Source organism: Uloborus diversus, chromosome 9 (assembly GCF_026930045.1).
Source record: "Uloborus diversus isolate 005 chromosome 9, Udiv.v.3.1, whole genome shotgun sequence".
Lineage (NCBI taxonomy): Eukaryota > Metazoa > Arthropoda > Arachnida > Araneae > Uloboridae > Uloborus > Uloborus diversus.
The window spans coordinates 135115939-135260117 of record NC_072739.1 but is presented as its reverse complement, the minus strand read 5'-3'; the positions used below and the strand labels follow the sequence as shown (position 1 = coordinate 135260117).

The window sequence follows — 144179 nt, the reverse complement described above, 5'->3', positions numbered from 1 at the left end:
AAACATCACATACCACAAAAACCCCCGCTAGCATCGCGGGGAAAAACCCCCCTACACGTGAGCCGGACTAGGCTTCACGTTCAGAACCAACCACTGGGGATAGTTGAAAGAAGAAAAACGAGAGAGAGATCGCTGCCACTCGCCACAATATATATGTTTCATCAACCAATGAGATTCCATGCCTCGATGACGTCACCACACTAACTTCTACTTCGACCATCACTCATTTGCATATTCCACTACCGCGAATCTTCGTACTCCTCTCCATAGCACGTGCGGTCAACGAGTGGAATTAATTCGAGTCGATCAGGTGACAACTCAACTTTTCTGAATCGACACATCGAGACATGCAATCTCCGATGGTTTCAGTAAACAGTCGCCATTAATTATGGCGTGGGGGAATCGTCGATTGAAGTGTTAGCACCAACTAGTTGACAGGTTCTACTTTTACCAGACTGGGCTTAAAGTAGGTACACTTAACTTTAAATTATTTTCTTTAAATTATCGGCTGTGGACCGAGAATAAAAACTAAATAAAATAAAATAATATTTTATGCTAACAAATTCCCCCCTTCTCGGTTACACAGCACGATACACTTCAAAACGACATGAAAACTGACATATTTCACACAACAATTAAAAAATTTAAACACTTTTGAGAAACATTGAAAAAATTTACACATTTGAATATTAAACTTTTACATTTTCATAATTACCAAAAATGAGTTTGCACATTTTTTTCAATGTACCCCGAGTCAGAGGCTTGGTAAACGTATCTGCAGGATTTTCTGCGCTTTTCACATATTTTAATTCAAATGTATTTTCCTCTACTAAGTTTCTCAAAAAATGATATCTGACATCAATATGCTTTGTTCTGGAATTTTCTATAGGGGAATTTGAAAATTCTATTGCAGCTATATTGTCACAATTAATTACAGACCCGTTAAATTTATATCCAGATATTTCAAAATGTGATGTTTCTTCTAAAATTCTTTTTAACCACACCACCTCTTTTGCGGCTTCTGTCAAAGAGATATACTCAGCTTCCATGGTGGACAATGAAACACACTTTTGTTTAAATGTTCGCCAGATAATAGGTACTTTGTCAATATAAATAATAATTCCCCCCATCGAAATCCTATCGTCCCTATTTGCAGCATAGTCTGAGTCAGAAAAACCATTGATTTTAATTTCATTTATTGCAGATAGACTTAATTTATAATAATTTGTATATTTTAAATATCCTAAAAGTCTTAATAAACACTGCCAATGTCTTTTACCCGGATTTGCTTGAAATTGAGATAATAAATTAACTGTATATGCAATATCCGGTCTAGTTTTCCCTGCTATATAGGACAAACATCCCAATAAATTGCGATAAGGTACTTTCTCCATTTCTTTTATTTCTTGGTCCGTTTTTGGACAATCACCTAAAGACAAAATTGTACCTTTCGCTATTGGGAGGGTCGAGTATGGGTATTGATACTTTTCAAAATTTTCACAAACTGTCTTAATATAAGAATTTTGGTGTATAAAAATTCCCCCATTGATTTCTTCAAATTCTACCCCCAATAGTTTTTTAGTTCTCCCTAATTCTTTAATATCGTAATGTTTTGATAAATCCTGAATTGTTTCCTGAATTATGATTTCATTTTTTCCAAAAATTATTATATCATCTACATACATCAATAAAAACACATTTCTGTTTCTTGTATAGACACAGTTACTACATTTAAATTTCAAAAAATTCAGACCTTGGAGAACCTTATCAATTTCCAGGTACCAATTTCTCCCCGATTGATGGAGACCATATAGCGATTTCTTTAGACGGCATACCCAGTCTTCTTTTCCCGGGATTACAAAACCCTGTGGTTGTCGCATATAGATTTCTTCATGCAAATCAGCATAAAGATATGCGTTTTTTACGTCTAATTGAAAATGGCTCCAACCCAGGAATATCACCAGAATTGAGAAAAACATTCTTATCAGGGAGAAATTGATAACTGGGGAGAAAACCTGAGAATACGATTCTCCTGCCACCTGCCTGTTTCCCATCGCAACCAATCTGCTTTTAAATCTGGCAATTTCCCCTTTAGCATTCCTCTTCAAGTCATAGACCCACTTATTACCAAGTACTGGTTTACCAACTGGCTGGGGAACTAACTGCCACACCCCCCTTTCTTGAATCACTTTCATTTCTTCTGACATGGCTTCTTGCCAATGTTTTACTTCTGGGGTTTTCAAGCATTGATTATAGTTTTGGGGAATTAGCACTTCTGACAAATTTGCCTCTGGCTCGGGTTCCATTTGTTCCTTAGGGGAATTAAAAATATCAAACAAAGGATTATAAGGCACATTTTTACTTTTGAAATCAAATAGTTCAGGATTGTAAACAATGTTATTCTTCTTACAATATTTTTCTACATCATTGGGTGACCTTAACCTGGTTTTATTTCCTTTTTCATAGTAGTAGATATCAGTACGGTCCCCTGTCTTTCTTTTTACTGCATCCCTCACCCATTCAATTTCCTCACAAGGGGTGGGAGCCTTTCTTTCATCTATCTCTTTATCTAAGAGAACTTCACTAATAGGTTTAATAAAAGAATAATCATCATCATTGTCTACATTCCCATTCAAGTTTGATTTCCCCCAAATTAAATTTTCCCTGAAGACCACATTAATAGTTTCAAAAATTTTCTTTAGCTCTGGGTCCCAAATCCTATACCCTTTTGCTTGGGTTGCGTAGCCCACCATTATGCCTTTCTTACTTCTCGAGTCAAATTTCTTTAGGTTTTGTTTTTGCATGCCTCTGTAGGCAATACATCCAAACCTCCGGAAATGCCTTACTGAAGGCCTGTTTCCCCAGAACAGCTCAAATGGGGTTTCCCCCCTTTCTTTTAGGACTGTTCTATTCCTGACATAATTAAAGCATAAGGCGGCTTCCGCCCAAAATTCTTCCTTTAGTCCAGAGTCTTTCAGCATTGCCCTAACCCCATTCATTAATGTCAAATTGTATCTTTCTACTACCCCGTTCTGTTCGGGAGTATAAGGGTTGGTTCTTTCTATGCTGATGCCTTCTTTAATTAAGTGGGTCTCAAAATTAGAATTTGTGAATTCCCTCCCATTATCAGACCTTATGGCCAAAATTTTCTTGTTGAGGGCTCTCTCTACATGCCTCTGGTATCTAAGGAAATATCCAAAAGCTTCATCTTTTGATTTTAGAAAGTAAATAGTGGACTTCCTTGAGAAATCATCAATTATGGAAAAAATATATCTTTTCCCCCCTAGTGACTCCACCGGAAATGGCCCTGCTAGATCCATGAAAAGAAGCTCAAGTTGTCTTTTAGACCTTATCCCTGGAGTGGGCTTAAATGAACACCTTCTTTTCTTTGCAATAATACAAGGCTCACAATCTGGCCGGTTTCTACTTTTTATATTAAGTCCTTTGACACAGTTCTTCTTTTCAGTTTCCAAGATACTGTCATAATTAATATGGCAAAACCGTTCATGCCACAACTCCAGGTCTAATCCTTTGACCTCGGTTACATTTACATTTGGTGGTGAGTCACTACTTTGATTACTTAAAAATGAAGTGGGTTTTACAAAATACAATTTATCAATTAAAAATGCAGAAAAAAGTTTGATACCATCATTAAAAATACATATTTTACCAGGATACCACCTTAATGAAAAACCAAGACTGTCTATCCTGGATCCGGAAAGCAAATTTCGTCTAAGTGTTGGAGCATAATAGACCTCATTCAATGTGATGGTTACTAGCTTACCATCTGTTTTAATTTCGAAAACAATTTTCCCTACCCCCTCGACTTGACTATTTACATTGCCCACAGCTACTTCCATTTTTGTATTTTTAACAGGCCTCAATTCACAAAACAAGTCCCTATCTTTACAGAAATGTGCCGTGGCACCTGTATCCAGTAAAAATACTGGTATTTCCTCCTTCAAGTTTGTGTTGTTGGCCTGCACTCCTGATATTTTACTGATGGTGCAAAACATTCCAGCCTTAGGGGGATTACTTTGTTTGACAAAATTACGATTACCTTTATTTTGATTAGTTGGTTTTCTGCTCCAACACCGAGCCGAAATATGCCCCTTTTTCCCACATGTGAAGCAAACTCTCGTTTCAAATTTATTTACATTTTCAACTTTCCGCCCAGTCTGGTGTTTATTTTGAACAGAAAAAGCATTAACACTTGAACTACTATTTCCAAAATTTTCATTTCCTAAAAATTTTAATCTCCCCTCTTCTGCTAAGAGTTCATCCAAAACATTTGAAAAGTTAAATTTACTTTCATCCCATCTATAAATATTTTGTACTATTCCCCTAAAATTTTGATCTAAACTACGTATTAGTTGAAATCCCTTTAATTTCTCATCCATTTTATAGCCATTCTCCTCCAACTGTCGGAGCAAACACTTCAATCGAGCCGCGAACATTCCAATAGTTTCTTTTTCATTAATTCTGCTAGAAAAAAACTCCTCCCACAATCCGGCAACACGGGCTAAAGACGGAGGTTCAAAATTCAATTTCAATGACGTCCATACAGCATATGGATCGTCTAAATCATCTATTAGTTGTTTTAACTCATCCTCTATGTTGAGGTAAATAATCGCCACTGCTTGGCCCCTCCGTTTCTTTATTTCTGCCGAAATACCTTCTTCTAATTTTGTTTGGGTTAATTCCCATAAATCTCTTTCTATCAGTACCATTTTCATATTTTTCGACCATGTTGCCCAATTGCAGGAGTTAAGTTTCTTAATGTTTCGATAGTCCCTTTCCATTATTCTGAAAACTTTTGCAAATTTGTCTCCAACCAAAATGACATTCGACCGAGCTCTGCTACCACTTTTGTTGGCATAAATTAAAGTTAAGTTTAAAATCCAGAAGTTAAGATATTTAAACTAAGCCAACATTAACTGGCCGTGTAATGTCAAGTTGGAGACAAGCAAAAAACATGTTTCAGAAAAATACATTTATTAAATATGACTAGAATAACATCCCCATAAAATACACCCCCAAAATATCATAACAAAAGTGGTTCCAAATATAAAGAAAAATGTCACCAAGATGTCGATGCAGTCACTTGCCACTCCGAAGGATCAGGTAGAAAACTCACAAAAGGTCCGCCGAATCACACTTCAGGAATGTCCGAATGAAAAGCACCATTACACAATTCGTAGATCGGTGAACATCACAGGTAGACACGTGGAACTCACATCCCCGACATTTTAATTGGCCGGACACAACACAACAGGTTCTTCACCTGGATTCACTAATTCCAGGACTTGGAATATTAAACATCACATACCACAAAAACCCCCGCTAGCATCGCGGGGAAAAACCCCCCTACACGTGAGCCGGACTAGGCTTCACGTTCAGAACCAACCACTGGGGATAGTTGAAAGAAGAAAAACGAGAGAGAGATCGCTGCCACTCGCCACAATATATATGTTTCATCAACCAATGAGATTCCATGCCTCGATGACGTCACCACACTAACTTCTACTTCGACCATCACTCATTTGCATATTCCACTACCGCGAATCTTCGTACTCCTCTCCATAGCACGTGCGGTCAACGAGTGGAATTAATTCGAGTCGATCAGGTGACAACTCAACTTTTCTGAATCGACACATCGAGACATGCAATCTCCGATGGTTTCAGTAAACAGTCGCCATTAATTATGGCGTGGGGGAATCGTCGATTGAAGTGTTAGCACCAACTAGTTGACAGGTTCTACTTTTACCAGACTGGGCTTAAAATAGGTACACTTAACTTTAAATTATTTTCTTTAAATTATCGGCTGTGGACCGAGAATAAAAACTAAATAAAATAAAATAATATTTTATGCTAACATGGACGAAAGCCGTACATCGTCCACTATATTGGCCCCTTATTACAACCAATTTCCAGTAGTTTTTTCTCTTTTTTTGCTTTAATAGCTGCCTCTAAAAAAATGAGAAACTTAGCATCACGTACATTACGTTCGGATAAATCTGCAACGGTCTACCTCTGATGTCACAAGAATGGGTGGAGCTATGTAACCTTCTGACGTCACATCGTTTCTTTTGCTAGTTTGATTTTCGCGTTGATAATTTCTTTCTTTTTGCTTCTCGATCTTAATTTATTTATTTATTTTTTTTTCGCTTTTTATCTTTATTTTCTTTTTGTTATTGTTATAAAACGGAAAGGGAGTTCATTTTTTAAAAAGCAAATACGGTTTTATTTCATATTTAATTAAAATAAATTAAGAATAGTATTATTAGATTTTTAAGATTTTTATGACGTTCTAGAAGATGTGATTATTTTATTCATTAAAATGAGAGGGGGAGAGGGATTATCAAAATTAGTTTATCAAGTTATTTTCCAAAATATGTTTTATTTTAGCTATTTAAGTGAAGCATTTTGTGGAGAAATATAAGTTTTAAGTTTTTGTGAAATGAAACGGTAAACGAAAAAACAATGAAAAAAAAAAGTACGACTATTATTATCAAGAAATCATTAAATATTTTTGCGCCGAGAAATAATTGGAAATATCTAACTTTTATCAGCACAAATAAATAGATTGTTGAATACACGTGTTTCGGGGTTTCCAGAAACCTCTTTTTCAATGCAAAGTTGTGAGCTTTTGCATGTAAAGACATCCAATAAAAATCTGTTTATTTGGACTAAAAATTGAATATTTCTTGTTAATATTTTTATCAACTAGTGGTACCCGCACGGCTTTGTCCGTAGTAAAAAGTTAAAAGGTCATTTGGTTCGCCTGTATATTTACAAATAATTGATGATGAATTTCTTGCAAGTTTGCTATTTTAATTTGCCTGTTACGGTTTCTCGTTATGATAATTTGGTAATTTAATCCTCCACGTTGTGATAATTTGTTCGGAAAAATTTTCTTAAAATTAGAATAGAAAAAGAACAAAATCGGATTTTCGAAAAATCGCTTCGAGGTGCACACTCTCTTGCTACGTACTAATTTTGTGTCAACTTTCATAAAAATCGGCCAAACTGTTTAGGCGCTGTGCGCGTCACAGAGATCCAGACAGAGATCCCGATATCCAGACAGAGAGACTTTGAGCTTTATTATTAGTAAAGATTTTTAAAGATGTTTTAAAAGATATAAATTTGGCGTTCCAAGACATAGGATTAAGATGTAACAACTTTTCTTTCTGAAAATAGGGGGTGGCGATTGTCAAAATTAGTTTTATCAAGTTACTCAACCATTATATTTTTATTTTAGCTATTAAGTAAAACTAATAGCTAAATGCGGTTAATTTAATAGCTAAGTTAATCTCGAACAATAGGTTTTAAAAGTCCGTAAAATAAAACGGCTGACGAAAAAACAATGAAAACGGAAGGGCAGGAGGGGTTTCATTATTATCATACAAAATCCAAATTATTTCTGATGAGGAATAAGAGGAAACAGAGGTATGGATTAAAACGGAAAATATACATTGATGAAGTTTAATGCATTTGTGCTCAGGTATCCTAACTCCTTTAAATGATTGCTTTTGACCAAGTCTCAGTTTTTTGTATTACTTTAAGGAATAAACTAGGATGACTTGACTAAGAGTCCCATGCTCTTTTCGCTACGCCGCAGACCCGGGTTCGATGCCAAGGATGGGCACGGTCAACTCGGCCTTTCATTCTCGGCCTTCTATGGGTCGATAAAATGAATACCAAGTGTGCTTGGAATCTAAACACTAGGGGCTCCTTGTTCGGCTGACCGCCACGTCTGATTTTTGCACCCTAGTGCCAAATATTAGTTCATACTAAGTTTTGTAGATTTTTATTTCGAGGATATAAAGCTAGGAATATGTTTTTTAAATGAATAAAATTGTAAATGAAAATCAGCGTTACCTCCGTAGTCAAAAGATTAAATAACACTAGCCTACACTCCAGGGTCCCCCTACCTACCGCTTACACATGATTTAATTGTTCGGATGGGACCCTGAAGACAGTTTAGTTTCTTGATCGAGACCATGAACCGGGCAGTCCCAGATCGAGCACCCTCGGAGATATCGATATGGAATGGAAACTTGAAGGTCTTCGTAATCACGACTGATTAAACGTGAACCTGTCACCATTAGCGTACACGGAGGATTTCCTACCGGCTGCATCGAACCCGCGACCCTGCAGTTGCGAGTCCAACGCCCTGCCGATCAGGCCATCATGGCCACATGTTAAGAACATGCAAAGTTCCATGTATTGTTTACCTGGGGTCGTGGTGACCTGATCGGCAAAGTGTCGTCGGATTCGCAACCGAAGGGTCTCGGGTTCAATGCCAGCCGGTCGTAGATATTTCGTGTTTGTTAAATAGTTGACATAATATTTAATTTATGTTGAAAGATAAATTGTCCTTGAAAATTTTCCAAAGAACGCATGCATGGACACCGGCAGAATTAATTGCAAAGGGGGGGAACCATATAGAATTCTGTAGCAAAAATAATAGGGCTTCCATACAGGCATAGAATGTGGCCAATTGGAAAATCATTCGATTCTAATAGCTATAAATCCATTATATGACCAATGTGTCTCTTTTCCCCTCCCCGAAAATAAAATAAAAAAAAATGGCTTGAATTTTGAGATCTTTAATTCTCAAATTAGGTTTTCGCAATCAGGAATTGCGGTAGGACCCTACTCGAAGGGTTTCTTGTTCCTACTAATGGAATTCACTGCAAAGTAATTTGAATTCAAGAAGTCAAAATTCAAATGAATGCCAGGGGCTGGATACTGGATGTTATGTGCTGGATTCTGTTTTTGCGTAAAAAGGATTGTTTAAAGTCGAAAAGGTCCAGGTGGTTATTAAATAATTTGATTTCGATGTGCATGGACGCTACCATCCAAGGGAAGGGACATACTAGCGGAGGCCCGTGGACCAGAGGACATGGATGCCACCAACGAGGAGAATGGACACGCACATGGAGGCCCGTACACCAAAGAAGTTTGCATTATAAGCATAGAAAAATATAATGAAAGGAAATCAACTATTGTCAAGAAAAAACAAACAAAAAAAAAAAAAAAAAAAAACCGTGATTGCTCAAAAAAAAAAAAAAAAATACATAAACTTTTTTTATTCGACATTTTTTCTAATTCAGCAATTGCGAATTTGCTTATTGTTTTCTTTTGACCGTTTTCGGCGTCCGTCCGTCCTTTGATTTCATTTCTGTCACCACCGGTGGATTTTTGGAGGGACTCCACCTTGGCCACCCCCTCCCGTATGCTGCTCCTCCAGCGAGCACCGTCCTGCGTACACACACGCCTGCACACACACACATGCCTGCAGATAGACTCACACATACACACACACACACGGCTACCCCCCCCCCCAATACACGCCTACATACACACAAGCGTGATTGCGAAAAAAATAATTTGAATTCGGATTGTCAAAATTCAAATTAATTTTTATTTATTTAATTATTTATTGATTTTTCAATTTTTAAAAACTATGTGATTAATTATTTATTAATTTAACTTAAATCTTAAGTCGACTTCTAAGACGTATTTCTATTTAATTATTCAGTTCATAAGTTACATTTTTCTGATCACAGTATTTTTGTACTTTTATATTTGCCCTTCGCTGAAAATGCAGTAATTTTTACTAACTTCCTTATTTATAGTATTAATAACCATTAAAACATGTTTAAAAATATTTAAAAAATATTAAATAATTTTTGTTTTTAAAATTGATGTAATTTTGTTTTTTAAAATCGGGTGGGGGGGGGGGGCACCTTCTTGCCGGATTCGAGTTGACATATGAGACGGAATAATAGTTATCGTGATGTATTTTGCAGTTAGTTCTTAAAGGTATTTTGCAATTTTTCAATATGTTTCCTAATCCAATTTAATTTTTATAAGTCAAGGGTTGTAAGAATGCCCCTAAAATTTATTTTTTAAAAATTTCTTATAAATAACTAGTAAAAAAATAGATACAAAAAATGTCATTTGAAAATTGTTTTTTGATTTTTTTCCAAAAGACGTGAGGTATAAGAACACCTCCTTGCACCCCCCTGTCGGCACCCATGTGCACATGCTCTTATTTCCTGTGGAAGAATAGGTGTCATATCATTGTCGTATGACTTACAAAAGTAAAAGAAAAGGAAGGAAAAGAATAAGTTAAAAAAAAAAAAAATAGCTGCATTTATCGTGCATGAAACGCAACGAAAATCCGCTTATTTCAGAGACGGCACGGCAGAAGAAAACGTAGCTCCACCCATTCTGATGACAACATAAGTCAACGTAGCTGTGACGTCAGTGGTAGACCGTTGCAGATTTATCCGAACGTTTTACATTGATCTGCTGCGATTGTCGGGAGCGGTGCACATACAGCGCCCTCTGGAAAAAGTGAACAAACGTTGCCACTTCTGCATAGTAAAGATTTATCTCCTTCCCTTTAACCTCCCTGGCCACAGTGCTAGCGTCTGAGAAGCAATGTAGTTCGAGATTTCTAATGTCTGAGCACAAACTTTCAAAAAAATAATGTCGAGGGCTTTTGAATTTACTGATTTGATGCAACTCTTCGCACCATGTTCTCCATAGGGAGATCAAATTTTCAGGAAGTGGCTCGTCCCAATCTACATGTGATGCCCAAATCTTCTGAATCAAGAGTTTGATTCTTACAGTGAAGGGTCCCAAAATTCCTATTGGGTCAAAAATTCGTCCTAACACTTGTAGAATAAACCTTTTTGTCTCAATTGGCTTCGATAAAAATGACAACAGGCTTCGAATATCAAAATACAGTAAATCCCTCGAATTATCCCACGCCATGCCCAAAACTTTTAAGGCGGTGTTTTCAACATCAGAAATTTGAAAATTTGCATTTGAAATTATGCCTTCTTTATTCCAAAGTTCATGTAATTCTCTCGAATTAGTATGCCATTTGTGCAGTTGCATGCTCGCTTCCTTGAATATCTGGATTGTCTCCAAAGAAGTAGTCAAGGCTTCTCTGACTGTGTCTCGACTTAAAATTACATCATCTACATAAACATTATTTTCTAAAATCCTAACTGTTTCAGGGTACAGTTGTTTATACTTTTTAAAGTGATGTTTGAGAGTTGCTGATAGTAAAAATGATGAACTATTTAATCCGAAAAGAATTGTTGAAAAGCGATAAACAAGAGGCGGGATATTGTCATTGGTGGGGGAGTCAGTGAAGAAAAGCCTGGTTACGTCTCGATCTTCTTTATCTAAGAGAATCTGTAAGAACGCTTGCTTTATATCTGCAGTAAATGCTACTGGATAACATCTAAATCTTAACAGAATTTCGAATATCTCCGGATACAAATTTGGGCCAACGTGGAGACAGTCATTTAAAGATGCGGAGTTTGAGTCATGTAATGACGCATCAAAAACAATTCGTAATTTGATTGTGGTTCTATCTTCACGTATTACTTCCCTATGAGGCAAATAAAACACGATATTTTCTCTATCCGTTTCGTCTGTGACGGGCTGAATTATATTCTGTTTCAAGTAATCTTGTATTATGTTTTGGTATTCAGAAAATAGTTGCGGATTTTTTTTGAACCGATTTCTAAGTCGGTTGAACCTTTGTTCCGCGATTTCTCTATTATCATCCAATCTTGATGTGTCACTTTTCCATGGTAATTTAACTTTACACCGACAATCTTCGTGTACTACATCAGATTCGAACTGTTTGAGGATTTCATTTTCGGTTGAATTATAATTTTGATTTTCGCATATGAGTCCGGAATTTTCCAAATCCCAAAATTTTTCTATTTGTTTCGAGATTAAATCTTCCTCTACTATCACATTAAATGATAAAGTAAAGTTATCTTCTCCTTCTCGTCCTTGTAGACTCCAGCCAAAAATAGTTTCTACAACGACAAGATTTTTGTTCAAACGTTTAATGTGACCCGTTACTATATTGTAGTAATAATCTGCTCCGATCAAAATGCCAACAGATTGTTGACTGTCAAGAGAATCCGCTAATGTCGAATTTCGTAGCAGTTTATTTTGTCTAATTTCTTTTGATTTTGGAGGAGGAACCTGATATGTGATCGGTTACCAATAATTCAACTTCTATTCTAGAATTAGGGGAACTTCTATGTTCAAGTACTAATCTAATGACGTCGTAAGTCTTTTGAATTGGCGCAGTAATTCCAAAAGTGTAAACCGATAATTTTTCTTTTCTAATTACTTCAAGATCTAATTTATTAGCTAATTCTTGTGTAATGAAAGACTTCATGCTTCCATTGTCCAAAAGAAGACGCGGATGCCTTGTTTTGTTTTGATTTTTACCGAGCAAGTTTGCAAAAGCATCGAATTGGATTTAGAATGTAATACGGCAGAAATGATTTCCTTATTTTTTCCAAATTGATTATCATTATTTCTTGAAAGTGAACTTGCTTCTTTTTTGTCGGTGTCATTATATTTTAACTTTGGGATTTATAACAAATCGCCTCGGAATGAGCTCCTTTGCAAATTTTGCAACGCTTAGTTGCCTTAAAGTGGCAAGCAGATATTCTGTGATTTTTTCTAAGGCATAAATAACACCTGCCATCCCCCCGCAATACATTCCTTTTTTCATCCACGTTGAGATTTACGCATTTTTCCGACTCGTGATCTTCTGAGCAAAATAGACACTTGTCAAGATTTATTGACGTTTTAACAATTAGCTCATCTGTTTTCTGTAATGTGCTGTGATCTGGAAGGGATCTTTCTGAACTGCTTATTATTCAAAGTACTTGTTTTAATCTGTTCACTGCTATTCGAAGGCGGAAGTTTTATACTAGCGATTTTTTCCCGAGATTCTATCTCCGAACGGAGAAAGTTTAGAAATGCATTCAAATCTATATTGGCTGAATTCTCTCTATTGCGGTGAAATTCTAGAGCGATATCAGCAGGAATCACTTTCATCAAAACAGGAATTAACATAATCGCGTAACTCTCGGGCTGGACATTGAGTGAAAAAAGGCTTCTTATTTGTACATTAATTTTATCATACAATTTTCTTAATTTCGTAACTTCATTTGAACTTTGTACCGGGGTCAAACTCAAGAGATTGGAAATGTGCGTGTTAATTATCAAGTCATTTTGACCAAATCTATTTTTGAGAATGTCTATCGCAGAATCATAGTTTGTTTCCGAAATCGAAAAACCTTCTATAGCACTAGCAGCATTTCCGCTCAAATAACTTTTCAAATAGTTGAATTTTTCGACTTTTGAAAGTGTTGTGTTCTTGTGAATAGTTACTTCGAAAGAATTCCAAAAATTTATCCAATCACCGTAATCACCGTTGAATTTTTGGATGGAAGTTTTTGGTAACCGTACGTTACTTTGTGTTTGGTTTCGAATTTCATCGATAAGAGAGGAATTATTTGATACGTTATTAATGGACGTTTTATTTTCATTTCGCTGCTCTAATTTCTTAAAATAACGATTTATCCGACATTTCGTCAAAGTTATTTTATCTTTATAATTCATGGAAGTTTCTATATCAGAATCTAGTTTCTTCTCGTCTTCTATCAAAATTTGTATTTTTTCATCTAAGTTATCAAGTTCTATCTCCTTGCTATTTAACAGTTCTAAACAATTTTCTAGTTCTTCATTTTGCTCTTCTTCTATGTATTTATCAACATTTTTTACGATTACCGTAGTAGAAGAGCGAAGAACAGTTCTTTTTTGTATAAATGATTTTGGTTCCATTTTCAATGATTTTCAACAATGTAAATGATTCAAAAGTTCCTACCTTTTGCAGTCTTCGCATAAAAATGCTATCCAAATGAGATTCACTTACTAAAAGTTCACTAGTTCATCTTCCCGATGCCGATGCACCATGTGGGAAAAAATTGCAATTCTATGTCGATCTGGTGGTTCATTTACATATTGGTGATTAAACCAAATCATTTATTCTAAACAGCGAATTACTCGCTTCCACGGAGCTTGCGCTTCGTGTTTCGAATTCTATCCATCTCTTCCACTGTCAGAGTTGCCACTAAATTTTTCCATAATCAACTTACTTAATTCAATAAGCGCTTGCAGCGCCCTCTATTGGAATAATAGTTGGGAAGGAGCATAGAGCTTAGGTTTCTCTACACCGACCATGCATTGCTATGTGATTTCCCTGTACTCTGACAGTGGAAAATTGCGAGTCCCCTGAGAGCCAAACATGTATGAATGACAAACTAAAATTTTGTAATTTTCCCCCTTTACAGCATTTTTTTCGAATTAAAATCACGAATGAACTGCCCGGTTTCAGATCAGGGCTCTTGCCCCGGGTAGTAAATTTAAACGTGGCTCCAAAATGAAGATCCAAAGAATGCCATTACCTCCTTAACGAGACTAAAAAAGGCTTAAAATTGCGTTTTAGGACTTTAATTTCGGAAAATTTTGCTGTTTGCACCAATCTTAAGGACCCAATTAAATCTCTGATTCACCCCTTCCACCTTAACTTAATCAAACATAGCCTGAAAATGTGGGCTTTAAAATCCTTAACGTGTTTTCAGAGGACAGCCCTTCTTAATGTCATCAAAAATTGCTTAATGACATTTTTCGTATTTCTTTTTCGAAATGTTTGCAATGGAGGGCCCCGAAATCCATTCCCAAACATTACTACCAAAGATAGTCTCAATTGGCGTCTTTAGAGAGGCCCCTAATCCCACCCCCTCTGTTTGAAATTGACTTCAGTTTCGAAAAACAGTTCGTGAGGGCACACTGAACCCCCACCCGCTCTTTGTCCCATTGTTATCAAACAATGCCTAAAATACGAATTTGGGACTTCAATTTCTAAAAAACTCTGGAGGAGAACTACCTGGCTTATGTAACTTTTCACGGCGCTAGGGCATATACCTATCAATCGTCGAAGTGAGGTAGACAAAGTCTATAGTTGTATTTTTCAGATATTAATATCGAAAAATATCCGAAAGATCCGCCAAAGCTTCCCACTTTTGTTAACGTCACCAATGATAGCATAAAACTGCGCTTTTAGAAATATCCGCTTGGGAGCCCCAAAACCCCTCCTTCCCAGAAATAGCTTACAAGGGTCATTCCATATCAAATCGATCAAAAAAGTAAGATTTTCAAGTTGACCTCTTTCGAATTTTCTAAAATTTTATACAGAGGTAGTGTTTGGTAATAAAAGTAAAACCCCAAATTTTTAGATTTTTAATACTAATATTTTTTGATAGGGGGTCATTGCAAAAAATCGAATTTTGGTATACGGAGTTGCTTTTGAACACATATAACTTTTGTTCTAATTGCACTACATGCAAAAACTTGACACCATTTTAAAGCTTTTAAAACGTGCTTTAAGATGATATATTACATGATACAAAAAAAATGCAATCTTAAATTTTGAAGGTCATTCAAAATTACCTTTGACCTTGAATATTTCCGAACGCTATAATTTTAAAACTCCAAAAAATATATATATTGCATACGCTATTATTTTCTTTATTTGTGCCAAGTTTCATGTTGGGACAACGCTGGGATCATGCATAATTTGACAATTTTTCATTTTGAAGGTCATTTGGAATTGACTTTGACCTTGAGTATGTCCAAAAGTTATATTTTAAAAATCTGAAAAAAAAATATATATATATCTTGTATACACTATTATTTTCTTTATTTGTGCCAAGTTTCCTGTTGGGACAACATGCATAATTTAACAATTTTTCATTTTGAAGGTAAAAATAGATTAGTTTCGTTTTCCGCTGAAACGGGGAGTCACGCGACTCTCAGAGAAGTGACGTGGGATATGCATCGCTTCGCAGTCTTTCTTCCGTGCCCGTGTGCTTAGTAGGGTGCTTTAGTTATTTCTGTGTTTAGTTCGAGGATTTATTTTAGTAATTATTGTATTTATTTTTCTGTTGAAAATAGGGTTTTTTGTGATCATTACTTGGTTGAATGTTATCAGTTTCCAAACCACATCTTAACTTTCAAAAAAAAAAAAAAAAAATCATCTGTATACTCTGAAGGAACTGCCGGCGCTTGCTTGCGCTGTTGTTCAAAAATTTTCGAGATTTCTCCCAATTGCCCCTACGGAAGCGAAGAATGTACAGATTAAAGGGGAATGACACTTTCCAGGAATATTGAGAGATCGCACACCTGCAGGTGGTCAATGGTCACTTGAGACATTTGTTAAAGATGAACAGAGGCATCACATAAACAGGAATCAAAGAATTGATCTTAATATATCCTTGAAACCTAAATATTTCCTTGAATCATTACACAGGGCAACAGTGATTTTGGTGCTGGGGTTTTTGGAAATGATTTCGTATGAATTTGGTGCCCTGAGTTCAAATATGACATCAGTTTTTGCCCGGAAGCTCAAATCTCTAAGATATAACATTTAAATATACATAAAACAGGTTGAAATTATATCTATAGATCAAAAAAAAAAAAAAAAAAAAAAACAACAAAAAAAAAAAAACAGGGATTTTTTACTTCCTATTGTATTGTACAATTAATAAGAGATTGATTACCAAACAGTCCAATTAGGCTCCTGGACATGAGTTCCTAATTTTTAAGAGCCTCAAAACGACTAAAATTGTAGTAGTCTTACTTAAGAAAACTTTACCTTAATTTTCTTTCATTTTCTTAAGTTTTCTCCTTTATTTATTTAACTTTTTTACGTGTACTTAAGTGTGGGATACTCTGTCTTCCAACAAATATTTTGAACGAGTGGTAAAACACCTCAACACCCCTGAAATGGTGATTCCCCATTAATGTTTATGTTTAAGGTTTGACTTCAGAGGACCCCACAAAAAATGTTTATTTTGGGTGACCTGCTATATTAATCAGGCCCTAAAAAATACTGTATACAAAGATCCAGCTCATCACCAGGGTGGCGACAGATCAGGGAGTTCAGGGAAAAGTCAGGGAACTTTATTAATTAGGGAAATATCGGGGAATTTTGAAAAAATAACAAAAAAATCAGGGAAAATTGATTTTATGAAGATAATTTTTTTTTTCTTTACAAAATTAAGTATTCTTAATTCCCCACGCATTTTCGGTCAAAAAAAAAAAAAAAAAAAAAAAACCAGTAAAATTAATGAGGTGCGATTATACTCTGCCTCATATTTGTGCATCTTTTTTCCTCAACGTCTAAGTATTGAATCTTACTTATTAACCATAGGATTTACTTCCTAAGATTGATTCTGTGTCTGTTAGATTGTTTATTTTACCTAGCTTGAAATTTCCTTTAACGCTTTCAATGCCTGTTACATAAAATAAACAACCATACAGGCAAAGACGAAGCCTTCATTAATGCCTTAGCTCCTTTGCCTTTATTCCATTGTCTCGAAGTAATTAGCGTACTGTAATCACGATTTCAAGAAGAAATCTTTGGTTTTTGAATTAATACTATAAAATCCTAAAAGTTATTACTTCTTTCCGTTTTTAATTTAATTGCTAAAATTGAACTTTCAATAAAAAAAACTTTGTTTTTCGCCGTTATACTATTTATTGCCACCGCAGATTATAAAGGTTTTCTTCAGACTTAAGTGATTCTTTAATTTTATAACCAAGTTGTATTCTTCTTTTATATATTTTGAAATTCACTAATTGCTTTTTTTATTTTTTCTTTATTTTTCTAGCTTTTCGAAGTTGTTTGTTACAAAAGCAATCTAAGGTTTTTTTCGTTACATACTGAAATCATTTGAAATAGAGTTAACTGGTGTACTTAAGCAAATATCTTAATTTTTTTATTGTTAAAATGCTGTATTCATTCATTAAAACCTATGTTCTTGATTAGAGAATAGCTCCCTATGAATGGATGTCAAATGGTTTCATCTGTTTTGCATAAATATGTCAATTAGTTATATAAGAATAACTACATTACTTCTGTTCTTTCACTATTACTTGTTATTCTTGCAACAATTATTATACTTGAAAACTTAGTTCAAAATAATATTAATTACTTTTTAGTTCTATCATAAATACTCATATGTTTTTAAGAGTAATTTTAATAGTTTCTTAAAATTCTTATGCTACGTGGTGCCTAGAAGTAAACCACTGGAAGTAAAGTATTTTTTTTTTCTTTTTTTAAAAATTTTCTATAATCTTTCCATGTAGAAAAATTTCATATACTGTTTTGTAGGGGTTTTTTCCCAAAAAAAAAATTGACTTGATATGTTTTTTTAAAATTATTTTATTAAAAAAATACCATCTTTTTAAAATGTATCTTTAGTTAAACAACTTTACACAACTTAAAACGTTTAAAATACTGCATTTTATAAAAACATACAATAGATTTCAAGTGGAGTAAAGAAAGGGAACCATTATCATTGGTAACGTAAATCAGGGAAATTTGGTGAACTTAATCAGGGAAAAGTCAGGGAACTTTTTTTCACAGTTCCTGTCGCCACCCTGATCACACATCGTAAGAAGCGAATATATGCAAGCCAAGAACTTACAAATTGACCTTAACTTGTTGAAGCGTTATTACTAAACTTGTCAAACTTTTACTGCATCTAGTGAATTTTCCTTTAAGTTACTAGACTGCAGGCTGACAATAGGGTAAATATGCCAGAAGCAGTCATTGTTTAAGAAGCCTACACTTGCTTTAAAAGTGCGCAAAATGGAGATAAAACTGCAAATTTTGGGTAAAACAGCAGCATTTGTTTAAAAAGGTAGAGCTGCTTGAGAAATTTTTTTGTGGACCTGTGTTATAGTCAAGGAATTGATCTTGCATTGAAAGCATATTAATGCTTGCAGAAAATCAATTAGTTTCATGCATCTAATATCGAAATTAATTCAAGAGTTATGAAAAGTGATTTACCAACTTTTTTTTTCTTTCTTTTTATATTCAGACGTAAGAAAGAACTATCGCTCTTTTAGTATTAAAAAAAAAAAAAAAACAGACTTGTCCATGCTTAATTTTGCTTAAACATTGATTTATATGATGAATTATTTTTATAGTTCATATGTCCTATGTTCCATTAAGGTTACTTATTTTTCGAAGTTCTCACAACTTCAACAATAACTTTTTTAAGCTTTTTCTTACATTTTTATAAATATTAATTTGCGTTTTTTTTTTTTATTATGGCATTAATTTTAAGAAACGATAACCATGTGCCAAAATTGTTTTAAAGAAATTATAGTACCTTAAAATTACTCAAGCTTAAAGTTATTTTTTTATTTGGTTTTAGTTTTTCTTTAAAATTATTGTTATTAGTATTATTTTTAAATTGATATTTCCAACAAATGCTCTTAGGGTAAATTAGAATCGAAAAAAAAAAAAAATATTTTAATTTTCTGTAAGCTTGGAAATATAGACTCTGTAAGAACACCAAAATATTTATTATTTATCATAGTTAGAGATGTAAAATTTCCGGACATTTTGAAGTGGTAGAAAAAACCGGTTTTTTTTTTCGGGAAAAAATGGAAAAATTGATTTTTTATGAACAAAAATAGGGTTTCTTAATAGCTCTGTGTTTCTTGGAACATTTTAAGGGTTAAACATAAAAAAATATATGCACTCCACACATCTCCTTTTTCTGCTTAACAGAAATGCACATAAAGGTAAGTTTAATTAGAAAAAAAAAAGACCTTTTTGTTTTATAACTAAGAACTTTCTTGGTCAAACACCAGAAATAAGTCAAGTCGTCGTTCAACCAATAACATTGGGTAAGGTGTGTCTAATCATAACAATCAAATTTTCTATTTTAGATTGCCTTTGAAACTTGAAATAATAATTGTAATTTTTGACTTTCAAACATGATTGACATTGTTTGAAAGAAAAATAAGTATGATTTCCCTTCCTTACAATGTCACTTTACTGTCTGAAAATAAAAGTTATTAAGTTTTTATTTTTTCCAATCCAGTCTAAGTCCAAAGCAAAACTAAATTGGTTTTTCTTTTGCTTTCCAACAGAAACCCCAAACCAAAACTGCGTAATGATTTCGAAAGCTGAACCGAAACTTAAACTGGAGGTTCAGTTTATTCATGGGCTGTGTTAAGCACAGTAGTAAAAGTAGTCACACCTGCACTTTTGAACAAAACTTATTTATTATGACCAAGTTTTTCTCTGTTTCATATTTTACTTAATAAATAAAATGTTTTAAGGTCATTTGATCAGGAACTATTTTTTTTTAATTCTGAAAAAGAAAAAAAAAGACATCTGAATGAAATATATAGATGAGCCAAACTTCAAAACACAATATCTCAGCTTGAGCTCAACCGCGGATTCCACTTTTGTCCTTAGCACGGCAGAATACAGGGTGCAGCAAAAAAAAAAAAAAAAAAAAAAAAAGCTCGAGCAAAGATTGCATCATTGAATGGGAGTAAAGTAATTTCATTTTAATGAGTGTCTCATTTATTTTTGTCTCTCACTTTATTTAAAAATAATTTACAATTAATCTCCTGGTTTATGTATTGTTTTTCGGTTTTCTTACAATTTTAAGCAAAAGACCTGCTTTTTTAAAGTTGTTTAACCTAGTAGAACGACAGTTCGTTTGCTTTATGTACCTCGGCAAACAGAATTTGATGCGGTATGCCGTTTCAAGTGGCTTGGAAATGATAGTCGAAAAAGTGTACAAAAACGAACAGTGAACATTTCAGTTAAGCGTCAGGTCCTCCAAAAGTGAATTTAATGAAATCCTTGGGTTTCTACGAGAGAAGTCTTTTGTAAGATGGGGAATTTGTGACCGATAAGTGCGACTAAGGGCAAAAACAGCTCAAACAAAAGTTTTATAAGTTCAAAAATGTTCAGGCATTCGTATGTCTCCAAAGATGCCAGAAACCTTTGAGACGGGCCGCAAGTCCAATCTGGAAGAGATACCTTTCACTGATTTACCGTTCAACTAGCTCATAACCCCCCAGAAGCATAGAAACAACCTTTACTCAGCTATGGGCTTAAAACAGTTTTGAGCTCCCTTATTGGCCAGTGCGTTAGTCATGCTTTTTCCCCGATAAACGCATGTAAATAAATTTTGTTCTCCAGAATTCACGTTTGAATGTTTTAACCCCCCCCCCCCCCAATAAAATAATTTCTAGATATATTTTCGAAAAAAAAAAAAAAAAACAAAAAAAACTAGAGCATTCAAATAAAGCTATGAAGGAGATGGATGACGTTTTAACGTAATAGCTAATCAGCAGTCTCCAAATTTTTACATGGTCTCTAGCAAAGTAAAGGTTGCTCAGATGCAGAACAATAGGGTTTGGTATGTAGATACTCCAAGCACCTTAGAAAATGTTAAACATCGCTAAAATTTGAAGTCAGGATTTGTATGTGATGGAATCAGCACAGGCGACAAAAAATCTCCTGTTTTCTTGTGGCTGAGGGCCATAAAATGAATGAAAAAGTGTACCAGGTATACACTTTAGAAGCTGTTGTACATCTGTGGACCTAAGAGCACTTCAGCACAGCAATGTAGACTGGACAATGTAGACTGGAATTTCAATTTGACTCCACACCAGTTTATACAGCAAAAAAGGCAAGAGTGGTGCAAGGAAAAAGAATTGTTTTTAACATGATATCATCTTTAGAGTGGACGCTCTACTCGCTAGACCTCAATTCCATTTTTTAGACTGTATGGCGTCATTTAGAGTCAAAAGTGTACTCTAAACTATAATGTACTCTAAAATATAATAAGTTTGGACCCTCTAAACCAATTGCTTTATAGGGAATAGGATTGTTTAATGGACTTGCGGCCCTTGAATGAAATTTTCAATAAGTAGTTGCACCTCTGTATTATTTCAAAAGGCGGCCAGTTTGAAACCAATTAATTTATTTATTGCTAAAGATCTTCTCATATTATTATTGTTTCTGCTTTGTTAGTTAATTTATTTTTTAGAAAGTTACATGGAAAATTGCTTGCCTGGGTTTTTGAAGAAGGAAAATAAATTCTTCACTAAGGATATTGTTTTTTTTTTTTTTTTTTTTTTTTTTTTTTTTTTTTTTTTTGCAGAAAGTATAAAATGTTTTTTGATCAAAATGCAAATTATATTATCATACAACAACTTGCATTATCAAAGTTAGACAGCATTTTAACGTGCAAGAAGGGGGTGGGGGAGGAATTTGCATCAGAATTTAAGCATGAGAAATTTCTAATCAATTTTTGCTAAAAATTTCAATTAAAACTTCCTGAAAAGTTGAAACAATTCATTTTTTCAATTTTTCCGGAGTGGAAATAAACCTCTTTGGAATAAAAACATTTTTTTTTTTGTTTTTTACCGAAATTTTCCTTTTTTTTTCCGACTGTTTTCATCTGTAATCATAATGCATATTTAAAAAAAAAAAAAAACATTTTTAAAATGACTTATTTTTGTTCTTATATCCTTTGTCCACAATCTGTAGCTTTTTGTGAAGAAGTTGAATGTTTTAAAAAGAAATTGAACTAGAACTGATTGAAATATCACATTTTGCATCAAACAACATCTCAGATATTCTAATGTACTTTTTCTTTTTTCTTTCTTTCTTTTCTTTTCTTTTTGGCGTACATGGCTTGGCATTAAAATAACGTGTTTCGTTTTTCTTAATTTGCTTACAAATTTTTTCTGGGTTAGCAGCAATATTGAAAGGAATTTTGCATTTAATCAGTGCCATAAATTTTCAAATTTAACTTTAAAAACATTGTATTTGAATTGAAAGGGGAGATTAAAATCGCGTGCGTGCTGCATTCCATCCATGTTTGGTCAGTCAAACCCCGAACTTATTAAGTCTACAGCCCATCCGCCTCTATTTTCTCATTTATTGTAATTATCCCGAGTTATAAAGCGCCAACTTAAAAAATAAACCAAAATATCACACATCTGAGCTACCATATACATCTCTGATTTCAGCTGGGGGGGGGGGGGGGGAATGCTGGTTTGTAACGTTTTATTTTCTGCAAAGTATAGATGTTAGACTTCTAGAGTCCTTGTTCCATTGCACAATAATCTTTGAAAATCGAACTTTATTCAAAATATTGAATGTTCAGAACAGAATAAAGAAATTTAGAGGAGCATCAGCGTTAAACTCCCATTGAAAAACGTATTGCGATGGGAAAAGGGCGTGGTGTACTGTGGCACAAATGACGTCCAATCAGGGGTCGTTCCTTCTTGCGGCGCTTATGCTTAATAAGTAATGGGGTCGTTTCCAAAAATTTATAAGTTTTTTTTCTGAAAGAGCATGCTTAAAACCATTTCTGACCATTTTTTAAATAATTTGTTTTTGTTTAATATTTTTTAGGAATTACTTAAATCGGCACGCTTTCATTGTTTACGATTCTGTCGTGTTACGTCACAAATGATGAAATCCCATTTATTGTTGCCGTTCACTGGGCAAAATATATAATTCGCATATTTACTCATGTGTATTGGCAACGATATGGTTGATAGCAAGCGTAGAGCGCAATTTTGATTTGCTTCTTGATTATCATAACGTGGAAACGTGGTGAAAGATGCGGCAAAGTGCATCATTTGTGACGTCATCAAGACCACGCCTTGTTTGAAAAACCGGACATTTTAAAAAATTAATTTAAAAATAACGGTTGGGAAAATAAAAGTCTTTTCTGGGTCCATGTTTTTTTTTTTTGCTTATTCTATCAATTTCAGTGGCTAAAAGTACTACTTTTGATTGAACTCCCGGCTTCAATTTCTTAGTATGCAGGGCCTCTCTGTGTAATTTCTTTACTCTATGTCTTCACGCAACAAATTTTAATAAAAGCATTGTTGAGGGAAGTTGGGATAAAACACTGAATAATAATTTAAGTGGAGAAAAGCCTTCGAAAAATAGGGATTTTATGTCGAAATCTAAGTATTATAATGAACAGTTTTTAATTGATATCTCTGCTAATTATTATTAGAGGATTATGTTAAATAGCCAAACATAAAGACGGGAAGATTACGAATTGAAAATTTCATACGGTAAATTTCAAATATGTCCATGTTAATTTAAAATCCTTTTATTTAAAAAGATTCAGGAATTCATATGGGATGCGAGATGCAGCCTAAAAAATCCTCGTAGAGATTCAAACTGACTTACCCAGAATCCATAAACCATAAATTAGTTTTTCGTCAACGACAAAGGTATATACTTTACTGTTTAACATAATGCCGAATTACAAGTGAGTTAAAAATTAGGGAGATTCGAAATCTATTTTCTGTTTTAAATTTACCTCCAGTAGTTAATTTCTCAGAGAAAATGATTTTGAGACAATTTTTTTTCAAAAAATAAGATGTTCAATTGAAAGTAATACTTCAAAACTGAAATATCCCCGCAAAAAAAAAAAAAAAAAAAAAAAAAAAAATGCGGAAAACGAACCGATAGTTAGCTTATAGGATGTGCGGTGGGAAGTTCCTGCCCATAAAATGGCGGACGATCGTTGTTTGAAAAAGAATCACTTTTCTACCACAGGATGATCCATCTATTCGATCGAGTTCGGGATCGTGTCGCACGCTACCTGCGTGCGACAAATGCAGGTAGCGTTTTTGCCGCTTGAATTTTTTGTTTACCAAGTCAAAAACGTAACGTACGTAAGTCGAAAAAATGGTCAACAATGAACGCTACCTGCTGGAATTAAGGATTAATCCACTGGGCGATTCTCGAAAAAAATGTCCCTTGCGTAACGCTAAGTTCTTAATTTTTTCCAACTAACCAAAGCTTTCAACAAATAATGCTTTTGACGTATGATTTTAGGAGGTTCCATTTTAAATTCAGAAAGGCTTTTTTCTTCCATAGCAATGCCCTTTTCCCCCATAACTGGCAGGAACCGGCCTACGTTCATCTCAAAACACATACATGTTTCTTTTTTCAATCACTTACGGGTCATTCTCCAGAAAACGTAACTTTTGAACGCAAATATTTTTCAATTTCGAAACATTTTTTTTTTTTTTTTCTTCTTCATTCTTACATGAAAGTGTTACCTACTAGAAGTAACCATATACAATGACTCAAATAAGTTCCAATTATTTTACTCATAAATGAAAAAAAATAAAAAATGCGGTGTTCACTGGGGAAAAAAAAGGAAAAACTTTTAATATTTAAAAATTGAGGCCAATTTAATATCAAAGTAGTAATTTGTTAATTGTGCAAACAATCAGCTATTTTAATGATTAGTGGGAATATAATATTAAGGTCTCTTAATTAAAGTATGACTTAATTAGTAGTTTCAAATGTATGTTAAAAAGTATTTAGTAAATTTGAGGATAATACTGGCAAATTATAAATTTGGTAGAATGCCTATTATTGATGTATTTACCCTCTATCAGTTATTTTCACCTCAGAAATAATGACCTTGATAAGGTCTCACGAAGGTGAGGAAGGAAATTTCGTGTCGTCAAAAAGTAGCGGACATCATATAGTTTTATGCCGTTTAAAATCACAGACGCTAATAAAAGCATCATCTTTCTTTGCATTTGAAAGTACTCTACGTTTACCAGTTTTATGCGTTTAGGAAAATGTTTAAAACGCTATTCCTTTTAGAAGCAGAGCTCGTACATGAGTAGATGCATCCACTCTTTTAAGTTATCACACACCGATTATTTAATAGACGTAAGAAGAAGTAGTTTAGGTTTAATACCAGATTTTTTTAAACTAGATTCACTGATTCTCTGGTTTGTTATTGCGAAATAACGGGAAAAAAAATGTGTGTGTGTGTGTGGGGGGGGGGGGGGGTAGGCAGCAAAGAAAAAAAAAGAATAGACTTTTGGAGGATTTTTAAAACATTTTGGGGGTAATGCTCCCTAAGTGTCCCTTTTTGCTACAAATGTTCATGCTTTTGAACCTTTCACCACTTTAGCCCCTCAGAAGAATGCTAACGGTTTATACCGTTCTCTTGCGAGTTTACAAGTCATGATGTGGGATACGCACCCCTTTTCGCCGTCAAACGATTTTTTTAGGATCACGATTTAAACATTCTGTACTCTTATGCTTAAAATTCTGTCTTTACTTTGGCTGATTCCTTTTATTTCTTTTCAGCTGTTACTTAAACTGTGTATGACACCTGATTTCAATGAATGATTTTCGGCTCCCAACTATGATACTCAAAAAAGTGCAAGTCGTGGGATTAAGGCATTTGATGGAAGTAAATATGAGAAGAAAGGCTATCAAGTGAAACTTTCCAGAACTTCTGCCTTAAAACAAAAAGCTGTGTATTTTTCAGCTTAACAAATCAAGATCAAGAGAAGTGTGCTGAGAATTTGTGAAACTGTTTTTCCTTTAGTGGCTACAAGACTCTTTGATAGCTTGTATCTTCCTATTTATTCCTTGTTATTGAAGAATGAAATCGTAGGCGTAAACATCTGAAGTTGCCGTTTTAATTTAATACATTGTTCTAGTTTTCCATGCCTTTGAACTCAGGTTTACTTAGAAAAATGCGTTACTCATCAAGATAAACTATTTGCAAGTCGGTACTTGCTTTTGCTTATCAAAAAAGGTGCACTTGCTTTTCGGCGCAAAGCTTTTCGTTTGATCTGCGTCGTTTCTCCGAGTTCTGATTTCTTATCAACAACAGATTGAAAAAATAACGTAGAAGTTTCTCGATAGAGAATATTTCATAATGATATATCAAACGCGTGCTTTCGGAACCACAAAGTCATAGTCCCAAAATCATTCTTATTAGCTTTTTTAATTGATATTTGTCACAGCAATAAAAAGAGTTCATTGATGGTGAAAAATAAGTAAATACTCCCCCCCCCCCCCCCCCAACGGTGTTCTTTTGCGTTCTCAAGAAAACCTTATGCCAGTGCTTGATGGCAGAGAAGATGTTCATTAAGCAGCTTATGCTAAAACCCGTCATCTTCTGAATTTTGTTCGAAGGTCGTTCTCCTCAGCGATGGAGAGCCAGCTAACGACCAGCCATGGTGAAAAACGATATTCATGTGAGATTTGTTCAAAGTTATATTCCACTGCTTCAGTTTTAAAGGCACATTACAGGATCCATACTGGTGAAAAGCCCTATTCCTGTGACTATTGTTCAAAGTCATTTTCTCATCCTTCAGACCGACGAAAACATTTGAGACTCCATACTGGCGAGAAACCCTATTCGTGTAAGTTGTGTCCTAAGGCCTTTTTTTATAATGTAGATTTAAAGAAACACTTGAGAGTCCATTCTGGCGAAAAACCTTATTCGTGTGAACATTGTTCGAAGGTATTTACTCAAATTTCAAACCTGCACAGACATTTGAGACTCCATACTGACGAAAAACCCTATTCGTGTGAATACTGTAGTAAAGCATTTCCTAGCTCTTCAAATCTACAGCGTCATTTGAAATCCCACACAGAAGAAAAACCTTATTCATGTGACCATTGCCCCAAAAGATTTTCTGAAGCTTACCGTTTAAAGGAACACGTGTTGCCACATAAGCGTGAAAAGATATATTCATGTTCGTACTGTGCAAAACAGTTTCCTAATGTTGGATATTTAAAGAGCCATTTACGGCGACATGACGGAGAAAGAACCTTTTCGTGCCAGTATTGTTCAAAGGCCTTTTTTGAAAATAGAGATTTAAAGCAACATATGAAAATCCATGCTGATGAAAAACCGCATTCGTGTGAATATTGCTCAAAGACATTTGTTACCGCTGGAGAGTTAAAGACTCATTTGAGAACCCATACTGGTGAGAAACCTTATGTCTGTGAGATTTGTGCGAGAGCCTTTTCTCAAACTTCAAATTTATGGGTTCATATGAGTGTGCATGCAAATAAAAAACGATATTCCTGTGAATATTGTCCGAAAGGATTTTGTCGAAGCGATCGTTTAAAGGCACACATGAGAGTACATAATAACTGAAAGACAAGTTTATGTGACATTTGATTAAAAATGTTTCCTGCTAGATGATGCATGAGAATGCAAGAGTACATACTAACTGAAAGACAAGTTTATGTGACATTTGATTAAAAGTGTTTCCTGCTAGATGATGCATGAGAATGCAAGAGTACATACTAACTGAAAGACAAGTTTATGTGACATTTGATTAAAAGTGTTTCCTGCTAGATGATGCATGAGAATGCAGTTGAACTGGTTTATAAAAAAAACTAGCTGCAAAACCCGGCGTTGCTCGGGTTAAAATACATTGCATGTTTAATGGTACATAAAATATTTAAGAATTCTCTCTTTAACGTAGATAATATAGATTTCTATTTTAAATATTGAGAGACTTAGTCGACCATTAAACATGCGACGTATACAGAGTATAACAAATTAACTAATTAATTAATTGAAATTAAAATAATTATAAGTTAAAATACGAAACATCTTAGTAAATTGAATAGTTATGTTTTATTTTCATAATTATTTACATACTATATTAAACATACAACATATGAAAAATACATATATATATTACATACTATTATTATTAGCGAATTGGTCTTTCTGGCACAATTCAAAAAACTCTGTTAAAGTTGTTTGAGTTGCTAGTTCATTTGCAACTTTTTATGCAGTTTCTGTTGTGAAACCTCGAATTTTAAATATAGCTGTAAATTCGCCTTGTTCTGGAGATCGACGTCTATATTTCGGATAATCGTCTTCACCTGAAACTGTTTCATTCAAAAATGGTTTCGGGGAACGTTTTGTATATTTTCTATCTTTCATACGCGGAGAACTTTTATTTAGCTCACCACACGGGCCGTGAACCATATTTTTTACAATTATGCTATAGAGATCGGGATCTTCTTCCGGATTTGGAAATTCAGCCTTAATGATATCATCTATTTGATTCGGTTGAATTTTATTTTGGAACCAAATTAAATTGTGAGAATGTGGCAGTCTTCGTTTCTACCATTCAATTGAAAACATCCAGCAGATAACAGCACCAAATATTTGATTTTTCACGATAGCGTCAATAAACTTAATTTGTTTTTGACGGAAAACTCGGGCAACAATATCATGCCGGTCACTGGCCGTCTGTCCATATTGTAATTCTTCTTTGATTTCCGTCCATGAAGAATTACATGTAAATGTTATAAATAAATCTGGTCTGCCATGTTTTCTGACATAAGTTATCGCATCCTGAGCATATTCATGCATGTGACGTGGACTTCCAGTGAATGTCGATGGCAAAATGACCAATTTTCTCATGTTATCGATTAGCATCGTTTATTATTACATCTCTCAAATGGATGTAATCATCTGAACGTAACTTACGTTGATTATGGCGAATAAATTGTAATCTTTCCGTCTCGATTTTCGCATACATGTCTACAATAAATTGCTGAAATAATTGCCGACAGTTTAAAATATGATTATATTCACCATTTCTAATCATAATTCGATACACATAAAATTGCATAGCCGATACCTTTTTGGTAGTTTCGACACCTGTAGCTGGATTGATTTGTTGAATATTGAAATGATAGCCATCCTCACCTTGCCAAAAAGTTAGCGGATACTGTAGAGCATCATAACTGCGATGTGTTTCAGCAATACGTTGCAATTTATTATTTCGACGTTGAATAATAATATCACGATGACTATATTCATTATCAACAATCACAACGGCAACTTCGTTTGGGGTGCATTGAATCTTCTTTCGTGCTGACCGGCTGATTTATTTTTATCTGCGCGAATGACAATCTTATAATTATCTGCTATCATTTGGTCTAAAGAAGTCTTAAACACATTGATTAGTTGATTATGATTATGAAGTAAACGTTGTAATTTTTGAATAATATCTCCTTGTAGTCCTTGAATATTAGAGCAACGTTGATCTGTTTCCAGTTTTTCATTAGAACGTTCTAGATCATTCTGGATATTTCTAGAACTTTCAAGAGCATTCTAAGTCGATTATTACGTTTATAGACGTTTTGGAACTTTTTAGATCATTCTAGAACCTTTTAGAACTTTCTAGATCATTCTGGAAATTTCTAGAACCTTCCAGAACATTTTAAGTCGATTATAACTTTCACAGATGTTTTGGAACTTTCGAGATCATTCTAGAATCTTTTAGAACTTTCTAGATCATTCTGGAAATTTCTGGAACCTTCTAGAACATTCTTAGTCGATTGTAGCGTTTGCGCATGTTTTGGAACTTTCTAGATCATTCTAGAAATATTGAGAATCTTCTAGAACAATCTAGATCGATTGTAACAGTTGCACACATTCTAGAGTTTTCTAGACTATTCCTAAAATTTTATGAACTTTCTCGTAGTTCTCATAAGTTAGAAAAGGACAGACATACACTTTTTCACATTTTTGCCACCCACAACCACCCACTTCCACCCACCGCGACCAAACTCCCTTATTCCCACCAGGAGACCAAGGGGTGCTTACAACCCCAAGCAGAATTTGATTGGAATAGGTGGTAATAGAGAAAACCCTGTCTTTACGTACGCACATTAGCATTATATATATATATTAAGATTATCAAAATTCTGTAGATAACTAAAGAAATTGGTTGATTTTCTTTGAACTGTCTTAATGCCTCTATGTTATTTTATTGTTTTTTCAGCCCGGAAAACACCATTTGTAACTGTACCCCTAGTTTCGTGAAATGTTTGAAGCTTTTTTGAGCACTCAAAAGCCATTAAGTAAGTTTCTTTTGGGGCGGGGGGCATTGTTGCTTTTATTAATTAGTTACTATTCTGCAATTAGGAATGCAAATTGCAGAATCTTTTTGAAACAGTGAGCCACAAAGACTGGACAGGGGGGGGGGGGTGGAGTTTCAAAACTGTAAAAATGCTTGCACATCATATTTAGTACGTATTTGTAGCTGGTAGTGTAATTTTGCAATATGTAGCTCAAAGCTGCCCTCATGCAGACATAATTGCAAAAAAAAAAATAAAAGTATTCACTTAAATCGATCTAAGTTTGAAATTTGCTGGAATAAATTCACATAGTCAAGAATGTAATTTTTTAAACTAACCGTAGATAGCTAAAATTAATAACCCATTTTGTTAAAACTAAGCTATCTGAGATTGCACAATAATTCATTCATAGCATGTATAAAATAGTGCGGAATTTTCATTCAATTTAGCATTTGAACACATCTAATCGGATTGCTTACATTGCAACTTTAAAAATATTTTTTAAATGTTGGGTTTAATATTAGTTGTACGAGAGTTGATTCAAAAGTAAGGTTCCTCTCAATTTTACAAATATACAGCACTGTCTATTCTCACTGAAATTTAAATCGTTGGAAAATAAAGCGTTTCACCCATTTTTTGACTTTGTCGTCGCTCCGGAAACGTTGCTCATCAAAATGTTCCTTAAACTTGGGAGTAGGAAACAAGTGTTAATCACTAGACTTGAGCTCCGGACTGCAAGGAGAGTGGGACATGACAGTCAACAAACCACTCTGTTCTTAATTGCAGTGGCGCATCCTCAATGGGTTGGCGGTGGAATTCTGTGACACTCAATACAGAAGTTAGGGTACCGTCAAAAATAATGCACTGAAAAAGATGGCAATTATGTATAAAAATAGAGAAACACTTTTTATCTAAAGACGATAAATTTCAAAGAGAATAGACAGTGCTGCATATTTAAAATTGATGGGAACCTTACTTTTGGATTAACCCTTGTAGCAAGGCGCAGAACAATAAGGTTTGCATTTGAATTCTATTTCTAGTTTTGGAAAATTAATATCAACCTTACATGGATGAAAAGCTATTTCTAATCAATTCTTTTATTTTTTTAGTGCAACGTAATTTTGGTTGGAAACGCGCAATTTTGTCTGAATTATGTTGATTAAAGTTTTTTTCTCCAATTGATATACAAATCGTATGGAATGATAAACAAATACTTATCGAAACGAAAAGAATGAATATTCAATAGTAGAAAATTTCACTGGCAAATTTCATTCAGAACAATTCGGGGTGAGGTGGGGGGTAAGCAACTTTGCCCAATGAGAATCTTCGTCCCATCCTTCTCCAAAAGTATCATTTTCCTCCAAAGTGCGCCCGCCCTGCGCCAAAAAACCCGGAAAAGAACTTAGCCAATAGCTTCATCCATTGACGAGTTATCGTGCGAAGGAAGTCCGCAAAATCGGGGCCACTTTTCATGGCAAAAACCCGCAAAAAAGACAAAAAAAAAAAAAAAAAAAACTGCGCAAGAAGTTTCATTCGGTACCTAATCAGGGGCGTGCATAAAATTGTTTTTTGAGTCCTTAAAATACATTTTAAACTTTGCGACAGTACGAAGCAGTGTAAAGGTAGGAGAAATTTTCCTAACTTAAAAGTTTTAAAAAATGTAAATTTAGAGTATCTTTGGTTTCTCAAAGGCTCCCTTATAACTCCCTTTTGGATCTTTGCTTGAGCGTATCACTAAATGTCACTAACTCAGAAATTGCCTCCCAAGGTACAAACAAGACTTACTCCGCATATTCCTTAGATCCAGTACTACTATATTACCAAATTCAGATGATTCACTTTTTCACTGATAGAAGAGGATAAGTTTAAGAGGCCCTTGACATTCGGTTAACCATTCTGTGATTCTTGAGAAGAAAAAGTTCTGCGTCAGTCAAGTGTTATTACTTTTAAACTAGAAAGTCGCCCGTCATGGTATGACGATTGAAAATTGTTTCTACTTTTGAACGAAGCACTTGCTTGTTTGATGATTTTTTGATAGTTGAAATTTTAACCCTGACACCAGTGGATTAACCCTAAACTCCAGTAGATAGCGTCGATTCGCATCTCCAGAGCTCGAATACGCTACCTTGCTGTGATTTACAATACTACCGAAAAAAGTAAAACATTTCATTCCATGTGTTTTCTTTGGGGTAAATTACAGGCTTCAGACAGTTTATAATGTAATTTCCGAACAATGGAAAAGAAAGCTTCTTACAAACACTATGATAAATTACTGTCATTCACTAATCTTCAAAGCAAGTTATAAGTAACTGCATCTATTTGTTTTACCTTTTTCATCCGCCATTAGTGGTTGCAGAAACTCCTATAGTTTATTGGATTTGCGAATTGTTTTGGTTCCTTCGTTTTCCTAAAATGACAGTCTTACCAGTAAAACTGTTAAGTCGCCGGATCGAGTTCAACCATTGTCACAACAAAGTTTTTCCATGCTCGCCAAACATTACCAAATCATATTATCAAATTATTATGCTGTGGCATGAGATTCATTGTTAAAACTCGCATGTTACTTTATCATCGGCTATTATTTATATAAGGATGTGAAAGGCTTTGCCCATAAACATCATTTTACTAATTAAAAACCTAAAATGAATGACTAAATGTGAAACTCATTGTTTAAAGGAATTTGTTGATAATGTATGATTCTTGTGATCTTGACCGTGTGTATTTGTTGAATACACGAGGCTATTGCTTTTTTTTGAGGGGGGGGGGCTTTGCTCTTAGGAGGGCACCCCTGTCGTAGAACAACATCGATAGCAACCAGTTAACCGGTAGATCTCATAGAACGCTGCGGTTTGTAACCGGTAGACAGATTGAAGCCGTCGAACGCAATCAAAGAAAGGTTTCGTATTAAACGAATCGTTCATTCTTTTAGAGCGTTTCTTAGTTAAAAACTTCAAAAAACTCTCTTTTTTAAACAGAAAGATGAGTTTATAAGCCGCATTGCTACAGTTCCCACAATGCACTGCAGTGACGTTTTAATCTAGCATTGACGTCAGGTGAATAGAGTCCTTTTCCCAAAAGGACTTTTAAATTTATTTATTTGCTAGCAAAAATACCAGGTTTTGCCTTGGTCAGTAATGATTGTAAGAAATAACCGCTACTTTCATTCATTTTCTATTTTTAACTAAAACTTCTATCTTTAACTTAATCAAACTCAGAACACACCGCTTTGACTTGATCAAAATTGAGGTTCTTCCTTACCCATAAAAGTAAAATAGCAATTAGTATAAAGAACGAAATAGTATTCAGTTTGAAACGAAAGCACGACATTTAAGCATATAAAAATTTGAAGAATTTCCAAAATATGAACTAACAAAACAAAGATCACTAAACAAACCGTGCTCTTTTTTTTTTTATTAAAAAAATAGTACACAAAAATACACGCACACACATACACACACACACACACAAAAAAAAAAAAAAAAAAAAAAAGAAGAAGAAGAAGAAGCTCTCTACTGTGTTTCCCTTAAGAGTTCAAAAAGTAGTTTCCAAATATTTAAATGACTTTAAATTCATGTTTGCTCCTGAGAAGCCTGTATTCAAAATTTTCATTATAATTACTATTAATATTGCTGTTGTCAGGCAACGAAGTTTCGTAACAATGAGTTTAATTCGCAACTCCAACAAACTATAGGGGACGCTGCACTCACTGTCTAATGGCGGATGAAAAAACTAAAACAAACGCACGCCGTAATGTATAAATTGCTTCTAAGCTTAGGAAATGACAGAAATTTTTGTTCGCATGTATGACTTTTTGTTCTTTATTCATTTGAAAAGATTTTTCAAAGACTTTTGGTTATTCTGACCCATGTAGAAAGAGATTAGAAATCAAAAAGTACTACGAAAGTAAAAAATTAATGCAGAACACACAGCAAGTTGTTCTGAAGCAGCCATTTTCACGATGTTGAGTTCGGTATTCATAAATGTTTGGTTCGCTTCGAACAGCATTTTCATTTTGTACTGTTTTTTTCTATACACTAGTACATATTATATCCAGTTTCGTGAGATTTTCGTCATTTGTTGACATTTTTGTGACATTTCCGGCATTTGTTGACATTTTTGTCACATAGTGCACATACGTGACAGACTGTAAAGAGTAACATTTAAAACTAGATAATTTATTTCTATGACTATATGATTTGATATCAAAAGAAATCATCATGCATTTAATTCATTCGTCATGGAAATAATTTAACTGATATGCGAAATCTTGTCAAGATACATTATTCTTTCACACAATACTAAAACCATAACCCTATAAACAGATTTTTGGCGAAACTCTTCCACCGATAATGACGGCTTTTGCAGAGCAACCAAATAAAGTTGGAGCGATATTTTATCGATAAAAATTCCAAGCTTTTATTTTTTATTGTTCAAATTCTTAACGTTCTTTCTGGATTTTTCAATCTGTTCTGCGATAAATATTTTCAAGAAAATTTATTTGCATACTGTCCATTTCAGTTGGATGCTACAGTAACAAGGTTATTTAAACAATTTATGTGGAATTAGGTTAAGGAAAAGCAGTAATTTTCAGCATGGCCCTAGTGTCCAGTCAATGTTGTTAAGTTCGCTTTTTTTCCATCGAATTGAAAAACTGATATTTATTCAAATTCACTCAGAACAAGATAAATAAAATGTGTACTCACTGTTTATATCAGATATTTTTGATGTTACGCTGTTGCGAATGACGATTTCAAATGATGAATTACGCAAATAAAAAAATACACATAACAAACTGTTTGTTTTGCCCAAAATGAACACGTGGAACGCAATGTTTTAGTTTTATTCGGCAGTTTTGTAAATTACCGCAAGGTAGCGTATTCGAGCTCTGGAGTTGCGAATATTTAATCATTTAATTGGGAAATTAAATGACATTTAGTTTTCCATCATAACTTTTTAAACTAAGTTTTTTAGAAACAAATTATACCCTATGTTGCTCCCATTGAGTTGTAACACTAAGAGGAGAGCAAAGTAATCGGTCCGTTTTTTGCCCAAGTGAGTATGGCAAAATAATGGTGGACGGTACGTCTCCTTCGGCTGAAGGATCCAAGGAAGTGACGTCATTTTAGCTCCACCTTTTTTTCCCCCTTATGTTTGCGGCAGAAGTAGTTCCGTATTTCGCTGCCTTAACAACAGGAAGTCCTTATGAGTATAAGAAACGGAAAAGGGCATGATTATTGAACTATTTTATTGTTCCCGCCCCCTCCCCCCAGCCTGATCCGAGAAAATTTATGGGAATATTAGAAATGACGGGCGTGATTACCATACAAGTGTAAAAAATATATTTACTGTTCTGTATTTTCCAAAAGTATTTTCAGTCATTTTTTGATTGGGATAAAAGAACATACTTTATTTTTAGTGATATAAAATAATATCTTAATTTTTAGTTGTACAATAAATAAATAAATAAAATGACAATAATAAAAATTACCGTTCTTAATTTTTAAATGTGTTTTCATTAGTTTTTTATTTGGAATTTTTAAAGAACCAATATTTTATTTTTTTAAAGTATTAACTCCTGAAGAATGAGGAAGTGTTATTTCGCTATATTGGGGAATGTAGGGCAAAGTGAAATAGTTAACATAACTTATACTTTTAAAAAATGAACAAGTTTAAAATTTGTTCTGAAAATTATGGTTCATAAAGAAAGAATAATATGTGACTTGCATTGAAGCGTTTATTTTTGATAGTAAATTTGTGTATCTCCATAAAAAAAGGTGGAAATTTATCACTTTTTTTATGGGATCATTTAAATAGTTTCATTTAATCGTACAAAATAGCCATTTCTGGCGAGTAACTTAATTTCTTTGCACTGAAGGCATTACATTTAACTCAAAAATATTTTATTTTCGCGTAGTTTTTATTTCCTAGCATTGATTGACAAGGGTGTTCCGAAAATTTCAACACATGCCTACTATATTTTCATAGCAAGTTTGTGCTAAAACACTGTGCTTTACTTCAAATTTAGAATTTATGCGATTATTAGACAAGGTGACAAGGTAAATTTACATTTTACTATGTTCTGAAGAAGAGATTTGCATTGCAGAGCTATCAAGCAGATCACACCTTTAAAAACTAACCAGGTTAGGTTTGCCAAAACCATAGCACAAAATGATTTTTGTTTATTTCAAAAAGTCATTGCATAATGTAAAAAAAAAAATCAACTTGCAATTAAAAAGTTTAACTATTGTTTTTTAAAAAATGTGTTAAGCATAGACTTGTCAAAACTCCCCTCAATGTGTACAGCATAAAAATAGATGTTACATTTTACTATCTTTAAAACTCGCAACTAAGTATTCAGAAATAAGTGCCTAGTAATAAATTTCGCTCTGCACTCACTTTACATATGGAGCTTTTCTTACAATTTGTATTTCATAGTGTCATATTTTATGAGTCAAGCAGCAGTAAAGGATTGTATGCAGTGGCGTAGCCAGGATTTTATTTCGGAGGGGGTCCAATCAGTGGCGTAGCGAGATTTTCATTCCGGGTGGGGGGTGGGGTGTCCTAAGGAAATTTGACAAATAATATGCAGATCTTCTAAAAAATAAGCAAAATAGAATTTAGAGATGAAAAATAAATTTAACTGTGACAAGTAATAATTTTGAATGCATTTGAATTTAAAATAAGCAGCAAAATTTAATGCTAGATTCCCCACTTCCCCAGAAAGCCCACGCAGGGACTATATTCCAAGAAATTTAGAGGGAACTAAGCAAAGGAGAAGTGCCTTTTTTAGATTCTAAACAGGTATATGTTCTCAGAATTTTTATCTACGAGTACTTCAAAGACACGAAGACTCTACGCCTTACGTCGCCCTCTCACTTCGTGCCCCGCTCCCCATTTAGTTGTCATAATGAAACATATCCAAAATAAAGGGATTCGCATTTGAGAAACAATTTCTCCCAACATTGAACATTATCGTCCATTTTTGACACTTTCATTGTGACAGCCCGATTTCCCGCTCGCGTAGGGATGCTTCTGGAAACTTCTCTGGTAGAAAGCTCGTTACGTCACTTCCTTCGATCCTTCAGCCGAAGGTGATGTATCGTCCACCGCAAAATAATCGCACTCTTAACATTTCAACTCAAGTTTTATTCTGTAAAGCCTTTTGCCATGCAATTTTCAAATCCTTAATATGTTCAAATCGTTGTGGCAAAAGAAGTGGTCTTTTGCTATTAAACAAGAAGTTTTATCATGCTCGCTCGAAATTCAGACCGTGAGCCTCAGTGTAGAAGAATGGGAAGTTCTCTCTCCTGTTCTCAAGGGTTGCTCCCTGACAATGTAGCTATCTGTCTATGGTGAAAAAATGGTTAAAATCGGTTCTGCAGTTTTGAAGATTACTCCGGACATACATACAGAAGTAGCCATTTATGTATATTGATCCGGAGATGGTGCTGCCATCTATCGGTATATAAAATAACGGAGGCAAGGCACTTAGTATGCAGTCCTCGACATAAATATAGTTGTAGTCAGTTGTGACTCTGAATAGGAATAGGAATGTATATAGACACGTTTAGTGTGACGTCAGAGGTTGCCAGAAACTCGGGGAAGTTTCCAATCATGCCGTTGCTATGCGCGTTGCTAAGGGATAATCAGCATAGGATCTTCGTAGGAATAGGGTTAGAGCGATGTTTAATTGATAGTTTTTTGGCAATTAAATGGTCGAAATAATTTTTTTAGTGGTTTCAAGTTACATATAAGCCACCTGTAGACATCATTTGACGAGTATCGATAGTTTTTACATGTGAATCGGGTTAAAATTCGGCAAAACATAGAATTATGTGGAATACAAGTGTGTTTTCTAGAGTTATAGACTCTTCTTATTGTTATTTCTTTTTCGTTGGGGGGGGGGGGGAGGGGGATAGGTCCGACATTTGAGAGGGTCAGGAGAGGTATTGCCAATCTCATGCCTTTTGGAAAATAACTGTATTTCAATAAATTTAGTGTAATTTCTGCTGTTTTTCGACGCAACATACTCGTACATTGACTATTTCCTTTTTGTACGTACCCTTCTAGGAAATTTGAAATATCATGACTTGGGGGAGGGGGGTTGTGAGATTTTTCTTTTAAAGTATAGAGCGAAATTTAATTATTATTATTATTATTATTAGGAAGAGGAGTAGTTTTAATTGAATTGTATGCATTCTTTTCTTTAGAAGACGAGAGACCATGTCAGCCTAGTCAGCGATACCTGGAGGGGGGGGGGGAGGATTTTTCTGCATTTGTTCCAGTAATAATGCATATTTTAATGAAACTCCATTCCTTCGAGCTCTTTGGGGGAAAGGGAGAATTGCGTGTTTTCTTCAAATTGTCACGAGTATTTTAATCTTTTTTTTTTTTTTTTTTTGTATTCCGAGGCGGGGGATTTTTACTTTACTCTACTTGTTATACATATTTTTTATATCAATATACATAAATATACATCGAAAATTTCAGTTTGTTCTACTATTTCAATGCATAGTTCAATTAAATTCTTTTTTTCTTTGGGGGGAGGGGATATTTCTTCTTGCTGCGCGTAATTTTAAGTAATTGCTCTTTGGGGGGGGGCGACAAGGATATACATATTAGTTTTTTTCTAGGTTCAATGGGAATTTTACCAATTTCTTCAAGTTAGTTTTTATTCCTATTCGGAATAGAACTCAATTGGAGTTTAACTTAAATTACGTGTGTGTTCTCGCAGAAGAAAAACTTTTAAACTAAAATATTCCAATCAAACTCGCATTAGAATAAGGACAATGTAACCTAACAACCCCCCTCCAATTCGAAAAAAAAAATAACTTCAATGCAAACAAGCATCACAATCGAGAAAAGTGAAAAATTCTCCTTCCCCAAACAAAAAATTACTTATAACATTTAAAAAAAAAAAAAAAAAAAAAAAATCCCGGTCGAAGAAAATAATTATAAACAAATTCTTAGAAAGCTTTAAACAGGATTTTAAAAAAATATATCTCCCTCGTCCCGTCATTTCAAATTTTTCTGCAAAGGGGGGGGGGGGGGTTAAATCATATACAGTCAATGCATATTGCATCGAAAGACAAACAAATTGCGCAAAATTTATAGAAATACAGCAATTTTCCAAAAGCGGGGGAGAGGGGCAATGTCTTCCCAGATCCTCTCAAATGGCGAAGTTGTTCCCCTCCACCCAAAGAAAAAGAAATAACAATAAGAAGAGTGTATAACTCGAGAAAACACACTTGTATTCCACATAAGTCTATGTTTTGCCGAATTTTAACCCGATTCACACGTAAAAACTATCGATATTCGTCAAATGATGTCTGCAGGTGGCTTATATGTAACTTGAAACCGCCAAAAAAATTATTTAAGCTTTTAATTGGCAAGAAACCATCAATTAAACATCGCTCTAACCCTATTCGTACGAAGATCCTATGTTGTTTCTTCCTTAGCAACGCGCATAGCAACGGCATGATTGGAAACTTCCCCGAGTTTCTGGCAACCCCTGACGTCACCACTAAACGTGTCTATAGATACAGAAGTTAAGAATTACCACACCACAACCACCGGTTTAGAAGATGAAGCTTCTAAGGTTGCGTTCGATGAGTACGACCGAGAGCGACCGGTTAGTTAATCACGTGACAACTAATGATCACGTGCTCCAATCAACCAATCAACTGCTTAGAATAGTAACCAGTGAGGTAACCGGTTGATCATAGAACGCTGCGGTAAGTAACCGGTTACTTACTGGTTAACCGGTGAGGTTCGTCGAACGCACCCTAAGTGTACACAATTCAGAATGTCTTGCTTTGTTTACGGACATGGAAGAGGAGAAGCCGGGTACATCTATCTCTCTACTTATTAGTGCAACTTCACTTAATGTATTATAATATAATTTTGGCTTGTTTTAGGATTTTCAAATGAATTTTGCGAGTTCGATTTTTTGATAACTACTGCCGTGAAAGAAGTGCAAAAGAAAATTTCAAAAACCTTGTTGTAGTTTCAATATTCTATGAAAAGCGTGTAGATTTTGTAACGCTGCTAAAGAACGATAGTTAAGCTGCACGTTTATCAAATTGACCATTTTGATGACACTAAACTAACCCGGTATTTGTTTTTAATCTTTGCAATATTCACCAAAACTGGTAAGTTTTAGTTTTGAACTGCTCATATTGTTAATTTTATTTTTCAAAGATCAATTACAATTTTCATGCTATAACTTTCAAGGGCGTATTCAGGGGATGGTCAAAGGATCAGTTGACCCCATTGAGCTATCATACTAAGAGGAGAAAGAACTTCCCATTCTTCTGCATTGAAGCTCGGGGCCTGAATTTCCAGCCAGTATGGCAAAACGTGTCACTTTATCACCTGCGCTAGCAATTATTTTATTTTTAATATTTTAGAGGTAAAAAAAAAAATCGTCTGCAGTTGATTTGTAAATTAATATTAGTTGGTAATTTTCATTCTATCTTGAGATTTGAGAGATAGTAAGCCTTTAGAATTAACAGCATGTTTTGAAAAAGTGCTTTAAACAATTTAATTAAGTTCTTTTATGGAGTTTGTGTTGTATTTATATGCTTTTTGAAGTCATTATTGATTTTTAATACCTATTTGCAAAAGGATTTATTGCAAAGTTTAATGCTCACACGAGATTATGTCTCCTAGAAGTAGAACAAAAAGTGAGGTTCTGGTAGAAGTACATTCTAAGTTTGGAAAATATATGCAGAAATGAAAGTTAATAATCCAGAGAAATACAAATGTTATTTAATGAAAGAAGCTATGAGTTTGTATAGTTATTTCCATGAAGCTTTTATTTACCTTTCATCAACTTCTTCAAAATCATTTCAAAACTTCATTATATGTAAAGAGCAGTATGTATAGCCATTCAAGTACTTCATTAATACCCTCTTTATTATTAAATTTCAAAATTCAAAAAGTAGTAAATAAAATTGGAACTGATGTGATATACCCCACCCTTGGCGACTTTTTCCTGTTGGCGCCAAGAAAGCGTCGCCAAGAAAACGATGTATGACGACATATGTCATACATCGTTCTTAGCGAAGCTTTTTTAGCGCCAACAGGAAAAAATCAGATAAAAAAACATGATCAAAGCACTTCAGAACACAATATATATAAAAACAACATAAAAGCACAACAAAAAACATCACGCATATATGCTTCAAAAATGTACAGGGCCGGGGTTTTTTGTAAAGATATTAAAATACAATGAAATAAATTATTGTATTAATTACAAGTCGAAATGAATGCATTAATTGTTTTTTCATCATTTCTCCGGGATACGAGCCCTCGGTCTCATAGTACTTTCGTAATGAGACCTCGGCTCGCCGGCTCTGCCTCGGTCTCATTACGAAAGTACTATGAGACCTCTGGCTCGCCAGGACCTCGCTCCGCTCGGTCCGTTATCCCTCCGACTGTTAATATACATTACAGTCGGAGTATGGTCACAATTATGTATATTTATGTATATTATGCATATTCATGTGTATGTACACCCAAGGGTGGCTCCTTCCGTCAGTGTACAATAATGACACAGTTTTAAGTGTGAAATATGCACCATTATTGTGCAGATTTATTAATAAAATTCAGCATTTTTAAGAGTACAACCGAAAGAACTTTCAATTGTTAACATAAAATTCAGTACCTAAAGGAGGCACGTTAATGTCTAAATAATTCGTGGCATCGATAAGAATTAACTTTTAGAACAAAATAACCAAACTATTTTTGTAAAATTAATTAACATACAGTAAAAATAAAGTTAAAAGCTACAAGAACCCCTCAAGGATTTGTAAAAAACAAAGAATTTCCGAAGTGAGAATTTTTATGTGAATTCTAAAATAAAGAACTTACCTTTTTATGGTATAAATCCTCACACTCAGTCCAAAACAAAACATCATCTGACAATGGCGCGTTACAGATACACACCACGTTGGAGTTAACTTTTAATTAACCTTCAAGTTTGAAGAAACTGGCATTTTCTAATGTTTTTACTTCAAAACACAACTACTGAATCTAAACTAACACAAAATAAGCATTCCTGTAAGGTATATTGCACAAAACAACACGTATCTCTCCTGCGTAAAACCAAGCACCCAAGTAAACAAGTTCGAACAAGTTTGCCTTCGCGTTGCCAACCACAGGTTAGTTTCACCAGGGATGCCATGCTTAAAAATTTATTGCCTCATTGGCGAGAAAAATATTTCAATTTTGTGCAAAAAATCGGATGTCGCCAAATGGGTGGGGGGGGGGGGGGGGGTATATCACATCTGTACCATAAAATTTTCATTGGAAAAGTTAAAAATCAGATTAACAATTGTCAAAAATGGTGAAACTTACATTATGATGATGTCCAAAATCCATTACCTACAGGACAACAATGTCCAAAATCTGTTACCTACAGACTGCTGATTTGATTTGCTAATTTACAATTTTTACAAATACCTGCTGTCTTTTCATGTTCATATATTGTGTTCTAGGTATGCATGCTTTAGAATAAAATCAAAATTGATGTCAAATTTGAAAATTTTTGAAATTGCTCAAAGTTAACTTTTTTGTTCCCACCTTTTGAGAACTGCCCAAATATTATCTCCAGTTATGTAAAGAAGAGTGAGGTTCGGGGGTTCTCCGGCGGAATTTTTTTGCAATTGTAGTGCTAAAAACGCAGGTTAATACCATATTTTCATGATGTTATGTGAAGGAAAGACTCGAAGCCCCACACTAGGAAATTTTTTTTCTAACTTGCTGCCTTAAAAATGCATTCTAATTATCTTTGGTAGGGGAGAAGAGGTTTGGAGAGCTCCCTCAGAAATTGTATGAAATTGTAACTCTGAAAATGCTGTTTTAAACTATCTATGGTGATTTAAGAAGAGGAGGAGAGATTGAAAGGCCTCCCATCCCAGAAGATTTCCCATCTCAGGAAAATTTTCTAATTTGTAAACATAAAATCGCATTCTAGACTATCTTTGGTAAGGTTAGGGATATAGATAATTAAAAAGAACACAAAACACACTGCATATTTTGAACAAAAGCAGTTTTGTTTGCTAAAGAAGTAATACTGGAGTCAGATGCCCAGAGTGGCAGAATACATTTAACTCACTGGTTTCGAACTCAAAAAACGTATTATCGCGATTCGTTCACTAATTTTTCTTTGATGGAATCAATAATATATTTGTTATTTTTTTTTAAATGTGTAGTTAAAATGAAAAAAATCATATGGCAGTTTCTTGGAGAAACCACAATTATTAACGGAAACGGCCCATCTTAACAAAGTCTAACCATATGTGTCGTGAGTGTTACCTAGTAAACAAGTTCTAAAATTCAATTCAAAAAAAAAAAAAAAAAAAAGAAATGCATAATAACTTAATTAAAATTTGTAGCTTACTTAAAAGCAATGTTATCTTCCTAACAATATTGTTTTTAAATATTTTTTTCTTTTCATTTATAATTTTGACAGGCAGTGAAAATAGATACTTGGTAACACTCATGATGATGAATATTGTGCATTTTTATTTAAAAAATATTGTTTTTTAATGCTATTCAAGGGACAAATTTATTCATAAAATGTATGATTTTTGTAAAAATAAACACTTAAATACTTTGTAGAAATACTGTCATGTTGTCCAGTAACACTTATGACATTGAAGGTGAAAAATTTACTTTTAAAGTAAAATATCTCTAGTTGTATGAAATACTAAGCTCAAATGAGGCAGTGAGAAGCAAAGGGATGCACGTGGACATTTTCAAGTTTCAAGTAAAGCGCGTATAAAGATTACGTCCTAGGTAGGCTTTCATTGGATTTTTTTTCTAAATCATGCAGGGTTGCCACGCACCGGGAAAACCGGGAAAACCTGGAATTGTCAGGGAAAATGAAAATGGCCGAAAATCAGGGAAATGTCGGGGAAAATGAAAAATTGCATATATCCGATCGTTCTTAGCGCGGCCTGCGGTTTATGACGTCAAAAAAAAAAAACTTTCTGCCTTGTTTTTTTCGCCGCCATTCCCTTCCCATTCGTCGTTTTGTCATTCCCCTCTTTCTTTTTCCCCCTGCAGTTCTTTTTATCAACATCTCTGCAATTGGCACGTGCGCCATAGCAGTCGGCGTGCACGCATATTGACCGATCCCAAGCGGTAATTCTGTAATCCACGCTATGGCTTGGTTTCTCCCATGCTCGATAGATGGCGCCACTACTTTTTCATGATATTTTTTTTTTTTTTTTGCTTTCTTTTTAAAAATGTCTTGTGTCTTTTGAAGTTTTAACCATGGATAGCTTATCATCCGGCTTTACTTATTCAAATATTAATATTACAAACGATCAAAACGAAAATTGAACTTACAGAGTAAAAGAAATCACTGATGAAAATGCTGCAAATGTAAGTTTTAAATTTTTTTTCTTAATTTAATTGCGGATAATCCCGAAAAAAAATATGTTATTAAAGGGACAGAACAGCCGATTTAAATTATTGGAATTTTAAAAAAAATGTGAAAATTCATGTGCCTAAAGGTTTAACGTTGTAATTAATAATTTAATCAACGGTCTAATTGATACAGCTATATCAATTAGATAACATTATATGCAGTATTCGGGGGGGGGGGGAGTACATGCATGTAGTGTGAAATGTAAGTCAGAACAGCTCTTTTACAAAAGTACTCCAATAGGCTTTCTAGTTTTTTATTTATTTATTTATTAATTAATTTTTTTTTTTTTGAAAAACACAAAGACACACACACACACACACACACACACACATATATATATATATATATATATATATATATTTATATATATATATATATATATATATATATATATATATATATATATATATATATATATATATATATGCCAATGATTTTTTTTGGTGGTGGGGGGGGGGGGATCGCTTCCTTTTGGGGGGGGGGACACATTCACCCTTAGTTTCATTTACCCATGTTTTGTAGCATTTTTTAAAATTAATTTTCTGTTTAGTTCGTTCTTTAAGTTATGTTGTTTTTTCCACCAGTACTTACATGTTCTTTACTTAATTGCTATGTTGGGCCTTTTTTGGTAAAAGATTTTTTAGATTGTATTTGTGTTTTAATAAAAATTGAATTAACTTCTCTTTTGATTGGCTTATACAGATTTAACTTAAATATGCTTGTTAATTTTATACACAGAACTGGTTACAGCAACGCAGTGAAGATACAAAAAGTACTTGGCGTGTTGCAACAACATATCCGAAATCAGGGCGATTTAATAAATACAAAATCAGCTATCGCTGTGTGCATGACAGACAGAATAGTTTCTGGGGATGGTCCTTCAAAGCATACAGGATGCACTGCCAAATTGACAATCACAATACAAAGGCAAGTTACTTTCAATAAAATGTATATATAACAGAGTTTGAAATAGGGTTCAATTTCTGGAAGGGGAATGTCCCCCATTACTTCAGATTCCAAGGGGGATTTTTTGAATTTCGGGAAGAATTTTTATAAGTTCTGAAAGTTTGTTTACAATTTATTTTATAATTCATTTTTATTTCATTTTTCTATTTATTCATTTTTAAATTATAATTTTTTTTGGTGTAATATCAGTCCCATTTTCAAATAATTATTCCTTAATTTTGCAATTTTACTTTATTATTTCATTTTCAATAAAATATTTTACAACTAAGTAACATCACATACACTCAATTTTTTTTTTTTTTTTTAATAGAACATTTTCTGGTTCTAATTATCCGAATGGGGTTCGGTCCCGATTGTTTAGAAAAATATTTCTACTGAACAAAAACTTTTTTTCTGGCGATCAAAAAGTTAAAGTAAAAAATTGCCTATAATTTTCCAAAACGGACTGTCGTTTCCAGCAGTTTTCGGATCGCATTTCGACCGGCGGATCGGAATTAGTTGATATTAGCGGATCGGAATCGGTTGATGTAACCAGTTCTGTGTATAAAATTAACAAGCATATTTAAGTTAAATCTGTACAAGCCATTCAAAACAGAAATTAATTCAATTTTTATTGAAACACAAATACAATCTAAAAAATATTTAACCAAAAAAGGCCCAACATAGCAATTTAGTAAAGAACATGTAAGTAATGGTGGAAAAAACAACAAAAGTTAAAGAACAAACTAAACAGAAGATTAATTTTTAAAAATGCTACAAAACATGGGTAAATAAAACTAAGGGTGAATGTCCCCCCCCCCCCCCAAAAGGAAGCGATCCCCCCCCCCCACCAAAAAAAATCATTGGCATATATATATATATATATATATATGTGTGTGTGTGTGTGTGTGTGTGTCTTTGTGTTTTTCAAAAAAAAAATTAATAAATAAATAAATAAAAAACTAGAAAGCCTATTGGAGTACTTTTGTAAAAGAGCTGTTCTGACTTACATTTCACACTATATACATGTACTCCCCCCCCCCCCGAATACTGCATATAATGTTATCTAATTGATATAGTTGTATCAATTAGACCGTTGATTAAATTATTAATTACAACGTTAAACCTTTAGGCACATGAATTTTCACATTTTTTCTTAAATTCCAATAATTTAAATCGGCTGTTCTGTCCCTTTAATAACATCTTTTTTTTTTTTTTTTTTCGGGATTATCCGCAATTAAATTTTGAAAAAAAAAATTAAAACTTACATTTGCAGCAGTTTCATCAGTGATTTCTTTTACTCTGTATGTTAAATTTTCGTTTTGATCGTTTTTAATATTAATATTTGAATAAGTAAAGCCGGATGGTAAGCTATCCATGGTTAAAACTTCAAAAGACACAAGACATTTTTAAAAATAAAGCAAAAAAAAAAATATCATGAAAAAGTAGTGACGCCATCTATCGAGCATGGAAGAAACCAAGCCATAGCGTGGATTAGAGAATTACCGCTTGGGATCGGTCAATATGCGGCGTGCACCATAGCAGTCAGCGGCGGACATGCGCAGAAGGTACTTCTTTTCTTCCTCGTTTGAGCGGGCCCTGTTTAAGCGCTGCTTGTTTACGTCAGCAGTTCTGAAGTTGTTATGATGCACAGCACGTTGTTTTGTCTGGGAGTGCCGACTGAAGTTTTTAATGAGCTGCAATAATCTTTTCATATTTTATATTATTTCTTTAAATTAATTAATGTAATCGTATTATTCTAAACAATTTTGTTCTGTAAATTTAGTTCATTAGACAATTTTAAACTTAGAAAGTTTCTTTTTTACAGAAGTATCGCTAATCTTTTAGTATTTTGGTAGTGATCTTTTAAGACTTCCAATGCGCTTCTTTCTTTCAAAATAAAAGTAATCCGATTTAAAAAAAATCTGCACATCAGAGAAGTTTCTGATCAATGCTCAAACTTTAACTTTATGACAGGGTGCCCACAGGAGTGATTATGGCGAAAGTTGCGCCATCAATTTTTTTTTTGGGGGGGGGGAGGGATTTTTTAATTATTTATTTTACTTTATTTGTATTCAAATTATTTACTCATATTATTTTACTTTATTATTTTCATCTGTGTGTGTGTATTTTATTGGGGAGCGAGCACACTTTTTTTTCAAAACAATAATAATTAAAAATAAATAAATAGGTAAAAAAAATTAAAAAAAGAGGGTTAAAAATAAAAAAAAGCGCTAAGGCGTTCAGAAATATTGGGGGGGGGGGGGTGCTATTGAACTTGGGGGGGGAGGGGAGCACCCCTGTGTTATGAGCCACAAACAGGGGAAATATGTGAAGCTAAAAGGTGCATGATTTTTTTACAGGCCAAAGTCTAAAAGCGCTTTGAGTTCAATGGATTGGAGGGGTAGAAAGCAATAATTGAAAAAGTTAAGGTTTCATAGGTTTTAGTTCAGATTATTTTAGCAATTAACTTTATTTTTGTGATACAGATGTCACAATTGCTAATTCTGCAGTTCTTTCACTTGATGTAAGGCAGTGGCTCCTCGATATTGAAAATTAGATATGCTACATTTACATAAATTGTTTATTACAGTGATTTGCTTCACTTGTGTTAGTACATTCGGGGAAGTTCAAAAATACACTTAAAAAAAAAGGTTTCTCCTAGAAAACAGGACACCACTCAATGTTTTTAGACTTGTGGATAGTAAAATACTGGAGGAATTTTAACTTCCTATTCCAACTGAAAGAGGGTGCTCGACCCCCTCCCTCAAACTTCATAAGTATGAGGAGGGGGTTAAAAAAATTCATTGAACTGAATAAACAATGTTACATACTATAATCTACACGAGTTATATGCATATTCATTGCAATAAAATAATTACTTTCATAAAAAAAAAAAAAAAAACAGCTGGGGAAATTAAATGTTTCTAAATTTGACTTTTTTTATGCTAGAGCTAATGTTAAATGGAGGGGTCATTGAGCACCCTCCTAAAATTTGAGCAAGAAGCTAAAACTTTTACAGCACAATACTATTAGTAAGTCTAAAAAAAATAAGGGGTGTCTTGGACTCGAGCCGAAAGAGAAAAAAAAAATTGAACCACCCTTAGTACATATTTTTGATTATTTCAGCTTGAATAAATTAAATTTGGTAGCCATTGTTTGTAATGTTTGAAAATGAGGTAAATTTTATCAAAATTTGAGATGTATATATTAACGTTGCAAGATGAAGGTGGAGATTGATAACCTGGAATTTTTCTCAAAACCACCTGGAAAACCTGGAAATGTCAGGGAATTTCATTCTTGAACTTCTGTGGCAACCCTGTCATGCTATACAGCACCACCTACCAGGGTTCTCTACTAATACCATCTCTTGCCAGAAGACACAGAAGGGGTTCACCTACCATTTGCCCTGGTTACCTCCAAATTTTTAATTTTGCCACTTGCATCCCTTCGCTTCTCACTGCCTAAAATATGATTGTACCCTTAAAAATAAACTATTACAAGAAATTTTTCCCGAAAGAAATAAAACAGTTGATGATATTTATGTTTGAAATTTTTCAAATGTTGTTTAAGCAAAAGTTTGGAAAATGACCCTGGTGATTTATTTCTGCATAACCAAGAACAGATGCCTCAAATATGCACATTTGAAACGAAACAGATGTGCTTGTTACAAATAGGAACATAGAACAATTAGTATTTTTTAAATATGTCGAGTCGTGATACAAGCGAACGTTTGGCTAGCATTTACCACTTTCTAGAAGTCAAATAAATGCATGATTGGATCCAGCTTTCAGTTTCGGAGGGATCATATCCTCATATATATAATAGCAAATGATCGAGTAACCCGCGTGTTTCAACAATGAAACTTGCGCCACGGCATGATCATTTGATAATATGTTTTGGTAATGTTTAACATGCAGGGAAAGACTTTATTGTGTCAAGACTGAACTCGATCCGGCAACTTAACAGTTTTACTGTTAAGACTATGTCATTTCAGGGGAATAAAGAAAAGAAAAAATGGTCAACAATGAACGCTACCTACTGGAGTTTTGGGTTAATCCACTGGAGTTAGGGTTACACTTTTAAGTATCAAAATATCACCAAACAGGCATCGGCTTCGTTCAAATGTAGAAGCAATTTAAATCCGTCATACCTTAACGGGTGATTTTCTAGTTAGTAAATAATATTCATAAATTTATAGAAGTAGATTCATATTGACCAGAAGGAATATTTAAAAAATAAACAAATAAATAAATGAAACATTTTAAAATAAATTCATGAAAACTTTGTTATGAAACATCAAATTAATGTGTGTGTGTGGGGGGAGGGACATTCAATTTACTGGGCCCCTTCAAAAGATTTTTCTGTATCCGCCCCTACCCCATGCTACTGAGCGTTTATTCTAAAAAGAATTATGGATGAATGTGGCAGGTTGAGGAGGGGTAGGGGGGAGTGCAAACTAAACCATATGAACTAAAGTATTGTTGGCCCGCATCATCTCCAAAAATTTGCAATGTGGCCCACGAGTAAAAAAGGTTGAAAACCCCCGCTCTAAACCATATCCCGACATTATTCTCCTTATTTATCCAGACATATATTAAAACAAGAAGAGGATGTATTTGAATTAAATAACAAATTAAAATCAAAGCCTAATCGTTTATTTCCCTTACCTTTTTAATGAAGGAAAGAACAACGATTCACGCTGAGTGGTGGCGAGAAAAAAAAATTCTGTCAACGGAAACGCCTTTCGTTCTTATTACTCTAAACAGCCCATTTTGTTTATAAGCCTTCAAGTTCCCGCTAAAAAACATCACACCCCGAGTGAATCACTGATTAATCTGGAATTTACACCACTGAGTCTGCCCGAGGTAGAATGATGACTGGATGGCGACAACGATTAGCACCCCTTTACCCGCAGGGGATGACATGTTTTCGTACCCAGTCGGGCGATTTTTAACGAGTAGGGAAAAAAGAGAAAACTGCTTTGGTTGACCTCTGGAAAATGCCCGATGTCTGTTGCTCAAGAGGAAAAAAAAAGAAAGGTTTGAAATCCCTTTAACAAAAATGAGGAGTGGAATCATTGTTGAATTTTCCAATGTCGCCCAGTAGTTTGATTTTGCATCTTCTAGGCGACAGAATTTTTTCACTACGCGACATTGCTGTCGCGTAGTATCTATGTTAAAAAATGCTCTGCCTAACTGAGCAAATCAAGGACTCGTAAAATGCTTAGCAAAACACTTTACAGAATAAAACTTGAGTTTATACTTGAAAAAAGCAATAATTTTGCACCTCATGTGATTGTAAAACAGACCGCAGAGTTCGTTTCCTCTTAGTATTAGAGCTCAGTGATTGACAGCCCCCCCCCCTCGATGACAAACTTTTTCTCAGAAACGCAGTCTTTAGTAATATGTAGGAGATGAAGAGGGTAGCAGTATTTCAGTAAAATAAAATTAAAATGTTGCTTTTATTTACTTATTGTTATTGAACCTCACTTTTTAGTTCTGAAAAATTAATCTAGACAATCAATGTTAATCACTTTTTGCCTAGACTTGTTGGATATGTCTTTTTGTTGCTTCCCATAATTCAAAGGAGTGGCTCAATTTGTTCTTTGGCATACTGTTAATTTGTATTTGGTGCTCTCCCAGATAAGCAGCATTTACCTTGTACAAAAAATTTACAGTTCATTTTCTCCGATTATTGTTCCACCCCTAACTATGTGCTGTGGGTGTTTTCATTTTGTTTGAATTATTGAGTTGTAGTTTTACATAATTTTTATATTCATTCCTGTGTGCTCTCAAACACCCTTTCTGCTCCTTTTTTTACTTCCTTTTACAAAAAAGGAAGTATTGTATTTGCGAAAAAAATTTCACTCAAAAATTGGCCTTAATTTCCATTTTGCTCACCCTTGAATGAATGTTGAATTTTTTTTTTGACCTAACCATAGGTGGATATATCCTACCATAGAACATACAGACACCCGAAATACCCATTTTGACGATCCCCGAGTTAATTACAAACCCAGTGGCAGAAATGCCACAACATGGCGACATCATTGCGGACAACAAAACCCTATCGCGGACATTTATGCTAAAAAAGCAAAAGTTGTCCGCAAAAAAAAAAAAAAAGAAGCTGTCTGCAACTGTTGGACATTTATTTTACATGAACTGCTGATGCGGGGAGAGAATGATGGTACTCCTGATAGATTGATCGCCTGCCCTGCTGTGGCAGGTATAAACCAAAACAAAACGATCTTTTTCAAATTGTTTACTGGAAAAGCAAATCTGAAATCGAAATAATGCATATTTCTCCCTACAAAAAAAAGTCAGCACGTTTCTGTGATGCAAGCGATTAGTAACTAGTAACAGTGAATAATTTTGCGTGTTTGTTTTATCATATGGTTAGCAGCGGTGTTATAAAGTTCTCTGAAAATGCAGTGTAAAGCATTTTTCTTCCCACTAATGACTTTAAAAAAAAAAAGGCATTTATCAGACAATTGAAATGTGATCTTGTCTGGTGTTAAACCTTAACTCATCCCTTTTTTTCACTACTCCGTCAGTGATATAAATAATAATCATCATACAGACCTGTTAAATGGTAATTCTAAAATTTTTCTTTAATAAACTTTTCATTTACCGTTTTTATACTTCTAATGCTTCCATTTTGAAAAAAGGAATCTGATTGCATCCTATATGAGAATCAAACTTTTACTCTTTTTTTTTTTCAAGCTAACTTCGCTTTATATGGAGGCAAATAAATGAAAAGTCTATTAACCATCATTTCAAGATTTTAAAACAAAATTCAGTTTTTGTTTATGAGTTAAAAATTTAAACAGCGAATAGATGGTTTAATTTTAGTTTTGCTGCAACTGTGTCAATATATATTAATCATATGTTTATCATAGACTTCTAAAATGCAATTCTAAAATAATTTTAAAAAATTAATTTGTTTATGAGCCGTTTTTATACTTTTGGAGCCTTCACTTTGAGAATTGAACTTTCTTTGCATCCACTTTGAGAGTCAGATTTTTTGAATTCTTGATGTTTAGTACACTTTTTTAAGAGGTAAAAAAATAAATTCTCATTTTATTTTTCTTGAAATCACGAAATTTAAATGTTAACAAAATTCTGAGCTTTTTAAGAGTTTTAAAAAGTTAAATGGCCAGCCACTGCTTGATTTTTTTTTAGTTTCAATTAAAAAACAGAAATTAATATTATAAACGGAAAAAAGAAAAATTTCACACAAACACTCATCTTGAAATTTCATTTTTACAATCCCCCCCCCCCCCCCCACCAAAATTATTTGCTTTTTCACAAAATGAATTGATTTTTCACAAAGAAAAAAAAAGAACTATGAAAAATCCTAGACAGGCCCGTGTTCAATAGCCAACACATGTTTTCAATTGTCAGGTGCCCACCAAAGACAGGGGGGTGGGGATCATCAGATTGCAGCATTAAAACTTTTAGGGGGAGGTAATTTGAGAAAGATTTTGAGATCAGTTTGGGGGGGGGGGCACTTTCTGCCTTATTTCAAAAATAATTATTTAAAAAGACTCGTTTATTTTTTCTATTGAAACCCCACTCGAAATTTTGCAGACAGATTATGAAGTTCTAAAAGCTTGTCGCAGACAGCTTAAAAACTTTCTGCCACCGGGATTACAACGAGTTTTCTCGTGATGTACGTGTGTATGTACGTATATGCCTCGCATAACTCAAAAACGGTATGTCCTAGAAAGTTGAAATTTGGTACATAGACTCCTAGTGGAGTCTAGTTGTGAACCTTCTCTTTTGACTGCATTTGTAAGGGGGTCTTTTACACCTTTTTGGGGGGAAATCATTGTTAATTTCAATGCTAACTCAAGTGGTGTTATAATTTGTCAAACACTTAGCGATATATCACCAAGCTTTTGGCCGCCAAGTTTTGTCGTTAATTTGGCGAAAAATTTGGTGTTTTTTTTTTAATTTTTACATCTGGTTTCAATTGGCCAATGTTGGTGATATTTAAAGAGTTAACCACTGAATCACATTAAAATTGCCAATAATGGGGAAATAAATCTGTATAACTTTTTTTTTGCTTCGGTTCGTAAGAAACTATAGGTGAAAATAGTTCGTGCTTCCTTGCTTACGCCAAGGCGCTATTGTCATGAAATTAGCATAAAAGGAAGTTATGTGATGAACACATCAGCTCGTTTTTTTTTTTTTTTTGAGCAATCAGGATGGCTTATTGCTCTTACTTGATCGTCCTTGATATTGTGGTTCCTTTTTCAGCTTGGACCCGGGGCCTCTGCAGCACCACCGCCCGTCAGCGGGGCTCCTCAGGTACACATGCACGCTCATACACCATACCCACTCACGCCTTTACACAGATATACATGTAAGCCTACACACACACATTCAACTATACTGCCGTGTGCAAGTAAACGGCAGTATCTGCAGAAATGAGTATTCGAGATACTGGAAGAAATGTGTGTCGGATTCAATATTATCCATAGGGAGATCTTGGAATTAGACGTTTTTTTCGCCCCGTTTTTACAGCGGAAACCTAATACGCAAGCTTATGGAATAAAGCCAACATACAATAGATGACAAAAATGCAAAGAAAGAAAAATTTGCAGTTACTGCCCTTTACCTGCACATGGCAGTATACACACATAACCACCCAGGAGGAGAGATATGCTTGGGGAGGAGGGGGGTAGTTTCTAGAAACAATAATTAATGAGTAGGTCTTGACGCAACTCATGATTGCGAAAAATAAAATTTGAATTCAAAGTTTAAGAATTCAAATTATAGTTGATTGTGGAAAGTGAGTCACAGATCTTTTTTTTTTTCTTGCTTTCTTAAACCTGAGTGCCTTCTGTGTGTCCCCTAATCAACCTTTTTTCCCCCCCACTTTATTTTATTTGTGCCTTCTTTTCTTACTTGCCCTCAAAACTGTGCCTTCAGTTTTTTTTTTTTTTGAGTCCTCAAACATATGTACCTTGACTTTTTTTTTTTTTTTTTTCCACCCTTTGAGAGTCAAGGTTGGTCCGCCAGGTCAACAAGTCTGCCCCTGGTTGAAATGGGGAAAAAATTAAGTAGCGAATTAAAGTATCACATTTTTACAAATACGTGTAGTGGCAGCGATTCAGGGGGGTTAGTGGGGAGGGGAACCACTCTCGACTTTTTATGATTCATTTATTTATTTTATTTTTCAATTTAAAAGTCAAAACTAGAAATTATAAAAAAGAAAAGAAAATCAGAAAAGTCAAAATTTTAAGATCATAATTGTTAGTTTTACTTTCTATATCTGTTCACGAAAAATTATTGAGCACAAGCAGTAACTTTTAGTTTGTGTATTCATTGTTTAGATATCAGTAAATCAATTGTTTTACTTAAACAAGCCATACTTGCATAATGAAATGATTACCAAGTATTTGTGACTTCTCAAAATACTTAGGGGTAAATAATGTTAGTCTACTTCATGTCTAAGTGTTTCTTCTTATTGTGTACAAAATTCATCAAAATCTTAAGAAGAACATTAGTTAAGCTGTTGGATTTACATCAGTAATTACTCATGTATGCTTTCAAGACCAGCCTTAGCAACACATATTTAAAAAAAATATCCTAAAGCAAATAAAACTATATATTTTTAAAATCTACATATTTTGAAATTTCAAAAAAATGTTAATTTAACTAGTTATTTATTTATTTTTTGAAGTTATTTAGAGGTGAAGTTGCATTTTTGAGAAAAATGTGTTGTGGAGAGAACACAGTAACTAATCCCATTTACATGGAAAGCACTTGCCACATAATTTTCTTTCCTTAATAATATCCAGTCCTCAATTTTTACAACATGATAAATGTTTTTAAGCCTTCAAGTCATAATAATAATAACTTAATGATTTTCGGCAACTAGAAAATTTTACTTGTCCCCTCTAAAACATTTTTAGATGAAGTTTTCAGTTTTTTCACCCTTTTAAAAAACTGCAAAAAAAGTTTTGACTTGAATAGTATCAAATACTAACTTAAAATGATAAATTAATTTCAAATTTTTATAAAAATATATAGTATCTCTGTAAATGTAGGATGATAAAAATTGTTGCGGATGGGACATTTTTGTTGCGGAAGGGATGTTTTTTAATTTTTATTTCAGTTTACTCATTATTTAAAACATAAAAACTCAATAATGCTCATCAAAAATTAATGACTGATGTTCTCAAAATTCACAATTTACAGTTTAGTAGGCCGAAAAATCTTTTAGCATCCATGAAATGTATGATGAAAATGATGTTGATCAAAAATCAGATAATAGCATGGATATAACAGGAACAGATGATTTGCACATGCATAGAATAAGTGTAGAAAGATTTCTGACTGCAGAAATTGTCACTAAAAATTTTCCTAAGATGCCTGCAGGGTTGCAGTTTTGGCCGGACAAAACCTATTTTGGCCATGCCACTTTCAAAAACCAGTTAAAACTGGCCAAAACTGGATTTAATGACCATAGAGCTGGCCAGAACTGTATTGTATAAAAGCATATTAATATGCATACACATTAAGGTGGTCCAAAATTTCGAAAGTGAAAATTTTTCCTACCTTCCCATTTTGTTCCAATGTATTAAAAAATAAATCAGACAAAATTTGAAAACTTTTCAATAATATTTAGAGATAGCTCAACGCAGAAGTTTTCATCATTGCTGAGTAGAACACGTATGATCACACGACCATTGACTTCACTAAGGTAAAATACAATTGCTATTTTTATTAACAAGAAAACAATTGCTTTATAAAATTGCTATTTTATGTAGACTGAACAGTAGCCATTATGAAAATACTTTTGTAAATATAAATACATAAAATCTAATCCTTTAACAGTCGTAATCGAATAAAATTTCCAACTTGTTGCTTATGTATATATTCCTAACCGTAACCATCAAATATGCTCTTAACTGTAACTGTGACCACAAAATATATGCTTAATTGTATTGGTTTTGGTTTCACCGCTATTGGAATGGCAGTTTGCACTTATTTTTGAAATTCATATGTCTCTTTATTTTAAAATAACACTGCATGGTAACCCAGGTTAAAATTCATGCTAGAATTTCTTTGCTAGCACAGCGTCACATGCTTATTCCCAGCAAGTAAAACAGCATAAACTGGCATGAATTTTTGCTAGTTCTAGTAGACTTGCTAGCATGCCATGCACTGTTTTGGCCCACTTTTTTTGAGAGCTAGCATAACATTTCTAGCTTGCGTTGCTTGAATAAGTTGCTGGCCTAGCAGCAATAACTAGCACCACTTGCTGCTATTCTAGCAGTAATTTACTAGCACCAGATGTTTTTTTTTTTTTTCTTTGCTAGCTACCATTAATTGCTTTTTGTTTTTAGCTTTTCTAACAAGATTTCTACCACATGTTGCTTTAATTTTTTGCTAGTTCTTGCAAACTTGCTAGTGGGTCATGCACTGTTTTGGCCCACCTTTAAAACTAGCTAGCATACAATCTCTAGTTTGTGTTGCTTGAATAAGTTGCTAGCCTAGCAGCAATTACTATCACAACTTGCTACTATTCTAGCTGTAATTTACTACCACCGGGTGCTAATTTTTCTTTGCTAGCAACCATCCAGTGCTCTTTTTTTTAGCTTTTGTAGCAAGATTTCTTCCATGTGTTGCTTTAATTTTTTGCTAGTTCTAGCAGACTTGCTTCAATGCCATGCACTGTTTTGGCCCACTTTTAATGCTAGCTAGCATACAATCTCTAGCTTGTGTTGCTTGAATAAGTTGCAAGCTTAGCAGCAATTACTATCACTATTTGATGCTATTCTAGCATTAATTCACTACCACCGGGTGCTAATTTTTCTTTGCTGGAAACCATCCAGTGCTCTTTTTTTTGCTTTTCTAGCAAGATTTGTACCATGTGTTGCTTTAATTTTTTTGCTAGTTCTAGATGACTTGCATGCCATGCACTGTTTTGGCCCACACCTAAAACTAGCTAGCATACAATCTCTAGCTTGTGTTGCTTGAATAAGTTGCTAGCCTAGCAGCAATTACTATCACTACTTGCTGCTATTCTAGCGGTAATTTACTACCACCGGGTGCTAATTTTTCTTTGCTAGAAACCATCCAGTGCTCTTTCTTTTAGCTTTTCTTGCAAGATTTGTACCATGTGTTTCTTTAATTTTTTGTTCATTCAAGCAGACCTACTAGCATGTCATGCACTGTTTTGGCCCACTTTTAATGCTAGCTAGCATACAATCTCTAGCTTGTGTTGCTTGAATAAGCTGCTAGCATAGCAGCAATTACTAGCACCACTTGCTGCTATTCTAGCAGAAATGTACTACCACCAGATGCTATTCTTTCTTTGCTAGTTTCCATCGATTGATCTTTTTTTAACCGACTTCAAAAAGGAGGCGGTTATCAATTCATACCGTATGTATGTTTTTTTTTTTTTTTTTTGTACACTCATAGCGTCTCACCTAGTGAACCGATTTTGATGATTCTTTTTTTAATGGATAGGGGATGGCTCAACTTAGGTCCCATTACTTTGTTTGACCATATTTGTTCTTTAGAAAAAAAGTTATGGGCAAAAAACAGTAAATTTTATGCAATTTCCCTATTAAATGATTAAAATGATATTGTAGCGAAGTTCGCACTTTTCATCCGTGGATAACGGTGGCTCAGTGGTAGAATTCTCGCCTCCCACACGAGCGACCCGGGTTCAAATCCCGACTAGGACAAAGTGAATTTTACTAAAATTTCGTTTCTACTGTTTCCCGTATTTTCTCGAATGTTCTATTAATTTCTGTATCTTTCCAAGTCTGGAAAGTTCCAGCACTTTCTCAAGTTGTATATAAGGAGATGTAACGTTCATTCGTGGTTCTGAATAAAGATCTCGAGTTGAGACTAACGAGTATTCGCTTCATTTGGCTTTCACATTGTCTTCGCTATCTTCATCTACGCGACAATATGAAACTCATTGTTATAAAAGTTTGGTGCCATATAACAGTAACATTAATAGTAATTGTAATGATAATTTTGAATGAAGGCTTCTCTGAAGCAAGCATCAAATTTCTTCAAGGGATATTTCGATAATGGGGAATCTGGCGCTGTCGTCTCATTTTTGGCGTAAATAATTTTATTTTAGTAACCCTGCTGATTTATAGTAACCCTATGTGAATTATCAAAATCTTCCTTTCTTCAGTGCTATTGCTCCATAGTAGGGGTAAACCTAACCTGGAAGCGAGGTGATGCAGTGATTAGGATCTGCTTAGCCTTCACAATGCTACCATTAGGTTTGACTCAACTACTCTGTAGTATTTTTATCGTCATCATCTATGCCGATAACAGATGATCGGGGCTAAGTAAGAAAATACAAGATTGCATCATGAGCAACTTAGATGCTGTGGAATGTAAATTAGTTAGGAAAAACGTAATACTTAAATGGTTATAATTAAATTAACTACGCATGATTTCCAGAGAGGAACAAAGATAAGTTTTTAGTGCCGATTGCTTAAAGTTTAACGCGTGTCAATAGTTTTTTTTTTAGTATGGAGCATTTTTAAGAAAAAAATGTGAAGTTTCGTGATGGTAACTTCTTATTATTTCTGAAATACCTACATTTACACTAAAAAGAATGAAATAAAAAAATTTTGAAAAAAGAAAAAAAAAGAACCAACTTCAAAATTGCTCTAAAAAGTGAAAAATAATTTTATTCTTTAAACACCATCGATAATGCTTTTAAACATAATTTTTGAAGTTGGCGCAAAAACGATAGATAAAATCATTCACAGCCATAACTCAAATACAACTATAAATTTAACCAGGCCCAGTTTCTTCACTATCACATACATTATGCATTGATGACAGCATATTTGAATAGTGATATAAATGTTTTGTTCGTAACTTTGGATGCTTTTTCTGGAAAAAAAATATGAACGAAGCATGGTTACACTGGATTTTACGTTTTGTTTTTGCGCCAACTTCAAAAATATGTTTAAAAGCATTATCGATGGTTTTTAAAGAATAAAATTATTTTTCACTTTTTAGAGCAATTTTGAAGTCGGTTCTATTTTTTTTTTTTTTTTCAAAATTTTTTATTAGCTTTTCTAGCAAGATTTATACCATGTGTTGCTTTAATTTTTTGCTAGTTTTAGCAGACCATGCTACCATGCCATGCACTGTTTTGGCCCACTTTTAATGCTAGCTAGCAAACAATCTCTAGCTTGTGTTGCTTGAATAAGTTGCAAGTTTAGCAGCAATTACTATCACTACTTGTTGCTATTCTAGCATTAATTCACTACCACCGGGTGCTAATTTTTCTTTGCTGGCAATCATCCAGTGCTCTTTTTTTTTTTTTGCTTTCCTAGCAAGATTAGTACCATGTGTTGCTTTATTTTTTTTTTTGCTACTAGTGTTAGATGACTTGCTAGCATACCATGTACAGTTTTGGCCCACATTTAATGTTAGCTAGCATACAATCTCTAGCTTGTGTTGCTTGAATAAGCTGCTAGCCTAGCAGTAATTACTAGCACCACTTGCTGCTATTCTAGCAGAAATGCACAACCACCAGATGCTTTTATTTCTTTGCTAACAACCATCCATTGATTTTTATTTTAGCTTTTCTAGCAAGATTTCTACTATATGTTGCCATCCTTTTCTCGTATTGCTTTTGACTATGTTTTAGAACTTTTTAAAAAAATGTTATTTTAATTAAATTTTGTTGGTTGCTGATAAGATAACTTTATTTCTACTTATTTAAAATTTCCCCAAATTATGCTTCTCAGTGTCGGCTTTTTCATATCGTCAATATTAAAAGTTAAAAATTAGTTTTTTAAAAACTTTAAATTTGTACATTTCTTTTTTTATTGAAAAATCTACAATAATCTTCCTGAAAATAAAAACTTGCCTCTTTTCTAATGTTTGCTTACGTTTTTAGCTCCAGAAGGCTGGGAGTTCATTTGTTTCGATTATTAATCAGTTCATAATTTGTTGAACTGTAAAATATCCTTGTTTGAAATTCCTCCCAAAAAATTAATTGGTTTTATTTAAAAAAAGTTTGTATTGACTTGTGAAATTCCACTTGTTTTGAAGAAGAAATGAAAATGTTAACTATTTTTTGTTCTTTTGAACCACTCCTGGTTCTTTATTGCTGCTATGTGTATGACTTTGAAACATACATGTAATACATGCTACTCTTAGGTAAAGTGCAGTAGTTTACCTTTTATAATCACATTTAAAACAAAAAATTATTAAAACTTTTTATATTTAATTTGTCGTTTCTAAATCAATTTTCACTGTACTTTTAGATCATTATCTTGAAGTTTAGTGAGTAGCATCCCCATAAAAAAGGCAGAGTTGTATACCCCCCTCCTCACCCACCCACCCTTTTTGTGTGTGTGTATTTAAGTTTTTCATGCTGTTTGATTAGTGTTCAATCTTATTTTATCTCTTCACAAAATTCAAGTTAAAATTATGTCAAAGTTTTTCTTTTTGAGAATACCTGAAGATTAATGCAAATTATTCAGTAAGAATTTGCATTGTTAATGTTTCTTTTGTTCTAAGATGACCTGAAGAAATTTTACCTTACAAAAATATCAATTATGAATAAATTTCCAAGCTGCATTAAGCCCGAAAAAAAATTGTTTAACAACATATCAGTATCTACTTATCAGTAAATTGTTTGTTCCTATTTAAAGCTTTAGTTTCATAAAATTAGTGTTGTTCTTGTTATACACATATGGTATTTTATTTACCAGCTTAAGTGAAGCAAGTTGAACTCAATCTAAAAAAAAAGTGACTAAAATATACACACCAATTTATAAGAGGAAACATTCATTTCTGAAACAAGTAATACAGAAAATATATATTACAACAGGAAAAAACACTCATAACCATGAAGAGCCAGAAGTTACATCACTTAATTTTTCTGCACCTTTTGCCAATCCTGGATAGATAAAAGAAACACATGAAAACAAATAATTAATTCAAATGCCTTGAAGTATAATTATAAAGGGATGAGTGGATGTGGAGGGGAAATAAAACAACTTAACTTTCTGAAAGCTTCTTTCCTTTCAGCCCCCCCCCCCCCAAAAAAAAAAAAAAAAAAAAAAAAAAACATGTTTTGTATCTAACAACATTTGGCTATCTTAAACGGAAATAAATTTTTGAAATTGCAATAAATATCTCAAAAAGTATTTGTTACAGCCCTTAATAATAATCATTACACAATTAGAAATGTCATGACGCTTATTGTTTACTGCATGTGCAAGCAATGTACTTCCATGTTGCTTCATAAATATTGAAAAAAAAAAAAAAAAAAAAAAATGCGATGAAGTGTTATCTGTTTCATTAACACAGTTACCACTTAAGTCCGGGAGGAAAATTCCTAGTGTTTTCCTCATATGAATATGCAGTTTTAAAACGAGAGAACACTAATATTAACATTTATTTGCTGATAGCTTCATTATAGGGGGGAAAACAATTAAGAATAAGAGGAAGTAAAGAAAAATTTATTATAATTGAAATAGCAGCATGGTGACTTAACATTTAGGCTTAGCTTTTTATTAAAAAAAAAAAAAAAAAAACTTTTTACCATGTATTGCTTACATCTTAAAAGGAAAAGTAAACAGAACATAAAATATAGATGACTTATCTCAATCTCTTTAAAATAATTTCGCACAATTCAAGCTATATGTCAAATAAAACATAATGTAACCTATTGTTCTTATGATGGACATTTTAATATTTGCTTAGGTATAAAAAATGTAATTAATTTTTTACTTCATTTCCATTGTTTATTTATTTTGTAGTTAATATCTTTAGACATTGCGTTAAGCAACTTAAATTTCTAAAATTGGGAATTTCTATTGGAATAGTAAAACTCTCAATTTTAATGGAAAATTCCGCGGATTTTCCCTGTTTAAAATTTTACTTATATGAGTACTAAATTTAAGTAGGAAGCCAAATACTTTAGTATTTTGTTAAAATTATAAACTATCCAATATTGTCTAAAAATCTTCTAAACCGAGATTTCCAAGTCCAGCATCGCATCAGTTGCTGCATTCAGAAAGGAGATAAGATGCTTCTTGTGGTAAATTGTAAGATTAATTTAATATAATAATAATTCCAAATTTCCCCTAATCAAAAGGTAAATAAATATTCCAAGAAGGCACTTAATATTACCACAAAGAATCTTTTAGTACAATAATTCAGTACGCTGGACTTGTTATATTATTGAACTGATATACCAGTAATATCAGGGTTGCCACGCACCGGGAAAACCGGGAAAACCTGGAATTGTCAGGGAAAATGAAAATGGCCGAAAATCAGGGAAATGTCGGGGAAAATGAAAAATTGCATATATCCGATCGTTCTTAGCGCGGCCTGCGGTTTATGACGTCAAAAAAAAAAAAACTTTCTGCCTTGTTTTTTTCGCCGCCATTCCCTTCCCATTCGTCGTTTTGTCATTCCCCTCTTTCTTTTTCCCCCTGCAGTTCTTTTTATCAACATCTCTGCAATTGGCACGTGCGCCATAGCAGTCGGCGTGCACGCATATTGACCGATCCCAAGCGGTAATTCTGTAATCCACGCTATGGCTTGGTTTCTCCCATGCTCGATAGATGGCGCCACTACTTTTTCATGATATTTTTTTTTTTTTTTTGCTTTCTTTTTAAAAATGTCTTGTGTCTTTTGAAGTTTTAACCATGGATAGCTTATCATCCGGCTTTACTTATTCAAATATTAATATTACAAACGATCAAAACGAAAATTGAACTTACAGAGTAAAAGAAATCACTGATGAAAATGCTGCAAATGTAAGTTTTAAATTTTTTTTCTTAATTTAATTGCGGATAATCCCGAAAAAAAATATGTTATTAAAGGGACAGAACAGCCGATTTAAATTATTGGAATTTTAAAAAAAATGTGAAAATTCATGTGCCTAAAGGTTTAACGTTGTAATTAATAATTTAATCAACGGTCTAATTGATACAGCTATATCAATTAGATAACATTATATGCAGTATTCGGGGGGGGGGGAGTACATGCATGTAGTGTGAAATGTAAGTCAGAACAGCTCTTTTACAAAAGTACTCCAATAGGCTTTCTAGTTTTTTATTTATTTATTTATTAATTAATTTTTTTTTTTTTGAAAAACACAAAGACACACACACACACACACACACACACACATATATATATATATATATATATATATATTTATATATATATATATATATATATATATATATATATATATATATATATATATATATATATATATATATATATGCCAATGATTTTTTTTGGTGGTGGGGGGGGGGGGATCGCTTCCTTTTGGGGGGGGGACACATTCACCCTTAGTTTCATTTACCCATGTTTTGTAGCATTTTTTAAAATTAATTTTCTGTTTAGTTCGTTCTTTAAGTTATGTTGTTTTTTCCACCAGTACTTACATGTTCTTTACTTAATTGCTATGTTGGGCCTTTTTTGGTAAAAGATTTTTTAGATTGTATTTGTGTTTTAATAAAAATTGAATTAACTTCTCTTTTGATTGGCTTATACAGATTTAACTTAAATATGCTTGTTAATTTTATACACAGAACTGGTTACAGCAACGCAGTGAAGATACAAAAAGTACTTGGCGTGTTGCAACAACATATCCGAAATCAGGGCGATTTAATAAATACAAAATCAGCTATCGCTGTGTGCATGACAGACAGAATAGTTTCTGGGGATGGTCCTTCAAAGCATACAGGATGCACTGCCAAATTGACAATCACAATACAAAGGCAAGTTACTTTCAATAAAATGTATATATAACAGAGTTTGAAATAGGGTTCAATTTCTGGAAGGGGAATGTCCCCCATTACTTCAGATTCCAAGGGGGATTTTTTGAATTTCGGGAAGAATTTTTATAAGTTCTGAAAGTTTGTTTACAATTTATTTTATAATTCATTTTTATTTCATTTTTCTATTTATTCATTTTTAAATTATAATTTTTTTTGGTGTAATATCAGTCCCATTTTCAAATAATTATTCCTTAATTTTGCAATTTTACTTTATTATTTCATTTTCAATAAAATATTTTACAACTAAGTAACATCACATACACTCAATTTTTTTTTTTTTTTTTAATAGAACATTTTCTGGTTCTAATTATCCGAATGGGGTTCGGTCCCGATTGTTTAGAAAAATATTTCTACTGAACAAAAACTTTTTTTCTGGCGATCAAAAAGTTAAAGTAAAAAATTGCCTATAATTTTCCAAAACGGACTGTCGTTTCCAGCAGTTTTCGGATCGCATTTCGACCGGCGGATCGGAATTAGTTGATATTAGCGGATCGGAATCGGTTGATGTAACCAGTTCTGTGTATAAAATTAACAAGCATATTTAAGTTAAATCTGTACAAGCCATTCAAAACAGAAATTAATTCAATTTTTATTGAAACACAAATACAATCTAAAAAATATTTAACCAAAAAAGGCCCAACATAGCAATTTAGTAAAGAACATGTAAGTAATGGTGGAAAAAACAACAAAAGTTAAAGAACAAACTAAACAGAAGATTAATTTTTAAAAATGCTACAAAACATGGGTAAATAAAACTAAGGGTGAATGTCCCCCCCCCCCCAAAAGGAAGCGATCCCCCCCCCCACCAAAAAAAATCATTGGCATATATATATATATATATATATATGTGTGTGTGTGTGTGTGTGTGTGTCTTTGTGTTTTTCAAAAAAAAAATTAATAAATAAATAAATAAAAAACTAGAAAGCCTATTGGAGTACTTTTGTAAAAGAGCTGTTCTGACTTACATTTCACACTATATACATGTACTCCCCCCCCCCCCCCGAATACTGCATATAATGTTATCTAATTGATATAGTTGTATCAATTAGACCGTTGATTAAATTATTAATTACAACGTTAAACCTTTAGGCACATGAATTTTCACATTTTTTCTTAAATTCCAATAATTTAAATCGGCTGTTCTGTCCCTTTAATAACATCTTTTTTTTTTTTTTTTTTCGGGATTATCCGCAATTAAATTTTGAAAAAAAAAATTAAAACTTACATTTGCAGCAGTTTCATCAGTGATTTCTTTTACTCTGTATGTTAAATTTTCGTTTTGATCGTTTTTAATATTAATATTTGAATAAGTAAAGCCGGATGGTAAGCTATCCATGGTTAAAACTTCAAAAGACACAAGACATTTTTAAAAATAAAGCAAAAAAAAAAATATCATGAAAAAGTAGTGACGCCATCTATCGAGCATGGAAGAAACCAAGCCATAGCGTGGATTAGAGAATTACCGCTTGGGATCGGTCAATATGCGGCGTGCACCATAGCAGTCAGCGGCGGACATGCGCAGAAGGTACTTCTTTTCTTCCTCGTTTGAGCGGGCCCTGTTTAAGCGCTGCTTGTTTACGTCAGCAGTTCTGAAGTTGTTATGATGCACAGCACGTTGTTTTGTCTGGGAGTGCCGACTGAAGTTTTTAATGAGCTGCAATAATCTTTTCATATTTTATATTATTTCTTTAAATTAATTAATGTAATCGTATTATTCTAAACAATTTTGTTCTGTAAATTTAGTTCATTAGACAATTTTAAACTTAGAAAGTTTCTTTTTTACAGAAGTATCGCTAATCTTTTAGTATTTTGGTAGTGATCTTTTAAGACTTCCAATGCGCTTCTTTCTTTCAAAATAAAAGTAATCCGATTTAAAAAAAAATCTGCACATCAGAGAAGTTTCTGATCAATGCTCAAACTTTAACTTTATGACAGGGTGCCCACAGGAGTGATTATGGCGAAAGTTGCGCCATCAATTTTTTTTTTGGGGGGGGGGAGGGATTTTTTAATTATTTATTTTACTTTATTTGTATTCAAATTATTTACTCATATTATTTTACTTTATTATTTTCATCTGTGTGTGTGTATTTTATTGGGGAGCGAGCACACTTTTTTTTCAAAACAATAATAATTAAAAATAAATAAATAGGTAAAAAAAATTAAAAAAAGAGGGTTAAAAATAAAAAAAAGCGCTAAGGCGTTCAGAAATATTGGGGGGGGGGGGTGCTATTGAACTTGGGGGGGGAGGGGAGCACCCCTGTGTTATGAGCCACAAACAGGGGAAATATGTGAAGCTAAAAGGTGCATGATTTTTTTACAGGCCAAAGTCTAAAAGCGCTTTGAGTTCAATGGATTGGAGGGGTAGAAAGCAATAATTGAAAAAGTTAAGGTTTCATAGGTTTTAGTTCAGATTATTTTAGCAATTAACTTTATTTTTGTGATACAGATGTCACAATTGCTAATTCTGCAGTTCTTTCACTTGATGTAAGGCAGTGGCTCCTCGATATTGAAAATTAGATATGCTACATTTACATAAATTGTTTATTACAGTGATTTGCTTCACTTGTGTTAGTACATTCGGGGAAGTTCAAAAATACACTTAAAAAAAAAGGTTTCTCCTAGAAAACAGGACACCACTCAATGTTTTTAGACTTGTGGATAGTAAAATACTGGAGGAATTTTAACTTCCTATTCCAACTGAAAGAGGGTGCTCGACCCCCTCCCTCAAACTTCATAAGTATGAGGAGGGGGTTAAAAAAATTCATTGAACTGAATAAACAATGTTACATACTATAATCTACACGAGTTATATGCATATTCATTGCAATAAAATAATTACTTTCATAAAAAAAAAAAAAAAAACAGCTGGGGAAATTAAATGTTTCTAAATTTGACTTTTTTTATGCTAGAGCTAATGTTAAATGGAGGGGTCATTGAGCACCCTCCTAAAATTTGAGCAAGAAGCTAAAACTTTTACAGCACAATACTATTAGTAAGTCTAAAAAAAATAAGGGGTGTCTTGGACTCGAGCCGAAAGAGAAAAAAAAAATTGAACCACCCTTAGTACATATTTTTGATTATTTCAGCTTGAATAAATTAAATTTGGTAGCCATTGTTTGTAATGTTTGAAAATGAGGTAAATTTTATCAAAATTTGAGATGTATATATTAACGTTGCAAGATGAAGGTGGAGATTGATAACCTGGAATTTTTCTCAAAACCACCTGGAAAACCTGGAAATGTCAGGGAATTTCATTCTTGAACTTCTGTGGCAACCCTGAATATTGAACTATCATTATGTTGATAGAGTTGAACTCAAATGCGATGTAAAAAATCCACGACTTTGTTCAAATTAGCCGTTATTTGTAAGAACCGTGAATGAGTGATAACTGTGAAAAATGAAGAAATGCTTTTAAAAATATTACTACTAATACACACATTGTAATCTAACTGGTCGTACATTCAGAAAGTTATACATACATCTGAAAAAGGAAGGTGATGATGGATAAACGCTGAATAGGTTGTAATTTATATACTTTTAAGATTTATCTTTGAGTCAGAGTTGGCAAGTTTCTGCTGAGGTGGTTAAAACCACTGGTAGAAACCGGTTAAAACCGACATGGCAAATGCCACTTTCTGCCACATTTGCGGCAGAAACTGGCAAAAACTCACAAAATGAAAAACTATTGACTGAAATTATTGACATGCAATAGGAAGTGCATGGAAAAAATAATCATTAACCAAAGCAAAATTTAATTACGATATTACCACAATTTAAAATCAAATGTTACATTGTTTGGACCCTGCAGTTGCTTCTTTGAAAAGGTGGTTTCTAAAATCTAAACAGTTTCTCAATCTAATATGTACAGATGAGAAACATTAGAATATTCCTGCAACAGAAGAGCTAGCAGGCAATGCATGATGGAACAAGCAATGTTCATGAAACTTAGATCTATTGTATATATTTTTTTTAACTGGTCCACCATGTAGTAACTAGGGCAGTGGGAGAAATTCGACTGGAAACATAAATTTCGAGAAATAGGGCCAATTTGCTTTGCAAAGCTGTGACATTAAGTACAAAATCTATGTTGTATTGTCAAGTAAAATTCTGGCACTTTCTTCTTGAGGCATGTGATAATATCAATCACAAACAATTTAGATGAAGCATATAAGTGAGCAAATTAAAATCAGAAATGCCTTTTAATTCTGTATGTCAATCCTCTTTCCTGAGCACCTATATGATTTTTCATCATTTGTTAGATTAATCCAAACATTACGAGCATCTGCAATTGAGAAGTTCCCTTCTCGAACTAAATCAAGGGCATTAGCATAGGATTTTATTTTTTTTTAAATGATGAAATGAAGTTTAATTTTTTTAGTTTACTTAAACGAATATCATTTAGCAATCACTTAAGTAATTAAAGATGCTTTTAAATTTTTGCAAGTTTCTACCGGTTTTTACCGGTGATAACCAGTTTCTGCCACTGGCACGGCAAAAACTAGTTTCTGCCGGCAGAAAGCCAACCCTGCTTCGAGTAAATTGAAATGTCCACAGGTAAACAATTGGAGAGCCTTTGATTTTTTTTCTCAATATACAATGGCACTTCTACTACCTAACAAAATGGGGTATTATTTCTTAAAAAGGAAATTACAGTATTTAATCACGAACACTTTTTAAGTAAATAAGTCATATTTTGTTCATCTGAGCCAAGACTTTCAATCAGTGGTGTTCCCATAGGGTATACTCTCAAGCTTCGAAAATTATTAAATTATGCATATGATCGCATACACATACTGTGCATAGTGGATTACCGGGAGTATACCCTCAGAAAATTGATGGTAACATCACTGCTTTCAATTTAATGTATGTATTATACATGAAATTTTTAATTTTGATAGCTAAACTTAACCTTATTAAATAAGTTCAACTGTATTTGATATGCTGAATCTTGAGAGACACACAAGGCTTTAGATTAAAATACACTGATTAAAAAGACAATAAATAACATCAAATTCAAATATTGGAAAAGAAAAAAAGAGATAACAGCACTTCACTGACATGTGCAGGAAACTAATAAAAAGAAAAAAATAATAATCAAATGACTGGGAATACGATCAGTTGTTTGTATCAGTTGAAGAGAATTGTCTTAAAATTGAAACATTTCTTATACCACCATTCAAATATTGGAAAAAAATCAATTGATTTCATAAAATATGGATGTCACTGTAAGCAATACGTTTCTTAAGAGAAACATCTGAAAAATTATGAAAAAATAAGCCATGTTAGTAATAAACAAGTTTCAAATATTTAACACCATCCACTATTTGAATCCTGTTTAAACCGGTGTAATTGCTAAAACCTGAGGTTGCATTTAAATAGAGTTTTACTGCAATGAACAATGGATACAACTCAAATTTTTATAAAATAAAAATAACAAGCTAAAAATTAATACAGATCATAATAAACAGAAATTAACTAGTAGATAAATACTTGTAACCGAGGTTGGCAAGGTTTTGGACACTATGGTAAAAACCCTGGTTTTTACCGTCCTGTCCAAAACCCTAGTGTCTAAAACTGTCCGAAAGTGTCTAAAACTATATTTTATATTAAACATTTATTCAATGTGAAAATTCAACTTATTTATGCAGTTGATTTTATTCTAATTAGGTACACAGAAGTTGAGTTATTGACTAAAATCTCAATTTTTATGCATGAGTTTATTTTAATTAATTAATTAATTTTTTTGATAATCACTCTCTTCTTTTGTTGTTATTTTCTTGTACCAGCAAGGCTGGCAATTTGTTGTCCGCTGCTTCACTTTTCCAACAGTATCGTAATTTGGTGCGCAGTCCTACTTCCACAGTACACACAAGCTATTAGGAACCCGTTTATAGGGTCGGCAACCATTCGCAGCACAACAACACATTCACATAAAAACAGGACAATGACAGGCGAGAGAAAGTACATCCATGCCCAAGCTGGGATTCGAACCCGCGATCTTCCTATCGCAATCAGACCTCTCTGACCACATGACAAGGCGGCCGGCACTCTCCTCTTATATTAATTTCAAATAAAAGTGCTGTGGGTTATTCTCGTTTTTCTTTTCCTAACTCATTTGACTCTTTTGGATTTTGAAATGTTTCAATGTCCCAGCTAATATTTTCATTTCTTTGCTTAAAACACAAACTTATACGGCTCTAGAATAAAAACCTTTAACATTTTGACCGAATTTGTGCTTTGTAGCGATACCTTTGGGTTTTTCCTACTACCCTGTCTATTGGTCAGAGGCGTCTGACTGAGATGGGGAGGTCCTGGGTTTGAATCCCGGCTCGGGCATGGATGAACTTTGTCTTTCTCCTGTTCTTGTCCTTCCTTTATGTGAATGTGTTGTGAATGTTTACCTACTCTAGAGCCGCCACTGGTTTGTGATCCCTTGAAGTCAGTACCATGTGTTGACATGCTATCTGAAAATAAATTACGAGAAACACCCCTTATCATAGGTGGTGATTATTTGTTTCAACAAGACAACGCAAGTTGCGATGTGTATTGTGGATCAATGGTTTGAGACCAATTCTGTGAATCTGCTGGACTGGCCGGCTAGAAGTCCTGGATTAAAACCCTATAGAGAATCTGTGGGGCATTTTAACTAGAGATGTATATAAGGATGGGACAAATATGCAAATGAAGACAAACTGACATCATTAATTTGGCGTGTAAAAACATTTCTTAACTAACTTTTACTGGACTTTCTAAATCAATGACTGTACGATTGATGAGGGTAATTGAAAAAAAAAGAGTGATTTTGTGGAAAATAAATTTTATTTTTGGACATATTTGTTAATGTCCTTAAAAAAAATTCCGTGTTTCACGTGTTCATTTGTGTTATGTAATGAAACAACTTTATTGTAATTCAATTTCATACTAACAGGTTTCTAATGTTTCCTAATTGCAAGTAGTAACTTATGTTTGATTCTCTAAGCAGTTGATGATTTACTTTCATATATTATACTCATTTTCCAACGTGTCCTTATAATTTTTTCTATGATTGTAGATATGCACTCTTCACATTATACTACCTATTTTGCCATCTCATATTTACCAGTAATAATGAAAAAAAGAAACTAATTGGTCTGAAATTGACTGATGGTTTCATCACACGACTGGCCTGTTTTTTGCTTGAAACCTTAAGCAACTAGTCTGGCATTTAACCTAACAATTTCTCCTTCTCATTTTTCTTCGCATTGTAAACCCAATGACAAGTAGTTGTGGGAAATCTGCTGTAATGAATGCTACATGGAGAGCTGGTTAATCTTTAAAGGAGAGCTTTAAAACAAAACTTGTTATGTATGTAGGAAGCCCAAACCTCTGGCTAATCAGCATTGGAGTTGAAATGAAATTAAAGAATTCCCAATGATAGAAAATGATAAAATTCTCAATTCTGTATTCCATATTTTTTGAAAGGAGAAATTTTACTTTTATTGCACTATTTAATTTAACCATGAGGTTTAGTCCACCAGTCCAAATATGTAAAATGAAGAATTCGTCCTGGATACTGGAGCTACTGTTTATTTCTGTGGAAATCGGAAGTTATTTTATGAATTGAATCAAGTAGGTACCTAAGAGCAAAATGGCAGTAGCAGGTTGAGGGGGTTCAAAATTATTTATTATTTCTAGACACATTTCTGAGGTCACCCATGAGAATCTAAAGCAGCAGTTCCCAACCAAGGGTAGTTACCTGCAAAAAGTTTAAAGTGGGATTTTTCGAGGGATAAAATAAGCACCAGGATTGGGTGATTGTTCTGTTTCAAAATAAAATTATTAAAAACCATGTACTATATCAAATCTACCTAATTAATAATCGTAAGTGATTGATTAACCCTAGAACTGCAAACCTGTTTTTTGTACTAATAAACTACAAACCAGGTTACGTATTTACCCCATGCCATGGGGTAAAAGCCCATGGCATGGGCTTTTTTGCTTGTAAAATATAAATACGTTCTTACAGCTGTAATCTGAGTCATAAGTACATGAATTGTTTCGTATTTTCGTAGCGAAGAGAATAGTAAAGAGCGGATGCAATTTTATCAAGGTTTAGTTGGTGAAAATACTATTTGAATAGCTATAAGTACTGAAAACCCTGTTTAACTGAGGTAGACATCTACTCCGGTTTGCTGTTGTAGGACAAACAACAAACTTGGAACTTGTACAAACTAGGAACTTGGACAAACTTGGAAAAAGACAAACTTGGAGCTTGGCTTATGAGCAACCACTATTAAACTAATTGTTAAACGTAAGCACTATCATAATATAAATAGTCTCATTGACTACTTGGTTTTATAACACATTGCTAAGAAACAAGTTGTGTTCGTCATCTGAAACAATTAATTTTATTATTTGTTTCTAAAAGAAAAAACGCAATAGCCAATTTATTTTTAGAATGAATGTTTTTGGTGGTAATTGCTAATGCTAACCCGCTGTATGGGATGAGTAATAGCCTTAAAAAGGTTAGGAACCACTCAACTAAAGTATTTTCCTCCCAATGAAGAATCATCCCTTCCTACCCAACACCATAATCATAGAATGTCATTCTCTTTTCCAGGGAGATGTCATTTCCGCTCCTGGAGAACAAGATCAAGGTGCTCCCGCATTCCTGCTTCATCTGCAGCAAGGCCTTCGTGCGGAAGAACACCCTGCTGAAGCACTACCGGGAGCACACCAAGGAGCTGGGGCCCGACCTAGAGCACCTGGAAGAGCAGCGGGCCAGGTACCTGGAGCGGAAGAACGGCACCCACGTCCCTGAGGAAGAAGAGCTGCATCAGCAGCAGCAACAGCAGCCGACCCACATCCTGCCTGATCAGCAGCAGGATGCCGACCACAACGTGATCCAGAACCTGGACTCGAACGACATCATCATCACCACGCTGTACTCCAACAACGTCATGGTGCAGGCCATCGATCCCATCAGCATCGTGCAGTGCCTGGATCCGGGCAACATCGTCCAGAACCTCTCCCCGGAGGCGTTCCCGCTGCTGGACGCGGCGCACGAGTGCGGGGAGTGCAAGGCCAGCTTCTCCTCGGCCGAGGCGCTGCGCCGCCACTCCCTCATCCACGACAGGTACGTTGAATGAATTTCACGCAAACGAGAGCCCATGTTTCTATACCTCCCAGTCAGACAGGCATAACTGAAAACAAAATGTTGATTTTCTGGTTATTTTTACTGCATTGTAATAAGAATCCTATGCCACATTGAGCCATAACAGCATTGCATAATTCTAAGAGAAAACCTTTATAATGGGGTCGTTTCCAAAATTTTAAAAGTATTTTTTTCTGAAAGAACATGCTTAAAAACATGACCATTTTTTAAATAATTTGACTAATTTTAATATTTTAAAAAAATTACTTTAATCGGTGCGCTTTTATTGTTTAACGCTTCTGCCGATGACATCACAAATGATGAAATGCCATTCACTGTTGTCATTCAGAAAAGCACAATATTTAATTCGCATCTTTACTCACGTGTACTGGCAACGATATGGTTGATAGCACGCATAGAGTCAATTTTTAATTCGCTGCTTGATTATCGTAACGTGGAAACGCAGTGAAAAATGCGCCAAAAGACATCATTTGTGACGTCATAAAGACCACGCTTTGTTTGAAAAATTGGACATTTAAAAGAATTAATTGAAAAATAACTGTTAGGAAAATAAAAGTATTTTCTGGGTCCATGTTTTTTTTTTTGCTTATTCTATTAATTTCTGTGACTAAAAGTAGTACTTTTGACTAAAAGAAACAACCCCATTATTTCCCTCTGTCATAAGAGCGCGAGTCTCAAGCTTTATAAGCACCAGACAAACATCATTAGGCTCTTCTGAAAAGTAGTGGTAATATGACTTATGTCAGTCTTGCTTTGAGATAGAGATTTCAGGCACTAAGAAGGAAAAAGATGTAAATACCAAAATTAGCTTTAAATGTGTTTCACACGAAATTTTAAAACGTCTGCTCACATATCTTTATTTTTCACTGTCTCATTTGTGAAAGGAATGTTACTTAATTATTATAAAACACATCAAATGAAAATGACAATTTCAGTTGATTCGTAATTTAACTTGAAAACACACATGAAACTGAGTCCATGAAAGCTATTTCTGTCATATCATCAAGCACATTCTTTGAATCTTTCTGCTTACGAAGATGGTAATCACAGTTGAAATTAGCTGAAATAAATGCAACAGAAATGTGCATGCTGGCATTGCCAACAATAAAATAAAGAAAACACTGTTGGTGTTGGAGGGCTGAGATGGGAGGGTAAACCGATTTGTGACATATCGCGCTTTACGGCGCAACTCTCGTCTGGCAATCCTTTCGTTCGCGCATACGACAGAAGCACGCATGGTCGGGGAAATTTTGTTTCTTAACTCTTTGGGTCAGCTTTAAGCGTTAAGTGATAGTAGAAAAAGTAATGAAACTAACAGAAGATGGATGATCGTCGCACCATAACGCAATTGATAGACATCCGTAAACGATATTCGACCGCGTTCTCATTCCGAATGTAATGTAATGTAAGTCGCCTTTTTTCAAATTAGATTAACTTCTCAACTCTTTCGGTCCGTGTAAAGTTTCAGTTTTAGGTTGGCATCCTTTGATGCCCAATCATATGCTAACGAGGCAAGTATAAATAGTGAACGATTTCAATCGTTCCTACACTTTTCCGTTCGTCAGCCTCTTGTGTGTTAGGTCCGGTAGGTGGGGAGTTGCGAACTCTACCTCCGCTTATGGCCAGGGTTTATTTTTATTAACCAATTTTGTTAGTTTATTTATTTTAGTTTCTATAGACCAATAAATTTTTGGTAAGATTTTAAACAAGTTTCCAATGTTCATTTCTTCACATTGACATTAATTCTGCATCTTCCACTGCCTGGTATTATCTCTGCTTGTATAAGCAAGTAATATTGTTGACTAGCCTTTAGGCTTTTCGTTTATGCATCGTAAGTTATCAGCAATCTCCTAAAGAAAGGTGAGTTTAATGAAACAATATAATATCAATAACATTGTAAACAATATATATTCAAAACAGCATTTAATCTTTAAATTTATTTTTAAAACGAAAACATTTTTGCGATTAGCAATACTAAAAAGATCTCGTTTCATTTAGGGTTTTGAACTGTGATGAGGTGTACATATTTTAAACGAACTTCATCCCCGCAGACTCCACAATGCGGAGGTTAGGGACGGCCAAGAATACAAAAATAATAAATAAACATTTGATTTGTTCATCACAGAGTAAAATCTAAAATGTTTCGTAAGTTTGAGTGTTTTTTCTGATAAACGAAATATTTAGAAACGACGCGTCATTTAATCTATTTTTGCGCCGACATCAAAACCTATGTTTAAAAGTAGTCTGAATGGTGATCAAAGAATACAATTATTTTTCATTTTAGAGCACCGGAGATTTTAATGTTAATTTTACTTCTGATCGAGCTAAAAATTTAGTATCGTTTCAACAATCCAAATTACAATTACAAATGATTAATAAGCCAGAAGAAGCCACTACAATCCACGGAACTGTACTTGATGCAGTCTTTGCAAGATTTTTAGATAACATACAATGCAAAAATTTCTTTGCTTATTGTAGCTACCATAAGCCAATTGTTACTTTCATAGGATTAAATAATGACAATAATTTAATCCTATGAAAGTTATCACTTCTGCCGAGCGTCCCGTGTTGCACATTTTTGAGCAATCACATTGCTAATTGTTGTCATTTGACTATTTTGAATTCCTATGATTTTATTTACCCCCCCCCCCCCCCATCTCCCTCTGCACCACCACCGTCGACCGGCCCCTCCCGATGCTGCTCCTCTAGCGAAAACCGTCTCCGTGTTGCGTCCATATCCTTCACACGCACGCATACATGCACACACATATGCACAACTACGCACACCCACACAATCATGCCTGCATACAGACACAAACACTGTATCGTAACTACATGTGCTATTTTCAGCAAATTTGCAATTCAGTCCACAACTCAAAAAAGTTCATAAAAAACGTCCTTTATTTTACTTAAAATATTAAAAGCAACTAAAACTTTTGTAAATAATACTAATGAAACTGAAGTTAATTATATCAATTCAAGATTTCAAGAGTCAAGAGATAAAGTTCAAACAAGGCTAAATGAACTAAGTACAAGAACTCAGAAGAAACAAAATAACAAGCAAGACGAATTAAACAGACATGAAATATATATATCAGTTTCCCAACTGCGCCACTTACAGTTAAACTTAAAGTTACAAAGCTTGAACATCCTCCCCCCGGATGAATATCATTCTTAATATTCCAAAAAAAACTGAAATCTAAAATTTCAATATTTTAAAGCAACAATTCCTGTAACTGCTAACTTAAAATTAATCAAATTAAACATTCATATCAAATATCACAATTAAATCAATATTTCAAAGCAATAAACTAGATTAGCCTGTAAAATTAATAATCATAATAAATTCATATACAATAATCCAAAGTTTTTTTTTTTCAAGTTTCAATATTATCAATACGTAATTTGCACAATTTCGTAATTGGACGTTTCAATTCACCATTTAATGTCTTTACTGAAACAACACAAACTTTTGCATCTGCTCCAGGAAAAAGTTTAATGATGCGACCTAATTTCCAAGTCAATGGTGGTTGATTATCCTCTTTTATCAACACTAAGTCATTAATATGAAGATTCTCACAGGGATTTCTCCACTTCCCCCGTTGTTGTAACTGACATAAATACTCACTTGACCAACGTTTCCAAAATCCCTGTAATATTTGCTGCGTTAACAACCACCTTTGCAGAGGGCTACTTTTTTTCGAAGTCAAGTCCTGTTCTGGTACTGCTGTCAAAGGAGGCCCAATAAGAAACTGTGCCGGTGTGAGGGTGCCCAACTCATTAGGATCATTAGAAATTGGGGTAATCGGTCTTGAATTTAAACACCCTTCAACTTGAGTAATCAGCGTGAGGAATTCCTCATAGGTGAGGATTTGACAACCGATCATCCGGCGTAAGTGATATTTCATGGACTTAACGGCCGCTTCCCAAAGTCCTCCATGATGTGGTGCTGAAGGGGGTTAAAATTCCACTTTATATTTTCCGCCAAAATCCAATTACGGAATTCAGGACTTGAATTTAGAATAGAAATTTCTTTCTTCAAAATTCTATCAGCGCCAACAAAATTGGTACCGCAGTCCGTACTCATTTCTTCGGGTTTTCCCCTTCGTGCTGTAAATCTTTTCAAAGCTGCAATAAACGATTCGCTGGACAGATCTCCAACTAATTCCAAGTGTACAGCTTTAGTAGCGAAGCAAATAAAAATGCAAACATAACATTTAGTTGGTCTAACTCCTCTTCCTTTCTTTATTTTCACAAGGAATGGTCCAGTGAAATCAGCTCCAGTTCTAGAAAAAATTCTACTTGGAATCACCCATTAGTTGCGATTGCGTCTTTGCCCTGAATCGACAACATTTCATACATTTCCAAACGCATTTTTTAATTTCAATTCTAGCATTGATGATCCAAAATTCTTGTCTTAATATGAATAACAGCAATTGGACTCCGCCATGAAGATGTTTTTCGTAATAATACTTGATTATCAAATTAGTGATAAAATTTCCTCTCGGTAGAAGAATAGGATATTTTTGTGATTCAGCTATTTCTGCATTTTTTAACCTTCCCCTGACTCGTAGTATTCCATTTTTATCTATGAATGGATTTAGTGAACTAATTTTACTATTAGAAGTAATCGGTTTTCCTTGTTTCAAGCATTTTAGTTCCTCAGAAAATGCTTCTTCCAGAATAATTCTTATAATTACTTCCGATGCCTTTTTCAATTCTTCACACGTCAAATAATCATCATTAATGACAGAAACCGATTTCAATTTCAAGTTGGTAAAAAACCGTAGGCACCATGTGGTCACTCGCAAAAGCTTCGACCATGAAGAAAATTTGGTCAAGAGGTTAAATTTTTCTTGTCCAGAATGAACTAGATTAATTGCTGTACAATTTCTGACAATCTTTTGTTCAGCTTCTAGATCAATTTCACTTTCTTTAAGTTGAAGTTTGGGCCATAATTCTTCGTTTTCTGATAACCAAGCAGGACCGTGTAACCATTTTCTGTTACCAATTAACTCTTCAGCTTTGCAGCCCCTGGAAATAAAATCTGCTGCATTGCTCTTGCTATCACAAAATCGCCAAGCTTGAGGACGTGTTAAATCTTGAATTTCAACAGTTCTATTGGAAACAAACGGTTTCCACTTTGAAGCAGATCCTTTAATCCAGCACAAAGTAATAGTACTGCCAGTCCAAAAGAAAATAGTGTGAACACTAAATAACTTCTCAAGATATTTTCCTAGGCGTGCTGCAATTACAGCACCCATCAATTCAAGTCTTGGAAGAGTTATTTTTTTTCAGAGGCGCTACTCTCGATTTTGACATAATAAAATTTGTTTCAATCACATTATTTTTAGAAATAAGTCTAAAATAGGCTACTGCCCCGTACGCCTTTGGGGTAGCATCAGAAAAAATATGCAACTGTAGTGTTTCTTCCACTTCTTCGGAAGAATGTGTGACCACTTCTTCCTAATTTCTGCATTGAACGTTTCGTCCCAATCAAGTCCCATTTCCCACAGTTCTTGCACAATGCACTTACTTCGAATTAGGAAAGGAGAAATAAATCCAGCAGGATCAAAGCATTTAGCCGCTGTCTAACACAACTCTTTTGCTACATTTTAAGGGTTTTTAAATCATGTCTAATAGAGGCATTAGCTCCAGTCCTAAAACATCATTATCATTGTCCCAATTTATACCTAATACTTGAAAAGGCTTTTTTTGTATTTTCCTCCGTACTTACGCAAAAGTCAGATTTATGCCATTCATTTTTTAATTCAACTGAATTAGTCTGAAATTTTCTGAGATTCATACCCGCTTCTTCCAAGATCGTAACAGCTTCAGAGGGTAATTTAACAGCAGATTCAACAGTTTCAGAACCAAAAAATAAATCGTCCACGTAAAGTGAAGTGTTAAGCATGTTGTATGTTTCAAAATTACTTTTTTCGTATTTTCTTATGTGATACTTAATAGTGGAGGCTAAAATAAAGGGACTACTCGTCACACCAAAGTGGACACGAGTCATTCGATAAGATTTGGTTTCTTTGCTACTGTCGCAATTTTCAAAATATAAGAATCTCGAGTAATCCCTATCTTCTTCTGCAATTTTAAGTTGGAGAAAAGCTTTCTCGATATCAGCGGAAAATCCTATTTTATTTTTTCGAAATTTTAATATGACATCTAAAATGTTTGGATTTAAATTCGGTCTCGAATCAAGACATTCATTAAGCGAGTTACAATTAGTTGATTTTGATGAGGCATCATAAACAGTCCTAACCTTTGTCGTTGATTTTTCTTTTCTTACTACAGGTCTGTGCGGTATATAATAACTTTTTGTATCACGCGTTTTACTTTTACATGATTCAATTACACCGCCTCTTAACTGTTCTAGCATAATAGCATTGTAATTTTCCAGCAACCATTCGTTTTTATATAATTTAGATTTTAAATTTTCGAAACGGTACTCTGCAATCTTAAAGTTATTGCTTAACGGAAGTTCATGGGGTTTCCACAAAAGTTTCGTTTTATACCTACCATCGACAAATTTTAGGTTATCTTCGAAATCTTTCACGATAGCCAAATCTGAATTATTTGCCTCGTTAGCTATTATATCTAGCGATTCCAAACTCCAAAATTTTTTTATTTCATTGTTTAATTCTGCATCAGCTGTGCTCATAAAATGCACTCCCGCTGTTGAGTTAAAGTTTTCCGATTCCAGTGGGCCCTGAACAGTATGTCCGAATATAGTTTCACTGATAAACAACCCACCCGGTAACTGTTTAACTTCACCCCTCATAGTTCGCCAAGCATAATCAGAGCCTAACAGGATTCCTATTTTATCTTTAGGGTTACACAATTTATACCCTTGTGAGCAAAGAAGTCTGTGAAGGTCGCGAGGAGCTTGTTTCAATTTTGTGCAAGTGATAACATCTGTAACAAGAGCTTCAATTTTCAGGGAGCTAGAATTAAATATGCTGCGTAACTCCACTGACACAACATCATAAATAATTTCTTGGGGTTTAGGCTGACCAAAAGAATAGATCATTAGTTTTTCTTTCCTAATTGGTTTTAAGTTTAAAGAGTTTACTAGTTTTCTCGTTAAAAATGTCCTTTCACTTCCAGGGTCAATAAAACAATTTACTAGTTCTTTACCGCTATTAGCTGGTATAGCAACAACGCAAGTCTGCAAAAGTGTCGCTTTAAATTCCTTAGATGTTTCAGATTGCCTTAGAGACACTAGAGTATTTGTATTAGAATTACTAGAAGGTTTGGCTTAATTTGCAAAACAATGTGTTATGACTAAATTCATTACAAAAGTTATATTTATCAATATTACTTCTGCATTCAGCGGAAAGATGGTTTTTACGAAAACATTTATAACAACGACCTTCTTTCTTAAGTATTTGTCTTTTAACATTGTCTGCTACGACGTCACAATTATTAGAAAAATGATTATTATGAGATTTACAAAATATACAAAACAATTTGTCTGCTAATATATTTTGAGATGTATTTAAAGTCATTGTTGAAATGCTTCCCTTCCCAAAACGTGGGTTCTGTTTTTGACCAGTATTAGGTTTAGCGCTAGAGTCATTGCATACTTTATTGGAGCTACAAGAGTCAACAGAACAGTACAAACAGTCGACATTACTTATTCACGACACTTAATTTCATTTCTCAAAAAATTAAGCAATTCAGAAACGTCCTTACCGTTTTCGGGTTTACACTTGCGATGAAAATCTAACATCATATCTTGAGGTAGTAATTTCATAAGAATTGGATTCAATAAATGACCGTATGAACCAGATGTAACTCAAAGATTTTGCAAACTTCTAATGTTAACTTCGCACTGGTCGTGCAATTCCCGTAGACCGCTTAAATTTGAAGAATTTTTAACGGGTTGAAGGTTCAGTAGATTATTCATGTGAGTGTTTATAATGAGATCGGTTTCACCGAAACGCTGCTTCAAAAGCTCAAGATACGACTCGTAATTCTCTTCAGAAAGTTGAAATCCTTTCACAACATTGTAAGCTTGTCCAGTTAACAGTGATTTCAAGTAGGAAAATTTTTCAATTTTACTCAGCGATTTGTTTTGATGAATTGATATCTGGAAACTGTTAAAGAATTTTAACTCTGAACTAGGATCACCAGAAAATTTATCAATTCGTAATTTAGGCAATTTCATGTTAGAAGCACCTGTTTCAGAAACAGTCGAGTTCAACAAAGAACTTTCGTTGCAACTATTGTCCTTATTTAACTTCTTAATCCGCTGTTCAATTTTAAACTTGGCGGACAAAATTTGCTCTGAGTATTTTCCGCAAGTTTCAAGTTCTTTTTCAAAGCCCTCGGCTTCAGTCCATTGCTTTTCAATTTCCGAATTTAATGTTCTCAACAAGTCTTTTTTTCAAGAAAATGTTCATTAAGTTCCAAAAGTTCTTCCACATCAGTTTCTTCAATATCACTAGTTAAAGCAGCCTCTAATTTTGTAAGTAATTTAGTTCAACGTGCCCGCACGTATTGTCGCTTAACTTTCAATTTGTCAACTGATTCCATTCTCAAAAGACTTAATTATTTACAGTTGGAATATATTTCAACAGCTTACCTTCGCTGTACAGGTTTTTCTTGCATAAATATCACGTCCTGGTCACCAAAAACATGTATCGTAACTACATGTGCTATTTTCAGCAAATTTGCAATTCAGTCCACAACTCAAAAGAGTTCATAAAAACGTCCTTTATCTTACTTAAAATATTAAAAGCAACTAAAACTTTTGTAAATAATACTAATGAAACTAAAGTTAATTGTATCAATTCAAGATTTCAAGAGATAAAGTTCAAACAAGGCTAAATAAACTAAGTACAAGAACTCAGAAGAAACAAAATAACAAGCAAGACAAATTAAACAGACATGCAATATATATATATCAGTTTCCCAACTGCGCCACCTACAGTTAACTTAAAGTTACAAAGCTTGAACAAACACACTCGCCTACATACACACTCGTAATTGCGAAAAACATAATTTGAATTCCAAATGTCAAAATTCAAATTAATTTTTATTTGTTTTTTTTTTCCAACAGGCACCAGACGTTTTCCTGTGACACCTGCTGCGCCGTCTTCCCTTCCAAGAACGAGCTCCGGACGCACGACGCCATCCACCGGCGGCACACCTGCGCGGACTGCGACGGGAGCTTCGAGACCCGGGGCGAGCTGGAGCGTCACCGGCTCTCGCACAAGGGCAACCCGGGCAGCTACGTGTGCGACGTCTGCTTCAACGACTTCGCGAGCAAGAAGTCGCTCAAGGTCCACGCCCGCGTCCACAAGCTGGAGTCCCAGACCCGGGAGAAGTACATCTGCGAGTTCTGCGCCGAGATGTTCGAGGAGGAGAGCGACCTCAAGCTGCACTACCTGTCGCATCCCGAGGAGCGGCCGTTCGTCTGCGAAGTGTGCAATGACAGTTTCGCCGACTGCGGTGCATACGAGAAGCACCGGCTGAAACATGCGGGACCCGAGCATGAGTTCTGTTGCCCGCTGTGCGACGAATACCTCGCCACCGAACGGGAGCTCCATCTCCACAAGCTCGGCCACGACTTCAGCAGGAAGACGAACAACTCGTGCGACGTGTGCAGTAAGAAGTTCAAGAGCAAGGCGGACTACGACAAGCACAAGGAGATGCACATGAAGCAAAAGATATTCGTGTGCAGCGTCTGCGACGACGCCTTCCGGGAGAAGTCCGAGTATGAGAAGCACAAGAGGAAGCACCTGAAGCGGGGAAGGGGAAAAAAGGGCGTCGACGCTGAAGGTGGGAAGGGGTCCAAGAAGAAGTGCCGCGCCGAGGAGGACGTGGTCTGCGAGATATGCGACGAAAGCGTCGCGTCCGACGAGTACGAGAACCACCTGTTCATGCACGGGGAGGGCAAGACGCACACTTGCCGGATCTGCAGCGAGACCTTCATGTTCAAGGACGACTTGGCCCAGCACACGCGGACTGCACACGTCGCGGACCGACCCTTCTCCTGCAATATCTGCGACGAGAGTTTCCGGTTCAAGAGCGACCTGCGCGAACACAGGCAGGTTCACGGCCGAAAGAAGCCGAACCGCGTCGAAGAATACGAGATCTCCAAGCCTAAGAGGAAACCTCGCTCGCGCAAGTCGTCCGCTGTCGAGGAAGACTCCTTTTCCCAAGGAAGACTTCCAGACCAGATCCTCGAGTTAGCGGCGTCATGCCGTCACTGCCGCTCGGAGTTCGGCTCCAAGGCGGAGCTCTCGGAGCACGCCGACTCGTGCCCCAAGGGGAGGCCACACCTGTGCAAGAACTGCGACCGGCGTTTCCGGTCAAAGGAAGAACTGCTGGTGCACAAGAAGGTGCACAGCAGGCGGCAGCCATTCATCTGCAAGGTGTGCAACGAGGGCTTCCGGTGTCGGGAGGCGCTGGAGGAGCACGGCGCGACGCACGACACGAGTCCCACCTTCCCTTGCAATATCTGCGAGGCGGTTTTCCCGACGCGGGAGGCGCTACGGGAGCACAAGCAGGGGGACCACAGCGGCGAGATCGCCTACATTTGCAGCGTGTGCGAGGCCACCTTCGAGGAGAAGGCAGAGTTCCGGGCGCACCGGGCCACGCACGGCGTCATCCCGCACCAGTGCAAGGTGTGCGGGGAGACCTTCGGCGAGCGGAGGGAACTGAAGCGCCACTACCTGAAGCACATACTGGAGCGGCCCAACTTGTGCCGCATCTGCAATGCCCCCTTCGTGCAGTGGGCCGCACTCCGCAGCCACTACCTCGGCCACACCCGCAACTGAGCCGCAAGATGCCATTCCGGCGGAGTTTAAATGTCATTCCTGGAAATGTGGCAGTCGGCATGCGTTGCCCGGCAGAAACTTACGCTCGAAGCAGGGCTCTCAACTCCCTCCCCCCTAAAAATCCCATTTTTAGTTTCAAGTCCCTAAAAGTCCCTTTTTTAAAAAAAATACATGGTTCATTTCTTTTCTACTCCCTTTTGTGTTGCAAGTATCCAAAAGTTCGGGGTTTTCTCTTCATACTATGGTTCTTTTCCCTAAAAATCCATTTTTTAGTTTCAACTTCCTCAAAGTCAGTTTTTTCAAAATCTCGTCCCTTTTTCCTTTTAAAATGTCATTTTCAGTTTGAATTTTGCTTCTAACCTTTTATCCATTAGAGTTTTTTCTCTAAAATAGAGGAATGTATTGTTCACGCTTCTACAATGATTTGTAAATTTTAAATCAAATGCGCTTTGGCAGGTGAATATATTCATTCAGCATAGTTTCTTGTTCTAGGCAAAAGGTGGCTGGTAATTCAAATCATCAGCCAAGTGACTGATGACTGCCGCTTAGTGCATCCCTAGTTTTACACTTCAGAAGTTAAGATTAAGGTTCCCTTTTTTCAGAATTTTGAGTCTCTTTTCTCCCTAGGGATAAACTAAAAATCTGTTGAGAGCCCTGAAAGTGCCATTTTATTTGACTATTTTAACCTCTTCTGCCCCAATAACCACATTGTAAAAGTTTTCATTCAATGTTATGTTCTACCGCAACCGTTTTCCACAATTATCGAAAACTGCTCTCATACATACTCCAAAATTTAATGAAAGATTTGAGTCCAAATTAAGTAGAAATTCAAGCTCTTAAATGAATAGTATAAAAGAAATGCTTCGTTTTTGTTTTCATGCATTATATTGCACCGAAAAGAAAAAATCCAAAAGTACTCCTCCAGGTCTTAAAGACTCGTTTTAAATACTTTGAAATAGAAAGCTCTTAATTTGCTAAAATTGCGAAAGGCATCTTTGTTTTACTGCTTATATACTGCTGTCAGTGGAACACTGAACAGTTTGAATTGAGATAAATATTTTTACAAAAAATTTTATTTTATTATATACCCAAGTAGCACAAGCTTTTTAAACTGGTTGTAAACGTTGAAAAACCATTTTAAAACGTTTATTAAACGTTGCGGGGGCTACCTGGGTAAATAAGTAACTTATCATAAATAGCAATAGTATCTAGGTGTTACAAAAAAAAATTACAAATTAGTTAGCTAGCTTTACAGGTTCATCAACAAAACAAAAGGAGCAGATTTCTGCCTTTTAAGGTATTTTTCTCATTTTTCCATGGGTGGAAGTTTCCCAACGTGATACTATTCTCAAGGTGCGATGTGAAACTTTCAGCCGGAATCTTCCAGTCCCACATTCAATTTTAGCCCTTGTGGTTGTAGTTAGGGTAAAAAGTACAAATAAAATTTTTAAGAAAATGACTGACGAAGCTGTGTGTTCACCGAACCTCTGTCTGCTTACTGATGTTTGAACTTGCTTGAAAAATTAAAAAACACTCATACATACCAACAACCACTGTTATGTGTAACTAAGTTAAAACTGCAAGAAACACAGTGCAGGCCAAATTATTAGACTAAGACTTTTAAAAGCAAATTCTTTATTGTTTACATAACTATAGACACATTAACGAACAGTGAAATAATTATCAAATATTTAGTATGTATTCCCCTGTTCTTGATGAGCATTTTAAGTCTTTTTGGCATACTTTTCACAAAGTTTACACCATTTCTCAATTTTTTAAGAAAGGAGGTAAATAATTGTTTATACTCACTATTATATATACTCACATACACATAGTCAGTAATTACCTAAAACTAACTTGAAATATAACAGAACACACTAATAAAAAGAATTAGTGGACTGTTTAAGCTGATTGAGGTTATGTTCCTGGTAGGTAGATAAACAAAGAACATAAACAAAGCAGACAGTGCTGCCACCTGCAAACATTAAACTATGCTAAAATAGCGTAATAATCAGTATACAGTATGTACTGTACTTTAACAGTAAAATAAATAGTATTTTGGTACAAATAGTGTACAAAAAAGAAAAAAAAACTCTTTAGTCTAATAACTTGGCCAGCACTGTATGTTTTCGTCATTCCCGAAATATCTTAACATTCCAGCGTTTAAAAATACATAACTTTCTTTTCTGCTTTTCATTATTTTTAGCTAATAACCAATTTTCTTCATTGAACTCATCTTTTTACGTGGTGAGCGACTGCATTTAATTCCCTGCTTTTTAAAAACCAACAGGTCTGCTCTGTTACTACATTATTTATTTATATATTTTTTCTTTCGAAATAAGAAATCTTGGTTGAACCTTTTTACTCCATGTCTAATAATGAACTTGCTTGATCAAGTTAAGTTGTAAACTCAGGGCCGATAAGAGGCCATGTCAGCCTAGTCGGAAACTAGGGACCCGTTCCTTGAGGAGACACCGACTCGGATTCAGATTACTGTAAACTCTCTATTAATCCGCGTGCGGCTTATCCTCGGGGAGGATTATCTGCGGCCTTTCATACTTTCAAAAATAAAATAAATAAAATCGGCAATGATTAACTGAATGTATAGATAAATGTATATTTCAACTAACCAAGTGCAAATTTTTTTAAAGAAATTCCTATCGCTTCCGTCCCTCTCCATTCCAATGACGTCAAAGCTTTCAAGGGCACCGAAACCTGAATAGTTGAAACCTGATTTTTAAATCCACACTACTAACTTACTTGCAGATTATTAGGTATACCCTACTTAAATTTCAACATCTACACCACAGACCTGTGTAAATGAGTGACCGAACCTGTCTTGGAAAAAAAAATCTCTCTCCTCGCCTTTGCGTTTTTTGTGTAACTTAACTTGATCAATTGCAGTTAAATTGATTTGCTCACGTATGTGCGCATTAATGAGCGTTCCTTATCTAGCTTTTACATGCATTTTTTACATACACTTTTATCGTTTTAGCTATAGCTTAAATGGATGCAAGTGTTATTGATCTTTTTAGGGTTTTGAATTTAAAATTAATATATTTTTTTTCTTAATTTTCCGATTATTCGTTAATTCGCTTATCCGCGGTTACACTGCCACCCTATTCCGCGTATAATCGGGAGTTTACTTTAGTATAAATTCGACATGTTTCATGGGGGAGGAGGGCCTGCCTGGGCTCTCGGCGGCCCTGCATAAACTCGATAATATTACCATGTCTGTAAATATATTTCTAAAATTACCATCTTCTGAAGGCAATTTACGTATATCCTATATATTTGTCAAGTATATCCTACACACTTGTCATACATGATATAAAACAACTTAAACTTTCCGCAATAGGAGTCCGGTATTCCACAGACACCTTGATCGGAGAATTCTTACACCAATTATTAAACGAATAAAATGATCCAAACTATTTGTCTAAATGAGCTTAGTCGAAAACTATGGATCAAGTTGTAACATTTTCTAAGAACGATCAAGATGATCTTTGGTGCAAGCGCTAATTTTTAAGTGGCCAGCCCCACGCGCACAATACGGTGCTGGTTTCAACAAAGTTGTTAACCATATCATTCCTTTTCCTGTGAAGAACAGCGCAACTCCTGTTGCTGTCTAAAAATTCTGTTCTTGTAAGACAGTGGTGATTTCTTTCTCGACGTGGTTCCTAAAACAGTCGGAGCTCGTTTCCGTGAAGTGCCATCGCTGCATAGCTTCAAATAACATTCTGTAGTTTTCCCGGGAACAGCTCTCAAAAGGAGTATTTTTACGTAAGTGCGACAGAGTGCAAGAAAAAACGGTCCGAGTTATTGTTTTGATGTTGAATTATGCCATGACTGAAAAACAAAAAGTTAATGAAAATATGAAATGTGGTTCCTTCAAAAAAACAAGTAAATTCACTATGTTGCATGCATATAGTAGTGGAAACTGGGGAGGTTTGACCCACTTTTTACAAAAGGTTTTTTTTTTAAAATTCCTAGTTGAGTTTTTTCGAAAAGAAATTCATCTGAGCAACGTTTTACATTGCTGTTTCTTAATATAAAAAAATAATTTTTTATTTTAATAACGGTTTTTCAAGAGTGTCCAAACTGGATCAAACCTCTCCACTTGAGGGAGGTTTGACCCACCATAAGGGAGGTTTGACCAACAGAGGTTAAAAGTTATAAAAACTGTACTGAAATGTAAATATTTCTGATTTACTACTATTATATGGTACTATCAAAAATTATATCAAAAGAAAAACCATAAATTTATTTAATGACGTGAGAAGAGTTCACGTTTCTGCTCACTGTTTGAACACAGGTGTAATCTTCGTTTTACTGTTTGTTTTTAAAAATATTTTTAGACATTTTCTTACTCTTCTTCATATTATGCATTTTTTAAAACTCAGATTTTGACAGGGGTGTCTCAAAATTCTAGATGTGATCCGTTTACTACCTCCTTTGACTTTTGTCCTGCTTAGGCAAATGGGCGCAGTTGTTCAGGTGTTACGAGTTGTGAATTGGATTAATAAGGGCCTGCATGGGTTGAATATCTTCACAAGTATATTAAACAAAGTAGAAAAGCGAATTTCAATTGTTTTTAGTTTGATCAGAATTATTCAATTATTCACAAACAGGAAGTGTTTCAAATGATTATTATCTATACTGTGTAAAATGACTTTAATTACAAGTTAAGATCAACATTTATTTCATTTGAACTAAGCACAATCTTATTGAAAACAAATGAAATAAAGTACATTGTTTTAAAAATGTTACACCATCAAACGAAATTAAATGAGGAGGTTTCACTAGGGTCAAACCTCACGTAACTGACGTGGGTGAAACCTCCATTAATATCCATTTTAGAAAATATAATAATCGTATTAAAATAAATTGTGAATTTTAAAAGTATGTATACTGGCTTTGAGCACATTAATCAGAATATATAAAAAAAGTAACTTACTTCTGTAAAAGTGAATGGCAAATCGCACAGAGGAGATGAACTTGCAACGAAAAATTTTACTTTTTTGCGTGAAAAATCTATTGCACGTTATTTCTTCTTAATTGTACTTCAAATTGGCTAAAACATGAAACATATTTTGATTTAACTTAATATCATGCTGCCCCCCGGTGTTCACCAGTTACAAATGTGTTTAAATATAAAAATAATGGAGTGGGTCAAACCTCCTCTGTCTCTCCTCTTAGAATGATAGAAAACCTCATATCTTAAACCTGTTGTTCCCCTCACTTTTTTTGCCCTTGATTTATTTTTAAAAATACACTTCTGTTTATAAAAATTGTAACACCATGAAGGAAGCATCATAGTGGAATGAAATTTAGTACACAGTTGAGTGGTAATGGTACAAATAAATGATTACATTTTACAACCAAACAAACAATAAAGAGATAGAAATTAGTATTTTGTGTGGCCACCACGCGTCGCAATAAGGGCTGCTACACGACTCGGCATGGAGTGAAAAAAAGTTTGAATATCTGCCTTCGGAAGAGTATTCCATATTGTTTGTATGTGCAACCAAAGTTCGTCTGTCGAAGCAACAAGACGAGGATCACGACCAAGACGCCGCCCAACGAAATCCCACACATGTTCAATCGGTGACATTTCCGGGGAATATGCAGGCCAAAGAAGAAGCTGTACCTGCTGCGAATCAAGGTAGGATTTGACAGTCCTGGCGACATGTGGACGGGAATTATCTTGCTGGAATACAACCCCTGCCAATCCTTGCAGGAAAGGAATAGCTTGGGGGGTTGTAAAACTTCGTTTATGTATCGGGTACTGTTCAAACTGCCCACAATTTGTAGCAATTGTGATCGTCCATGATATGCTATGGTACCCCAGACCATAACTCCGGGTGTTCGTCCACTGTGGCGTTCGATAATGCACACCGGAATGTGCCGTTCACCGGCATAGCGCCTGACACGAATTCGGCCAACATGGTGCCACAAATTGAAGCAGGATTCATCAGAAAATACGACCTGCTGCCAATCAGCAAACCAGCTCCTATGCACATCGGCCCATTGTAGCCGCAGGCGATGATGGTTTTGCGTGAGAGGAATCCTGCATAAAGGAATCCTTGCGCGCAGCCCACGCTGCAGCAGACGTCTCCGGATTGATGAAACACCTGTAGCTGTTGACCACTGTGCTGCCAATTGTCTAGAAGAAGCTGTGCGGTTCGTCAGCGCCATACGCACCAGGTGTCTGCCATCGAGAGCTGACGTCACATTTCGGGGTCCACTCCCGGATTTCCGAGCTGTCCGACCCTCGTCCGTCCACTGCTTCCAAACACGCATGATTGTGCTGCTGGTACACTGCACACGAGCGGCTACTGCACGATAAGACAATCCAGCTTCACGAAGGTATATTGTAAATGAATGTTATACATTGATAAAAAGATCGATGTTTGGAAACATCGATGTTTTTTTGATCGATGTATCAATACCATCGATGTTTTAATTTCTAACATCGATGTTTTGCCATCGATGTCGCACTTCTACTGGATATTATGATGCTATTGGACGAGAGATTTTCACAAGATCTCTAGTTCAAGGATTGTAGAAAGGTGAAGGCTTCTGCCTGGTTATTAGAACAATTTTTAAAAAAAGTAACCATGTTTTCTTTGTAAAACACTACGAAAGCGTGACCTGTGAAGTTATTGGTATTTCTTTCATCTGAAGAGTCTGGAGATTTAAAGATGATTACACTAGTCAACACCAAAAATGCATCCGGTTCAAAAATTGCTAATTCCGAAGTATTTTGCCTCGCTAAAATGTGAAAATCACCATAAAAAGTTGAGAATAGCTCTAGTTTTCAAGGTACAAAGCCAACTAGGATAGTGAATTCTCACTAACGTTATTTTTACCTGGCAGATACAAACACCCCCCATGAGACTGACTGTCTTCTAAAATTCGACCTCTGGTTGGGATAGAAAATCTCACGACATAAAACCGAAATGGGCTTCAAGCAATTTAAATTCTGGGAAGAGAAATGCCCAAAATCAGAGATGCACCTGTTTTTGCTTCCATCCATGCTCATTTTGCTGGGAATACCGAAGAACTTCGTGAAAGCTGTGAACAAAAACGGTTTTCCAATACCTTACAGGGAAATTTTCAAGATACCCGTATATTAAAGCTAAGGTTAAGGAGAGAATTTTTAACGGCCCTTCAAATACGCACAATAGGGTCGTTTCCAGAATTTTAAAAGTATTTTTTTTTTTCTGAAAAAGCATGCTTAAGAACATAGGATCTGAACATTTTTTAAATAATTTATTTAAGTTTAATATTTTTAAAAAAAATACTTAATCGGTGCGTTTTTATTGTTTACACTTCTGTCGTGTGACATCACAAATGATGAAATGCCATTCAATGTTGCCATTCACAGCACAAAATATTTAATTCGCATCTTTACTCACGTGTATTGGCAACGATATAGTTGATAGCAAGCGTAGAGCGCAATTTTAATTCGCTGCTTGATTATCTTAACGTGGAAACGCAGTAGAAAGATGCGCCAAAGTGCATCATTTGTGACGCCATAAAGACCACGCCTTGTTTGAAAAATCGAACATTTTAAAAAATTAATTTAAAAAAAAAAAAACTGTTAGGAAAATAAAAGTACTTTCTGGGTCCAGGTTTTTTTTTTTTTTCTTTGCTTATTCTATCAATTTCAGTGACAGTAGTACTTTTGACTGAAAGAAACAACCACATTCCCATGTTGTGGAAATTTTCAGAATATTCCTGGTTTTTTTTTTTTTTTTTTTTTTTTTTTTTTTAGCAATAAAGATTGCTTATTGTTCTCACTTGACTATTTTTGGCGTTTCTATGATTTTATTCTCCCACCAGCACCCTCCGCAGCATCACCGTCAACCGGCTCCTCACGATGCTGCACTTATGAAAATCACTGGTTTTGAAGAAAAATTTGCGAGAGAAGAAAAAAAAAAAAAAAAAAACACCCAGGAAACCTTTAAGGGTTGGAAGCAGAGAAGACGGGAACTAAAAACAGTTGGTCAAACAATCCCTACGGTAGTTCTGGGACCATTGATGTGCCTATGAAGCTCTATTTTGTTCACTTCCAGGATATTTTGCTTAAAAGCAAAGCTACGAGCAGTGAGCATGAGGAAAGGTTTCACCAAGATATCTTTACAATGGAACGCAGGTATCAGGGTCATTGGACTGAGTTAATGCTCACCAAATGCTGCTGAACTATTACAAGAGATGGTCCTTACGCACAAAAAGCAGTCGAAGATGAAGCGTTTACATCCGTAAGCCAAAAACAACCACTGCTTTCCGAAAAATAAGCATTGTTTAATAAAACAGGACCGATTTAAAACATTTATTGAACAAGATTTTTTTTTTCCCTTTTTAACATTACCTTTAAATCAATGTGTGGTTGCTGTGTATCTTTCTCCAGTGGGCTTTTATGTACCTTGAAAACAAGAGCAATTTAAAAAAATCCACTACCATATTCGTTTTTCTCGACCCAAAATTAGTACGAACCGACTACCTAAAACCAGGATGCAGACAAAAAGTTATGTTTTGTTGACTAGTGTTATCGCTCTCTAAATTGTAGTGAATGGAAACCAACTTTACTAGGGTGGAGACAATATTTTTAGGCTATATCAGATTCGATGTCACTCGATACTTCCTGTGTCGATTTAGAGTAAATCGCTGCACCTATTGTTCAACCACGGATTGTATGGAATTGGCAAACGTCCAGTTAAGACGAGTCTATCTGAATGAGGGAGAAAAGTAAAAATTCCATGCTCGTGTTCCGCTCATATGAGTGAAACTCTGCTCAATTTAGAGACTAACATTTATTTACTTATTTATTTATTTTTTTCAGAAATTACACTGCTTCACAAACATAGATAACTGCGCACTAAGCGCCTTGCCTCCGGACACACACAGGAAAGATATACAGCACAAGCGAAGGAAATAACACCCAGCACACCGGCGGGAATCAAACCCTCGACCTCCGGCTTAGAAGACGAAGCTTCTGTCACGGAGGCCCTTAGAGGCTAACATACGTCTGCGAACGCTGACATTCCTAAAAACTAATAGATACGTTCATTTCCCCCTGTAAACCGGATGTTTGCCTTTCCATACAATCCGTGGTCAGACAGTATTTGGAATTTGACACAGGTTGTCACGATACCAACAGGAACGTGTGATATGCTTCTTGCAAAATCTTGCGAAACTCCTGAATAAAGCGCTAGTCTGTGTTGTTCTTTAGCTTGCGTCTTTTATTAGCGAAGGCCATGAACCTTAGAGCAGGAATTAAAATGGAGGGAGAAAGCTCAAAATCATTGGCTGAGCTAAAGCTGAAACAAAGACCCCAAATCACGTGATTCAACGCCGACAAATGGTTGGCACGTTTTGCATGAAGCAAGCGAAGGAAAAACGATTTCTTCCAATGCTTTGCTTTAAAATATGTCACGTGACTTGGGATCTCGGTTTCATAAATGAAAGTCTTCACTCCCTCCATTTTATCTCTTCTCAATGCCATGAACCCAAACTTATGCGGCATAAGTAAAAAGAGGCAAGATTGCTTCATCATGAATAAAAACTAAAGCCTTTTTAACTATTTAAATTTTATCCAAGTCCTATCCTGCCACTCTGGAATGTGTATTGAGAGTATAACAGCAAACTTTTTTGAAAATGTTAGTTATACAGTCTGCCTTTGGTTGCTATAGAATTGGCAAACGTCCAGTTAAGACTAGTCGATCTGAATGAGGGGGGGAAATTGCAAATTTGGTTGCGTTCGAAGAGCACGACCGAGAGCGACCGGTTAGTTAATCACGTGACAACTAATGATCACGTGCTCCAATCAACCAATCAACTGCTTAGAATGGTAACCAGTGAGGTAACCGGTTGATCATAGAACGCTGCGGTAAGTAACCGGTTACTTACTGGTTAACCGGTGAGGTTCGTCGAACGCACCCTTTGATGCACGTCGGGGGGTGGAATGAGTGAATTGAAATATTGATGTTTGTCGTCGTCCGTCTTTGCCTTCGTCCTCCACTTCTTTTTCAATATTTTTGACCAGTCTCTCTATTCTTCTGATCAAATTAACGTCCAGGCTGCGATGTTTCATGTGAAGCTCGTGCTCTCTGTTCAAGTCGTCTCTCAAGCGAAGCAACTGGCCGATTAGTCCGGGAATATGGTGGGTGTAGTGGCGTACGAGCGGGAGTACGCAGGGCTTGGGTTTCCCGAAAGCCTTCTCCATGAAAAAACCTCTCAGCTCGCTTGACGTAAGCGGACCGTCGCTGGTGCTGATGAGTCTGTCTGCGATTGGAGAAACGCTGTTGCTTGACAATTCTGGCAAAAAAAAGAAAAAAATAAATAAATTAAAATAATTTGAATTTTTACCTCTTGAATTTAAATTATGTTTTTTTTTGCAATCACGAGTGTGTGTGCGTGTGCGTGTGTAGGCGTGTGTGTTTATGTGTGTGGGGGGTATGTGTATGTGTGTGTAGGCATGTGTGTTTGTGTGTGTGTGCAGGTATGAATGTGTGGGTAGTTGTGTGTATGAGTGTTTGTGTGTGGTGGTGGGGGGGGAGGGAATGTATGTGTGTGTGCAGGCATGAGTGTGTGGATAGTTGTGTGTAGGTGTCTGTATGTATTCGTGTGTGTGTATGTATGTGTTTGAGTGTGTGCATGTATGTGTTTGAGTGTGTGTATGTATGTGTTTGAGTGTGTATGTTTGTTTGTGTATGTGTAGGCATATGTGTTTGTGTCTGTGTGCAAGCATGAGTGTGTGGATAGTTGTGTGTAGGTGTCTGTATGTATGCGTGTGTGTGTATGTATGTGTTTGAGTGTGTATGTGTTTGTGTGTGTATGTGTTTGTGTATGTGTGTAGATGTATGTATTTGTGTGTGCGTGTGTGTGTAGTTGTGTATGTATGCGCGTGTGTGTAGGATATTGACGCAACCTGGAGACGGTTTTCGCTATAGGAGCAGCATCGTGAGGAGCCGGTCGACGGTGATGCTGCAGAGGGTGCTGGTGGGAAAATAAAATCATCGTAACATCAAAAACAGTCAAGTGAGAACAATAAGCAATCGTGATTGCTGAAAAAAAAATATATATATTAGCGTCTTCGATTCGGCCCAATATTTTGCCGCTTACATACTGTTCTACCATTGATGAGATGGAAAGACGAAAGTCTGATTTACAGACGGAAATGGACGCATCTATCACTTTGCAGAGCTGCTAATATGACGAATTCGAAAAAGAGACACACCAAAATAAAAGAAACACGCGTACCGAAGTTTTCTTTTTACCGTACGACACTTATTCAGATCGAATGGACTTAAATGACCGCTTGCAGTTCCACTACGTTAAGCGTGGTCGGACATTGGACACTACGAGGATAGTTCCGCGAGTAATCCCTTAAAAAAATAAAATAATAAATCACTCACATTTTTCTTTTTTGTGTTTGTGAAAGTGACTATTTAACTTTCAACTCGTAGCCATTGTTGAAGTTCATTCCGAAAAATGTTCAGTGAACTTTGGAGAAACTCGTTAATTACGGGATGCAAGAATGCAAAAGATATGACAAGTGTAGAAAAGCGTATAGTGCGAAATTTGGATTAAATTCCAACAGATTTTATTTACATTTTCAAGAATAACAATTGGCTATCTTTGGTGCGGACTCTTCCCTAGAGGATTTTTCGCTATACGTACTTCTGCTGATGTCCTATTGAACTTTGTTGACAGTACACTGGTGTGCAAAAATTAAGGATGAGATTGTTTTTTCAATATAACTTTGTACAAAAGCTTTCCAAATCAACACATTTAATACCGTAAGATCGCCAATACGTAAGGACATGTGTAATGTAAGCAACACTTACTAAAAGAGAAATCAGAGGGATAAAAAGATGCTTTATTGAAAAAGTAGCATGGAGCGCAATGCGACTGAAGGCCGAAACATCCCTGTGATGAGTGTCCAGCAAGAAACATCCGGCCTTTAGTAGGGGATATGATCTCCCCCGACTGCTAGGCAGGTTTCACAGCGTCTGCCCTTACTGAGAATGAGGGTGTCAATGAGTTGTTGAGGCATTGCTGCCCATTCGTCTTGCAGCGCCAATCGAAGCTCCCGAATCGTTACTGGTGGTAAGGTACGAGCTGCCAAGCGTCTGCCTAGAAAATCCCATACATGCTCGATGGGATTGAGATCCGGAGATCGTGCCGGCCAATCCATACGTTTAATATCCTCACTCTCTAAGAGCTGTTCGGCAGCTACTGTGCGATGACATGGTGCATTGTCGTCCATGAAAAGGAACTGCGGACCCATAGCGCCTATAAAAAGACGCACATATAGAAGAAGAATCTCGTTACAATAACGGGTCCCGTTGACTGAACCTGCGTCGAAGATGTGAAGGTCTGTACGACTACCAAGCATGATGCCTCCCCAAACGAGAACACCGCGACCTCCATACCTGTCCCTTTCAATGATGTTCGAGGGATGATTGCGGCTTCCCCGCTCTCTCCAAATGAGTATGCGATGAGAATCGTTACTCATACTGAATCTGCTCTCATCTGTAAAGAGTACTCGTCCCCATTCATTGTCTCTCCAATTCCGGTGTTTCCGGCACCACAGAGAACGCCTTCTCCGATGGGCAGGCGTTAGAGGTACACACCGTATAGGGCGTCGTGCAAACAGACCACCACCGTGCAGTCTTCTGGCCACGGTAAAACGCGATATCGGTCGTCCAGTCGCCTGTGTCGTGTGTCTAGCGATTTCTCCCGCTGTCTGCCGCCTGTTTCTTCTGGCCAGTAAGACAATATACCGGTCATCTGCGGGTGTGGTTCCTCGTGGACGACCACTACTGAAAAACCGGATAACTGTTCCTGTAGTTTGAAATTGTTTCCAAAGTCGTGAAACGATGCTGTGAGCAATTCCGCACTCTGCAGCCACTCTTGTCACACTGCGGCCTTCCTCCAATTTCCTAATGATTCGACCTCGGGTAAAAGCATCCAGATGTCGGCTAACAGATTGATTATTCGCCATTTCTTGCTGAGGCAGCAACTCGGTGTGATTTTAACTGCTATACGACGTGCAATCTCTCTTCCAGAAATACTGATCTTACACCGACAACATGCTTTATACTACTCAGACACTCCCCCATTACGTCTGCCTGCATATCTGCGCATGTGCTACCGTACATCACCTTACTTAATCTCCTAATTGGTCTTTCTGTCCGCTCTGCCTCTTCGTTCAGCTGATATGCTAATTTTTCGACTTCGTCCTTAATTTTTGCACACCAGTGTATCCGGCTGTTATCCTAGAATTTCAGCGATGACATCAAGTCAACGTCTGGGCCATGCGGATGCAACACCAGGACAGGAGTGCATTTGAGGAGAGACTGAACCCCGAGAAGCTTTGATAAGTTGTTAACCCGCCCCCCCCCCCAAAGTCTAATTTTTGCTACGTCACTGAACCACTGAAGAGAAGGTCTTGATTTAAAAATATTTTAGGACAGTAGGTCCGATACATCTGTAGAGGGCCCTCTGGAATTGTGTTACTGGAAGAAATTGCTGTAGAGGTACAACCGCACTGTGTAGGGAGGAAAATTTGGAAAATTTCACAAGGACCATGGACCGTACATTAGTTAGGCCGCTTTCTAAATGTAAGTACACAATTAACTGTTTTGTTGGCAAAACGGGAAACCTTTATGTTAAGAAAAAAAAACGAGCATTAACTGACACCTAATTTTTTTGTTAAAAAATAAATTTGATGATCGTAGTTTTACGCCGAGTCATCATTTTTTACCCCCATTATGCAGAAGTTTTGCTTAAGCTGCCTGAATTATTCTGAAGTTCTGCCTCAGCAGAAATTTTGACAACTTTAACAAAAATTTAAGCGCTGATGACGCTTGACTTTTACCTTTATCTTAATCTTAACTAAACCTTAATTTTGAAACTCGTTTGGTAGAAAAACTTTGCTCTTAAAATAACTTTACATAAAAAAAATCGTATACAGGGCTGCAGGAGCACGTCTGTTTCTGGAACAGACATTAAAGAAAATATGCCACTGAGAACGTTTAAATGCGTCAAAGGTGACTAAGGGTGAGCATATGTTGAACCTTTACAACCTCACTCTTCCCATTAATTCGATATTCAATTTTGAATCTTCACTGTTTTGTTACCAATTTATTTCTGTTTGAACAATTTGGTTATTATACTGCAGAGTTTGTAAATAAGTTATGTATTGCAAACTGCATTTGGTAATGCGTCGTAATTGTCCGTCCACAAATGATGTCATGCTTTGAGGAAGCTTGGGAAATTGTTTTAGTTTCCGATAAGGGAAGGGAGAGAGTAACAAGAGAGACATCTTGTTACCCTCAAGTGTGTAATATTTTATGCTTATAAAATATATAATAAAATGCTCATGAAAAATAGCGTGACATGTAACAAAAGAAAGAGAGGGGGTAAGGTGAAGTGCAACACTTTGTGACTAATGAGGGACGGGGTCAAGCAGCTTGATAAAAAGTATGACATCATTTATGGACAGCCCCCAAGAACATTTTTTAAGGGGTCCGCTCTAAATATTGGTATACGATAGTGGTCCGCTGGCTATCAGGTTTGAGAAGCCCTGCCGTACAAAATACTAAAATCATTATGATTGTGTTACGATACGTTCTAATACTTATATTGCAGATAATTCCCTACATGTCAGATCATTAGAATGAAAGTATTTATGCTTAACCCAGGAGAACTCCAGCAAGGTTCTAAGTCACTCCAGCAACTTAAAACCTTCAATTTTCGAATGCAATTCAACAGATTTTACCCGAATTTCAACAGTTTAATTTCTAAATGTTTTCTTTCAAGAGCACATGCCGGAAGTTAGTGTTTTCGTTTTTTGAAAAACCGCTTTCCTTTTTTTTTTGGAAGGAAATCTACAATTGGAGGCTAAATCCAACTGAGGACCAAACAAGTCTTTTAAATTGTTTTTCGCCTGCAAAAATATCTATTACAAAATGATAATGAACTTTTGTTAAAATTTACATGCATAAATTTTCGTTAAGTACGCATTAATAAATGGAGTCATTCAGGTACCCTGCGTGACCTTCAGTGTGCTGTTTAGCACGGGAGTTCTACCCGGTTAATCTTTTTCAAAGAAAGTCGTAGTTTAGCTTATCGCGGGAAAATATTACTTACTAGCCGCCTGCCGCGACCAGCTGATCCGCCTTTTAACGCCATTCGCCAGGGTTGGCGCCTTCGGCGGCTGCTTGGACAATTTAGCGACGGTATTAATCAATGTTTTTCTCTATATTATCAATATTATCATTCGCCTTTTTACGCCAATGTTGCCGCCTTCGGCGGCTGTTTAAATAAACTTTGTGGCGGTATCAATCAATCTATATCTATCTATATCATTAGTAGTTTGAATAAAATATTTTCTAGATCTATCTCCAGTTCCGTCGTTTGGAATATTATTATAGGAGGGGGAGGGGAGACACAAACGGAGTACTCTTCATGCAAATTTTGTCGAAAAATAACAAAAAGCACTTCCACTTTTATGTGAAAGCATTGTTTTTTCGAAGTCATGGTGTGCGTGTGTGTGTGTGTGTGTGTGTGTGTGTGTGAGGGGGGGGGGGGCATTGACACCTCGTTGAAGTTCCTTAAATGACGGGCATGCCTCTTTCTTTGCTGTCCATTTACAGTATCGACCTCTATATTTGTTTATCTATCTATACGATCTATGCATATCTATCTCTGACAGTAATTAACAATCTTTTTTTGTTTATATAAGTATTAATTCGAAAAAGACATTTTTTGTCCACTAAATCTCAATCTCTGCGTCTACCTAATGCCGCCTTCGGTGGCTATCTACCTTTACGATCTATCTCTAAGTTTTCTTATCCATCTCTATTTATTTTAACTTCACCGCTCATTTCCTAATAAAAACAAAGATCACTCAAAAAAACAGCTTTTTTTATTTAAATAGAGCAAAAAAAAAAGTTATCTCCAAAATTTCCTGTAGTGTGCAAAAAGTAACGAAGTAAAGTAAGTGACGAAGAAAAAAAAAATCTCGCTGTTTTTATTGAATTAAATGCGCACATCTGTGAAATGTAACGTAATATAGATACAGCAAAAGGTCCAGCTTGGGGGGAGGGAATGGAAAAAGAAATAAATGCAATCCTTAAATTAAACAAAAAAAAAAAAAAAAAAAGGAAAGAAAAAAAGCAAGCGCTGCCGGAAAAACACGTGGTCATCACGTCATAAAATGTAGAAGTAAGCTATATAGCAAAAAAGAAATTAACATTGTTTCCGATTAAGATTCCATCGTAAATATCGAATCGAAATCCAAGTAGTGACGTCAGAGGCATAAAAGATTGAAGAACGCCTTTTTCGACCGATGCGTAGAAACACATAATGTGTTCAGCATTTAAAAAATTGTAAAAAAAAAACTATTGCGTATTTTTAAAAACTTCTTTCTTCTGAAGAGGGCGAAATCTTTTTACTATTACCAACTTAAATTTTAGAAATGAGGCTGTGATACTTCTCGCAGGATGATATTAGAAAAATTTAAAACCCAGGAAAAAATGCAAATCGAAGATTTTTTTAAAAATTCATAAAAAATACAAAAATTGCTCTATCTTCAAAAATTTTTCATTCATTGTATTTAAAATTAAATTTCCAACACTACAGTACAAAAAATATTTGTGTGGTGCGATTGATTCGGGATCTGTGAGGTAAAAAGTACTAAAAAGTGCAAAAAAACACATAAAACATTAAATAACTTTTTTTTCTAATTAAAATATCAAAAATCGAAGCCCGAGGTGCACATCTTCGGCAGAAACTGTTCCTGTATACCAAATTTCATCTTTCTAGGCCTTACCGTTTTCCCGGGAAGCGCGCCACACACATACACACACACAAACATCTTATTTTATTATATGTATAGATTACTTCGTTTTACAAAAAAGGAAGTACTGTATTCGCAAAAAAATTTTCACTCAAAAATCGGCCTTAATTTCCGTTTTTCTCACCCCCGAATGAATGTTGGCTTTATTTTTCGCCCCGACCACACGTGGATATATGCCTAGGAACCTACAGACACCCGAAACATCTATTTTGACGACCCCCGAGTTAATTACAACGAATTTTCTCGTGACGTCTGTATGTACGTATGTATGTGTGTATGTATCTCGCATAACTCACAAAAACGGTATGTCCTAGAAAGTTGAAATTTGGTACGAAGACTCCTAGTGGGGCCTAGTTGTGCACCTTCCCTTTTGGTTGCATTCAGATGCTCCAAAGGGGTTCTTTTGCCCCTTTTTGGGGAGAAATCATTGTTAATTTCGATGTAAACTCAAGTGGTGTTATAAATTGTCGGACACTTGCCGATATATCGCCAGTCTTTTGGTCGCCAAGTTTTGTCGACAAATTGGCGACAAATTTGGAGATGGTTTTTTTTTCTTCTTTTTTTTTTAAGTTTTAAATTCTGTTTCAATATGGCCACTATTGGTGATATTTAGAAAGTAAACTATTAAATCACATTAAAATTGCCAATGATGAGGAAATGACATTGAATTGGAGTAAAAGGAAGTCATGTGATGCACACATCAGCTCGTTTTATAAGTAGTCACCGGACTCTCACGCGAACCACTCGTGAGGCTCTCAAAGATCACCTTTGGTCCGCGGATCACCGGTTGGGAATCACTGATTAAGACAAACCCTGTATTCTAAATGAGTCATGAATAAAAGAAATCATATAAGCATTAAAAACATTTTTATTGTTCTAAGCCTCAGAATTTTCACTTCCAATATCGGTAATCCATATGAATCAATCACTCCCGAGTGTTTTCAATAATTTCTTCTATAGTATCAAGGATATTCTTGACTTTTTTAATTAAATTTGGTGGTACATTTCCTGTTCTTTTCTGCTTCATCTTCATCAGATGACGCTCGATCAGTAGCAGCTGAGATCTGAATTTCTTTACGTTTGTCGAAGCGTATTTGGAGATGACTGTTTGTTTTTTGCTGATGCTGAATTCTTTCAAGACGCGAACCAAGGACTCTTCTGATAATCCATCCGGCTCTTCCAGAACGGCGATGCGGATTGCTTCCCGGCAGAATTCGTTGTCTATATCCATGATACCTGTTAACACATACCAAAATTAAACCAATGCTCATGAAAACGACGGAATTCATTATCTATATTCACGATACCTGTAACAAATGCCTAGATTAACATTAAGCCAATGCAGGGGCGGCATTTCAGCATTTCATTTGGGGGGTCGAGTTTCTTAAATATGTATTACTACAGTGCGATACAAAACACACATTAGATAGCAGGGAGTGGTTATAAAATCGGTTTTCTATGAATAAAAATTTGTGTTTGGAAGCAATTAAAATTTTGATTCATTTTTCTAATAAGTTATCATACAAAACATCTCGATACTAAAGTTTTTATACCTCTTGGAAAAGTTTTAATGCATAATTTTTGGAATTCGGAAGAGCAGGAAATCGTGTTACTAATCTGTCAGTGCCCAGTGTCGTGCTGTTTTGCCAGTACAACTAAATAGAAAATGCCCATTGTGTTTCGAAAATAATTCTGTAACCTCCTGAGACAAAAAAAGAAAATCTTTCTTTACTAACTGAGCTGATTGGAATAGTTAAAAATTAATTGATGTAAAAAAGTTATGTATGAAAACACTTTTGATATCTTGCTCTTCAAAATCACCCAGGCAACTTCAAAAATTGTGAGGGGCTTAAGTTTTCATCATTGAATAACCTAGTCTCGTCGGCGCTCTCAGCTTCAATGAGATGTCATCTGCATCCAGCTCTGTTGTTCACTATTCCAGACTGATGAGTCCATAACAAGGACGAAACTGCAGTCTCTGGATGTGATGACTGGTCTGTCGGTATATTGCTTATAATGTTTCTTGCCTCGTGCTAAAAATTTTAACTTATAATTGAAACATTTTATTTTTCGTTTTCAACATCCAATCCAGATAATATAGAGCCAACCATACAGAAAAATAATTATCATCAAATCTTGTGTTAATTTCATTCGAAACTGAATCTATTACTTCACACAAAATATTAAGAAAACAATGTTTGACTTTACATCATATGGGTTTTCGTCACTTTTTTTTTTTTTTTTTTTTTGACGCCTTTTTAAAATTGGCTCGGTGGAAGAATTTTTTGAAAGGTTTCACGATTGATTGAAATATGCATCTATATAAAATCTAATTTCAGTTTCAATTGTAGAATAAACTATGGTAGTATGCTACACAGATCAATTGTAGATTGAACTGTGGTTTGAATAGTCCGAAAATTAAGGGTAGCAGATGTTTTGAAAGAGTAAGGCATTTTTCAAAATCTTTCCTCAATACAAACAAATAGAATAAAAATTCAAACGAAGTCATACATGGTAAAGGGCATGAGCTTTTTCACCATTGAAAGAATAGTTTTGCAATAATTCTTCCAGTCGTCAAATTACTGCTTTGAAGTTAGAGAATTTATGGTTTTAACTCTTGAAGACCATCTTGTGTCACTCCGCGATTGCATAATTATAGAGCCCCATAAAAGGTATTTGTTGATATGTTTTTTTTATTCAATAATCACATGCATTTTTAAGAAGTTTCTATGAAAGCATGTAATGCATTGAGCAGCTGAAACGTGTTTCTAGCAGAAGAAAGCGATGAACACTCATTGAATAAATATACACTTAAAAAATGAGCGTAAAAGTAATTGTAAAATATCAAGGAATGTTCTTGTGAAACCATACAGCCACACCACTTTGCACGAGCCTCTCATATTGGACATAGCATCGTTACACTGGGCACACAAGTATGAAATATTTAGCCAAAATGAGGAAATTCCTTCTTTAGTTAAAATTATCCATGGTTCTCTATCACTTTTCTATGTTCTGAAAAGGCCGGAAAATACTTCATGAATTTAAGTCATCATCCAAATAACGAAAGACACTTTTCTAGTCTTTGAATGCGTCGAGTTTCATAAAATAGTTACCGAGATCCAGCGAGATTTTTTTAAAATGAACATTGGTTTCCGATTTACATAAATTGAATTCACCCATTTTCTATCATTCTGCTCATAAAATTTGGGGGTGCGACCGCCCCCTCTTGCCCCTCCTATTTGCCGCCCCTGAGCCAATGCTAATAAAAACGACGAAATTCGTTATCTATACTCACGATACCTGTAACAAATGCCTAGATTAACATTAAGCCAATGCTAATGAAAACGACAGAATTCGTTATCTATATTCACGATGCCTGTAACAAATGCCTAGATTAACATTAAGCCAATGCTAATAAAAACGACGAAATTCGTTATCTATACTCACGATACCTGTAACAAATGCCTAGATTAACATTAAGCCAATGCTAATGAAAACGACGGAATTCGTTATCTATATTCACGATACCTGTAACAAATGCCTAGATTAACATTAAGCCAATGCTAATGAAAACGACGGAATTCGTTATCTATATTCACGATGCCTGTAACAAATGCCTAGATTAACATTAAGCCAATGCTAATGAAAACGACGGAATTCGTTATCTATGTTCACGATACCTGTAACAAATGCCTAAATTAAGCTAATACTAATACTAACGGCGGAACTCGTTATGTGATTCCAACGTATATCTGTAACAAATAACAAAATTCAGCCAGTGTTAATAAAAAGGGTTCTCTACAAACTTGTGAGAAAAATCAAAACTCAGCCAATGCTAATGAATTACGGGTTGGAACAATAAAAGCCACGACCAAGGACCCTTAGGCGAATCGAGTAGAAATTGAAAAGAAAGGGAGCGTGCTTCTGTGAAACCTAGGTCCTCTACAAGATCAAGAATCCAAATTTCCGTCCTTAACCAAAAGCTAGGACACGATCTATCATAACATCAACAATTTAGGCATGAAAGGGGGAAGGAAGTATCCGGGAACCATATGCTCATGCTGACGACCGGCCATACGGCTTTCGCATTTAAGTACTTCGAACATATTCGGTGGATAAAGAATGAAAAAAATAGATTTCGTTGTGCCTAAGAGGAACAAGAGTTATCCACCGTTTTGTCGCTCAACTGTACAGAATACTGAATACACGTTTTTCGGGGTTTCTAGGAACCCCTTTTTGCTTCCTTTTACAAAAAAGGAAACATTGTATTCGCAGAAAAATTTTCACTCAAAAATCGGCCTTAATTTCCATTTTGCTCACCTCCGAATGAATGTTGAGTTTATTTTTCAACCCGACCACACGTGGATATGTGCCTAGGAACGTACACACACCCGAAATATCTATTTTGACGTCCTCCGAGTTAATTATAACGAGTTTTCTCGTGACGTCTGTATATACGTATGTATGTGCGTATGTGTGTATGTAGGTCGCATAGCTCAAGAACGGAAGATTCTAGAACGTTGAAATTTGGTACTTAGATTCCTAGTGGGGTCTAGTTGTGCATCTCCCATTTTGGTTGCATTCGAATGCTCCAAAGGGGTCTTTTGCCCCTTTTTGGGGAGAAATCAAACGGGTAGGTTTTCAAAGCTCGCTAGGTTTTTGGATTTTATTAATCGCAACAATTTCGGTTTTAATTCCTAGCAGGGGTCTTGAACATCAAAAGAAAAAGTGTTTTTTGTATTATTTCTCAAAACCAATATTTATTTATTATCAAACTTTACAAACTTTTGAAAGTCCCGCTTGGGTTACTCCCTGGTAGGCCAAAGCGGGAAAGCTTAACTAATTGTGATTTGGTACATTTGCCAATCAAACATGAAGTTATAAATGATTAAAATAATTGACTAGCTACCTGCCATTATAAAAAAAATACATAAAAAAGTGGTACTCATCCAATTTTAAGTCAGCACATTGCTTTATAAAACGCAAAGAAATAACTGATTAAATTAATAGACTAATTAATTGCCATCCTAAAAGATAAATTTTTAAAGTTATACTTATTCTATTGAAATAGAAAATATAAGTCAGCACACGAGTCAATAATTTATAAATTAATATATGATTAAATCCTATATCCGCTTTGCCCGGAGGTACGTTTTTTATTTCAATAATTATAACCTTAAATTTAAAAAAGAAACAAACGAAATGACTATCGTAGTTTGTAGTTGGATGGTGTCAGAATAACGTAATATTATTGACAATAAAAAAAAAAAAAAAAGCTGTTCTTCGACTAACCACAAGTTACAAAACATATTTGTTTTTTTAAATGCATCATTTTTTTTTTTTTTTAATTTTAAGCCCGGTTGCGCCATGCCGCTTCACTGCTGCTTCACTGGGACTGATTTAAACTCGGTGGTGTTAGTGTAAACACGACATACGTATGCATCGCCGCTTACGCACCATGGGGGGGGGGGGCATCCGAAGGCCTGCTCGCTTTGGACCACCCTCCCCTACTTGATCGTATTCGATTCGATCGAATTCCGTTAGAGTTGACTAAGCCCCTCCCCTTACTAGGGTGGTTTAAATTTTTTTTTTTCAGCTAGAGTCCAGGACACCCCCTAATTTCTTTTAGACTTACTAACAGTATTATGATGTAAAGGTTTTAGCTTCTTACTCAAGTTTTAAGAGGGTGCTCAATGACCCCTCACTTTAACATTAACCGTAGCATAGAAAATGTCACAAATTTAGAAACATTTCATTTCCCCAGCTGTTTTTTTTTTTTTTTTTTTTTTTTGAGCAATCACGATTGCTTATTGCTTTCGTTTGATTGTTTTGATGTGCTATCATTTTATTCCCCCCCCCCCCCCAACCACCCTCTAGGCCAGTGCCAACAGCTTTGAAAATGGTAAAAAGTCGAAAAAATTTAGAACAGGATAAAAAAAGTTAGAAAGGTAAGAAAATCTAATAACATTAATGGGAAAAATAAATTACGGGCGAGCTGAGTTCGGGAAGGGGGATGTAGGGGGTTTAAAGGGGGGGGGGGGGGAACGGTTTATCACGATTTCCGGAAAAACTAAAAGCTATCGAAAAAAACTAAACTACAAAGTTGTTGGTAATAAAAAGATCTACAACTTTTGTATTTGCACTTTTTTTTCTATAACCTCAAAATATATGCGAAAAATTCAAAAAACCGACTTTTTGGTTTTTTATTCTTATCTCCCACAAAAAAAAAATTTTTTTTTCGCTAAATTTTATGAAAAGTTACCTTATTATGTCTCAAATACACTGCAATTTTTTGGATTTAAAATATTTATTTTTTCTCCTTATTTTGATTCAGTAGTAAAAAAGCATCAGAATTTTCAATCAAAAAATCTCACGACATTTGAAAAATCGGAACAAGTTTTTTTTCGTTGAAATCTCTCCTTTTTGATGGTATAAAAAACAATGTACAATACTATGGAAGCTTTTCGCAAAAAAATTAAGAAAATCAAAAAACTCGAATTTGAAAAAAAAAAGTCATAACTATGTAAAAATTTTAAGCTCTTTATTAAAATGTACACTTTAATTACTCGAAAAATGAAATTTTCCATGTTACATTACACAAACTGAAAATAAAAATATACTACAATAATTAAAAATCAAGCTACATCATGCGTTTGTTTTACAATTTACACTTCTCATCCTTCATTTGACGGTGACTGCAGAGCCCCCTATAGTTTTTTGTAGTTACGAATAGCAAGCTACACTGTAGGATGGGATGAATGAGCTACTTCAGCAATTTTCAACTGTGTTATCTTGAATATTATGAAAAATAATCAGTTTTCCAATTGTGTTTGCTGTTAATTATTGTGTTTGTTGTTAATTTAATAAATAGCTTAAAATTTTACATAGTGATGTTTTTTTTTTCAAATTCGAGTTTTTTTTATTTTCTTCATTTTTTGCGAAAAGTTTCCATATTATTGCATATTGTTTTTTACACCATCAAAAAGTAGAGATTCCAACGGAAAAAAACTTGCTCCGATTTTTCAAAAAAATCAGATATTTTGACGTGAGATTTTTTGATTGAAAATTCTGATGCTTTTTTACTACTGAATCAAAATAAGGAGAAAAAATAAATATTTTAAACCCAAAAAAATACAGTGTATTTGGGACATAATAAGGTAACTTTTCATAAAATTTAGTGAAAAAAAATTTTTTTTGTGGGAGATAAAAATAAAAAACCAAAAAGTCAGTTTTTTGAATTTTTCGCATATATTTTGAGGTTATAGAAAAAAAGTGCAAATACAAAAGTTGTAGATCTTTTTATTACCAACAACTTTGTAATTTAGTTTTTTTCGATACGACTTTTAATTTTTCCGGAAATCGTGATAAACCGTCCCCCCTTAACCCTCCTACACCCCCCTTCCCGAACTCAGCTCGCCCGTAATTTATATTTCCTATTAATGTTATTAGATTTTCTTACCTTTCGAACTGGTTTTATCCTGTTCTAAATTTTTTTGGTCTCAAATATTATTGGCACTACTGGCCTGCTCTGCCAGCATCACCGTCGCCCGGCTCCTCACGATGCTGCTCCTATAGCGAAAGCCATCTCCAGGTTGCATCCATATCCTACACACACGCGCATACATACACGCACGTACACACTCACATGCATACACGCACGTACACACACACATGCATACATGCACGTACACACACACACAAACACATACACACATACATACACCTACACACATACACAAACACATACACACATACATACACCTACACACATACACAAACACATACACACACTCAAACACATACACACACATACATGCAGACAAACGTACACATACACATTACCCCCACACACAAACACTCATACACACAACTGCTCACGCAGTCATACCTGCACACAGACACAAACACACACGCCTATATACAAACACACACTCGTGATTGCGAAAAACATAATTCGAATTCCAGATGTCAAAATTCAAATTATTTCTTTTTTTTTTGTGTAAATAATTATTTTATTGCAATGTATATGCATATTACTAGCGTATATTATAATATGTAGCATTGCTTTTTCAGTTGAATGTATTTTTTAAAAACTCCCTCCCCATAGATGTGAAGTTTGGGGGAGGGGTTGAGCACCCTCTTTCAGTTGAAATAGGAAACTAAAATCCTTCCAGTATATTACTATCAACATGTCTCGAAATATAAAGGGGTGTCCTGTTATCTAGGAGGAACTTTCTTTTTTACATGTATTTTTGAACCACCCTAGGTACCCCTTAATCTCTTAAATAATTGCACCTTTTGTTTTTTAGTGAATTTAATAACTATATGCTTGTGTTCGGAGAGAGGGAGGGCGGAGTTTTTTCATTTTTAAAAAGCCAAACGATTACTTACATCAAATTGGTCTTCTCAGCTAAACATTTTGCTTGTATGGTCACCATTCTCTTGAGAAAAGATTTGAAAAGATTTCTCATCATATCTTCTTTTAACGCTCAGGATTCTCTGATTTAGCGTCAGAGCTGTAGATTTAAGGGACATATTGTCGATTAATAAATCTCGATTGAGTTCGAAGAGCTCGAAGACGGTACCAGTAGATTAGCAAGAAATTTCTTTCTGGGTGGAGCAAGGATATTTCAGGTACACGATGAAAGCATTCCATTGTGACAGGCCTGTTGGAGCGGTTAACTCGAAAAACAAACAGAACAACTAATGCACTAAAGGTGGACACTACAAGAAAAACTTTTGGTGACTAAAAAATGTCAAGGCATTTGCCAAAACTAGCGACCTAAAACTCAAGTTTTTTTCCCCGTGAGCTAAAACGACGCATAATAAATCATTATTTACGTTATATTGGTACGTTTTACGTTTTATCTGTATGATGTATTTTTTACCTAATGTTAAAATCTTATTTTAAATACAAATTGCATTTTTCAGAGATGATTTGCAACTACAATTGATATAAGTATGTTTATTATGTTATATTACATAGCAAAATGATGAGGTGGGAGAACATGGCTCGAAATGATCACCAACAGTGGAAAAGTGTATTCAGTAAATTACCGCCCATTAGCCAGGGCTAAAGCAGAGATACGTGAAATACACCGCCAGCTCAGTCATTTCCAGCCGAGGACTGCAGTCCTCTGCTGATGAGTGCTAATAAGCACGAAACTGCAGTCCTCGGCTGGAAATGACTGAGCTGGCGGTGTATTTCACGTAGTGGAAAAGTGGTAACAAACAGTGAAAGATATAAGAATGTTTTGCCAATAATGTACTGAGATTGTCACTCTTCTCCTTCTGTTTGTCATCCCAAGAAGAAATGAACTTTCTCAAAGTCAGACACCTACCTTATCAGTGTTCGGCTATAATTACTTTCCAAAACTCGCGGCTACTAAAAGAATCGCATTTCTAAAATGAAAAAGACTTTCACATACCACAAGATTTCCTTCGTTTGTCAGCTTCGATGTATCTTTTCAGACGCTTTAAGTTATCGTCTATCGTCTTGTATTTCAAATATACGTCCTCCAAGTCTTTTTCTATCATTTCGACTACCATAAACGCCTCGTTCGGCGTCTCCAGTTGCCGCGCCACGTCGCTTTCTTCGGCGAAACTCTGCTCCATAAAGTCAGAAGGAAATATGCCACTCGCAGACGGTCCTGCACCTCGAATGTCCTCCATAGTAAACGACCCCTCGAAAAGTGGAAACAAAATCAACCAACTTAAAATGAAAAACGTATGCTCACCAGAACTATACGATAGAGTAATAAAGAACAAAATTAAAACTACTGTTTGACCACGGATTGTATGGAATTGGCAAACATCCAGTTAAGGCGACTCCATCTAAATGAGGGGGAAAAATAAAAATTTTATGCGCGTATTCCGCTCATTTGAATGAGACTCTGCTTAATTTAGAGACTGACATACATCTGCAAAATCTGACATCCCTAAAAACTAATAGATACTTCTATTTCCGCGTGTAAACCGGATGTTAGCCTTTCCATACAATCCGTGGTTAGACAGTACACTGCTACACAAAATGCAACATCAAGAAGAAGTTGTCAGAACTAAACAAAATTTTACACACGTGATGCCAACATTGACACTAGAAAGTGGTGCACCCGTATTTTATCATTCGGCAAAATTTGGTGTTACAATCGGCAAGTTGAGAATTTCTGCCCTCCCAAAAACGTAAGTTCGGGGCACTTTTGATCGTATTAACTTAACTTCCTAATTACAACAGGGAAACAAAAAAAAAAAAACTTACATAGTAGGGGATTGTGGGGCAGATGGTTAAGATACTTACTTTTTTTTAATATGAACTAACTGGAATTTTGTTCTAATATTTATGGTTCATAAAAAATAAGCAATATATTTTATAATAAAACTTACACTGAAACATTATTTTTTATTTTTGGTAGTAATTTTATGCCTCCAAAAAAAGGTAGAAAATTTTCACTTTTTTTCCACGGGGGAAAGTGAAAAAAAAAAAAAAAAAAAAATTCGAATTAAATATTTTTTATTTGATCATTTTGAAGATTTGCAACTCCAACGAACTATAGGGGGCACTGTAGCCACTTTCTAATGGCGGACGAAAAATGTAAAACAAACGCACGTGGTAACGAAGAAAATACTAATAAGCCTAGTAAATTTTGTTCGTATGCATGATTTTTTCGCTTTATTCTTTTTAAATTAATTTTCAAAGTCTTGTTGGTATTCTGGCCCACGTAGAAAGAAATGAGAATTCAAGAAGCATTACTAAACGTCAGAAATTAATGCAAACTACGTAGTTCGTAGTTCTGAGCAGCCTTTTCCACGATGTTGAATTCGATATTTATCAAATCTTGATAAAACTAAATAATAATTGTGACCTGACAAGAATAACAAATAATGCTGGATAATTCGATTATGTGACATTACAAATTATTATCAAAACAAGATGATACTTCTTTGCCTTGCTTGGCTAGCTCTTATTGTTTTGCATTTGTAGCTGAGTTATTTTTCTCAAATTCCCGAATCGGTTAATTTAAAATTTTTCTGTTTCGATGTTTCTAATTTCTGGAGTTATGATTTAATTTTGTCATGCTATGCAAATCATCAACAAAATTCTCACGGTTATATGGTGGTAGTTTTCTTTTCAGTTGATCTACCATTATTTCTTTTTACTTATCGAATTCTGTAATCTTTCTACCATTTTATTCCACTCATGATAAAAATTAAAAATGGTTTAATCAGCATGCGGAATCTCGCCAAGGCTACTTTGCTTGCACAATACTAAACCTATAACCCTAAACAAATTTGGCGAAACCTTTCAGCTGAGAATAAAAGCAATAAAGTAAATTCTTTCTCGGTTAAACATATTTCATTTTGTACTACGATAATATATTCAAGAAAATATTTTGCATACTGTCAGGAAATAACTGGTGGAATCAAACAAAATTTGGTCCATATGGTACTCCTAATAGGAGCAGGTGCTGATTCAATTTTGGTGTCAATAGCTCAAAGGGGGGTTGACTTATAGAACGTTTTTTGTCGTCAATTGTGACTGCTGTATCTCAAGAAATAACGAACAGAATTAAACAAAATTTTTTCGACAAGTAACCCTTAGTGGGTATAAGAGCCGATTTTATTTTTGGAAAATGTCTCTCTATGCGTGTGTGTGTGTCGCGAATGTGTGTGACCAGTTTTTTGTGGTCGCTCTACAACAAAAACTACTGCATGAAATCGAACGAACTTTGGTACACATATGTGCCCCTATGTGAACTTGTGCCCATTGGTTTTTGGTGCGAATTCCTCCAAGGGGGGTGGAGCAATGGGGCGTTTTTTAAGTTACGCATGCTTGCTATTCCTCAGGAAATAACTGGCGGAACCAAACAAAATTTGGTCCATATGTTGCCCCTAATAGGAACAGGTGCTGATTCAATTTTGGTGTCAATAGATCACACGGGGATCGAGCTATAGAACGTTTTTTGTCGTCAAATGTGACCGTTGTATCTCAAGAAATAATGAACGGAATCAAACAAAAATTTATCGACAAGTAGCCCTTATAAAGTTTAAGAGCTGATTCTATTTTGGCGGCAACAGCTGAAAAGGAGGTGGCGCAATCGAACGTTCTTTTTTTTTCCATTGTGAGTGCCATATCTCAAGAAGTAATACTACGTTCTGGAAGAAATTTGGAATAAATGTAAATCCAGATGTAAACAGTCGTTGGTTTAATTTTGGTGCCAATCGCTCTATGGGGGGGGGGGGGGCTGTTTTTTTTTTTCCTTGTGAATAAAAATAGCTTTATAATGGGGTTGTTTCTTTTAGTCAAAAGTAGTACTTTTTGTCTCTGAAACTGATGAATACACGTCCTGTGCCGGGCTGATGAGTGCTAATAAGCACGAAACTGCAGTCCTCGGCTGGAATTGACTGAGCAGGCGGTGTATTTCATGTATTTCTGCCTTAGCCCTGGCTATTCGGAACTCCAGCGCTCGAATACGCTACCTTGCGGTGATTTATAAAACTGCGAATGCAACTAAAACTTTGCCACGTTGCGTTCCATGTGTGTCTGTTGACGTAAACACAGGCAGTTTGTTCTGAGTATTTATTAACGCAATCGATGTGTCTTAGTTTGCTTTCAGCTACAGAAATTAATTCGTCCCTTAGTAGTATTCTCGAGCTCCTCAAAATAATGTTAGTTTTCATTATTTCCTTAATAATAGGTGAAAGCGAAAATTCTGGATTAACAAACTTGGATAACGTTATACAAGGTAAAAATTTTTATTGTTTTGTATGAATTTGTAAGAATATGGGGTTTTTTTAAATCTTAAATTAATTAAACTTACCATATTTTACAGCAGCATTTAGTTGGAATGGACAGTATGCAAAATATTTTCTTGAATATATTATCGTAGAACAAAATGAATAACCGAGAAAGAATTTACTTTATTCCTTTTATTCTCAGCTGAAAGGTATCGCCAAATTTGTTTAGGGTTATAATTTTGGCATTGTGCGAGCAAAGTAGCCTTGGCGAGATTTCGCGTTTTTAGTTAAACCATTTTCAAATTTTATCATGAGTGGAATAAAATGGTAGTAAGATTACAGAATTCGATAAGTAAAAAGAAATAATTGTCAATCAACTGAAAAGAAAACTACCACCATACATCCGTGAGAATTTTGTTGATGATTTGCATAACATGACACAATTAAATCGTAACTCAGAAATTAGAAAAATCGAAACAGAAAATTTTTAAATTAACCGATTCGGGAATTCAAGAGAAATAACTCAGCTACAAATGGAAAACAAGCGCTAGCCAAAGCAAAGCAAAGAAGTATCATCTTCTTTTGGTAATAATTTGTAATGTCATATTAAATTTTCTAGCATTAATTGTTATTCTTGTCAGGCCACAATTATTATTTAGTTTTATCAAGAATTGATAAATATCGAATTCAACATCGTGAAAATGGCTGCTTAGAACTACGAACTACGTACTTTGCATTAATGTTTGACGTTTAGTAATGCTTCTTGAATTCTCATTTCTTTCTACGTGGGTCAGAATATCAACAAGACTTTGAAAATTAATTTAAAAAGAATAAAGCGAAACAATCATAGACTAATAATAAGAGTAGACCGAGCTTTCTCATTCTTGCTGATGAAGAAAATTGATTCATAGATGTATCATGTGACTAGTGGAAGGGCTTGGCGAAGACTTTGGCAGCATGGTTGCTAGATTGCAGCATTATCTACAGTTTGGCACTCAACATGTATTTTACGACAATGTGTTTTCATTAAAAAAACTTCCAGGTGCAGAGATTGAACTGTTTTTCTTTTAGTTATGCATTATTTTGACATTAGTAATAGTTTTTGATCAGTTTTCGGTAACTTTTATTTCATTTGGAGCTGCCAGCGTTGGCGTGAACGAAATGGCGTAAACGTTTTGCGTTAACGCAAAAATGTACTAATCGGTATCTTAAATTGAAACTGTAGGTAAAAATCTTACCGTTTGCTGATTCTTCTTGGTCGCTTGCATCTTTTATTGCTTAGAGAGTTGACTAAAGAAAATGCACAATACTATCTAAACGAAAAACTCACTATATTAACAAAATATTTACAACTTAGAATAACAAATTTACAAATCGGACTCCATAAAAGATCATTCTTCCGTGTTCCATCAATTCTATTTATTTTATTTCGCGCTGGCGTTGATCGTCTGCGCCCGCTGTTGCTAGGATATCCACCAGTCACATGGTTTGGTTTATGAGCAGCAAAAGGGTTGCCATAGCTCGGTCTACTCTTATTATTAGTCTATGGAAACAATCATACGTACGAACAAAAATCACAACACTTTTAGCATTTTCTTCGTTACCATGTGCGTTTGTTTTAGTTTTCAATTCCGCCATTAGACAGTGACTTCAGTGCCCCCTATAGTTCGTTGGAGTTGCGAATAGGACGGTAATTTACTGAATATACCTGCCTTGCCGGCAAAATTCGAGTAGAACCGAACCATTGTTTCGGTCACTCTTCTGGTCATTGCTAATTCTATGTTAGCTACCAGTTTGTTTGGCACTCTTGGCTTCCTTAAGAGGTTTTCCGCCTCCAGCTCAGTTAGTCCTATGCCGGGCTGATGAGTGCTAATAAGCACGAAACTGCAGTCCTCGTCTGGAATTAACATTTTCTATAGTTTGGCACTCGACATGTATTTTAAGACGTAATGTGTTTTCATTATAATGTTTTTTTTTTCCAGGTGCAGAGATGGAACTGTTTTTCTCTTAGTTATGCATTATTTTGACATTAGTAATTAGTTTTTGATCACAGTTTTCAGTAACTTTTATTTCATTTCGAACTGCTACGTCAGCGTTGGCGTGAAGTAATGGCGTAAACGTTTTGCGTAACAAAAAAATGTACTAATCGGTAACTTAAATTGAAATTGTAGGTAAAAATCTTACCGTTTGCCGATTCTTTTTGGGCGCTTGCATCTTTAATTGCTTAGAGAGTTATTGAAATTGACTAAAGAAAATGCATTATACTATCTAAACGAAAAATTCATTATATATTTATAACAAAATATAAAACATGTATTAACAAAATATTTACAACTTAGAATAACAAATTTACAAATCGGACTCCATAAAAGATCATTTTTCCGTGTTCCATCAATTCTATTTATTTTATTTCTCGCGAGCGTTGATCGTCTGCTACGATCAACGCCCGCTGTTTCTAGGATATCCACCAGTCACATGGTTTGGTTTATGAATGAGCAGTAAAAGGGTTGCCATAGCTCGGTCTATTTTTACATATTAATATAGATAAGCCGTTTTTCTTTCGGTACCGATTTCTCCTCTGTTTGTGCACCGATTCACTTCATTCTTTTTTTGTTCGGTAGCTATTGCCGAGTTTTAGTGTCATCAATAAAAATTTTTGAAATCGAGAGCTAATTGACGGAGATATTAATAAAAAACGCATTTTCGTCCTAAATGGCTTTTTCTACGAGAACGGATGGTCCATTTTTTTCGAATTTGATATGGTTGGAAAGGTCTTTAAAAAACACTTCTAACGAAAAAACTGTCAAGGCGGCCAGGGTCCAATAACCTAAATCCACTAGAAAAAAAGTTATAAGCGTTTTTTAGCTAGCGAAACTCAAAAATTTTGATTTTAGCTCTTTTCCATTGTTGAAATTCATTGTGTGAAGCGTGAAATATTGTTTTAATTCATTTTTAAACTGCTTTTTCTACATGAAAAAAAACATTTTAATGCTTCGAACTTGGTATAGTTGGAAAGCTCGTGAAAAATGCTTTGAAACACGTTCTACCCGGTTTTACTGCGCGAAAATCGAAACCGCTATGTTGGCTAGAAACAGTGCTAGAAGCAATTAAAAGTTAGTGAAAATTTATTTATTATTATTATTATTATTATTATTATTATTATTATTTTGCTTTTTCACGCGACATAGTTAGCGTGAAGAAATTGCTGGATAATACTGTGGTGTTGCCAATTCTCGCTTGAGCATAAAGAAATGAAATGCTCGCATTTGTTTTTATTATTGAGACTTTTTGGGTAACTACGGGCATTCAAAATTTTTTCATTTTGATTATGTTTTCGCGATTTTAATATTTAAATAAATTATTTTACGGAGTGAGGGACGACTTTCAGTTCCAGCTCCCAATAATACCTGCATTTGCTATCACCACAAACAGATCTCAGGGTGAAACTTTTGATAAAGTTGGCGCAGTTTTACGACACGTCCAGTGCTTTCGCATGGACAATTATATGTTGTCGTGAGTAGAGTTCGTTCATTTGACTGTTGGAAATTTTATATTTAACGGCAAGATCATGCCTACTTTTACGAAAAATATTGTTTGTACAGAAGTTTTACGTATTAAGGGGGTTTTGCGGCATCATTTCATTCAGAACGACTTCCATAAGTGTGAAATTGGCGAACTTTATCCATTTTCGCACCAATGCCAGGACGAGAAATATTTTTCTTTTGCATTCGTAAGAAACGAGTACAGAAATGTCTATTTGCAAGGAACTGACTACGAATGAAGTCCCTCTTTCGAGTGGGTTTCATTAAATTGTAACCGTTCGTGATAAGGCGGAGGAAATAAATGACAAGAGGAACATACAATGGGGAGAATGGGACATCAAGCTTTTTTTTTTTTTTGATAAGAATGTTTATGAAAAACTGATATGTAGCATCAAAGGGAAGAGGGGTTATGGTGAAATGTGAAACTTTGCGACAAAGGGGAGAGAGATCAAAAATTTTGAAAAGTGCATTTGTCAGTTGTTTTCCCCTACACCGTAAATAAATCACAAACACGATTTTTTTAAAAAAAATACACTATTATTGCGACGTCCAGTGTTTTTGAATGGACAACTTTTAATGTAGCAAGTAGGATTCGTTCATTTGACTGTTTGGAATTTAATAAGTCAAACGGCAGAGGTCAAGGCAACTTACTCAATAATATTAAACTTATTAAAAGAAGCATTGTTCATGCAGAAGTTTTACGTATGATCTGAGTTTTGCAGGATCATTTCATTCGGGAGGATTTCGACAAGTGTTTTATTGGCGGGCGCTCTTCATCTATTGGCGTCAAATTTTTGGCACCAATTGCAGCTCGAGAAATGTTTTTACTTTGCATACGAAAACAAAGGGTAGGAAAATGTATATTTGCTTACAGTTGCCACAAAACAGGGGCTGCCTACGAATGAAGTCCTGCTTTAAGGTGAGGTTCTCGAAATAGTAACAGTTTGTGACAACGGAGAGGAAAGACATGACAAGAGGAGCATACAATGGGCTGAACGTGAAAACAAACGTGTTTTTTAATAGGAACGTTTAGGAGAAACATAGTAATATGTTGAAAAGGGAAGAGGGGTATAGTGAAGTACAAAACATTGTGACAAAAGGGGGAGAGAGTCGAAAATATTGAAAAGTGTGACATCAGTTATGCACCGCCCTTAACCATAAACAAATCACAAAGTCTACCTTTTTTGAAAATCGTACTATTATTACGACGATCAGTGTTTTTGAATGGACATTTATATGTTGACACGAATAGAGTTCGTTCATTTGATACTTGGAAATTTATATTTCTAATGATGAAGAAGCAACTTACTCAATAATAGTAGACGTTTTATAAGTAACATTGTTTACACAGACGTTTTACGTTTAAATTGAGTTTTGATGCTTCATTTCATACGGGAAGCTTTCAAAAATTGGATAATTGGTGGTTTTCATCCGTTGGCGTCATTTTTTGTTTCTATGTTTTTCCTTTGCATACGTAAACAAAGAGTAGGGAAATATTTATTTGCATAGGATTATCACAAAGCAACATGATATCCAAAATTAAATTGTCAGCAATTCGTCAACCACACCAATTTCTCAATAGGATTGTTTTCTTTTATCAAAAGTACTACTTTTAGTCACTGAAATAGATAGAATAAGAAAAAAAAATGTTGAGTCAGAAAAAACTTTTATTTTCTCAACAGTTGTTTATTTAAAACTTTTTTGAATGTCCGATTTTAGAAATAAGGCATGGTCTTTATGACGTTATAAGTGATATACTTTGGCGCGTGACTCCATTGCCGCGCTAAATATTTACGGTTTCTCTTAACCGCGATTTTGGCATCAATGAGTGGCATTTTATCGCTTTTGATGCCAAAAAATTAATTTCAATCTGCGCATCGATTAATATAGTTGTTGAAAAATATTAAATTTCTTCAAATTATTTAAAAAATGGTTAAAACCTTTGTTTTTAAGCATCCGTTTTCAGTAAAAAATACTTTGAAAATTTCAGAAACGACCCCATTACTGAAATATCCCCTGTCATCCATTTATTTTGAGATTAACAGATAAAAAGCAAAATTGGAATAAATTATTACTGTGGTATTGTGTGTCCGTATAAAAATTGTATGTTTTCAGATATGCAGTAAACACGAGTATGAGTAGAAATAAAAATGTTGGAAACAGTTAAATTCATATAAGTTTTCTCAAATATCTTACTAATATTATATATGCGAAAGTTTGTCTGTATGGATGTATGGATGTTTGGATGTATGGATGTATGGATGTTTGTTACTCTTTCACGCAAAAACTACTGAACGGATTTTGATGAAACTTTACAGTAATATAGCTTATGCATCAGAATAACACATAGGGTAGTTTTCGTCCCGTTATGGGGGGCAAAACCCCCTTAGGGGGGCAATAAAACACAATTTTTGTATAAATTCTCTAATATTGGGATGAAAAAATACTTGCACATATTTACATTATATGTCCATCGAAAGCTCTGCTTTTTCTGCTGAAGATGGTACCTGTTCGAAATTTCTAAGTAGAATAAAAAACGAGTTATGAGCTTTTTAGTTCCATGTTCGAAGGCTTTCCTCAACTCAATACAGTATTTAGTGTATCATCTCAACTCCCTGTCGATAGCGATAATTGTTGTATTGTTGACTATCTTTGCTTTTCGTGACTGTTCAAGGCTTTTCTCAAGTCAAATCTTTAAGTAAGATTTTTGCACAAGATTGGCAAATAATACATGATTTGGCTGATCATTTTCCACTTAAACGGAACTTTAATGTAATTAATCGTTTTTATTATTACTTTTGCTGATTGAACACTTACTCATTATCCAATCAACCAGCAGATCGCCATAATTTTTGCAGAAAGATTTCCGTAGCTGATGCATTTGGCAGTTTTTTCAACGTCGCTGTTTTTGAAGCCGAAGACTACGTCATAATGTTTCTCAGCTTTCACCATGTAAACAAAATATCGCCAATCAAGAATTTTCAAAAGACTTTTTTTACTGTGTTAAATAATCCTGCAACTAAATTAGGCAAATCTATAAACAGCACAAAAACTTCCATTAATTTTCCTTTTTGCACAATTTCAAACAATCACCAAATTTTATTACTTATTTTGGTAACATTTCGGATGAAACTGTTTAGCGTCATTTTATGGTGACCAAAAATATCTCAGCATCTGGCGACGAGATCTCCTGTAACGAAAATTAATACCATATCGTTTTACAAAGTAAGGAAAGAATGGGGGAGCATCATCGAAGGTACCCCGAAACGACTTTCGCAAATTCGGTGAAATCGCACCAAGAGCCACAATGATTGAAATTTCCCGAAATAACTAAAGCAAGTATAAGGGGATTACGAGCGCAGCTACTTTTTTTTAATCACTTCGTACTTCATTAGCCATACAGAGAAGGTTTTAGACTCCATGTTAAAAAAAAAGTATCAACAGATTAATCTTTTTAAACATGAGAAGATTAATTTCATGTGTTTTAAATTTGTATATGCTTAAATATAGTGCTTTCGTTTCTACATCAATACTACTTTGTTCTTTATACTTATTGCTATTTTAGTTTTATGGGTAAGGAAGAAACTCGATTTTTAATCACGTGAAAAAGATGTGTTTTAAATTCTTTCACTTAAAACAGAAAACAAAAGCAAGTGACGATTTTTTCTAATAATTATTATTGACCCAGGCAACGCCGGGTATTTTTGCTAGTTCATTTATGAATATGGTCGAATTTCGACCACTGGGCAAACACTAGTTTTTATTATTAGTCTATGTTGGAAAATGACCAGAAAATTGCGATGATTGAAACTTTTGAACTGTTGCCATCTTGTGTTTGTTAAGAAATAAATGTTTGTAATTATTTTAAGCCAGGCTTTTAAAATAATTTTCAATTTTCATTCTTTGCTTTGCTTTTGAGATAAATCGAGAATTGGGATGGTTGTCAAGTTTTGGCGTGTGTAATTTTGTTTTTGTTGGGAATATTGCTTCCTCGTCAAGCATAGGGAGGGATCAGAATTATAAGAAAGATATAGAAGAAAGTTTCGTGATGGCCACAACATTCTAGTTAATTTAGTGTTTGTGTCGTCAAAATGTGATTTTGTCCTTTTCTTGTTAATCAAGGTTTATTTCCAACCCATCATTTTACCCATGTTTTCTCTGAATTCATACTTACATTAAATGCTTTTAATGTTTACATGTTCTTTACTACCTGTTTTAAACTTCTGAAATTTTATACATTTTTCGTCAAAACACGTTTACTTTTATTATATCCTGACTTTATATTTATGTTAAAAAAGACGTTTGGCGCAGTATAGCCCTCAAGGGTCTCTTGCGCCATTTAAACTAAATAAACCAACCAACCAACCAAGCACTTTATCATAAATAAAAACAAAAACGAGCTGATGTGTGCATCACATGACTTCCTTTTACGCCAATTTAATGATAATAGCGCCTTGGAGTAAGCAAGGAAACACTAAATATTTTCACCCCTAGTTTCTTGCGAACCGAAGCAAAAAAAAAAAAACGTTTTACACAGATTTATTTCCCCATTAAAGGCAATTTTGATGTGATTCAGTGGTTAGTTCTTTAAATATCACACCAACATTGGCTAAATTAAAACCAGATTTAAGAATAAAAAATTAAAAAAAAAACACACCAAATTTTTCGCCAAGTTGGTGATAAAACTTGGTGGCCAAAAGCTTGGTGATATATCGCCAAGTGTTTGATAAATTATAACACCACTTGAGTTAGCATTGAAATTAACAATACTTCCCCCAAAAAAGGTGTAAAAGACCCCCTTAGGAAAATTCGAATGCAACCAAAAGCGAAGGTGCTCAACTCGACTTTACTAGGAATCTACGTACCAGGGGCGTAGCTAAGGGGGGGGGTTTGGGGACAACCCCCCCCCCCCGAAAAGTTAGTCTCAAAAAAAAAGAGAAAAAGAAGAGAGAAGAGAAAGAAAAAAAAAGAAAAGGAAAAAATTCCAAGCGATTATACATATATATATATTATATATATATATATATATATATATATATATATATATATATATATATATATATATATATATATATATATATATATATATATATATATATATATATATATATATATATATAAAAAAGAAGTAACCCCCCCCCCCCCGAAAGTCGGGTCTAGCTACGCCACTGCTACGTACCAAATTTCAACTTTCTAGGACATACCGTTTTTGAGTTATGCGAGATAAATACGTACATACACACATACACACATATGCACATATAATACGTACATACGGACTTCACGAGAAAACTCGTTGTAATTAACTCGGGGATCGTCAAAATGGATATTTCGGGTGTCTGTACGTTCCTAGGCATATATCCACGTGTGGTCGGGTCGAAAAAAAAAAAAAAAAAACTCAACATTCATACGGGGAAGAGCAAAATGGAAATTAAGGCCGATTTTTGAGTGAAAATTTTTTCGCGAATACAATACTTCCTTTTTTGTAAACGCTAGCAATAGTTTTTGACTTATAACAAAATATTACAAATATGAGTATCAATTTTTGAAAATTGCTTTTATCATCATCTTTGATTTTCAGAGGTAACTTCATCTTGACTGGAATATACTACATATGTTGCTACACAGCTAAAATATTATCACATAGGTGGCGCTAAAAGCTGAGTAAATACTTCACTATTTCACTTTGCCCCACATTCCCCTACATACAAAAATTTGAATCAAAAGTAATGTCTAGAGGTTCAAACTAACATTTACTCACCTCATTGAGATTCATCGTAACAGGTAAACAACACGAAACACTCTTCCTGAGCTTCTAGTTTAAGATAAATAAAACAAATTTCCATGCAGCTGTAGGAATTCGAACTCTGAAGGATAAGAGCAAGATAAGGCTTCCTTCTTTCCACAGAAGTGAAAGTTCCGCCTCTTCCGTCTATCTGCCGCAAGTTTCGTTTTGAATCATGAGGGTCAGGGTCAGGGTTACATCCTGTCCAAGTTTCCGATCTGCTACTTGAACAAAATAAGAAATTCTGAGTCACTTGGTTACGAACATGTCGGATGCCTCCGAACACTTGGAAGGAGAGTGAAAGAGATTTTTGCTGGCAAATTAGCTTGCCGTCACAAAACACAGTTTATACGTATTCCCAGAAACGGTAAAACATTGAGACGCATAGGCTTTGCAAGCAACAATCAAGGGCGGATATATGTTTTTTCCCTTTTAGTACCGAGCATTTATATGAAAAAATTAGGTGAAGTTTCGTGAGGGTAAAATTATTCTATTTCTGAAATCAGTGGTGGCTCGTGGAAGGGGCCGGAGGAAGCCCGGGCACCCTCACTTTTTTTCAGACGATAATTTATAGCTTTTTATTTATTTATTTATTTATTTATTGTGCGTACGTGCTTGAAATAAAAAATGGATTGTACCGTATTTCCTGCGTATAATCCTTGGTTTATCCGTTAGAAAAGTAAAATTAATGAGGTGCGGTGAAAAGCCGGTGAAAGTGCCTCCCTTGCAGCCCCTAACCTGCAAGGAAAGTGTACTGCCTTCGTGATGAATTTTTTTAGCTTTTCCCTATCTGATTAATTAAATTTTATTTTTGAAAGTCAGGGGAATGGAGGGGGGGGAGTGCACCACCCTGGTATAAACATGAGATTAATATTTTTTGTGATTTCTTTAGTACTTTAAGTATTTTGTAGCTTGTCCTATGTTTAAAATGAATTAATTTTTATTTACACACGAATAATTATTTTAAGGAAGTTCAAATAGTAAAAAGAATACTTTTTTAAAAAATATTTTTTAAACCGTTGCGAGGGGGGGAGTGCACCCATGATCTGGCCCCCTCACTTTTTCGAGGCACGAGCCGCCACTATCTGAAATACATTTACACTAAAAAGAATAAAATAACAGATTTTTAAAAAAATTACCAAGCACTGTTCATAATGCACTCTAAAGGAAAAAATAACTTTTTGGGTCAAAAAGGACAATTTAAGAATTCCTGCAGTTTTCGAAAATTCCAAGAAAATGACACCACAAGCGAAGAAAAGTGCGGTTCTAGTCACTTCTAACCGAACTTTCCCAATAAGAAAAATATGCATGTTTCAACACTCAAAACTATGATTGAAAGCTAGATGATGATAAGAAATTCTCTATTAAACGAGTTATCTTCTATACATATAATAAAATAAGATGTTTGTGTGTGTGTGTGTGTGTGTGTGGCGCGCATCCCGGGAAAACGGTAAGGCTTAGAAAGATGAAATTTGGTATACAGGTGCAGTTTTTGCTGAAGATGTGCACCTCGGGCTTCGATTTTTGATATTTTACTTAGAAAAAAAAGTTATTTAATGTTTGATGTGATTTTTAGCACTTTTTAGTATACTGTACTTTTAACTTCACAGACTCCGACCCAATCGCGCTAGATAAATATTTTTTGTACTATAGTGTCGGAAATTCAATTTTAAATATGATGAACAATGAACAAAAAAATTTTGAAGATAGAGCAATTTTTGTATTTTTTATAGATTTTTGAAAAAACCTTTATTTTACATTTTTTTCTGGGTTAAGTTGTTTTCGAAACCCATCCTGCGAAAAATATTGAACCCTGAATTCTAAAATTTTAGTTGGTAATAGTAAAAACATTTCGCCTCCTTCAGAAAAAAAAGTTTTTAAAAATACGCAATAGTTTTTTTTAAACAATTTTTTTAATGCAGAACACAACGCAAGCTGTCCGCTTGCCGGCTGAGTTCCGAAACTTACCTCATCACGTGATCCAACTGAAATCGTTTTGCCTTCTCTTCACTTCTTTTTTTTTTTTAAAGTTTTTTTTATCTTTTAGCAAGCGCTACTTTTTGCACACTACGGGGGAACATACTAGAGCCTTTTTTTTTTTTTTTTTGCGGGCAATTTTAATTAAATAAATAAAGCCCGCGGTTTTTTGCTCGATCTTTGTTTCTGTTACGGATTGGTGGTTAGGTTAAGTAGATACAGAGCAGGGTTGCCAGACGTCCCGGATTTCAAGGGACAGTTCCGTATTTTGAAAAATTGTCCCGCGTCCCGGGAAACTTCCATACGGAACGGCTAAAGTCCCGTATTTTAGCAGATAACACTATTTTACAGAACGAGACATTACTTTAAGGGAAAAAATCAAGTAAAACAAAAAAATGCGAAACAATGAGCCATAAGAAAATCATGTGGCAGCAAACGAAAAAATTATTTTTCTTTTAACTTGGTTTGTATATTTTTGTTTCGGCAGCAGACCATGACGAACTGAATGGTTGCTTCTTTGCTCATTGACTGATGTTGGAGAATATATTTCTCAGGAGTGCCCACCACTCAATAGCAAACACCCCCCTCCCAAAATGAAAATTACCCACTTAAAACACCCCCTCCTTAAACATTTCAATGGCGTAGTCTGCGCCACGACCCTCCCATAGGTAGGCACCCCTGTATTTCTGCGCATGCGTCAATAATTGCAACGAAAACGGTTTTTATACTTTGATAGGTGACATTTGTGACGTTTAATGCTTCGTTGCGATAGAAAATTTCGGAGTTATCTTGCATAGACGTGTCATTAATACCCCCCCCCCCTTTTCACTCCTAGAAGCCTGCCCCGTATTTACTGTTCTTAATTCTGGCAACCCTGATACAGAGATAGATAGAGATTGAGTGGGCAAAAAATGTTTTTTTTTGGAATTAATACTTATAAAGGGTGTCCCAAAATTAACGCAAGATTTGAATTTGCCGCCATTTTTGCAATAAATGGTTGGCAACCCTGAAAAAAGAACAATTTGACAGCTGAGAGTTTAGGGTAATCAAAAATGGAGCGTTATACGATACAATAACGCGCTTTCATTATTGAACAATTGTTTCACAAATAATGAAAGTGGAGGCTGGTCAAGCAGTTACTGTTATTGGCGCTCGGTATCACAACACGGTAATGCACGGGTGGTTGTGGGCTTGTTGACATAGACCTTTGAATTCAAATAACCCCAGAAGAAGAAATTTAAAAATGTTAAATCACACGATCTAGGGTGCTAATTCTGATCACCGAAATGAGAGAGTACGCGACTAGGAAATGCCTTATGCAGTAATTGAAATGTTTCACTCTCTCTAGCTGTATGGTACAATAACACCCCATTTTTACTAACCCTAAACTCTCAACTGTCAAATTGTTCTTTTTTCATGGCTGCCAACAATTTATGGAAAAAATGGTGGCAAATTCAAATCTTACGTTAATTTTGGGACACCCTTTATAAATTAAAAAAGATTGTTAATTATTGGTCAGAGGTAGATATGCATAGATCGTATAAATGGTTAGATAGATAGACAAATATAGAGTTCGATATAGTAGATGGACAGCAAGAAAGAGACATGCCCGTCATTTAAGGAACTTCAACGCGGTGTCAATGCCCCCCCCCCCCCACACACACCATGACTTTGAAAAAACAATGCTTTCACATAAAAGTGGAAGTGCTTTTTGTAATTTTTCGACAAATTTTGCATGAAGAGTACACCGTTTGTGTCTCCCCTCCCCTCCTTTAAAAATATTCCAAACGATGGAACTAGAGATAGATCTAGAAAATATTTTATTCAAACTACGAATGATATAGATTGATTGATACCGCGACGAAATTTATTTAAGCAGTCGCCGAAGGCGGCAACATTGGCGTAAAAAGGCGAATGATAATATTGATATATAGAGAAAAACATTGATTAATACCGTCGCTAAATTGCCTAAACAGCAGCCGTAGGCTTCAACCCCGGCGCAAAAGGCGGACCAGATGGTCGCCGTAGGCGACTAGTTAATTATAAATTAATTATTTTATTCTCTACTAGCCGTCTACGGCGACCAGCTGGTCCGCCTTTTGCGCCGCCTACGGCGGCCGCCTACGGCGGCTGTTTAGACAATTTAGCGACGGTATTGTCAAAAAATAACAAAAAGCACTTCCACTTTTATGTGAAAGCATTGTTTTTTTCAAAGTCATGGTGTGGGGGGGGGGGGCATTGACAGCGCGTTGAAGTTCCTTAAATGACGGGCATGTCTTTTCTTGCTGTCCATCTATATTTGTCTATCTATCTATCCATTTATACGATCTATGCACATCTACCTCTGACCAGTAATAAACAATCTTTTTTAATTTATATAAGCATTAATTCGGAAAAAACATTTTTTGCCCACTCAATCTCTATCTATCTCTGTATCTACCTAACCTAACCGCCAATCCGTAACAGAAACAAAGATCGTGCAAAAACCGCGGGCTTTATTTATTTAATTAAAATTACCCGCAAAAAATGCTCTAGTATGTTCCCCCGTAGTGTGCAAAAAGTAGCGCTTGCAAAAAGATAAAAAAACTTCAAAAAAAAAAAAAAGTGAAGAGAAGGCAAACGATTTCAGTTGGATCACGTGATGAGGTAAGTTCGGAACTCAGTCGGCAAGCGAACAGCTCGCGTTGTGTTCTACATTAAAAAAATTGTTTAAAAAAAACTATTGCGTATTTTTAAAAACTTTTTTTTCTGAAGGAGGCGAAATGTTTTTACTATTACCAACTAAAATTTTAGAATTCAGGGTTCAGTATTTTTCGCAGGATGGGTTTCGAAAAAAACTTAACCCAGAAAAAAATGTAAAATAAAGGTTTTTTCAAAAATCTATAAAAAATACAAAAATTGCTCTATCTTAAATTTGTTTGTTCATCATATTTAAAATTAAATTTCCGATACTATAGTACAAAAAATATTTGTCTGGCGCGATTGGGTAGGAGTCTGTGAAGTTAAAAGTACTAAAATGTGCTAAAAATCACATAAAACATTAAATAACTTTTTTTCAAAGTAAAATATCAAAACTCGAAGCCCGAGGTGCACATCTTCAGCAAAACTGCACCTGTATACCTAATTTCATCTTTCTAAGTCTTACCGTTTTCCCGGGATGCGCGCCACACACACACACATACACAAACATCTTATTTTATTATATGTATAGATTAACTATTAAACGAGTGAAAATTTGAAGAAATACAGAGGAGCAATTCTAGTTCTGCTTTGCTGCAAAGAGGCCCTCTTAAGTCGACATGCCGAAACGAGCCATCATGTCGTGGAATTGACCAGCATGCCGGGACATTCGAATTTTGAGTCATGCCAGATATTCGGGGTTCATTTCGAAAAAAATAGAGCTTATGGATGAAAAGACCTTTGGAAAACGTCAAATGCCGATTTGTTTGCCTTGTTTTTATGCATTTATATGTACTACGACTATGCATGAATCATATGTAGGTAAATTAAACTGCATGAAATACACCGCCAGCTCAATCAATTCCAGCCGAGGACTGCAGTTTCGTGCTTATTAGCACTCATAAGCCAGGCATAGGACTAACTGAGCTAGAGGTGGAAAACCTCATAAGGAAGCCAAGAGTGCCAAACAAACTGGTAGCTAATATAGAATTAGCACTGACCAGACGAGTGACCGAAACAATGGTTCGGTTCAACTCGAATATACTGAATATTAAACTGGTTTTGCATGGGTAATATGAAAACGTTTTGGCGACACGTTTGTTGAATTTAATTATTTTTTAATTTTTAAAACATCGGTTTTTGGTTTAATTACGTTTAAAAGCATATAGTAATCAATTACGAAATTTTCAAAGCCTTTTTAAAAAATCAAAACAACTGATTTCATTAAAAAAATCTGATAAAATCAAAAATTCCATTTTTTTTTTCAAAAAATTTATGATTTTTTTGCACATTCTGATCATTATTATTACATTCCAAAACTGATACTATAGATTTATAGTACCTAAAATAGGAAATAAACAATTTTGATATGAATCTTATTTAAATATCTTGTAAAGATTGCATGAATTGTATTGCAGTTTTAGGTATCGTCGTTAACTTAAATTCTCTCTATTTAAAAATTCAAGTATGATTTTTAACATCAGCAAAGTTGATGTTGAAATCCCCACTCAAAATCATTTGCAAATCATCAAAGCTCTTCCCAATTTTATTTTGAAGTAATGCCGAAACATTTTTAGAAAAAAATAAATGAATTTTCATTTAAAAATTCTTGTATTGCGTTTATAGACTTAGCTGGTGAAATATAAACTGCAACCATTACAAATTAGCTAACCATTTGCAGAGTGGCAACGACAAACGCATGTATGACATTTTCCACACAATTTGCCTGTTGCGTAAGCCCAGGATTACAATTGATGTAACTAATGTTATTTTTCGATTCTAACCTCTTAATTCAACTACACACTATATGAGTAGAATTATAATTTTTCATTTATTTAACACAGTAATTTTGTCCAGGAGAATGACAGCAAAAATGTTTCATACTCATTTTTGAATTTTAAAGTTTTAGTAAGAACAGCTGACAAATCATATGAACTTAATACTCAAGAAATCTAACAAAATGGTGATAATAAACAGTGTTGCAGCACGGCAAATCGAAAATTCCTTTTTTTAATCTATAATAATTGAACTCATTCCTAAGACAGGAGAGTGGCATGAAACCTGGGAACAAAGTTTAAAACGATGTACGTTGATGATTCAAATAATTTGATTTATTTAAAGAATGCTATTTTACACCTTTAAGTATGCTTAATTTTGTACTACAAATTGAATTTGTAGAATGTTGATATAAAATTTTTAAATTATTTAAGTTTATTTCAAAAACGGATGGGGACCCGCCAAAAGTGGACTTTCTGGTTATTTAATATATATATATATATATATATATAAATCAATGTCCTGATATAACATATATACATATATACATATATATATATATCAACGCACAGCCGAAACCGCTGAAGCTTCAGACTTGAAATTTGGCAGGCATGTCCGCATGATTACGAAAGTAACCACTAAGAAAGGATTTTTCGAAATCTCAATTAGTTCGGGAGTATTTAATTAAAACCTCTTAATTTCTGCGAATTTAAAATCTGTCATTGAATTCAAATCCCTTATTTTCGAAGGCTTTCCTCCATTCAAATCATTATTCAGTACTTCATCTCAATTTTTGGTCGATAGCGAACTATTCGCAACTCCAACGAACTATAGGGGGCACTGAAGTCACTGTCTAATGGCGGACTTAAAAACTAAAACAAACGCACATGGTAACGAAGAAAATGCTAAAAGTGTTGTGATTTTTGTTCGTACGTATGATTTTTTCGCTTTATTCTTTTTAAATTAATTTTCAAAGTCTTGTGGATATTCTGGCCCACGTAGAAAGAAATGAGAATTCAAGAAGCATTACTAAACGTCAAAGATTAATGCAAACTACGTAGTTCGTAGTTCTAAGCAGCTATTTCCACGATGTTGAATTCGATATTTATCAATTCTTGATAAAACTAAATAATAATTGTGGCCTGACAAGAATAACAATTAATGCTAGAAAATTCAATATGACATTACAAATTGTTATCGAAAGAAGATGATACTTTTTTGCCTTGCTTGGCTAGCGCTTATTGTTTTCCATTTGTAGCTGAGTTATTTATCTCGAATTCCCGAATCGGTTAATTTAAAAATTTTCTGTTTCGATTTTTCTAATTTCTGAGTTACGATTTAATTGTGTCATGTTATGCAAATCATCAACAAAATTCTCCCGGATATATGGTGGTAGTTTTCTTTTCAGTTGATTGACCATTATTTCTTTTCACTTATCGAATTCTGTAATCTTCCTACCATTTTATTCCACTCATGATAAAAATTAAAAATGGTTTAACTAAAAACGCGAAATCTCGCCAAGGCTACTTTGCTCGCACTATACTAAAACTTATAACCCTAAACAAATTTGGCGAAATCTTTCAGCTGAGAATAAAAGGAATAAAGTAAATTCTTTCTCGGTTATTCATTTTGTTCTACGATAATATATTCAAGAAAATATTTTGCATACTGTCCATTCCAACTAAATGCTGCTGTAAAATATGGTAAGTTTAATTAATTTAAGATTAAAAAAAACCCCATATTCTTACAAATTCATACAAAACAATAAATTTTTTTACCTTGTATAACGTTATCCAAGTTTGTTAATCCAGAATTTTCGCTTTCACCAATTATTAAGGAAATAATGAAAACTAACATTATTTTGAGAAGCTCGAGAATACTACTAAGGGACGAATTAATTTCTGTAGCTGAAAGCAAACTAAGACACATCGATTGCGTTAATAAATACTCAGAACAAACTGTCTGTGTTTACGTCAACAGACACACGTGGAACGCAACGTGGCAATGTTTTAGTTTCATTTGCAGTTTTGTAAATCACCGCAAGGAAGCGTATTCGAGCGCTGGAGTTCCGAATAAATTTGATATTGTTTTTGTTTCTCATGTGGTTCTTCGAGGCTTTTCTCAAGTCAAATCATAATGTTTCTGTCTATTGCTTTCATTTTTTCAAAACTAGAAACGAAGTTTTTAAGAACATCATCACAGGCGGACTATCTTTTTGAATTTAGAAGAGTGCAGTTTCCTGTTAAAGTTTGCTTTGCAATAACCATTAATAAGTCACAAGGACAGACATTAAAAGTAGCAGGGACCGATTTAAGAGAAGACTTTTTTTCATACGGCCAATGTTATGTAGCTTGCTCCAAAGTCGAGCTACGGTCGTCCATCAAGCAGCTTAATAATTTTAGCACCAGAAAAAAAATATAAAAATGTTGTATACAAAGAACTTCTTTGCTTAAACATAGGTATATCAATAAAATGTGGATGGCCTGTGTTTGCAAAGATAATCATTACTTTAAAAGGATCTTTAATAACAGTTGAAGATCGGTTAAGGACAAGGGGATATATATATGGAGTCCAGGGGCCCCGGGATCCTCTCAAAATTAGAAAAAATTATAGCTAATAAGTAATTATTATAGGGGATTTTCGAAACTAGGTGCACCAAGCACTGTTAACCCCTGCTAATTCCATTACCCGAGCAATGCCGGGTACAGGAATGCTAGTATATATATATATGCTGTGCTGATGTGGCGAAGTAGTTGATTAAAATAATCTTTTACTCATTATTTTGCTAGAATCAAATTTATATTTAAAATAGTGCTGATAGTATTAAAATAGTATAGCGCATTTTAAAACATATGAGATTGATAATGTTAGACTGAATAAAGTACTTATTGAATTCAGTAAGTAAAGTACTAACTAAATTTTCTATGGTAAAAGCACTATACCTACGCTTAGTAAATTTTGCAAGTATGACTTCGGCCGAAAAAAAAGAAGCAAAATAGCTTGAAAGTAATAGTAAATATCGAAACTGATTGTAAAATATCGGAATGTAGAAACTAAGCGTAAACCAACATACACTTTTAGATTCTACACTACATATTATTCATCTCAGCTTTCTCTGTAGTTCGCAATCAATAACTTCTTTACAAAATACACTAACTAAATTAAAAACATATAAAAATTAAATTTTATCAATGAGGTAGATAACATTGACTTCGAACTATTGTTTCTATTATTTGAAAACTAAAAATTATTTAAGCCCTAAGTCGTGCACAATATTCTTGCTTAACCTGTCTTTTTCTAATGCCAATAGGTATGATAACTTTCCCACTTGTGAGCAGGCGATAGATAGTTGCCCATGAGAGAAACATGTATGTTTCAAGTCCAAACCGAAAGTAGACATTGTTTGGTCGAAATCTATTTATGGTCTATTAAAAACTAAACGAATCGGAAATTGAAGCTTTCCAAATATGTTTGAAAACTATGACACTATTGTGGCAGCACGAACATTTCTCCTTTAAATTTTCCCATCAAAACTGACTCGACAATATTCCAATCATTTTTAAAGTACACAACGTGTTTTACATTTATGTTAAAAAAAATTACCAAACTAATAAATATTGAAGTTTTATTTTTCTCTTAAGATTATCAGTTATTCATATCCGTAGTTTCATATAATATATCACGAAATCACTGTGAAAATATATAATCGCATTCATTAATTTGGTGGGTTTCTCGCTCAGCCTAAATATAAACAAGCAACACGAAATCTTAAAACAGGAAGTCCAAAAAGCCAAGCCCGCGCGCAAGCGCAGTTGAAATGGCAAATTTGTGATAACCGGGATTTAACGTCTAGTTCAAAATTGTTGACTTTTGATGAAGACGCGTGTACAGTTGCCTAATCTAGATGGGTTTAAATTGCGAAGAAGAATAAATGGTGAACCAAATTTCAACTGGAAATCGTGTAGTGGCATACCTGGTGTATCCAGATAATTTTAAAATTCAGTTGGAATGTTACGGCTTTGTTTTAACCGACAACTGCATAGCCTTATTCAGCATCAACGGTCAGCACAATCTGATTATAATTTTTTTTTCAGCCGTCAGTAATGGCTCATTATTCGTAATAATTGTAGCTAAGACAGCGTCATTGCACTGTTTTTTTTCTCGTATCAAATCAGTGTTAATTAAGTTGGTGGCCAATCAGATGATAGCACACCATAAAATGGATAGACAACAAATTTGAAATTGAAATGCATAAATCTTCAATGAACATCAAAGATTAATTATACATCTCTGGTGTAAAATCTAGATTTGGACATCGGTGTGCTTGTTTAACTCAATGGAGTACATCTTCAAGCATAGAATTTATATAGTTTCCTGACAGAAATAATGATTGGTTTGGATATTATGTCGTCAAAATTATTTTAAATAGTTGACGAATACTGTTTCTCGTTACATCAAACCTGCATTAGAAAGAGTCAAATCCCAATGATTGTGTGCGACCAATAATTACAATTTGCGACATGCCTCATGATGTGTATTTAACACTCGACAATTAACAGTCCGCAAATATTCCTGTCTGTTCGAAAATGTTTACCGAAAACAAATGCAAAAAAAAAAAAAAAAAATCACTTTGTTTTGGATTCACAGTTTTGTTTTGGATGAAGTTTTGGTTCCAATGTCTTGGCTTTAATTATGCCCGAGATTGATGAATGCTGTATTCTTTGTTTACGTGGCTTCCATGTTTTTCTGATTTTATTCAACACTGTAAAAACAATTAAGAAGCGTATTGAAAAATAATGGGCAGCGAATAGCCCATTTCTGCAATTAACATATCTTTCTAAAAATAGGAACCTTTTTGCAATAAAATTCAGAAACCTTCCTAAAATTATCCTGAAATCTTTCTGAAGAATTCCGAAACCTCTCCGATTCGAAACAATCATTTCGCTGAAACCTTCAGAGAGAACCTAAGTAAGTTTAAAAGTAATAGCTTGGAACATTTTTTGATTCACAAAGAAAGTACCAAAATTATTATCACAACCATGGCCACTGCTAAGAAGGACTTGCAAGCATGCACAAAGAATTCTATTTGCTTGTTTCTCTTGGAAAGGTACGGAATCCAGAGACTCGCTTGCTCCCATTGGGAGTTACGTCAATCTGGACGGGCGATGACGAAGGTGTATTGAAGTCAAATCATCACAAAAATTCATTAAACTTCCTGAGATTATCCTGGAATCTTTTTGAAGAATTCAGTAATTGCCCTGGCTAAAAGTCAGTCGTGTCTCTGTACCTTCAGAGAAAACTTAGGTAAGTTTAATACAAAAGCTTGACACCTTTCTACTTTTAAAAGTATTACTGCAAGCATGACAAAAGGTAAGAGAGAATTACAAGTAAATACTATGAGTCTAACTCGCCTGCGACTCCTGCAAAGTTACGGAATCCAGATGCTCATTTACTCTCACTCGGAGCTTAGCCACTATAGACGGAACGGAAACGAACTGAAGCCGATACACTAAATAAATATGCTCAATTAATCTTTAAACTGGGAGTTAAAAATATTTTTCACAACGGTAAGAAGTCTGCATTCATGACATTTGTAACAAATCAGAAAACGTTTTGACGCAGATACTTGATTTTCAATGGAAATTGTTGAGGACCTATGAAATACCGACATGTTCCGCGGGAATAATCAGTGACATTTCGTATTTTTTTACAGTTCATGTAAAATATAAGCGTGGAACATTGGTAAATAATTTTATTTCTGAGAAGCGTCCGAACACATTAGGTTTTTGACTCAATGTAAAATAAATCAGTTCCGTTTTTGATGCTTAAAGTGCTTTTCGTAGAAAATATCTTCGGTAAAATGCACTATTTTGCTGTTTTCGAGATGTACTGCAAAATGCCTTACAGAAGGGTCTCTTTCGTATATGGGGAACCTAAAAAGTATGCCAGATAGCTTCGTTGCTGCTTATATAACTTACTCATCTCTCATCGTGTTATTTCGTCATTTTTGTCCATATTTCGTACTTCAAATGCCACCCAATAAGGACCTTTAATGACGTAGTGGCTAAAAGCACTTAATCGATTTCATGGAACTGAAAAACTCGACATTAATATGAGCCTCATACGTTTTTAAAAGCAGTGGTGATTATGGAACTACCCGCCGCTTATCAATTTCTACTTGATTTGTAGAATTTGATATTGACATTGGAAAGTGTGGCCACTACTGTCTATTCTCGAACTCCGCGACTATTAAGCTACGAGCGGTTCCAATTGAAAAAGGGGTGATGGTTTAAGGAAGCGCACTTCCCGAATGCGTTCGGTTTTTGCTTGCTCGTTACTTCCTTCTTGCTATCACTCCTGTTTTGATAAAATCAGAAGAGACCTGGCGCATGCGCAAATTCGAGTAAGGTCTCGCGTTAAAATATCGGACAGTATTCTTCTCGTTTCCACGGTGATACAATCGACAGCCATCGATATCCGTAACATAGTATCATTTGTAAATTTGAACTAAATTAAGAATGTAGAATTTTGAGGATGAATTAACTTACAGCGCTATCTATTAAGAATTTATAGAACTAAACAATTAATACACATTATAAATGTATAATAAACAGTTTATTTGCAATAAAAAATTATGAAAACCATCCTAGTTGAACCAAATTACAGATTGGTATTAAATTTGATAAAAACCGGTTCAGTAGTTTCGGAGTTTACCCCGAACATACGTGACACGAGATTTTTATATACATAGATATTATATACATGTATATGATATCTATCCCGGGTTCAACTAATATTAGGCCAGACGACCGAAAAAAAAAATACTTTGGCTGCTAATTCTATCACAACAAGAATCTTTCTGAAGATATGTTACTCTATATTTTCCTATAAATTCTGATAAATAATTTTTCTGGCGATTAAAATTTTTTCCACGTTCCAGCTTCTAAGATATTACAACTTTTGTTAGTCTCTCTCTCTCTAAACATTTTCAGGGGTGTACAATTAAAATCCTGATTTCAAAACGCTGTAATTTAAAAACTACGTTATCGAATGACAGCCATACTTCCCTGGTTATTTGTGGACCAAGAAAGACAATGATTCCAAAAAAAGCCGATAGATGGCGCAGTCATAGTTCAGATTGCTGTTGCTGATTACTACAAGAGGACATACTGACCACAATCATACAATCGACACAGATAACCGCTCATCTGGGATCTGGTGTGGAACATGCCGTTTAGCGCTTCTAGTTAACAGTCTGGAGTGGAACAAGACAGAGGACATATCGAACAACTAATGCCTTAATCATCCGCAGAGCCGGCCTTAGGCCGATTAGAGCAAAAGGGTCCAATCGGGCCCGGCGCTAGCAGGGCCAAAAGAAAGAAAAATAATTTTTTCCTTTACATAAACAAGAGAAAAAATGCATGAAAATGAAAGGTTAAAATTTAACATTTAACTGATACTTAATCTGGGAGTGTGGAGTTACTTTTAGTTCAATCAATGGGATAAAAGAGGCTCCTGGGGCTTTTAGCGAATTTAAAATTAGTAAAAAATATATATTGTTGGTAAAATAAAATCCTAAAACCACGTGTGCAAAATAAATTTTAAGAAAAAAGTTAAACTATCTGTTCAGTTAAACATCTGACAACGGCCTTATCTGAAATCAATAGCCCAATGGCCCCTATGCCAACAGGTCAGGAAAAAGAGAAGTAAGTAATGAGGTCTCAAATAACAAATTTTTAATCATAATGGCGAATCCAGGATTTTGTTCTGGGGGCGGCTGAGGCCATGACGCAGCCAGAAAGTCGTTTTAAGGGGGGGGGAGTAATTTTTTTAATATATATTTATGTATCGTCGCCTTAAAACAACAGTAAGACATCTAATCCCAGAAATAATACTAAGTCAGGGTTGGCAACGTTTTGGACACTATAATAAAAACCATTATAAAAACCCTGGTTTTTACCGTTGTGTCCAGAACTCTTGTATTCAAAACTGACCGAAAGTGTCCAAAACTGTATTTGGGTGATTCCTGGAATCGCCCACTTATTCACCAAATGGCGATAGTGCGGCAAATCTAGTGACTGGTTGAAATCGAGCTATTTTTTTTGAATTCTGCCGTCTGAGGCGTGTGATTGGTTGAAATCGCGCCAAATCGTCACACGCCAACGTGAAGAGTTGGCGATTTTTGGAAATTGCGCCAAGCAGGGGGTGATTCCAGACTCGCACCCTATATTTTAAGAAAAATTGTATTTTGTGAGAAAGCAGAAAAGCAGAAGTAAAATGTATCAAAGTAATGTTTTATATTGAACATTTAACTTATTTATCAGTTGATTTTAATCTAGTTACATAGAAATTGAATTCTTGACTAAAATCTCAATTTGTATGCTTGAGTTTATTTTTATTTATTTATTTGAAAGTAGTAACGAAATTTCGATAATGTTTATACATATGCGCAAATGAAAGCAGGGTTGGCAAGATTTTCACCGTCCTATTCAAAACCCTTGCGTCCGAAAGTGTCCAAAAACTACTTTTTGAGAAATTATATTTTGTGAGAAAATATCAAAATTTGAACAAAATCTGTCATGCTATTTAATATATTTATTCAATGTGAAAATTCAAGCATAAATGTATAGTAACTTATTTAAACAGCTGATTTTAATTTACAAGTTACGTAGAAATTAAAATTCTTCATTGAAAATTTCAGTTCGTATCCATAAGGTTATTTTTTCTTCCAGAAACCAAATTTTTCAACATTTATGCATGTGTGCAACAGAGAGTGTTCAAAATGTAGTGCAGTAAATGACTTAAATGCAATAAATTACAATTTTTTTGTAGTTACTGAATGTATTATATTAAAAATATGAAATTAAAAAATAGCACAAGCATTAAAATATAAAGTGTTTCGTCATCAATTTCTCGTTCTTTTATCTATGATTTAAAAAATAATTTTCGTCAAAACATCATGTAAAACTTATTTGCACAAACCACTAAAAAAATTAAGCATTTTTTTTTTGCACCTGAATATTGCACGTTTAATAACACTCCTTTGAATTATAAATGGAAATGAAGTTGTCTTGGTAGTGTAGTGAAGTTCCTGTCGTAACTCTGCCAACTGTTACTTAAGGAAGTTTTTATGTATTAAAGTTATTATTATGTATTAAAGTAATTTTTTAAAGATATTTTTAAATGAACATTTTGGAGAAAAATATTATCAAACTAGCAAAAATACCCGGCGTTGCCTGGGTCAGTAATAATAATTAGAAAAAATCGTTACTTGCTTTTGTTTTCTGCTTTAAGTGAAAGAATTTAAAACACATCTTTTTCACGTGATTAAAAATCGAGTTTCTTCCTTACCCATAAAACTAAAATAGCAATAAGTATAAAGAACAAAGTAGTATTGATTTAGAAGCGAAAGTACTATATTTAAGCATATACAAATTTAAAAAACATGAAATTAATCTTCTCATGTTTAAAAAGATTAATCTGTTGATACTTTTTTTTTTTAACATGGAGTCTAAAACCTTCTCTGTATGGCTAATGAAGTACGAAGTGATTAAAAAAAGTAGCTGCGCTCGTAATCCCCTTATACTTGCTTTAGTTATTTCGGGAAATTTCAATCATTGTGGCTCTTGGTGCGATTTAGCCGAATTTGCGAAAGTCGTTTCGGGGTACCTTCGATGATGCTCCCCCATTCTTTCCTTACTTTGTAAAACGATATGATATTAATTTTCGTTACAGAGATATCGTCGCCAGATGCTGAGATATTTTTGGTCACTATAAAATGTCGCTAAACAGTTTCATCCGAAATGTTACCAAAATAAGTAATAAAATTTGGTGATTGTTTGAAATTGTGCAAAAAGGAAAATTAATGGAAGTTTTTGTGCTGTTTATGGATTTGCCTAATTTAGTTGCTGGATTATTTAACACAGTAAAAAAAGTCTTTTGAAAATTCTTTGATTGGCGATATTTTGTTTACATGGTGAAAGCTGAGAAACATTTTGACGTAGTCTTCGGCTTCAAAAACAGCAACGTTGAAAAAACTGCCAAATGCATCAGCTACGGAAATCTTTCTGCAAAAATTTTGGCGATCTGCTGGTTGTTTGGATAATGAGTAAGTGTTCAATCAGCATAAATAATAATAAAAACCATTAATTACATTAAAGTTCCGTTTAAATGGAAAATCATCAGCCAAAGCATGTATTATTTGCCAATCTTGTGCAAAAATCTTACTTCAAGATTTGACTTTAGAAAAGCCTTGAACAATCACGAAAAGCAAAGAAAGTCAACAATACAACAATTGTCGCTATCGACAGGGAGTTGAGATGATACACTAAATACTGTATTGAGTTGAGGAAAGCCTTCGAACATGGATCTAAAAAGCTCATAACTCGTTTTTTATTCTACTTAGAAATTTCGAACAGGTGCCATCTTCAGCAGAAAAATCAGAGCTTTCAATGGACATATTATGTAAATATGTGCAAGTATTTTTTCATCTCAATATTAGAGAATTTATACAAAAATTGTGTTTTATTGCCCCCCTAAGGGGGTTTTGCCCCCCATAACGGGACGAAAACTACTCTATGTGTTATTCTGATGCATAAGCTATATTATTGTAAAGTTTCATCAAAATCCGTTCAGTAGTTTTTGCGTGAAAGAGTAACAAACATCCATACATCCATACATCCATACAAACTTTCGCATATATAATATTAGTAAGATATGTTAAAGTTGTATTATTAATGGCGATCATCTAGTAAGTTGGAATAAAGTTTTGCTAATAATATCTTCGCCTTTTCATCTTTATAGTTCACAGTTTACTCTGCTAAGTAGATACATAACCTTCACATGTTACTTAAAGTCATTAGGTTATGTAAAATTTATCAGGTTATGGGCGCCAGCAAGCTCATTGCGTTTTTAAAAGATTAAAAGCAGAGACTAAGTTAAATCCGAAAAAGAAATAGTTCAAAGATGGATTTATCAAGAACTGTTAAGCCGTTATCTGGAGAAGCAGATTTTCCAATGTGGAAACGGAAAGTAAGAGATATATTAGATTATCACGAAGGAGCATTGGAGGTAATTGATGGTAAGTTAAAGAAACCTAAAGAATTACCTAGTACAGCAGACGCAGCAGAAGTTAAGAAGTATGAAATATGCGCCAATATATACCGCAAAGCCAACAGTTATGCCAAGAGTATAATCGCAAGTACAGTAACAGACTCCGTTTATCAAAAGATTATGGACAAAGATACAGCTTTTGAAGCTTGGGAAGCTTTGAAAACGTTGCTTGAAGTTCATCAAAGGATCAACTGTTTAAAATCTGCAATGAATTTTTTAAGTTTGGTTGGACTTTTGGAGATGACATTTCAACACATGTAGCGAAATTAAGTAGTTTGTGGAATGAGCTGAATAACGGGCTCATAGCTAAAGGGGAAAATAAACTTCCAGAAATGTTGCTCGTATGCAAAATTCTACATATTTTGCCAAATAACTTCAAATCATTCAAATCAAGTTGGATGCTTCTTGCAAAAGATGAAGAAAAGCCTTTTGAAGATTTGGCTGCTCAGTTAAGTATGTTTGAGCGAAATTTCGCCGACAACAATGAAACAAGTGAAAAAGCTGCAGAAGCTCTTGTTGTCGCCAAGTCTAAAAATAAAGCGCATGCGAAGAAATTTCAAGCCAAGAACAAGTTAAGCAACAAAAATATTTGTAATTATTGTAAAGCCGTTGGACATTGGGTCAAGTCATGTTCCAAATGGATTGCAGATGGCCGACCTCCTAAGCCAAGCTCGAGCTTCCAGAATAAGTCCTATAATAATCAAGTGAATATTTCATCGCCAAGTACGGCAATGACATTTTATTGTGAAGAAAGTTTCTTATCAGAAAGGGAAACAAGCACATTTTGGATAGATAACGGAGCGACAAGGCATGTTACTAACACATTTATTTATTTTAGCAATTTTGAGACATTTCCTTCTTCGGGCACCCATACTATCAAAGCGGCAGGAAAAGAAGTGTTGACAGCTTTTGGGAAAGAAAGCATTCTAGTCAAAGCTTCAGTTGGAAGAAATACAGAAGTAATTGAGTTGAAAGATGTCTGGTATGTTCCTGGAATTAGTAGAAATTTGTTTTCAGTGTTAGCTGCTCAGGATAGAAATCAGAATAGTGAGTTTACTTCTACTCCTACTGAATGCTGGTTGAAGATCAACAATGAAGTGAAGCTGTATGGCACTCGAAATATATGTGGAACTCTCTACAGGGCTGCTCTAGAGCCAATGCTTCCAGAAAAAGAAATCGAAGTTCAAATTGCAGATACGTATAGCGGTAAAAGTTCCTTATTGCAATTATATCACAGTCGATGGGGACATCAAGACAAGCGTCACGTTAGGAATATACTCAAAAATGAATTTAATATCAAAGTGAATATTGATAAAGAGCCATGCGAGCCTTGCATATATGGTAAAGCACATCGTTTAAGGTTCGGCACTAAACCAAAATCTACAAGAGGTGGTGAACTTGTGTCGACTGACGTCTGTGGACCATTCGAAGAGTCACACAGAAAGTATAAGTATTTTGTTGTGTTTAAAGATCATTATTCTAAGTACCGGTATGTTTTCCTTCTGAAACATAAGTCGGATGTCGTGTTTTCTCTAAAATCGTTCATAGCTCATGCTGAAAATTTGGGACATTCAATTAGAGAAATCCTTAGTGACAATGGTGGTGAGTTCGACAACCAAGAAGTTCGAGAATTTCTTCAAATGAAAGGAATTATACAGAGACTCACAGCACCATACACACCAGAACAAAATGGAACGAGCGAAAGAGAAAACAGAACAATCGTAGAAATGGCCAGAACGCTAAAGTATTCCAACCAAGAAATCGAATTTCCAGCATTTTTATGGGCAGAGCTTGTTAATACAGCTGCATACATTTTAAACAGAACTGGAATTTCATCCGTGGAAAACGCTAGTCCACACGAATTATGGTTTGGAAAAAGGCCAAGGATAAAACACATGCGTATAATCGGCTCACTTTGTTATGCTCATGTGCCGGTACAGAAAAGAAAGAAAATGGATCTGAAAGCTGTTAAAGATTTTCTCATTGGTTATAATGGGGATGAACGCTATAGAATTTGGATAGAAGAAGAAAGAAAAGTAATCCTGTCAAGAGATGTGATTTTTCATGAGAAAATGAAAGAGTGTGAAAAACATATTACAGTCTTACAGGAAAATTCAGATTCAATAAATCATCCACCAGATCAAGAAACATGTGAAGAGGAGGAAGAAGAATTAAGAGAGGAAAGTATTAACCTGTCCGATACCGAAGCTGAAAGTACAGATGAAGAGGATGACCTTAAGTCTTCACATGGTATGAATCTACGAGATCGTTCTCAGATAAAGAAACCAAAGCGATTTGAAGAATACATCATGGAAATTGAATCCTTCGTCTATGATGAAAAATATCCAGAAACATATCGAGAGGCTATAGAAAGTTCTGAAGTGAACAACTGGAAAAAGGCCATGGACAGTGAAATGACTTCTCTGAAAGATAATCAGACATGGAAGTTATGTAAACTACCTAAAGGAGTCAAGCCGATACCATGCAAGTGGGTTTACAAAATAAAAAGAGATCCAGATGGTCGTATTGATAAATACAAAGCAAGGTTAGTAATAAAAGGCTACGCTCAACGGAAAGGAATTCACTTTCAAGAGACCTTCAGTCCAGTTGCAAGAACAAGCACCATAAGAACTTTACTTAGTATAGCAGCAAGTGAAAATATGAGTTTAGTACAATTTGATGTCTCAACAGCTTTTTTGTATGGCAAGTTAGAAGAAGATATTTTCATGTGTCAACCTGAAGGCTATGAAGATGGTACTGACAGAGTATGCCACTTAAAGAAAAGTCTTTATGGTCTGAATCAAGCGCCAAGGTGCTGGAACCAGTGTTTTGGAGAATATTTGCGTAAAATTGGTTTTGTAAGAAGTGAAGCAGATCCATGCTTGTTTATTAGAAGAAGCAATAGGGAATTACTTATGTTAGTTCTGTATGTTGATGATGGTTTAGTTGCGTCAACAAGTAAAAAACACTTAGAAAATTTTCTTGGAGATCTGAAGAAAGAATTTAAAATTACAACAAAACCTGCTGAATACTACTTAGGGTTTGAGATTCATCGTCAGGAAGATGATTCTATAAAGTTATCTCAAACAGCCTACACGAAGAAAGTTCT

General features: G+C 34.9%; 3 protein-coding genes across 3 annotated transcripts; 2 read left to right on the top strand and 1 right to left on the bottom strand.

Moving 5' to 3' along the window:
* Window positions 1–26671: 26671 nt before the first annotated feature.
* On the top strand, window positions 26672–28020 carry LOC129229840 (zinc finger protein 726-like). Its single transcript, XM_054864216.1, has one exon. It carries the CDS (start codon window positions 26742–26744, stop codon window positions 27696–27698), a length of 957 nt encoding a protein of 318 aa, XP_054720191.1. The 5' UTR covers window positions 26672–26741; the 3' UTR covers window positions 27699–28020.
* A 41238-nt stretch (window positions 28021–69258) lies between these two features.
* Window positions 69259–84684, top strand: LOC129230515 (zinc finger protein 271-like). Its single transcript, XM_054864918.1, has 4 exons — window positions 69259–69263; window positions 73238–73753; window positions 82866–83574; window positions 83623–84684. Exons 1-4 carry the CDS (start codon window positions 69259–69261, stop codon window positions 84586–84588), a joined length of 2196 nt encoding a protein of 731 aa, XP_054720893.1. The 3' UTR covers window positions 84589–84684.
* A 17625-nt stretch (window positions 84685–102309) lies between these two features.
* Window positions 102310–123792, bottom strand: LOC129229858 (uncharacterized). The gene is made up of 3 exons (XM_054864234.1): window positions 123503–123792; window positions 110893–111206; window positions 102310–102700 (listed from the first exon to the last, which is right to left on the bottom strand). The coding sequence occupies exons 1-3, from the start codon at window positions 123505–123507 to the stop codon at window positions 102390–102392; spliced, it is 630 nt and encodes a 209-aa protein (XP_054720209.1). The 5' UTR covers window positions 123508–123792; the 3' UTR covers window positions 102310–102389.
* Window positions 123793–144179: the final 20387 nt, after the last annotated feature.

Coding starts and splice junctions, on each gene's coding strand:
- LOC129229840 (XM_054864216.1), top strand. CDS start 26,742: ATGGAGAGCCAGCTAACGACCAGCCATGGTGAAAAACGATATTCATGT.
- LOC129230515 (XM_054864918.1), top strand. Junction 73,754..82,865: donor CACTCCCTCATCCACGACAG/GTACGTTGAATG, acceptor TTTTTCCAACAG/GCACCAGACGTTTTCCTGTG. Junction 83,575..83,622: donor GGGGAAGGGGAAAAAAGGGC/GTCGACGCTGAA, acceptor TGCCGCGCCGAG/GAGGACGTGGTCTGCGAGAT.
- LOC129229858 (XM_054864234.1), bottom strand. Junction 102,701..110,892: donor CAAACGAAGGAAATCTTGTG/GTATGTGAAAGT, acceptor ATGTGTTAACAG/GTATCATGGATATAGACAAC.